At 37.5% G+C, this 139,432-nt stretch overlaps 5 protein-coding genes across 7 annotated transcripts; 4 read left to right on the top strand and 1 right to left on the bottom strand.

Moving 5' to 3' along the window:
* The first annotated feature begins 11,030 nt into the window (after nt 1-11,030).
* Nucleotides 11,031-27,524, top strand: LOC145774346 (protein cornichon homolog 1-like). The gene is made up of 5 exons (XM_082585577.1): nt 11,031-11,172; nt 21,326-21,394; nt 22,213-22,325; nt 25,220-25,363; nt 26,146-27,524. The coding sequence occupies exons 1-5, from the start codon at nt 11,092-11,094 to the stop codon at nt 26,171-26,173; spliced, it is 435 nt and encodes a 144-aa protein (XP_082441703.1). The 5' UTR covers nt 11,031-11,091; the 3' UTR covers nt 26,174-27,524.
* A 142-nt stretch (nt 27,525-27,666) lies between these two features.
* LOC145774337 (glia maturation factor beta-like) lies at nt 27,667-40,444 on the bottom strand. Its single transcript, XM_082585565.1, has 5 exons — nt 40,260-40,444; nt 34,417-34,510; nt 33,404-33,503; nt 32,814-32,970; nt 27,667-30,758 (listed from the first exon to the last, which is right to left on the bottom strand). The coding sequence occupies exons 1-5, from the start codon at nt 40,290-40,292 to the stop codon at nt 30,687-30,689; spliced, it is 456 nt and encodes a 151-aa protein (XP_082441691.1). The 5' UTR covers nt 40,293-40,444; the 3' UTR covers nt 27,667-30,686.
* A 19,033-nt stretch (nt 40,445-59,477) lies between these two features.
* Nucleotides 59,478-72,143, top strand: LOC145776076 (uncharacterized). Its single transcript, XM_082587483.1, has 5 exons — nt 59,478-61,331; nt 67,276-67,471; nt 68,406-68,622; nt 69,563-69,669; nt 70,043-72,143. Exons 1-5 carry the CDS (start codon nt 60,990-60,992, stop codon nt 70,102-70,104), a joined length of 924 nt encoding a protein of 307 aa, XP_082443609.1. The 5' UTR covers nt 59,478-60,989; the 3' UTR covers nt 70,105-72,143.
* A 15,884-nt stretch (nt 72,144-88,027) lies between these two features.
* Nucleotides 88,028-93,223, top strand: LOC145778089 (uncharacterized). 3 transcript variants are annotated; one of them, XM_082589504.1, is made up of 5 exons: nt 88,028-88,631; nt 90,298-90,421; nt 90,863-90,935; nt 91,320-91,554; nt 91,962-92,165. In XM_082589504.1, the coding sequence occupies exons 1-5, from the start codon at nt 88,619-88,621 to the stop codon at nt 92,030-92,032; spliced, it is 516 nt and encodes a 171-aa protein (XP_082445630.1). In that variant the 5' UTR covers nt 88,028-88,618; the 3' UTR covers nt 92,033-92,165. The 3 variants fall into 3 exon arrangements, with proteins under 3 accessions (XP_082445630.1, XP_082445646.1, XP_082445638.1); XM_082589520.1 differs by having other exon boundaries at nt 90,298-90,380; XM_082589512.1 differs by lacking the exons at nt 88,028-88,631; nt 90,298-90,421; nt 90,863-90,935 and adding exons at nt 92,659-92,821; nt 92,977-93,223 and having other exon boundaries at nt 91,412-91,554; nt 91,962-92,172.
* Nucleotides 93,224-95,504: 2,281 nt separating this feature from the next.
* On the top strand, nt 95,505-106,985 carry LOC145772416 (uncharacterized). The gene is made up of 4 exons (XM_082584296.1): nt 95,505-95,590; nt 104,310-104,482; nt 104,737-104,826; nt 106,866-106,985. The coding sequence occupies exons 2-4, from the start codon at nt 104,311-104,313 to the stop codon at nt 106,937-106,939; spliced, it is 336 nt and encodes a 111-aa protein (XP_082440422.1). The 5' UTR covers nt 95,505-95,590; nt 104,310; the 3' UTR covers nt 106,940-106,985.
* The last annotated feature ends 32,447 nt before the right edge of the window (nt 106,986-139,432 follow it).

The following is a 139,432-nucleotide window of genomic DNA, read 5'->3' on the forward strand; positions in this document are numbered from 1 at the left end:
TTTACTTTTAGATATTGTACTGAGCAAATGCATATCTTGCGGAAGGCTACAGAAAAATAATCTAATTCTAGACTATATCGAGTTGAATATTGGTTGGCTAGGCAACAAAGTGGTGGCTGCTTGTTTTGACAACAAAAAATTAGGTTCTTTTTTTAATTACAGAAAGTTTTGTAGTGCTGCTGATACAGTCAGCTTCAGAAGACAGTTAGCAAATGTTATGTAAAACATATTTAAACAATACTTGTGTGGAAACATAGTGGAAAGGTGTTTTTCTTAGCAAAATCTTTGCAGTAGCTATAGGTGTAAAGCAAGTATACGAGTAGTTGAACCAACAAGTAACTATGAGCATGCAGTGAATCCAGGCTTAATACTAATAGCGTAAAGCAGCTTATCGTAACAAGCTTTGCTAAGTTACTATTGGTGCCAATTGTCATTTTACGATAAACTGAGATGATTTACGATAAACAGAAGCTAGTCGATTAGTCCGACGTAATAAATGCCTTCATATCTCCTTCTTTAGATATCCCTGTCCAAGTTCCAACCTATTACAGTGGGGACAAAACTTCAAGATTTCACGCCTGGTGAACAGCTTCATTCAATCACGTTTGTTAGCAACCTAATCTTGCTCTTTCAGGAATCTTTTTCAAGTTTATTCTGAAAAATGTAGCCCATATCCAAAAGTTTTTCAAAGGCAAATTATATATTCTAAGTCACTAAATTCACTTGCTTCTTTTCATTCTCATATTTACCTGCAAATTGCTTTGACAACGTTGACAAACGTTGCTGGTAACTATCTTAAATAGGCTATATCCAAACCAGAAGAAAGCATGAATGACCGCTATAGGGCACAAATATGAATGAATAACCTTTGAGGAACAATAGCGTTTATTCTGCGTTTATTAGGCTTTCCAAGTAGCCCACAGTAGAACGGTAGAATTTACCCATATTATACTTTCTTTTCACACCCTGCATGGCTGCCTGAAAACTCGATGTGTGTAGTTATTGTTTGCTTTAACCTACGCAAAGTTCAGCATAGATGTCTTGTCATATCTGCTGTTGTTTATGCGAATACGCAAGCTAATTTTAGCCCCGCAGCGTTAGAATTTTTCCATCACCACTTCCTGTTTGAAACATGAAGCATGTCAAAGCATGATTGACTGAATTGAGTTTATAGACTTTTGCTGCAATAATTTGGTTACTCAAAGCAACTTAGTAAACACAATTAAATAAGGTCGCAAACACTCGGAGCAGAGGCAACCCCCTTTCACAAATATTTATTTTTGGACAATTTAGATTTAGTTTGCTTGTATTTTTATTGCTACTAAATGAGATGGAATGGAAGATGAAATGGAAGGCATATTTTGTGATGGAAGATAGAAAATGTCAAAGATGCAATGGGATGGAAGATTTACATGATGGGATGGAAGACAGTTTTCCATGATTCCACCCCAATTCCATCATTAACTTTCTAACACGTTTTTTTTTAACATAAAAAAAATGTATATTAACTCAAGTAAAAGTTGCTGTTTGATTACGTTTCTTCAACTGAAAAATTCGATTTTCGATTTGTATTAAACCAACGCGATGGTTGTTCAGGAAGTCAGCAACATTCCAAGACAAGCATCTTCGTGAGTAACATAGTTTCAGTCGTTTAGTATAAATGCACTACATTCTTCTTGAGTCATTTGTACGAAAACGTAAACAATCAATGAAACAATTTGAGAAACAATTACATTGTGTGGCACCAAGCAAGGCACTTTGAAAACCAAAGCGCTAACTGTGATAATAATAATATTTAATTAATCAAGTTTATTTTAGTATAGGCCTACTGTAGTTTCACATACCGGTACGATGCATTTGACAAAAGTCCGAGACAAAAGTAGTAGGGTACGCTACATCAAACACATAGCCTTACTTTTTCGCCATATTGAAGCTACATCTTACAGAGAGGTACAAAAAACATGCGGCTATCTAAGACAAGGCACCCAAACAAATATAACTTAAATCAAATTTAACTGATAGAATAAAAAGTAGCCTAGTAAGTTAGTAACAAACTCCTAACACACACTGGACAGTGGACATACATCACCGCGAAAACAGAACAAATAAACGCAGCCGCTCGTATGCTACACCAACCTGCAAAAACATTATTGCAAATATAGGCTACTTGGAGGCATCGAAAAAACAAACAGCATTAAAAAGAGACATGCGGTACCCATGATGTTTTACATGAATTGGCAATACACTAAAAACAGCCATTCCAACGCATTCTATCTCGCTGCACTCCCTGTACAACAAGTCTTGCACCGAAACAAGACCACAAATATAGGTCTTCTAGTTTTAACTTCAAATACCAGACGCAATCTACGTAATCTGTAGAAAACTATTGCTGTTAAATTTATAGCTCAGATTTAGCTTATAGTTAACGAGCTTACTTGAGGCATATAGGCTACATTACAATGCATAAATCACAAAATTTGCTGATGAAAGTTGGAAGGAATTTTGAAGATGGAATGGAAGATTTGTGAGATGAAATGAAAATGGGATGGAAGAAAATCTCAGGATAGAAGATGGAAAAAACGTCTTCCATTTCATCCTATTTACCCTGCTACTAAGTAGGCTACTGTATTCAATGAAATTCAACTTAATCATTGCCAAGATTCCCATCCATTTGACGTAAAAAAATATGACCAGAGCCGAGGTAACCACCTCCGTACTCCCCGACCTGGGGAGCACGTGTGTTTAAGAGCCCACTAATTTTAGTCTGCTTAATAGTTTCCAGTCATTTGACTATTTTAAAAGAAAAATTACCTATATAGGCCTACTGCTTCAAAAACTCGAAATTCAATTGATTAGGCTACTTGACGCACGCTGTTTGCTTTGCACACACCTGACTGGTGATCCACCTCCTTCTACAGGGGCCCATTCATTTTTAGTCTGTCGAGCGTTTTCCGGCTATTTGAAATGAAAATATTTGGTAGCCTATGATTAAGTTATTTCAAATTAACGAAACCAGTAGCCAGGCTAATCTACGCTATTTTGTAAAAGTTGATTGACAAAAATAAAATTAGACGTACAGTATATAGGCCTATTATTGCTTTCTTGAAAATTTTCCTTTTAGTAGTTAGTAAAAGTAAAATCCGTCTTAAAAAAAAACGATCGTGAAATTGTAAGAGTATTGAACATTTACAGCCAATAGCGTTGACAGGACTGGTCCAGGGTTAGTTGAACCAAAGTTTTTGACACAAAGTCTTTTTCCAGGGCCGAAAACGGGGAAAAAACTCCACTACTTGTAAAACTATAGAGTGCAATTGTACTGGACATTTTCTGATCGTGTCATGCAATATCAAGAGCATTACAAAATAATTTTTTTGTGTTTGCCCTGTCAGTCTACTCACAATATCCCGAGTTTTATTTTATGAATATAGGCAGAGGTGGGCTGTAGCGCCCTACTTTTTTAGTATATGATTTTTTATTAGACTTTTTTACTTTTTTAGTAGACTGATCTAAAAGTGCCCCGGGCCCCCCATCAGCTAAATTCGGCCCTGTCTACTACCGCTACATTTGTATTGGAGTAGCGACTGCAGTAGCGCCGCTACTTTTTCTTTATTGTAGCGCCTCATCGCTCCATTTGTTCCAGTCGCACTCCCACTGCCCGCTATGTTCAAATTTAAAGTAGAAAAAATGACTCGTTTTTAGAAATTTTTCATGGAAACAATGCGTGATAAAATCAGAGCAGAAATCATTCGCCTATTGTGGAAAACATCAAGTCATATTAATACTGACAAGAGTGACACTAACACCAGTCACGACCCTGGAGATGAATTTTTTGGTGGAATTTTAGATGAATTTTTCCCGTTCATTACCGTGCTGGTAGGTTTATATTGATTTTTGTAGTTAGTATCTTTTTCGTCCCGGACGCGTTAATGACGAAAAATAAAATGATTGATGATTGATTGATGTGTTGGTGCCATCGCATGGAAAGTCGGTAACAAAAGTCAATTGTGGAAGTCAATTGTCTTTTTTTCAAACAAAAGCAAGTCCTTGAACTTTCTTAGTGTTCATTTAAAACATCTCTTTTTTAAATACAACAAGTACCCCCATTCCTTTCAAATTTTTCTCCGTTTCCAAAAATATGCTGAGGCCACAACCGGCAGAAACCAGTGACTCGCATTTTTATACGCCCCGTTAGCTCAGTGGTTAAGCGATCGACTTAAGACCACCCGGCGCTGCATCAGCTCTCGAGGTGTGCGCTTGAGCAATGCACTTCAGGACTGCTCTCCATTCAGCGGCACCTAGTGGAAGGAATAATTTTCCGGCAATAACATTTCAACAATCGGAAACTTCACTCTGGAAATCTCGGTAACCTGTCTTGCGACAAAATCCTCTACAAGCAGGCCCGGATTTAAGGTGGGCAGAGGGTGCAGGTGCCCCGGGTCCCCCGACTTGAAGGGCCCCCTACGCGGAAAAAATGTGATTTTGTGCTGTTTTTTTCTTTGAGCATTTGAATTTTCTGCAAAATGCTGTGCGGTGCTGGATTAATGCTACTGTAGACGCAGAAGTGGTTTTTCGCGGCGTAGGCGCGAAAAACAATTTGCACGCGGGCCCCCTGATCTAAAAGTGCCCCGGGCCCCCCATCAGCTAAATCCAGCCCGGATCTACAAGTATGCGAAACTGCCACGAATAACCTATCAAAGGCTTTGTCAGTCCGAGGATTACGATTCAAAAACCAAACCAATCATTTTGAAATACTCGTGTCTCTGAAATATGCATAACGATAAATTTAACCTACTGTAGAACGTGTTTTTTTATTACGATGTTGAAATGGCAGTGTAAACGAATGATATCATTTGTTTTTAAGGTCATTTTGACGTCGTGTGGCCTAGTGCATTCTGTGTCAGTTTAACTTAAGATAAAAGTAGCGGCAGCGCGCGGTACTTTAGCTCAAGTAACGAATAGCACGCTACTTTTAAAGTAACGGATGCCAAGCTCTGAATAGGGCATTGGATAGGCTATAGGCTAGGTTAAAATTTGATGTAGAAAAAACATCAGTAGCCTATAGGGCTACTAACTTGTAGCCTACTAAGTAAAATTTTATCCGCCCCGATAGCTCAATTGGTTAGCGCGTCACTTCTGGAACGAAGAAGCTTCAAGATCAAGCGGCGCTGGTTCGACTCTCGGGGTGTTCGCTTGAGCAACGCACGTTAAGGACTGCTCTCCATTCAGTGGCATCTATTGGATGGAATAGTTCCTCTGCAACAAGACTTCAACAATCGGAAACTTCACTCTGTCAATCTCGGTAACCGGGCCTGCGTCAGTGATTCAAAGCCTCTACAATTATGCAAAACTGCCAGGATTAAGCTCTGCAAGAAGCTTTCCCAGTCCGAGGATAAAGATTCAATCAATCAATCAATCAATATGTAAATGTTCCGAATGATTTCACTGAGGTGTGGAAAAACTTTAATGAATAAAATTAGAGTTAAAAAAATAAACCATTACAGTGAAATCCCGATGCAATCAAATCCGGCACATTTACATCCAAGTCCATATTCATCTCTGATATTTTCCGAGTGGATATTTTCCCGGGGATAATTTTCAGGAGGGATATTTTCTGAGTGGATGCTTTGCAGATTATAAACATGGACTTGGATTTGGATTTAAATCCTGCAGGATTTTGCTCCAGTAACCTGATTTGGATCGGAATTGGAGTTTTACTTCTGCTAATTTGGATATTATTATTCCAATGTCTTCCAAAAAGCTATCAAAAAATGATTGCTCTTCATTTATTAAACCCGCTATATTAAAAACCTTTAACCACACAAATCATTTTTATTTGACAATATACGTTACGCGTGAGAGAGTGAACGTCAGCAACTGTACATGCAACTCTTGTGTTTGAATGAGACTTAAGCTACATATATGTCAATATCGTCCAGGCCAGAGCAAGCTGCTGTGTAAGCTACTGAGAAGATGCTAAATGGCGAGCTTTCATAGGAACATCGAAGTTGATGACTAGAGCTCTGTGGCATGAATTAGTGGTGCGATACTGGTAAGCTGAGCGTATTGGCACAACATGTGTAATTTACTCTCAATTTTTGTTACACTTGATTGCCGACAAACATACGTTGATTGAATAAGCCTCCATGGCTATCGTGGAGGCAACACTGGTAGGGTTAGCAATAGGCCTACACAATGCTCGTTGTTTTGAAGTGACTGTGAATGCACGATAGGCTACAAAAAATGTTTTAAAAGAAAAGTTTTTTTTAAAGATGGGAGAAAAAATTCTTTTGTACTGCGAAATATAGAATTTCCGTCAGAGCTCTAGTTTAGTTCAGCATTCAATTTTCATTTTTTTGCAAAGGAAAGTTTAAGCTGGTGGTCACAGCGGAAAATCATAATATCTCCGTGGGAAAGGTGTAAGATAAAATTCCCGAATTCTTTCGTCTGTAAGCGATGACACCGAGCGAAACACACTTCTGAAGCAGCCTTTTCACGAATTGTATTTCAAGACACAGGATAGCTACACGGAATGTTACAAAGAGATAGCGCAACACGTAAGTTATGCACTACGCACTAAAAAACTTGACACCGCAGGACAGATTTCTGGGATAAAAGGCGGAAATTTCGTCTAGTTCAGCACTTCTTAAACTGGGGTAAATTTCCTCGTTTTCGGGGGTAAATATGCTATCAATCAAAATATCCACATCAGTTGAAGGGACAGAAAAATGTGCCAGCTGTAGATATTGGTATTGTCGATATCGTTTCACCGCTTGACACAGATAACTGATGATCTCAATGAAAACTTGAAAGATGACATCATCAGTTTTCTTCAAAACTTGAAGGACGAGTTTGAACGATATTTTTCCGAGATAAATACTGGCAGTATTTTGATGAAAGTAGCGAGAAATTCTTTTGTATGTAAAGTGAAAGATGTTCCTGAAGCAATCCAAGAAGAATTTATAGGATTAACAATCGATTCTTTTGCAAACGATGCCTTTCACTCTTGCGACCTAGAAAAGTTTTGGGTTAAAATATAACATTGTTATCCAAGGATAGGTATTCAAGTTTTGGATGTTCTGGTCACGTTTTCTCCAACTTCTTATCCGTCTAATCCGCCCCGTTAGCTCAGTGCTGGTAACGCGCCTGGCTCAAGATCACGCGGGCTGGTTCGACTTTCGGGGTGTGCGCTTGAGCAACGCACGTTAAGGACTGCTCTCCATTCAGCGGCGTTAAATGGATAGAATAATTCCTCTGCAACAAGACTTCAACAAGCGGAAACTTCACTGTGTCAATCTCGGTAACCGGGCCTGCGTCAGTGATACAAAGCCTCTACAAGTATGCGAAACTGCCAGGATTAAGCTCTACAAGAAGCTTTCCCAGTCCGAGGATAAAGATTCAATCAATCAATCAAACATACCTATGCGAATGCGGCTTCTTTGCATTGCTTACCTGTAGCGCACCCAGCATGGGGCTAAGGGGGCTCAAGCCCTCCCAAACCCTCTACAAAAAATGAAGTTTATGTATGTTCCCCATTTATATCTTTTGCTTCAGGTTAGATTTGATTAAAACATAACAATACAACAGGTCTGAGCATTATAACAATATACCGTATTCATATATAACAGGTTTGGTGGCCGTGCTTAGCTATATATTTATCGATGCATATACCGCAATATTACGCAATATTACATCTTTTCATGCACGTCTAAAACCATTAAGGTTTTGCCACCTTTTCCTTTTGTTAATTGAGCGATAACGATAGGCGATAAAAATTTATCGCCGATAATTATCGCCGGTAAATTATTGCCGATAATGCCCATCACTACCCCTGGTTAAAAACCACTGGTTTGCACAGTTAGCATTCGTTCTATGGTTTTAGTCCTTCATTCTTTTGATCCTGATAAGCATGTCAGTTGCTCTTAGTAAGTTGTTATCGGTGGGCGTATTTTTGCGGTGGGCCTGGAGTTGCAGCCCCGTCAGCCCCCGCCTTAATCCGGCCCTGCCTCAGATAGCCATATAGCCCCAGGTCCATCAAAACCTTAATCCGCCCTGATCATGCACGTTATAACGTGCGCGTTTTGTCGCTTCAACCTTTTTCTAGACATCTGCTATGTTTGTCATTTATTGTTTTTTCGTTGTGATCAGGGCCAGATTTATCAGTAGGCGAGTAGGCAGTTGCCTAGGGCGGCAAATTATTGGGGTGGCAAAATATAACGAATATTATATTACATTGATAATAGGCTACTGTACGTGGATATAATATTTCACAACAGATATATTCAGATAGCCTATATAGCAATTAATAAGTAGGCTATGCAATTAATAAATATGTTATCACATCACACACATTTATAAACAGTGCGACAAGTCATGTATGGCAAGTCATCGCCGCTAGAGTGCTTCACGCTTGATTGATTTTCAACAATATGTGCTGCTTAGCCGTTCTTTTAATTATCTGTCTCGCTTAGTATGGAGGTCTAGGCTTTGTCTGTGCAATTTTTATTAATCTTTGTTCGGTTTGTTTTACTGTTAGTAAATTTAAAGGAGCCTAGAAAAAATGTTTATGAAATGGTGTAATTTGGGAATTGAAATAGTGTAGTGAGCAAGGATGCCAGCGCTAGGTTTTTCCACCTAGATCTGGGGGGTTTTTACCACGTCTGGGTTTTAAGTTGTTTTTTTTTCAAATTTGGGTAAATTTAGATTTTTCGGTTTTTAACTTTTCTTTGTAACGTTTTATTCAAAAAGTTGCTGATACAGCTCAACATAAAATTCCAAAACTAGCAAACATGAATCATGATGATTGATGGCTTTCTCGAGAATAGGTCACTCAGCAGCAGCAGATTGAAGCAGTGGGAAGCGCTGGTTTTGTATTTTCAGTCTCAATGTAGGCTAAGACTGACAAGATTGATGGTGCAAAACGGATTCATGATGCACAGCACTTGTTAATCGTGAAACAAAGCATAATGCTCGTTTTTTGCTATATGTTTTTAAAAAGGTAAATAATGTCAACCTGGAATTCCATTGTGAGCATTTTCGTCTGCACAAGTTGTATTTTATGGCTTCTACAGAATATAGAAATATTTTGAGTCTCTTCACCAGAGAAGATTATATCATGCACAGAAAATTAGAAGAAATAGATCCAAGAAATGCTGAAAACCATAGGAACGTGTCAGCTGTGTACCTTGGTGGACGAACAATGGTCCTCTTGGAATAAGCCCCATTTGTTTTGGAAAAAATTTTATGCCATAATAACTACCAACATAAGCATGTATATTTGTATAGCCGAATAATATACACATGTTACTACAGCTTTTTGAGGCTTTGTGTAATGCTATGAAGTGGTGTTAAAAGCATATGCACGTACTTTTAACCGCTTTACTACTTCTATTCTGGACCTGGGTTTTTTTACCTCATCTGGGTTTTTTTGAACACACGATTTAGGTTTATTGGAAATTTGTCACTGGCATCCCTGGTAGTGAGCAAACTAGAATCTGGCAACACTGGTAGTAGTGCCGGAAAGCTGGGCCGAAACATCTGGCAATTACAGGAAATCAGTTTATTAAAACATACGGTAGGGTATAGTACCATAAAAAAGTAAAGCTAGAGATGTTGCTTTTGATGTTAGCCTATATGCTATTATTCACTCCCAACTAACCTTTCCAGACAAAATTACAAAGAAAAAGTCACACTTATTTTGTGGTGGCCCACAAAATTGTTAATTCAAGGGGAAAATTTTAAAATGTTTGCGGGAACTCTGATCAGCAACTTCGGCTTTGTTCTATTTTTCTCTCGATCTTTTCAGGAGACGAAGTGTTCAGGGGACGAAATAGGTTGTTGCATCCTATATTGTAATTGCAGAGGTGGGCACCTGATACTCTAAAAGTAGCATGCTAGCCTACCATACCAATTGATAAAAGTAGTACGCCATGTGGGCTAAAGTAGCGCTCACTGCCACTACTTCTACCGGGGTGCAACCTAGTTCGTACCCTGAACAGTTCGGACCCTCAGTTTGTACCCTGAAAAGATCGAGAGAAAAAATTAAAAAAAGCCGAAGTCGCTGATCGCAGTTTAATAGCACAAAGCCGAAGTCGCTGATCGGAGTTTCCGCAAACAAACTCGAGGGTTAGGGTTAGCGGAAACCGCGGAACTGCGGAAAAACTATTTGCGGAAACTGCGATCAGCGAGGGTTAAAGCAGAGCATAGATTACTTGATGATTAGAGTTAGGGTTAGCCGAAACTGCGGTTAGCAAAAACTGCTGAAAAATGTTTGCGGAAACTGCGATCAGTTAGGGTTAGAGCATAGATTGCTCTATAGTTAGGGTAAAGGTTAGCGGAAACTGCGGAAAAATGTTTGCGGAAACTGTGATAAGCGAGGGTTAGGGTTAGAGCATAGATTGCTCTATAGTTAGGGTTAGGGTAAAGGTTAGCGGAAACTGCGGAAAAATGTTTTCGGAAACTGCGATCAGCGAGGGTTAGGGTTAGAGCATAGATTAATCTATGGTTAGAGTTAGGGTAAAGGTTAGCGAAAACTGCGGTTAGCGGAATCTACGGAAAATGTTTGCGGAAACTGCGATCAGCGAGGGTTAGGGTTAGAGCATAGATTAGCCTATGGTTAAGGTTAGCGGAAACTACGATCAGCGACTTCGGCTTTGTGCTATCTTTCTCTCGATCTTTTCAAGGGGAAAATTTTAAAATGTTTGCGGAAACTGCGATCAGCGACTTCCGCTTTTTTTAATTTTTTCTTTCGATCTTTTTAGGGTACGAACTGAGGGTCCGAACTGTTCAGGGTACGAACTAGGTTGCATCCCTTCTACCGTATGGCAGTGAGCGCTACTTTATGAGTAGGTAAGCACAAAAACCGCCTAATCAAATGATCTTCACAAATTCTCTAAACAAACAGAAGCCGTCACTGAATTTAAGAAATCCCCAAATCGGTTTCCTCCAGATCCGATTATTTGAAACTGGCCATTCAGTACAATTGTTGTAACGGTATGAACTGTACTTGTTTGTATTATGAGTTTTTGTATTGCAGCTGTTACACGAATTACCGTACTTTCAATTGGAAGTATTTAAAAAAGTTAAAACAATTCAATGGCTTTTACCTTTGCTGCATTTTGTTACATTGTGGCTCTTGTTCTCACAGCTTTTCTAATATTTTTTGCTATATGGCAGGTATGTTACAATTGTGTATTTTATTGTTACAATTTTCTCAGAGTATTTTAACTTGTAATGGTTGATCAAAATCATTGTTAGACAGGCTAAAACAGTAATACTTAGCTTTTTAATTTAATTTGTGCTTCTCCATTACAGTAGAATATGTTTTTCTCAGCATCTAAAAAGGAATTGGAAATACTTTTGAGTTTGGTGAAATGTAGAGTTTAGGAATCTCATGAATTTTTTGTCCAATTGTATATTGGAAATGAGTAGGCCTATGTTCAATAGGGTGGAGTGAAAAAAGTTTTTTGTTTAAATCGAAAAAAAAACGGGGTTCTTAAATCCCAACAAATGACCTAAAACTTCATTAAAAATTGACTTTAGGGGGTTGCCCCCATTTTCCAGCCGGCAACCCCCCAATTTCTGTGCGCAAGGGGGTAAAATTGCCCATCTCGGCAACCACTGGTCGTAGAGTCATGATATATAGCTCAAAAGCTGCAAAAACATCATGTTTCTATCTGTTCTAAGAAGAAAGTTTTCTCTATTGTGAACACAAAACGAGTTATAGCCAAAAAACAATAAAACTACTATTTTTTTCAAATTTTGGCATTACACACTATAGCCTACAGCCAGTGGCGTATTTAGAAAGTTTGATAGGGGGAGGCCAAGACATTGTGTCAGTCAGCCGCGTGGCGGCTGACTCGGCGGCTATATACCAAAATGTCATATGATGCGTCAGAAAGGGGGGGAAGAAAGTTAGCTGAAACCGTCAGATAAGGCGAGGGGGTCCAAAATCAAGAGCGCATCTGCAGAATTAAGTTACTGTTGCAATCAATGAACCAACGAAAGATATCAAACACTTTAGAACATAAACAATAAGTTAGTCCTTCCGACCTCGAATACCTTTTTAACATTCTCGGCGATTCGCAATGACAATTTACAGATAAATGCGATGGCTGCGCTTGGCAAATATATCAATGACTGCATATGTAGCGCACCTAGCATGGGGCTAAGGGGGCTCAAGCCCCCCTAAACCCACCACCAAAAATGAATTTTTTGTATGTTCAACATTTATACCTTTTGCATACAGGTTAGATATGAATAAGACACAACAATACAACAGGGCTAAGCATCATAACAATATATTTTACATATTTACAAATAGTTTTAACAAGTCGAAGGTTTTCGGCTTAACTTTAGCCCCCATCAAGAATCAGAAAATATTTATAAAAATGCAATAAATTTCAACTTCTTGAAGGTAAAATTACATTAGGAAAAGGCAACTACATAAATAACTACAAAAAAATTACACCACAGGGAACGTGATACATCAAGTAAATGTTGAAGAGAATGGACGCGCCCCCAGCAAAGAATTGTTTGTTTAAATTTGGGTTGTAGCGTTTGATCAACAATGCTTCCTATCATAACAGTGAATTTTAGTGTCAAATTGGGATTTGCTTTTGCGTGAAATTTTAAATGAGTCGGCAGAGAAATTTCGATCTGTGCAAAAAGAACAATCCATGATATGGTCTTTGATGGCACTTTTCTCCAACTCCCTAAAGTTCAGATGCTCCCGTACTCTCGTGGTCAAATGTCTGGTGGACGTACCGATATGCCGTACGTCAATGCCGAATCACACGGACATGTAAAACTGCATACGACATTTGAGCAGAGAGGCGAAGGCGTCTGGGACTTTAGTTTAAAATACGAACTAAATTTGAATGTTTTGTAAGTAGGAAAAACGTCCACGTCCAATTTACTGTTTATAAAATTAGTGTTTTGTTTCAAACTGTTTTCGTGCTAGTTCTTGTTTTCGCACTTATTTGTGTTGGCAAACGGAAAGCTAATTCTATTTTGTCATACATGACAAAAAAGTCGAGATCTATACATAGAAGATTGTGAGAGTGGAAGTAGGGATGAGGATGGTGCTAGTAGCATGGGCAGGCGTGGATTTATGGGTGGGAAAGCCCCCCCCCCCCCGAAATTTTGTGAGGAATTGTTGAAATTGTATGTTTCCGCATCAAATGGTTTGATATGCTTCTAAATAGCTGATCTTAGTCCCACGGCGGACTAAGATTTGTTATTATTATGGTTGAAATTATCCATCGATCAGACTCCGTTATTTTCTTTCATAGAGCTTCAAATACATTTCAATAGCAACAATTGTTGGAGCCGACTCAGCTGGAACCAAATGACGTCAGTTAAAACAATCTGAAACCTTGAATGGCTGTTTTATAGTTTTTAGTCTTCACATGGTCTTCATTATAATTTCAATCAATTACCATATAAGCCTGCAAACATACAAATATCCAATTGGTCATGGACACTGCATACAGGGTTTTAAACCAGATTTCAAGTTTACTTTGCATGGTTAGCAATTTTTATTCAAGCAAAATTTATTTTTTAAACATTCACAATTGATGAAAATGGCTGTTTTAATGTCTATTTTATAGCATATCGTAAATGTCGTAGCATCATTGTTCATATCTGTTTTATCTTTTTCTTTCTTTTTAATTGATTTTTAAATTTTCTGCCCCCCTCCCCGAAAAAAACCGTATTAATCAAAGGGATAGGCATTGGCCTATTGTCACTGTCACTATTGTCGCAAATCATTCGGCCTGCATTTCTGAATTAGCCCCCCCTAAATTTTTTTCTGGGTGCGCTACTGGACTGCATCATACTCAAGTACAATATCCTTGTTTAAAAACATCGGAGCTAGACCATCCAAACGTGGCTCGGTCATGGTCGTGCGGTAATAATTTTTCAGGTAGGCTACTTTAGTGAACTGAAACATCGCTCATTGGAGGCAGTTGTAACTGGAAGCGAAGCAAAGATTCGAAGTAATTTATGGATAATCGGATAAGTGCCGAGTTGTTCATCAGCTTGACACGCATCCACAAGAATTGCAGCTCGTTTATCCACAGAAACTGCAAGCCAATTCACTTTCTCCATCTTCGCAATTCAAAAGTAGCTGCAAAGCAATTGCTTGGTTCAACATCCAGCATTTCATAGTAGCAGTCGAAAATCTCCTCGATCGTGCAGTCTTCATCTTCATGAATCAATGAAGGCAGAAATGTGCTGACTTTAAAAGCTAGCGAGCAGTGTTCATTAAATCTCTCATGAATTAGTGCCATGCAATTGTCAAGGAAAAAAAACTGTTGACAAATTACATTGCAAAAAGTAGGCTATACCCCCGCCCCCTTCCCGCGCTAGGACGAATCAGCCAAGCAATTATGTCTTGGGCTAAAATTTTTTTTTGCAAAATTTGTATTTTTTTTTTACCTGATCATTAGGGGGAGGCCATCGCCCTTTATCCTCCCCCCTAAATACGCTACTGCCTACAGCTTGCAACAAACAGTGCAGTTATTTAGTCTCAATAAGCTAATGTGTTATTGATAAGTTAAAGTGCCCCTGACAGGTTGGATCCAGGTATAGTAACTTTTTAAAGCATTTCCTAGCGCAGAATTACACTTAGCGAAGTTTTTAATCTTAACCTCGTAGCTCGACTGGTTAGGGCGTAATTTAATCAAACGACTGCTCCGCAGCGCCACCACAGGCGAAACTCCATATTTCACTGCTCTGGGACGACTTTGGTGATATTACGTCATCCTAAGTGGACGTCGTTAGCAACGGATGAAACAAACGCTTCCGAGATGTAATTGGTGAATCACAGTTTGGTCGGAGTTGGTACAAGCGGTTGCTTTTTTCGAAGATTTATTGTTTTTTGCAGTTTAATAAAACTGTACTGGATGCGTTCCTACAAAACCTAAAATATACTTGAAGTGAAAAATGAAGAAATCGTAGCCTACGAATCATCATTCATATTTAATTCATCATCACTATTCAAAAATAAATAAAAGTTCTCTCTCTCATAATGTGCCTTCAGTTGGCCATTGAAATCCTGTGTACCGGCCATCTGGATCTGGAAAATTGTTTCGGATTCGCCAAACAATGCATGACAGCATCACAATCCGATTGTTGCTTCCGAGAGCATCACCTTGTAGTATAGCCTACACTCCAACACATGCCTGTAGGCATTTTTACTTTAGTGGTATTAACAAAATCATCTTCAGTGAAGTGAACATATACGACTAGTTTTGTATGGCCCATCCCACTTTCGAACACTTGAAGAAAACTTTGATCATTTTCTTCTCAGTACCTTGTTTTGTGGGAAAGTGGAAAAAGAAAGCACACGGTCTTTGTCACTGACAATGTCACATAAACAGCAATTTGTAGGCATTGCCTCAACTATAAATTAAAGGTGCTGTTTGTGAGATACTGTTGTTACACTGCAAATGGCTATAGCCAGATCAGATTAGGACAAATAAAAAAAATTGAAAATGGTAGCCCTATGAAACTGCAATTTCAATTGAATTGAGATGCTGTTTGATAAAAGTAAACTCAACCTATTTGATTGAAACCTGATAGTAATAACAAGTTCACTTTTTCATTTCTGTGATTCTTAATTTGCACATGCTTTAGACCAACAGAGCCCCACACATTCACGTTTTGCAGTAGCCGTACCATACTTTACCAAGTCATCACAGAGAAAGAATGTATCCTTCCCGCTTACTGTGACGTCACAGCGGTGTTGCCGTTTTTATTTTCGCAATTGAATGAGTGCCAGATTCGCCGATGTCAACGAAAGTTTGCAAGCGTGTAACTTAGTAGCCTGTTGATATTTTTTACGATTTGCTGGTCAGGGAAGTTTGTTAGTGTCATCTTTTTGGTATCTTAGGTAAATTTAGCAAATTTATTTTCCTGTCAGAGGCACTTTAATGTTTTATTTTTAACAGATTCGTTTGATCATTTTGCATTGTAACTCTTAGAAGGTTGGGTTCCTGGAGTCTTGCTCAGTTTGGGGGGGGCTGTCAATTCTTCTTATGCTTTAAGAGTGATATCTCTGTTATTTTGGCACGGTTTCAAAATTTGGGATTCACTTTGTAAAATTATTCACGCTGAGCATATCCAAAAATTAAAACTATGTGAATTTTAGAACTGCTCATATACGTTGAAATGTTGAGGTGACTTATGACTGTAATTGTAGCGTGAGTTAACACATTATTTTTTGGTAGAGTAATGAAGAACATGCATTGCAATGTTGTGATTAAATTTTTTTTACATAATTTTACATACAGCCAATTCCCTTCACACTGTGAAACAGTTAGGATTAACGAGACATGGGCCAAATTAATTACTTTATCCAGCTGGTGGGAAAATTTTCAACCATAGAATATGAAATATTTCAGAGGATGTGCTGAGAAATGCCTTATATCTCTCAATTTATAACCTTTATTTGCTCAAAATTTCAGCTCAATAGAGGTGATTAAAAGTTAGGAAAAGTCAAGAAATCTCGTAGTCGCAGCCTCAGTGGTTCTAGAGATACAACTGTTGATACAAAAAAGTTGAATTGACAGCCCCCGCCCAGCGCCCAACCTTCAAAGGGTTAAATAAGTTGTTTTAATTCAATTGACATATCTATTCAATTTTTTTTTTGTGATTATCGTGCCATCAGAAGGCCTGAATTGTCATTTTAAAAACAGAGCCTTTTAGGATTAGCAAAGCTCACACTTGAAATATTTCAACTGAGGAATTACAAATCAACGAAATTATGAAAAAACGTAAGTTTGGGGGCGACTGGGAAATTAGTTTACCACTCTTCGAGTCTCCAGCCACCCAAATATATGTCAAACACAATCTGTCTCCAGCCATAATCAAACTCGTACTTTGCCGCTGCAGTATTGAAAACCACGAGCTATTCCGCTCGGCCATGTCGCTAACATGTCACACCTGGCAAAGCAACTTTTTTTTTGCAAAATGAATAAGTTATGAGTTCTCTGAAGTTCATCGCCAAACACTTGTGATATTTTTGCACTGCTGCAATTAACATTATGCTTAATATGAGTGCTCCATTGTGATGTTTTGAACCGATGTTAAAAGGACTGTGTTGTGAATATTTTTGTATTATGGGCCCAATCTTCGGTATTATCAGTGTGTTACTATATCTTGTGCAACATATCAGATTTTTTTTTCAAAAAACTTATGACAGATCAAAATTTGTCAGAAAAAATGCTGAATTTTAACAAAAATGTGTGTATATTTTGTTTTTTGGCTATAACTCGTTTTGTATTTTAAATAGAGCAAACTTTCTTCTTAGGACAGATAGAAACATGATGTTTTGGCAGCTTTTGAGCTATATATCATGACTCTACGACCAGTGGTTGCCGAGATGGGCAATTTTGCCCCCTCGCGCGCAGAAATTGGGGGGTTGCCGGCTGGAAAATGGGGGCAACCCCCTAAAGTCAATTTTTAATGAAGTTTTAGGTCATTTGTCGGGATTTACAAACCCCGTTTTTTTCGATTTAAACAAAAAAACTTTTTTCACTCCACCCTAATGTTCAATTGTTCATAGTTGGACTTTTTGTTGGCATAGGCGTCGAAATAGGGTGGGCAGGGTGGGCGACGCCCACCCTGCCGTGAAACGAGGGTGGGCAAAATATGTTTCGCCCACCCTGTTTTCATGCCACTTATGAAGTGTTTGTTACAATTATTTGCAGCGCAACTGCAGCGCAACCAACTGCAGCGCAACTTCTTGTTTTACGCTATGTCTCTCGCTAGGTATCCGACAGAACAAAGCAATTCCGTAACAACGCTGCGTGGAAAAACGGCGGTACGCACTGCATTGTTGTTGCTACGGCAACTGCCACAGCTGGCAATTCCTGGTGAGAGAAAGCCACGTTTGATCTTTTCTCCAAATTTGCGTCGGCAATTTGATCTTTTCTCCGAATGGTCTCACTTTCGTTACGTCACAATCAAACTTCAGTTCCCGGTCAGCGTAAGGGAATGTGAATATGACATCATAATGAACATGACAATAAAATAACCGATACAAACTAAAGACGTACTAAAAACAATCGCTTTTACAAATGCGGCAAATCCGAAGGCGCCACTTTAAAGATAACAGGTCACGAGTCACGCGCTTTTTAGGTCGCAAAGGAAAACATAAAAGAAGTTTGTTTAGTTTAGCAGCGCTCATAAGATCGCAAGATGCAAGAAAGAAAACATCCAACCTATTAAAGCTTAATTGCTGCAGCGACGCTAAACGCAGTCTTTGTGAGAAAGACTAACCACACTTTTCGAAATTAGCGTCGGCAATTGCCGAGGTGATTGTAAGGACAACAAGATTACAAGAAAAAACTAATTTTCTTAGACTACACCAGACTAAGAGATTGATTAATCTTACTATTGCTGGATGTTTTATTTGGGTTACTTCCTACTTCGCCGGCGCTTAGACACGTGCCCAGCTGGGAGAATCTTTTATAAAAATATCACCCTTCAGGCCTCGAAACTGAAGGCGGCCATCGCCGCGATTAACCTACAAAAACCGACATTTTGTCCGCCGGGTCTCGCCCTTCCGTCGGCCGCATTTGTCCGCCATGAAGTTCCGAGAAAATTTTACGCAAGCGGCCTTATAAATAAAGTAGTAGTACTTTGCCACTTATAATCACAAAGGACCAGAAAAGAGTTAAAGCACTCGATAAATCACAATACACCCTGTATATGCTTGAATTGTTAACATTATTGGTTGACCAAGCAGCTGATGTCTGACGATAAGCTGGATGCAAGTGACATCACAATACACTTTATTGATGCGATATATTCAGTCTTCGAAATTAGCGTCGGCAAATGGCGCATTAGCGTCGGCAATGAAAATGCCGAGGCCACACGAGCGCTTGTAATGTTAGGGTTAAACATTCCTCCCAGTCGTTATGGCACAGCATAGATTTATTCCCTAGTCAACACCCTGATGGATCTTTATGAAAAAAAAGAGGCCTGTGGAGTGGTATCAAAGCCCGAAAGCCGCAAAACGTGGACGCTTCATTGCGAACGGCAAAGACGATATAGATTTACAGCCAAGCTATGAGCCTCTTGATGTGTCTGATTCCAGTGATGACGCGACAACCTCGTGCTCCGATACAGCATCTGATGATTCCGATTCTGACAGCTAGTTCTTTATCAAACAGACTTTTTGTTGTTCGCAGTATCCCAATTGTGCCAAAATTATGTTAGTGTATACGTAAATCGAGGCAATCTTCTCGCAGGGAGCTATTAATTTGTTACCTGTATCTGGTTGAGCAATTTACGTTATTTTATGATAATTCAACGTTGCTAGATGTCGAATTAATGTAAAACAAACGTAACTTTCTTATTGGGCATTGTTGTTACGCAATATAACCGAGCGGAAAAATTAAATCGATTTGTGCTGACTCGAACGTTGAATCAACCCAAAATTAACTTGCTTTTCCCCGTGAGTTATTTAACGTGAATTCCTGCAACAGCGTGCCACGTGCGTATCTTGTAGCTCGCTTTATCGCTACTTTTGGCATTATTACATCACAACAAATCAAACAGTGCGGTCGTGATAGACTACTCTAGTATATTTTTCGCTTCTGCCGAAGTAAAAATGTGTGTCGAAGTTCCGATGGCCGCCATGTGCTTGTGATTGGCCGCCGAACAGCTTGCTTCAGTCGGACACGTTTGGCCGCCGGAAAAAAAAGGTGTTTCAAGGCCTGCTATTTGCATTGATTTAACTCCAGTAGACGTCAAATTATTGTAAGCATCTACTCCTTGTTGCGCCTCGCTTTCCGTTATCTCGTCCAGCTGATACAGCATCTGATGATACCGATTCTGACTAGTTCATCAAACAGACTTTGTGTTGCTCGCAGTGTCCCAATTGTGCCGAAATTATGTTGGCTTATAAGCTTACGTAAATCGAGGCGATCTTCTCGCAGGGAGCTATTAATATGTTACCTGTACCTGGTTGAGTAATTTACGTTATTTTATGATAATTCAACATCGCTAGATGTCGAATTCATGTAAAACAAACGTAAATTTCTTATTGGGCATTGTTGTTACGCAATATAACCCGCCGGAAAAATTAAATCGATTTGTGCTGACTCGAACGTTGAATCAACCCAAAATTAACTTACTTTCCCCTCCCCGTGAGTTTTTTAACGTGAATTACCGTAACAGCGTGCGTATCGCGTTGCTCGCTTTATCACTACTTTTGGTATTATTACATCACAACAAATCAAACAATGCGTTCGTAATAGACTACTCTAGTATATTTTTCGCTTCTCGTTTTACATGTTTTAGTACAATCTTTTCCTAATAAATATTCACAGTAATTGCCGAGGCAATTTCAAATTTTGCCGTTTGGCCTTGGCAACGTTTTTGCCGAAGTAAAAATATGTTCATTTTGAAGACTGAACCACTGCGAATTTGCAAACACACATTCAATGAAATCTGTTTGAAAACTCTTGCCCACCCAGAATTCCTCTCTTCTAAGAAAAAATCGACGCCTATGTTTGTTGGTTTGACTCAAAATGATCTAAGGTTGGGTTAAATTGCTTCATGTGTCAGGATTAAGAATGCATGTTGTGTATATTAAAATAAAGTCACTTAAGTTTAAAAACAAAAAACCCAAATTTTAATTTTTTTATTGCAATAAATAAAAACAATGCCCAGAATTCATAATATCTTGATTTTTTGATAGAATTTTTTAAAGGTTTCAGAATGCTCTCTATTTTTTAAATAACAAATACCTGTTAATGTATACAATTGTCATTGTGTCTGCTTAAGTTGGGCACCCTAAACAATGATAAAAATGACACTTTAACCACATTTTTACCTTAAATTTAGACCTAAAAATGAAAAACTAAACAATCATACACCACCTAGTAATGTTAATTTTAAATGCCTAACCTTGAAAATAACTACTTGAATATCATTGATACTAAACAACATACTAAAAAAGGAAGAAAAATAGCCCTTATTTGATTACAAATAATTAAATGCAATAATAATGCATGATTGTATGTTTTTATATACTGTAGAATGTAGAGGTACCTTTTGCTTTCAGCACTTTATAAGATAGAAACAAGACAGTTTCAGCGCAATAGTAGGCTAGAGCTGCAGCAAAATACATTATCATTGTCATGAATTTAATGCTGATTGCTAAGCATAAATAAGACTCAGTGCCATATTCATAAAGTCTTTGGTATGACCTGACATGGCATTGAACCCATGTCATTGAGCCACCGACCAGTTCCTTTACATAAAGTGATGTACTTGTATGTCTTTGCAAATAACATTTTTTCTTTTAATTCAGATCATAGCTTTTGATGAATTGAAAACAGACTACAAGAATCCAATTGACCAATGCAACAGTTTAAATCCAGTAAGTAATGAACCGTGTGGTTGTTTCCAAGCTTCTCTTATGCTACTCACAGGAAAAACGTCGCCGGTTGGATTGTACATAATCATGAACTAATTTTTGATCGTAAGATGTATATAAGAGTTGAGCATTCTACAAATGAAGTCCCTGTCAAGATTCTGAATGCTCCATTGATTTGTGTTGTTACTATGGATTTAGTTGTACAACTAAGTCAAGGACAGTTGTAGCTTACCACGCTTAACACAAGTAATGTGCTCTTTGTCTGAACGAAAATTTTACATGAAGTTACTTGGTCAGCTTGGTATCATTGTGTAAGCAAACTAGGGCAACGTTTCAAATATATACAGCTGTAGTGTTGTATAAATTAATAATTTTTTTCACAAAAAGCTGCTTTGTTTAATGTCACTGCACAGCATAAACTTTTGTTGCCTTGGTTCAAGTCAATTTGAAGTGTTTTTATAAGAGTTGTGCCCATTATCGGATACTAATCGGTGTCAGTCACTTTGGGGATATTGGCAAAACGGCCAATTTTATCATCAACCATACCTATCAAAACCGTACATAATTATAACGAAATTAAATCTGCTAAACGTTTATCAACCATCCCGCATTTTTTTACACTCAACGACGATAAAATTGTTTATTTTTTGATGTAGTGTGGTCTCGTTGATCTGAAAGAATCGAGCAGCCCAGCTTGAAACATCGGTTGTTTTCACATTGATTCAACGCCTGCAAAGACTGAACACTATTTTGCAACACTAAAGTATCGGCAAAAATATTAGTACCGATCCATCTCTAATTTTGTATTCTCTTTGTTGCAGTTGGTTTTGCCAGAGTATGGAATTCATCTTTTCTATAACTTGTTATTTCTATGGTCCTGGGAATGGTTGACAGTATTGTTAAACCTTCCTTTGATATTTTACAACATATACAGGTGGGTTAAATTTTCAGCTTTTAACAAGTAAACATACTATCATTGCTACTGTAGTGTATAATAAAATCTTATCTGGTTGTTCCTTGGTGGCTTCTTTGTAAGTTTCTGATTCAAAGAGTTTTCAAATTCAAAGTATTCAAAGTTTCTGATTCAAAGAACTTTCAGTTCTATTTGACTAAAAACATTCTGGAAATGTAACCAAGATTGAAAGAGGCTGTTCATGTTATTTGGAGGGAATATACAATATTTTTTAGCTCGGCCTTAGCAGTTGAACGTTTCTCTTTCCAGAATCTGTAAATTATGGTGGTCCAAACCCTGGCACGCAGGTAGCATGTGGCCCGCGAAAACTTCCTGCATACTGGATTGTCCAGTGCAAAATCTATAGGTGGTATTACACACCTAGGCATACCTGCGTTTTACAAAATTGCATTGCAATATCCACAACCCTAAACATGCACATCATCAAAATGCATGTCAATAAGTACGGTAACTATTAATATTATGCGGAAAAAAATTCTTTTTACGGTTTGTGATGACACAGACTTGCGTTGACTTTTGCTCGCACAAACTCTCGAATTCAGTTGTAAGTCAGCTGCTAACTTATCTATTTAGTCAAGTGAAGTAATTCATTAATAATATGAGTGTCAAAGGAAAGCAGAGAGTTCAATTTTATTTAGGGGAAAGGGTATTTTTTTCCAAAAACAGTGGTAAACCAGACTCCAGAGTATCTGGTGTGCTTGCAAGTAATATCCGTTCGGAAAGAATTTAATTTGAAAGACTTTGCACTGAAGATGTGCTCCATATTTGATAGTACAAACAATTGCGAAAGCAGTTTTCTCACTGATGAAGCGATTGAAAAACGACACGCTAAATAGAATAGCTGATGAAACACTTGGATGCCTGCTTACGTCGGTTGACCACATAATATAAAGCAGAGATTGGCACAAGAGACCATAAATTGGTTTGGTTTGCTAATTTGTTGGTGTGTTAGGTATTATGTCTTCTTTACTAGGTGAAACTCACTTTTTTGAGTCAAAAACAAGCTGAAAATCATTTTTTTAGGCGGCCCGTAAAATTTTCCTCAAACCTTAATGTAGCCCACTGGCCCTTCGTGCTCGCAGTCGCAGTCTTGGACTACCCTGGGTCAAATGCATCAACTTTGATGCGTTCCTTGGAGTTCCTGGATGCCAACTCAATATCAATGTGGCAGCTTCACTGGTTTCTTGCCAGTTTTTTTTTTCCGTTCAACAAATTCGAAACGACGTTTACCAACTACTCAATCAACAACTCAGTCCCTCTTCACTTCGCTTCAACGTCTGCAGACTGAACAGGGCTGATTTACGGACACTATAACATTGACAGCAAACAATGTGCAATCGCCAAATCACAAATAGCGCCAAGTTTCTTCTATCGAGTCTTCTAAAGTTCGTTCATACACCACAGATTGACACATTCTTCCGCAAAGGAGTTATACATACACTGACAGATCCCACCTACTGCACCGGGTGGCAAGCCGAGGGCAAACAAGAAGGTGGTCCGTTGTTTGGGGCTCGGTGCCACAGATACATGCAACTGGGCCCGTGTCGTCGGAATGGCCCGTTTCGGTGAGTCCGATTCGGTGAATCCGATCCCTTAACGGGGGATTTTTTCAATTTTTTTTAAATTATCGGGTACCGTAGCCTAATTATCATTGCCGTTTTAGGGTTAGGGGGTTAGGGTTAGAGGTTAGGAACTCACCGAATAGTAGCAGACCCCGTGTCGTAGCCCCACTCCACCATTGCAGACTTAGTGCGTCCAACACCGGTTCGGAGTCGATGTGATGTTTTCCACTTTGCCCAAGGAGCGTTTGCTCCTGGGGAGTGGGACTCTGATGGTGGGACCTTCATTTCAGTGTACGATGGGTCATTTTCGAATTGTTGTTTCCATTGCTTAAGTCTTGTTTCTTCTTTTGTTGAGGTTAGTGGCTGAACGTGTGTTAGGAAGCTTTTTCTTGATTTTAACCGGGTTTGTGCTGCAGTTTTTCCATATAGAGGATGTTTTTCATCACATGTTTGTTTTAGCCTTTCAGCTTGACTGTTAACGTCTCTTCTTATGTGTGTTGGTGCAATACCAGCAAGCAGATAAAGTTTGTTGGTAGTTGTGATCACAACTTGTGGTTTCTCTGTAGTTAAGAAAGAAGGAAGTTCAAATTGAGTAGGTGGCGGTTTGTAAATGGAGGTGATGTTGACATGAGTGAGCTCAACAGACAGCGCTTCGATGTCCTTCAGATTGAGCTTTGATGTTGATTGCACAACCAGTCCTTCTCTTACAAACATGGCGCTGCCATGTTTTTCATGCGGCCTTTCAATGACATTTTTCATGCCGTCCACCCGAGGTCTTGGATCGTTTTCCCCTCGGTGAGTTTCTTGAAGGCAGAGAACATCACAGTGGTGGTCTCTGCACAATTTAGAAATCAGAGCTTGCTTGGGTGCGGATACCCCTTCAGCGTTGAGAGATATTATGGTCAACGCCGGCTTTGATAAAAGCCGATCGTTGTGACGTTGGCCTCTCTTCTTGCATCTAGGGGTCTTCATATCAGTAGATAGTATAATCTCTCTTTAGAAGTTTTACTGTAGTAGAATTCGCAGCTACTACTGTGTAGTGTGCTGACAATAGCGCCAAGTAAGATAGTAATATGAGAAACGTATCAACATCTCAATCCTATTTTCTAATAACTTGGCTTCTTTTGTTGGTCACTGTTACATTGCACCGTTACGTTAGCACTTTCAAGGATTTAACCTCAAAAGACAACACACGTAACTGTCCCATGCAACTGTTCTGTTATCGACCTCAAACTTTGTGGTCGCTGTGATTTGTCTTTTTTTCAGTTATTGACTTTCCAAGTGTTTCCCCAGATACAGCAAGAGACCTGTCATGAGTGGACCTGGTTTATATGATCCAACCACCATCATGAATGCCGATGCTTTGTCTTACCACATGAAGGAGGGTTGGTTCAAACTTGCTTTCTATCTCTTATCCTTCTTTTATTACTTGTACAGGTGAGTTATAACATTGTTATTATTAATAATCATTATTATACTCACCTATACGATTATTACTTACAAGTGAGTATTGGCGAAAAGGTCGTCGTAGATAATTCCATCGGCGCAATTTTAATCGCAATTTTTGTAATATCATTAAACTCCGTAGTGTAAACAGAAAATTGGGATTTCGTCAGTGGCGTGAGTTATGAAAACAACCCTCCTGCTTTCTAGACGGGTAGTAAACTTGCAGTTCTCAGGTGTCTGTTTTTAATACTTTATATTTGAAACGTCAGAACAAATCTAAGCAACCTCATTTCATAACTTTCTATCTGATGCTGTCTTGTTTAGGGAACGTTCAAATATTACGTAACGCTTTTTTTCCGAATTTTTGACCCTCCCCCCTCCCCCATGTAACGCTTTTTCACTACGAATTCAGCACAAAAAACTACCATTCCGTACTCGACAGCATTACGTAACGTTTTGCTTGAACCCCCTCCCCCCCGATGTGACGCTAACGTAACGCTTTACATAACCCCCCCCCTCCCCCTCGAAGGCGTTACGTAATATTTGAACGTTCCCTTATTGTAATAACGTCACCAAACCAGTGCTTGAACTAAGTTATTGCGTCACCGATTGGTGCATTGAGTAAGAGTACCGTAACAGGAAAGTAACTGCCGTAACACGTCATCAACTTAGCTCACTGTGTTGTGCTTCACTAATCCATTTTTCAGCGACGTATGAATGTATCGAAGTATTTTGCTGCCTGCAGTGTTTTGATTCCTACGTGTGTGTTACAGGATGATCTATGTGCTTGTGACATATTGAGTGGAAAGGACACGAGAGATGAAGCATATGAAAGCGAAATATATGCCTCAGCAATTTAATTGCATTGGAATGAAGCTAAATTAGAAATCAATTTATTTTTGTGCGCATTCAGCTTATTAGCCTGGAGCGCGGTACAAACGCAGTTGTTGTTGTTGTTGTGATGCTGGATGTTTAGTTTCCTTGTTTGAATCACGTCATATAAGCAATCTTCTCAGCCGCACAGCTTTGTTTGTGTGGTAACGGCCGACAGAATATGATACTTTATCGCTTCTTACGCTTCGTAGAGTGTTTTTACCATATCATTATTTACGCTGCTCATATCTAGACGGTTATTTCCTCAACCTAGAATCGCTAAAAACTAAAAATGTGTTGCTAAATATGACGTTTCAATCAAAAGAAACTGACGTAAATTTACGACCTTTGTTATTCAAGTGTATGAAGCAAACTAGGAGGATTTCTTTTGTTGCATGATCTGTTACCTGTATCTCATGTCTCCCTGTAGTCTGTATGTAAGTTTTCACATAGAATGATGGGATATCCTTATATTGTAGTGAATCCATTTCAAAACCTTTCCTTGAGTGAAGTTCTTTTGACGCTTTTGTTTCAAAATTTATCGCCGTTGCACAGGTATTAACCACGTGTTGTGGATCTCTGCATGTTTCAGCCATGGGTATGTGCACATTGTCGCAATTCTTCATAGACAGTAGATTAAAAAAATGGACTTGCAGTTGTCATTATTTTACTTCACCATGTGTCGCGATGTAGATCGAATCAACTAAATTGATTTCACACGTTATTTCAAAGTTAATCACAAAACTAATTCCAGAATTTCACTTTATTATTGCTTAAGCGACTTGCTGCTATATATTTTGTGTTTTGTTTTCTCACTAAATTGACACAGGTAATCTCATTTGTTGTGCGTTCTCTCTATACTTCAAACAGACACCCCATACTTTAGGATTCAATGCATTTTATTGTGATGTTGGTTGATGATACGACGAATTTCAAAGCAGAAAATTTGAACACGAAATCACGATGCAGAGTCGCTTGGAATAGAAAACATAATATAAACTACGCACGCAGTGAAAACAAAAGAAATACTTCGATTAATTCCATATTTTCTTAACGTTATGGCATTATTTATAACATATCCTTTATATCGATATGTATAATATTGACGGGTCTGCTACTATTCGGTGAGTCCGATTCGGTGAGTTCCTAACTTCTAACCCATAACCTTAACCCCTAACCCTAAAACGGCAATGATAATTAGGCTACGGTACCCGAAAATTTAAAAAAAAAAAAATGAAAAAATCCCCCGTTAAGGGATCGGACTCACCGAAACGGGCCATTCCGAATATTGACATAGCCTACAGTAAAAAGAGGCTAAAAACGTCACGTGCATTATTATCATCAAAACACTGAACAGCGTATAATTGGGTGAAGCGTTTACTCTCACAACATTACACCTAAACTACAAAAAACATGCATGGTAGGCCTACATTAGAAATGATTGAGTTTCGCTTTTAGCAGCATGATCGTTGCTTACTTCACAGTGTAGATTCTAACGATCTGTTTTAGCCTGATGCTGCGAGTTGTGGCAATATCGAATTGCAGTAGCTTTCGGAGCATAGTTCCCTAGTCATGTGCTTCGTCATAGCACATGACTAGGGAACTGTGTTCTGAAAGCTAGTGCAATTCGATATTGCCACAACGAACTCGCAGCATCAGGCTAAAACAGATCGTTAGAATCTGCACTGTGAAGTACATACATAAGAAAGTTCCACCACAAAATTTGCTCATGATTGGCCAGCCAGTTAAAAACAGGTTAATTTTTTTAACCCGTCTAACATCGCATCATGTTTAATGTTTAGGGGTTGTTTACTCCACCATGCTGATATTTCCCTGTTTTTCATCACCACCCTTCGTGTATTTGATACCATGTGACTTCTGGCCCACCTCTCGGCTACTTCATACTGTGCGATATAATTAATTAGCCCCATGTTCATCTACGTGATGGTCTGTTTGAAATGGTATAAAATTCAATTCCAAGCTACAAAATTAAGTCTTATGAAGTACAAGTAAATAACAGGACTGCTTCATTTTCGTTCAAATGCAAATAATTTTATGTTTACGAAGACGCAAGTCTAATAATAAGAGCGAATGGAAAAATTTGTTTACCGCATATTTTTCAGCCTCAAATGTACAGGACCTCTAGCAGCTCAATCAGGGATTAAAATTCGACTTATTTCACAGAAGTTTCCATAGTCGCGGTATTTCTTTTGGTTAAACTTATCCACTAGTCGAACGATCACTGCCTATCACGTTTCGCTATCGATAGCGGTGTAGCCTCTACACTGGCTATAAGGCTCCCGATCAACGGTGAGCTCGGTTGTAAGTTGGAAATGTACTCGCTGTGATTGCTCTGCCCAACAAAAAGAGCAAAGAAGAACTCCTTTACGGTATGCACTTGGCCTACAACCGGTTGAGTAATTTTGCACAACCTTGAAAAAGTAACAGAATAGGCTTAGGATGTTTCGGATGAGACAGCCGAAACACTCTACACAGCCGAAAAACGTCTACATGAATCTTATGAAGCAATTTCACATTACAGGAGATTTAAACTATTAATGAAGGCCCGGTCATCGAAGTTAAACGACTAACGACTAAATCTTTTTTAAATGCCTTCGCATGTAGGGCCTAGATTATTTCATCCACTATTAAAAAATGACTAAATGCCGTCGAATAAAGTAAAGAGCTATCCTTGGGTCAAGCACATACTGTGAGAGGAGTCGAATTATCTTGTCGGTTCTTCGCCTGCAATTTCGGGTGTAACCCATACAGTAAAGTTGAGGCACCAGATTGTTAGATATAAACCTGCGAATTAGTAGGGGGCGATCGCATCCCCTTAAAAGCACAGAAAAGTAACTTTATTCAAGGTAGGTTAAATGCAGACCTACACATCACTGTATTTTTTTCAAAATATCCCCCCTGAGGCTACTTTCTGGATCTGCCCCTGGCTATATATGCAACTGCTAATACGACTCATGCAACCACCCAGTAAATAGAGGTAGCAATCAGTGATGCACCGGAGGCAGAATGTTTCGGCAAGAAAATTGTAACTCCGGCCTTTGGCAATACAGTACCTATTTTATATACTGCAGTGTTCTAACCGAGCGGTTGTATACCACTCTCACCAAACGCTTTAAAACAGTGGTTCTTAATCTGTGGGAAATTACCTTTAGCTTTCGATTAACAATGATGTTAGAGCCTTTCTATCCTCCACTCTGCTTGGATTTGGTAGCAAAAAGCAGTATCAGCCTTACCTATGCTATACTTTTAATGGATGTTTGAATGTAAATTAAGACATCATTTTTGTGTGTTTTTTATTACTTCATTACAAGCTGTAACTTGTTATTTTTTGAAAAGGTGGTGATTGAAATCTATCATCGTTCTTTTCAGGGATAACGATATTACGGTAAAAAGTTTAGGAACCACTGCTCTTAAAAGGTTTAGGGTCCTTTAAAAAAATCCATTCAGGAGTAAACTATTGGATAAATTTTAAACTTGGCAATGTTTTCTATCCACCCGATGTAGTATTGTTTTTAAGATATTGAAGATTTTTGATCGACTTCCTTGATCCCATTTTCAATCATACATTCCCCTTACCCCCTACGTTGCATATATGCAACAAAGATTTTTGAGAAGTAGGCTACATGACTTTGGGAGAGAAGAATGAAGATAGATTTGTGAAGAAAATGAAACAACGAAATGCCTTCAATTGACCCTTTGTAGCTCAATGCTGCAAATTTGCAACACGCGGTAGGCTACTGCTAAATATTCTGTGTTGTTTGGAATAGTACACTTTTTTTAATTTTGACAATTTGACTTTTTTCTTGAGCTCTACGGGTTGACCGGTGTTACAGGCAATATGTGTTATCTTGCAATAGCACAATGACACAAAAAAATTGATTTATCCAAAGTCATGAGCCTGACCACAGCTTATTGCACACACACCTCCCGAGGTCGTTCCATCACTAGCAGAAATTTTTATTTCGGCTGGAAATCATTTCATAATTTTGATGTACGAATCTGTAAGTTCGCTCGTTTCAACAACCAGCTCCACCTGGTTAAAAAATCGCAACACAATAAGGTCCATAGAAGCAATAATTACGAACACACACAATGAACTGCGGAAAAGACCAATCAGCTGTTCAAGTGGACTAAAATTTGATTAGCAATTATAACTCATAATGAGCAACATGTTTCGTTGCGACAATATTGTAGTGTCCACCGTACAAGAACCAACATATCAAGATGCACGATCTGCATCGCAAACCTTTCTAACAACCTGCTTTTTTTCTAAATAAAACGCAAGAACATTGAATAGATTGCACTATTGAGAACTGGGACACGTATTTTCTTGATAAATGCGATTATACAGTAGCAGTGTTACTGCAGTGGTGTTGGCAAATCGAGGGAGGTTGTGTAGATCGGTTTTCGAACCAAGAAATTAACGAAAAAATGACAGTTTACCTCTCAACCACTCCTCTGTGATAGTTTCTCTTTCGCGAACTTCAAACAGCTGAAAGAAGAATAAATTGTAAAAATGAGTTTGGTTTTATTTCAAGAAAATTAGAGACATGAAGTGAACTAACCTAAATCATAAAACCTCGTTGCAACCAACTACCCACACCCCGCAAGCAAAGATTGTCCCTTTTTACATTAATTCGGTAACTTGTAACCTTGCATCAATCAATGTAAAAAGGGAGAGGTTTGCTGGTAGGGCCTTTTTTTCCTACGGTACTTCTTATGTCATCACAAAACGGAGGTTAAGTGTTTAAAAATATAGCGACGGCCCAGCAGCAGTCTCCAGAAATCTGGCATCTCTAATACAGTAAGTAAGGAATTAAAGTCTGTTAGTGCCACAAATTGTTCTGCTGGATTGTTTTTCACAGAAACGGTTTTCTTGGCACATTGGTACGCCTCAGTTTAAGTCCAGTGCTCAAGATGTATGGTCAAAAAGCTCTTGCCTAGTATAAGTATGATGCAGAAGTAACGTGTTGCCATTGTTGCAGCATAGCATAGGCCTACTTCTTGTCCCATGCACAGGTTGGGAAGGAAGCTGCTAGAGTTTGGTTTGTATTCCGTTTATTAGCCTATTGAAGATTTTCTATTCTAAATTTTTATGGTAGAGTATGATTTAGTCGTTATAGCAACTAATCTACGAAGCATGTTTTTATGGATTGGAAAATAGGTTTTTTAAGAAACTTGATCATGAAATGCCATTCTATACGCATTTTTTGGTTATTTCAGTGTGTTTGATTTTGCTTGAAAACTAAAAGAATTACAGCCTATCTGCTAAATGTCTTTACTTACTACGTATACAGTATATCAAAAGTTAATTGCCCCAGAATTGAATCGGCCGGAGCACCCTCAAAAAAGTTTAGAAGTTTATTTGGCATTCATATGTCATATTTTCCTATTATGCCTATAACAAAAACACCTTGATACACACAAGCTTAAGAATTGCCCATAAAAATGGCAGAAGTTACTTATGGGTAATTCGACGTATCTTAGGCTGATGAGATGCTGAGCAGTACCTATCCTAACCTATGGTGTTTACATACTGTAGGTAATTTGTGGGACCCAATCAGTGGCGTAGCTAGGGAATGTGCCGCCCGGGGCGGATTAAGATTTTGCCGCCCCTTCAAGAAAAAGCATTTGAAAATGAAATTTTTTTAATTGACTTAAAGTGGAATTATTGTATGTTTTGAACCAGTAACGTAGCCAGTAAGTTTGAAAGGGGGTGTTTTAAGGGCGGGCGGGCGAAGCCCGACGGCGTCCTCTCCAAAGACAACACCCAGCGGCGGGGGGTCTGGGGGGCCTCCCCCAAAAAATTTTGAAAAATTACTTTGGATTTGGTGCATTCTGAGAGCATTTTCAACAAAAATGTGGGTATAAATCCCCTGGTATAAATATTCCTGTAAAATGGTGCTGTCCGGTGGCATAGCAAAAGGATAAGATCATGTTTTCTTGGGAATTTTTCGGTAACTTAATAAAGCTAAGTCTCTATGTTTTCTTGTTGCTAATTCCTGGCTGAGATATTTGAATGTTTGGTATTGGCAAAACTCGCTCTTTTAATGGAGTTTCGTTTAAAATTAGGCAAACTTTGTTTTAGAGACATAGAGACTGAAAGCATCATTCTCAATATCGTGACGTCACACGCGTGCCAAAGGAGGAGTTGTAACCCCCAAACCCCTCCTCCCCCTTGGCTACGCCACTGTTTTGAACGTTGCCATTCTGTTTGCTTTTATTTTCCGTGTACTTTTGCATTATCAACAAAAAAAACAAAACGTCCTGTCTGAAAGTGCCGCCCCCCAGACGTGCCGCCCGGGGCGGTTCCTTGTTTCAGTTATCCTCTACACCTGCAATTCACTCAAGGTTCCAGAAGGATGGTTGCTTAAGTATTTTTAGGTCAAAACCGTACGACACTTCCTTTACCACCATGAAGACTTCAAATGAAATAAAAGAAAGGGTTAACCTACTGCCACGACACTGCCTGAACAGCACCAAAACAAACTATAGGCTCACAAACCAGCTTCTAAAATCTAACGCATATAAAAAGAAATAACCGCACCTTGCCAACCCCACTTGCTTTCAGAACTTGATTTCTTGAGCCTGCATACAACATCGTTGAATTAGGATTGCAGCCTTCAGGGCAATAATATATGAAGCAAAGTGGGTACGACAGGCGTCCGTCGTCGTGCTTGTATTCGTAGCTGTACATCACATACGTGTAGAAGTGGTTAAGAAAAGTAAATACCCGAGCAAAGCTTTTTAGCCCTGACAACATTTTTTCAATGATAGGCTAATTAACAACAAAGATGCATTTCCAGATATCCTTACTACAGATGCCATGCTGATCTTCCCACTGAGAAAGTTCAGATTACAAAATCTCCCTTATCGATGGCTTGAAATCTTGGTCGCTTCGTAATATCACCTCGGAAACTACGACGGACGTCAGTTGTCATCGTAAAAATAATGTTTGAACTTCACGCTATGTTTCCTGTAAAGCTATCATTCGACTCTTGTGTTCACCAATCACCATACTTCACTCCATAAAACGTAACGTTACATTACTACTGCATGTTTTGCCTGATTTTATTCTCAAAATCTAGGCTTCGCGTAGGTTATATGAACAGAAATAAGCACTGTCGCAAAGGATATCTCGGTTGCCGCTCCGGCAGCTCCTCTTGCAGCTCCTCCACGGAGCAATCTTCCAATTCATCGTCCATGATGATCTTCTTGTCTTGGATAGATATTTTTACTGCAAAAACACGGAACATTTTCGGTTATAGTTTAAACTTGGAAGGAAGTTCACCAAGATTTACAAAGTCAGAAAACACAACTTTGCATTTTAAAATCATAATCCTAGGAATTCGACACCTTTTTAGAGACTTCTAAAATTAGAAATTAAATCTAACCCCCAAACGAAACTAGGAAAAAATCCTTAACACCCTCACCAACAAAGTTTATTAATAACAACAACAAAAATGAACAGAACTATAAAGAAGCAAAGTAGACTTTACATTGATTACAAAGATATTGAAACTAACAATTCACCAGAAGAAATAATTCAATGTGCATTGTGCAAGCATAGATTGCGTATTGTATGATATGTTGTGCATGAGCCCATCTAGTCTTAGATCAGATCACACGGAGTAAGCAACTTTAGGTTTCTCATCAGCAGTAGGTTGCCTGTATTATTATTGTAGGCTTTACTTTTTAGTTCTGAATTTACTGCAATATGGCATTTTAGCACACCAAAAACTACCGTACAAGTGTACAGTAGTGTATGTCAAAAGTGGGCCCTGAGCATAAAAAGATTGACAAGCACTACTATAAATCATTAAAATGTGAATGATCTGCCAAGATTGCGCACTAACGCCAGATTGCCAGGCCTTAAACATTCCAACAATTAACTAAAACTTAACTCACAAATTTAATATTACAAAACTATGCTTCATGTCACTTCAGTCATTTCATGTGAATGGTTAGTTGACTTAATTAAACAAACCAATTTAAAAGCTTCTTTTGAAACAAGCTGTTTAACGTACTGTATATACCATTTGTTTGGTGAGCATGTAAATCGGAATTGGAATATATTTCCAACAGTTTATCATATTTGCGTTTCGTTTCATGTTAGCAACTTAGAGCTTAATTGCCACCTCAGAACTCACCAATTATAGCTACTCCTGATGCATTTCTACGGAACCGTAACTTTTTCATTTTTTCCGCAATGATTGGATCCATATCGCACATTTCAGATGTTTTCTTAAAATAAAGACAGGCGGTATTTTAAATAACGATCATGAAGAATGTGAAACAAGGGTCATAAATATCTGTCTATGGTTTGTATCAAAGAGATGATTTTCTTGCCAATCCAGGAGTAATGTTAAACCAACTGCAACAACCAAATTTTACAGCACAAATATTTCAAAAATCCTATCACTGACTTCACAATTTTTGCAGCGTTCTGTGATATTACGTTTACTTCTTTAAAATATGTAAAATAGCATAAAAATAGCTTATAAACGGCCCATCTATCTCACTTGGTTTCAAAACTAACTACCGGTACCACACAACAACTAAGATCAGCACAAATTTAAAATCGTCCCAGACATTTTAACACAGGGGTTCCCAACCTTTTTTACACTGTGGCCCCCGTTGAAAATTTTGAAAAATCAATAGCCCCTATTTTTTCAACCTTGTGAAAAAATTAAGAAACATCATTTTAATTAAAAAGTATTTTTAGTACTTATATTAAAGTTTTATTTATTTCTTTTGTTATATAGTGTTAAAGTGGACTTAGAGATGATAAATTTAAAAATTATTACTTTTCAAATATTTCCATAGCCTCCTTGAAAAAGGCTCATGGCCCACTAGGGGGGCATGTACCCCAGGTTGAGAACCCTTGTTTTAACACAAACATTTTTTGCACCTTTGTGTATAGTAGTTGCATTTATTTGAAATGTTGCCATGGTGATTAGTTTGCCAAGATTTCGAATGGATTTTGGCCAGACAACTCAGAGTCTTATCCATAATACTAGGGTGGGCTAAAAAACTTTTTTTTTAATTTAATAAAATAGGTCGTAAATAGCTGGTAAATGGTAAATGGAGCGGCCCCAACTAACGGCTGGGCCACCTTGCCCAAAAGGTCAAATTGCTGTTACTCCGGAAATACTTAAGCTGGAAGGGTCAGACAAAGCTCAAAAAAAAGCAGAAACACAAAGTTTCTATCTGTCCTAAGAGAATTAGTTGCACTAAAAAATAGATTATTTAAAAAAATGCTTTTTATGCTAAATGGAGGGCTCAAACTCACACAAATTGTAAATTATAAAAATATTTCAGTTCTGCTGAACAGTTTATTTTCTTAATTAATGCTTTTTAGCTGTCTGTGAATGTTACATGCAGTAGCGTAATGTCTAAGAGCACACAGGGCACATGCCCCTTAATCCTTTTCAAGTTGCAGTAAAAAAATTTAAGTTCATTTGAAATTCTTTTTTATTACGCTGGTTAGAAAATTCTCTGAATTATGAAGTATCAGGTTTGGTGGAACTGGAGGGTAGGGGTCAGGGATCCAGGTACTTTTATAAATGAAATTCGCCATTTTAGTGCCCATCAAAACAAAAAGAGTGTCAAAACAAACTTACATTTGTCACCTGTAACATCAAACTTTGGTAAGAAGATGCTAAGTTTCAATGGAGTCTTATTATGGAATCAAATATCAAAAGAACTAAAAGAAATACCTTACAATACTTTAAAATAAAACTGTTTATTAAAGAATTTGTGCAATAATCACTCCTAAAACATATCATTTACTTATCTCCTTGCACATAATCTTTATGTTCTATGTTGCCTTGTTTTGATTATTTCACTGTATTATGTTAAGTATATGTTAAGCAGAGATGGGCGTGATCTTGATCTTGATCTTCAAGATCACTTTTTTTTTGGTGATCTTGATCTAAGATCACTTTTTTTTGTGTGATCTTGATCTTGAAGAACAATAAGATCAAGATCACTTTAAAATTGAATTTTACTTCCTAAATAAAGGCATTTTTTTAGAACTTGTACTGTACAAAGCAGTTAGTGGCAACTACTAACATTAAGCCACTGTTAATATAATATGTGTCCAACAAAAGACGATAGTCTCCGTCTAATCTGGTCAGTGTTGCCATTTCAAAATTGAAAAAGTTTTCTGTGTTGGTCATAATAAAGAAGTCAACTTCCGTGTACTTTATGTTGACGCATAATAAAAAATGATTTAATTTTGTTCACAATTTCCATGTGTGAATTTTAAAGAAATGTTTTCTTTCTTTGACTCAATTTTAGATGTTTCAAAACTCTAGAATGGCGGCGTTAAAAAATCTGGACTCTAGGACGCCGACTTTGGTCATGTAAAGTGGTGTATTGCAGCAAATCAACCAGACCAAGACTTGTTTAAGGTCTGAGTATGGAGCGGTTTGTCTGACCTCAGGCCTCTGAACTTTTTTGATAGCAGACAACAGCATCAAGGTTGCCAGAGAGGTAAATGGTGCAATAAACATTGACATAATACAGTGAAAGTTAAAACTGCTTAGTAACACGAATAAAAACTCCCACGAACCAGACAAAAATTTGGTAAAAAATGATGCAGTTCAAAGTTTATTTTTATTTATTTATTATAAATAAAACGTATAAAACTAATTGCAAATTTTGCGACTTTTTCAGAACAACTGTAATTAACCTCGGCCTTGGGTGTGACGTTGCGATTCTACGCAAACTACATCAACAATTGATAGGCCTAATAGCAACAGTCACTAACTTATCACAATTCTTAGGCCAGCGATCGAGTAGTTAAAAGTAAAAGTTAGCAATACCAACTATATACCTTTACCCAGGTTGCTTATAGTAATTATTTTTTGCAACATCACTGATCAAAAACTTCATTTTTTTTTCAAGTACACAAAAAGTGATCTTGAAAGTGATCTTGATCTTCAAGATCACGATCTTGATCTTGATCTTCAAGATCACATAGTTTGGTGATCTTGATCTTGATCTTCAAGATCACCTATTCTTGGTGATCTTGATCTTGATCTTCAAGATCACCAATACTGGTGATCTTGCCCATCTCTGATGTTAAGTATATACCGATATTATGCTTTCTGAATTTTAATGTTTTGCTTATATGTGTGGGTGGCAGCTGACTTTGATGACTTTTTGGCCTTTCGCTGCCATCCTTGTTGGGCGAATTATTTGTGTTTTGTATATTTTTGTTTATTGCCAGCAGAAAAAAACAATAAACTGAATTGAACTTTCCATAGATGACTGCAAGTTTGAAGCTTAAATGTTTCAAAAATTGTCTCAAGAAACATAAGATTGGTAGTGATCATGGATTAAAATCATGAAAGAAATGTCAACAATAACATCACTGCTTAAGTATACTATTTATGTTATTATTTGTAAACAATGAGATGGCTCCTATCTTTGACTTCCAGAAAATTTAATTCAGCCATAATATGTTACAGATAAAAGTGAGATGTAGAGTAAAACAAAGAGTTAGAATTAGAACATTTGAATCTTGCATCACAGCAACCAAAATACCTTCACTTTAATTGTATAGCGTTGCATTGTGTTATTGGTTTATACCAGTAGAAATAGAGGTGAAAAATTTGATCCTGTGTCAGTGTGTGTCGCTTTGAATCTAGTAATAATAATAGCAAACTGAACTGCAAACTGAAGTGATGGAGTGGGCAATGAGGAAAAGAGGTATACCAGAGGTATTAGTGAGAGCTGTGATGTCTATGTATGAGGATGCAAGAACAAAAGTGAGAGTTGGATCAAATTATTCAAACGAGTTTTTTGTGAAGGTTGGTGTACACCAAGGATCAGTTTTGTCACCTCTGATATTTGCTATTGTGGTTGACGTTGTAACTGAAGGAGTGAGGGAGGGCTTATTGAGTGAAATTTTGTATGCAGACGACCTGGTCTTGACAAGTAATAGTATGGAGGGACTGGAGAGAAAGTTTGAGAAATGGAAAGAAGCATTTGAAACCAAGGGTATGAAGGTGAATCTTGAAAAAACAAAAGTGATGGTGAGTGGAGCAGAAGGAACAGTTGTTGAGAGCAAAGTAGATCCCTGTGGAATATGTGGCAAGAGAGTGATGAGAAATTCAATGCAATGCAAGGAATGTGGAAAGTGGGTACATGCAAGATGTGCTAATGTCAAGAGAGCCGCAACAAGATTGGCGAAGTGTTTTGTTTGTGGGAAATGCAGTAAAGGGGGGAATGAAGTGGAAGGCCATGATGATGAGTTCTGCCATGGCATCGAAACAGTGACAGACTTCTGTTATCTGGGTGATCGGATAGATGGAAGTGGTGGATGTGAAGCAGTGGTGACAACAAGGGCAAGATTGGGCTGGGCAAAGTTCAGGGAATGTGGGGAAATGTTGTATGGCAGAAAATTTTCACTAAGGATGAAAGGAAAAGTATATCGGAGCTGTGTGCGGCCTGCAATGCTATATGGTAGCGAGACATGGGTATTGAGAGAGAGTGAACTGGCAATCCTGAGAAGAACAGAAAGGTCAATGATAAGAGCAATGTGTGGGGTGAAAACGAGAAGGGAAAAAAGGACTGAAGAATTGTTGGATATGCTAGAGATGAAAGAGGCCATAGACCAAATGGCAAGGGCAAATGGAGTAAGATGGTATGGACATGTGATAAGGAGGGAGGAAGGAAGTTTTCTTAGAAAGGCACTAGATCTAAAGGTGGATGGGAAGAGGAAACGTGGTCGTCCAAGAAGAACGTGGAAACAACAAGTGAAGGATGAATTTAAAAAAGTCGGACTGAAGGAGGAAGATGCAAGGGACAGGGTGAAATGGAGAAAAGGGATAAAAACAGTTGCTGCGCGGAAACAATCGGCCACCCCCACTAGTGGGGAACAAACCGACGATGGATTATGATGATGATGATGAACTGAAGTACAATGCTGGTAGAGGCTTTGTTTTACTTTTTTATTAGTACTCCAAGTCTGTTGAATTTTATTTTATATAATGTCCCAGGCTTCAATAGATTTATGTAATCTATTTTCTTTAAATAGGCCTTTTAATAGCCGTCCTAAGAAGCCTACCTGGCAGTAGCTTATCTCATTGCCAAAGAGGTAGAAGAATCCTGGCTATTTCTCAAACTTTTTTGCAACAAATATGTTGATATTATCAGTAGGGCAAGTTTTTGTTGCAAATGGTACAAAAGTAGCATTTATTTGTACTAGAAGATGAAGTAAAAAGTTACATCAACGCGTTTGCATTAAAAGAAATTTTACTCAAAAAATGTATTTACAGTTTTACACATAATACTCAATATTTCCAATCATTTTCTGGGGAAAATGGCAATCTTTTGCAAATGATGTTAAAACTTTATTCCACAGTGGCGTAAGTTGCTTAACAATTTAACAATTTGGCTTTAACATACAGTTATTATCTGATATTTGGCCATGTTATTTTTACAGTTGTTTTTTGGTCAATATTCCGTACGAAGCGGTGATACTGAAACACTTTTTTCTGTACTTGATAGTTCAGTTCAGTTTATTTTTGTTTTGTTGGCAAAAAATAAAAAAAACAAAAATATACAAAAACACAAATAATTCGCACAACAAGGATGGCAGTGAAAGACCAAAAGGTCACCAAAGTCAGCTGCCACCCAAACATTTAAACAAAAGACCCAAAATTAAGAACATTAACACATATACGGTAGCACAATACCAGCACTTTACATAATACATTAACAGTGGAGTAACACAGGGCAACATAAAAAAAATGTGCAGAGAAATAAGCAGATGATATGATAAAGTTCCAATAAAAAACATAGTTTCAGTAAAAACAAAATTACAAACAAAAACGTTATATTATAAAATTCCTGAGACAGCTTAAACATTGCAGGCTACAACACAAATTCTCATTATTTGGGAAGGCTTAAAACAATTTGAGAAAAGTTGCAAAAGCTTGCATCAATTAGGCTACCAGGTTTATTAAAAAAAACACCATACCATTCCCAAAGACTGTGCTTCTTGAGATGCCATTGCTATGACTGGGTTCCCAATGTTTTCTTTTCAAAATCCTTTCAGTAAATAGGCTGCGAGGTCAGTCAGTTTTACAGTTTCTTAATCGAATAGTTAGAGTAGGCTACTTTGTGTTTCTCTAGCTTGCTGCACAACAATGCAGTAATTGCAGTATTTTGTATTTGCTGGTCAAATCATAGATGGTCAAATGATACTTCCTGCTTTGCTAAATATGCTCTATTCTACCCTCTAGTGTTGAAAGCTTTACACTCTATTTCATTTTTATTGCTGGAGCGAACAAGAAATAACGGCAAACAAAAGAACAACAAAAGGGAAAAATTGGACGCATGAAATAAATATAATATATCCCATAAAATGTTAAGATACAATACTTGTTCGCTATTTTCAATGGTTTACAGAATTATCTGGAGTCATTTGTAGCATCTAACCCAGTTTGTGTGGCTTCAAAATTTGTTAGATGTTTGCCACAAGTAGGCTATGCTGTTAACATGAAATTACTTTCAATTCTAAAAAGTCATTTGGTATGTTATTCTCCTGTAAAAACTTATATCTGTCACGTGCTCCTCTGCTATATCTAGGTAAATCTGAAATTGTGTTCACAAACTCTGTAAAATACCTGGGTGTATTTATTGAGAGTTCTTTCTCAGATGGAAATGATATTTCAAGGCAGGTAGGCCTACGCTCAGGCGCGGATCTATGGGGGCCCAAGGGGCCCGGCCCCCCCCCCCCCGAAATTTTGTGAGAAATTGTTGAATGGTTTTTGATATGCTTCTAAACAGCTGATATTAGTCCCACAGCGGACTTAACTTATCCCGGGGGGGGGGGAATTATTTTTTGTTATTATTAAGGTTGAAATTATTCATCGATTATACATTTTAATAGCAACATTTGTTGGAGCTGGCTCAGCTGAAACCAACGCTGAGCCAAATGACGTCAGTTGAAACAATCTGAAACCTGAATTATTTTATAGGTTTTAGTCTTAGTCTTCATCATAATTTCAATCAATTACCGTAAGCTATATGTCTGCAAACATACAAATATCCAATTGGTCATGGACACTGCATACAGGGTTTTAAACCAGATTTCAAGTTTAGCCTACTTTGCATGCTTATCAATTTTTATTCCAGGAAAATTTATTGATGAACTGGCTGTTTTAATGTCTATTTTATAGCATATCGTATATGTCGTAGTTACTACGACATATACGATATGCTATAACTCGCTATGTGGCAAATGTGATATGTGGCAAATGTGATAATGTGATATGTGGCAAATGTGATAATGTGACATGTGGCAAAACTCGCTCTTTTAATGCAGTTTCGTTTAAAATTAGGCAAACTTTGTTTTAGAGATATAATTTGATTGCTTTTTTTTGCGAGATTATTACAGTTTTATTATTTATCAATTTTCTCCTTGGTTGATTGAAAAAACGATCTTATTCCGGTAAGTCACTAACTTTTATGCTCTGAAGTCAACCCAAAGTTTAGAAAATGTAACGTCATAGAGGTTATACATCTTGATGAGTGTCAAACAAAAAGTTTTGAGACAATGAAGTTACTTTAGGCTATTTCTGATATATTCAAGTTTTGTATAACGAATAGCTGTTTAGATGTTAATCTAGATCGAACAAGCAATCTCAGCAGTTGCAGATGGCTTGCATCCTTGCACAGTTTGACGAGAAATTACATCATAGGCTAAAGCTTTTCTTATAAACAATGTAGGCTATTAACATCCGTAAATTCAATTTGAAAGGTTGAAACCCCCGATCCCCCTTCCCTTGGTTACGCCACTGGTGCAAGACAGTGGTATATTATTTAATTTCTCTTGTTTTCTACCAGGGCTGGAAAAAATGTTTAGCTTCCCGGGAATCTGTTTTTAGAGAAAAATTTCCCGCGGCTTACAATCACGATAATGAGAACCTTATATTTTATTGATCTCCGGAGCTGACGTAAACCTTAAAAGTCATGTCGACATATTCTTGATGCCCCCCTTATCGAAAATTGTTCTTTGTAATACCGCTTTGAAGAAGGATTACGACTATGAACAAAAGAATAAATTTTAAACTTCATTTTGAATTAAAAAGACATGACGTAATGTCTTCCAACCTTAGTTAGATATTTTTTTATTACGTAACGTCTTGTAGGAATAAATTGAAAATCAGTATGATCACTCAAAATGAAAGCAATGGGACTACGAATCCTCACTAAACCAATCAATCAATGGTCTTGTTGCACCGAAGATGACAACCTTATATTTTACTGATCTCCGGAGCTGACGTAAACCTTAAGGCATAGATCTGTTGACTCAATGCAAACCCTTTGAAGGTTGGGGGGGACTGTCAATTCAACTTTTTTGTATCAACAGTTGTATCTCTAAAACCACTGAGGCTGCGACTACGAGATTTCTTGACTTTTCCTAATTTTTATTCACCTCTATTGAGCTGAAATTTTGAGCGAATAAAGGTATAAACTGAAAGATATAAGGCATTTCTCAGCACATCCTCTGAAATATTTCATATTCTGTTGTGAAACATTTTTTCACCAGCTGGATGAAAGTAATTAATTTGGCCCATGTCTCGTTAATCCTAACTGTTTCACAGCGTGAAGGGCATTGGCTGTATGTAAAATAATGTAAAAAAAAATTAATCACAACATTACAATGCACGTTATTCATTACTCTACCAAAAAATAATGTGTAAACTAACACTACAAATTACACTCATAAGTGACCTTAACATTTCAACGTATATGAGCAGTTCCAAAATTCACATAGTTTTAATTTTCGGATATGCTCAGCGTGAATACTTTTACAAAGTGAATCCCAAATTTTGAAACCGTGCCAAAATAACAGAGATATCAATCCTAAAGCATAAGAATAATCGACAGCCCCCCCCCCCCCAAACTGAGCAAGACTCCAGGAGCCCAACCTTCTAAGGGTTAAAAGTCATGTCGACTTATTCTTGATGCCCCCCTTATCGAAAATTATTCTTTGTAGTACCGCTTTGAAGGTGGATTACGACTATGAACAAAAGAATAAATTTTGAACTTCAATTTGTATCGAAAATACATGACGTAATGTCTTCCAACCTTATCACATTTTTTTCATTACGTAATATTCACCACCACCAACCACTTTTGACGATCGAATTTGTTAATTTATTATTCGGTAAAATGTTTAGATGATGTCACGTCATTACGCCGATTTGAGATATAATTTCATTCATGACGTCGTATGGATGAAAAACTTTTACAAGTTTTATACTCTGCTGAGATTAAAGAAGAAACATAAATGATAAATATTGGAGAAATTGAGTCTCCTTTACAACTTAAGAATCGAACAACTCAAAACTGCTAAAACAAAACGTTTTGTTTAAGTGAAAGAATCACTTCAAGCAACCAATGCCAAAATGCGAGCGGAAGAAGTCATGGGAGTGTGATAGGCATCAAAAATTTAACAGGTTGTTATTTTTCTACATCAATGTGACGTTAGTTAAAACTTTAAAAAGTCTATATCTTTGCTTCTGTAGAAAATCTTTTTATCTACTGTACAATTTAGTCATCAAGGTTTTCCATGCTTTTTTTAAAGAGAGAGCTTTTACCCCTCCCTCCCCCTCCCTTGCAACTTGAGTTGACTTACTTGAGGTTGAGATCTAAATATTAAAACATAATATTAATATGTTTTAATAAAAAAAAAAAATTAAAAAGATGATGCCCAAAACATTGGGGGGGCAGCTGCCCCGCCTGCCCCGCCTGCCCCCCCCCCTGCCGGCGCCACTGTAGCAGAGGAGCTCCTTGACAAGGAAACTGAACGCAAGTTACAAAGCATACCTCTGTCTGATACCACTGTAAGCAGAAGGGGATTTCATATGGCTGAAGATTTGTTGGAACAACTTTTATATAAAATCAAAAATGTTCCATGTTATGGGCTGCAACTGGATGAATCAACTGATATTGGGAGTAGAGCATAACTGCTTGTGTATATAAGAATTCCTGATATTGATTCATACAGCATTGTTGACGAATATTTGTGTTGCCTAGACTTGGATGTGAGCACAACTGCTGAACAAGTATTTAGTAAGCTCAACGAATTCTTGAAAGAAAAAAAAATACCATGGGAAAAGTGTTGTTCTCTAACTACAGACGGGGCAGCTGTGATGACTGGACGCTTTTCAAGAGTTGGTGTTCGTGTCAAGGCAGTTGCTACTAACTGTGTATTAAAACATTGTATTATTCATCGTGAAGCTCTGGCTGTAAAACCGCTTAGTTCTGACAAGCAGAGAAAAATGGAACTAGAAATGGTTTTGGATATAATTGTGAAAACAGTGAATTACATAAAATGTGGTGGTAAAGGCAAATCTGCAAGAGTTTTTCAAAAAGTATGTGAAGAAATGGAGTCAGATAATATCACTCTTTTGCTGCATACAGAGGTGCGTTGGCTATCTCGTGGCAAAGTTTTGGCTCGGGTGTTCAAATTAAGACAGGAAATATCAGTTTTTCTTGCTGAAAGAAATCATGAATATGCTACCAATTTTCTTGATCATGAATGGGTTTGCAAACTGGCATATCTGGCTTCAATATTCGATATGTTGTCCACACTCAACACTAGCCTTCAAAGGAAAAGATCAGATATATTTTCCCAAGTTGGCCAAATTGATGGCTTTAAAAGAAAAATTGACTGCTGGGCCAATGAAGTTTCAAAAAATGATTATTCTCCTTTTCGGTTTTTGAATGAATTTCTAAGTGAGGACTCCGAAGTTGAAGATACAGCTGAAATAAAGGAATTAGTGTTGGAGCATTTGAAGCTATTGAGGAAAAATTTCAACCGCTACTTTCCTGAAGAAGAATCTGAGATTTTCCGTTTGCAAAACTGGGTGGTTAATCCTTTCGTTTTCCCTTGCCAACAACATGAAGAACTCCTGGATATCTGCAATGATATTCATTTGGAGGAAATCTTTGAAAAAAAACGGAAAGGAATATTTTTGGATTTTTCTGTAAAAAGAAGGGACAAAAATTTCAAAGGAAGCATTGAAACTATTGTGTCAATTTCCAAATACCTATTTGTGTGAAACAGCATTTTCTGCTTTAACAACAATTAAGAACAAAAACAGAAGTTGCTTGAAGGGTGTCGATACGTCTATGAGAATTGCATTAAGCAACGTTGAACCACGATTTAAGAAGATTATAAAAGATAAGCAACAACAACAGAGTCCTTAAGTGTCTGACTTTATAAATTTTGTAATAACTGTCTATGTTTTGAAATGTCTAATTATTTTTTGAAGTGTAACAATGTAATAACGAAATATTTAATTTTCTGACCAAGCAATTCGTAATTTGTAAATTTTTTTTAGTGGGGTTCCGTGACAAACGCGAAAGTACATGAGGGGTTCCGTGTTGACAAAAAGGTTGAAGAGCACTGTCGTAGTATCATTGTTCACAGTGGCGTAGCCAAAGGGGGGGGTGTTACAACCCTCCCTTTGGCACGCGTGTGACGTCACGATATTGAGAATGATGCTTTCAGTCTCTATGTCTCTAAAACAAAGTTTGCCTAATTTTAAGTGAAACTGCATTAAAAGAGCGAGTTTTGCCAATACCAAACATTCAAACATCTCAGCCAGGAATTAGCAACAAGAAAACATAGAGACTTAGCTTTATTACCCAAAAAAATGTCGAAGAAAACATGATCTTATTCTTTTGCTATGCCACCGGACAGCACCATTTTACAGGAATATTTTATACCCATATTTTTGTTGAAAATGCTCTCAGAATGCACCAAATTCAACGTAATTTTTCAAAAATTTTTGGGGGAGGCCCCCCAAACCCCCGCCGCTGGGTGTCGCCTATGGCGAACACGCCGTCGGGCTTCGCCCGCCGGCCAACAAACCCCCCCAAATTCCTGGCTACGCCACTGATTGTTCATATCTGTTTTATCTTTTTCTTTCTTTTTAATTCATTTTCAAGTTTTCTGGGCCCCCCCCACGGGGGCGCCGGAACGATTTTTGACTGGGGGGGGGGGGGCAAAATTACAAAAAAAGGGCACTTTTGTTTACTAAAAGGCCAATTTTTTTTCAAGTTTTAAGATAAGATATAGCGATAATGCTAATCTATCAGCTCACTATGTAGGCTATTGAGTAATGATAGCCTACAAGTGTCCAGTATACAAAGAAGGGCATCATGCTATGTTATAATGATGTAACCTACTGTTAAGCCTTAAAGCAGCCTGCGACCATGGCCGCTAAGTAGTGCTTGAATGACCGCCGGTGCTACCTCCTCAATCGGCCAAGTTTGGCCGCCGGTCTCTTCTAGCCAATTATTTAATTTCGCAATAGAATGATCGTGGGTTAACTGTCAAAAATATGTTGTATCAAAGAGTGACTCAAAATTAGGTCAGCGCGTCATAATCGCCACTGTTGCATTGTGCGGAAATATTTGTTATTGATGGAATATATCCATCTACGATCGCCAGCGCTGTAAGTCTTGTTTGTAATTCCCGACGTTTATTTTAACAAAGTCTTAATCCGAAATGCTAATTTACATCGGCTGGCAATATTGTCGTTTTTATGTCGATTCGATGTTGTCGGACATTGAATCGTTGTTAAAAAGGAGAATTAGGATAGTTGACATCCGAGGGGAAAAATTTTTTGATCATAAGTTATTTTGCAAAAATTATGCTTCTTTTAGTTATGTCCTTCACATCATTGAAATACTTATTTTATTACCTTGTCGTCACCGTCAACACATGTCGGACGTTGTTTTTCGTTGCTAAAAAGAATTCTAGGGCAGTGGCGAACTTCTTTAAAATCAGCCACATTGGAGACACTCGTGCGAGTGGCGTTAGATAGTCCCGCAGTACTGGATTACAATCCCGATAAAGCAGTTACTGCGTGGTGCAACGATTCTATTGTAGGACGTCGCCCAGGCCTAGACTTCAACAACGCTAAGTGATCATTTTAGCATTGTTGCAAGTTTAATTTTATTTACTTGTGCTATCGTTATTTTTATTTTGTATTTTGGCCTCCAAGCACGCAGATTTGGCCGCCGAGAAGGAGCTCCCGGTAGGCCACGATGGCTGCCGAAAAAAAAACTAGTTTTAAGGCCTGTACTGTGTTGCAGTTGCAAAATTTTGTGCCGTAGGCTAAATATTATTTTAAGGCAAAAATAAAAGATTATAAATAGGTTAAAAGCGAATAGCAGAAATTGTTATACAATAGAATTCGCCTATAGTGACACCTGAAGGGACCGCGGAAAAAGTGTCACCATAACCGAAGTGTCACTATAGCCGAATTCTACTCAACTGTTGCGTATGCAAACGGGACTTTGCAACAGGTGTCACTATAGGCGAAGTGTCACTATAGCTAAAGTCACTATAGGCGAATTCTACTGTATTGCAAAATGTGCAGTAGCTTACATGACTTTAAAAGGGCACCATTGCCCCCCCTGCCCCTCCATCTGCAGAAAAATTGAGGGCAGGGGCCCCCCTGGCCCCCTGGCCCCCCGCTTCCGGCGCCCCTGCCCCCCCCCAAAAAAAAACTCCTACATCCGCGCCCGCCTACGCTCTCAGTACTGTGCTGAAAACAATGCAAAAGCTCATTTTTATAAATGCTTACCCGCTTTAAAAAACATTGTATTTCGCTCTTACTAGGCTATGTCGTTTTACGCATCCCAGTTGTGGAACAAGTTTAGATCTTCCAGTATAAACGATTAGGCTACGGTACCTGATGCTTAGCCTACAACGATTCTTTCAGAATATTGCACAATTTGCCTCGTTATGTCAGTGCCCGTGAATATCAAGTGATGAATAATTTAACAACGTTTGATGCTTTATTGAAAGATATGTTTTTGTTTAACAACCGTTGCATTCACTTCTCAAATCGCTTAATATCAGACCTGATGTCATCTGATTGTTTTTATTGTCCTGAATAGGCTACCTAGCCTACTTTGAATTCTTCCAACGCTCGTTGTATGTAAGTTTGTAACAGTAGATATTTGGTGAGCTCTTAAAGACTTAAACTGACGACATCCAAAGTGGCTCTCTGTGACCATTGTGCATTTGCAGTTTGTGTATTAGCCTATTTCATTGTTTTGTTTTGGGTATGGACAGCTTTGTCTGATGCAAATAAATAGTAATAAGGATTTCCCACTCACAGTCTAACAATTACCATCGGATTTTGTGGTCGAGCAAATTGTAGCCATATGCCTAGGCTATATGGCTACAATTTGCTGTATGCATGCAGTATGCAGCACAAATGCAGCACAAATGTATGCAGCACAAATGCAATATTTTGTATTTGCAGTAATAATTTAGCCTACTGCGAGGCTAAGGCTACCTGTTCAAAATATATTTTCCCCAGGTTTGGCACATGCAAAGAAAAGGCGCGTTTAAAATTAACAGTTGCTCGATTTGTTTGTTGTGGAAATACAGCAATCTGTTGACGGTTGGTGGCAGAGTGAAGTACAAAGATGATATTCTCTTGTTAAGTCACCACAAGTTTTTAGGCTATAAATAGAAACACCCTTTCTTCCAAGTAAATTTGACATTTAGAGATGACGCAGTCTTGTTGCTTGTTGCAAGGGATTTTGTGGCTGCAACATTGTCTGAGCATTGTCGTAGACAAGTTTTCTTTAATCGTCGGTCGCTCTTTTAACAGGCACATGCTGAAGATGACATTGTTTCTAAATTAAAAACTAATTTCTTGGTCATATCAAGGGCCGTTGAAAGAATAATTCGGGCCCGGTGCCAATGAAAGGCTTGGGCTCATCAAACAAACATTTCCAAAGAAAGCAATAGGACTGCAGAGAATGCAGGGTGTTTTCTCGGCCTCCCTGGAAACATTCCGAGCCCTCGAAATGATTCTGGTTCTTGGTGCAAGAGTAACATATGACTCTTCTTATAGCGACTTGGAATATCTAACTGAACGTATCAGTTACCAGGCTACCCGGTGTGGAATGGGAGCTTTGTAGGCTATGACAACAAAATAATATAGCCTAGCCCGGGTATGAGCAAACTTATTCAATATAAGAGTCACTTGTCAAAATTGCAAATGGCCTACCCGCGAGCCCCAAAATGTGAAAGGTCAGTAAAATTGTTCAAGAATGCTTTACGCAAAACAACTTGACAGAAATCAAACACAACAAACGCAATATTAGTTTTTTGTTTAATTTGCAAACCTCTGAAAAATGTGGACGATGTGTTGTTATAACTGAAGGCTACGAATTAATTTTCCGACGTTTTTATTTGTTAGCATTGCACGATGCTCTGATTTGAAAAACTTTGTTTGAGCTGTAAAAGATTGAGCTAAAAATTCCATAAAAGTTTTCGAATTTGCAGCATGATTGATACAGTACGATATTTAAAAATTGGGTGTACAATATTTGTGTATTAGCCTACAATGATTCTCAAACTGTAGCCCTCCTCATTTGGAGTTTCAAAAGACATCACATAGCCTAAAGGTTCGGCTTCCTAACTAAAAAAAAGCATATAAGTGAGTTATAAGGCTGTGTATGTTCTACTAAACTCTTTTGAGACAGCAGATTGTTGATCAATGTTTACCCCAACTTAGAAATGCAAACGTTAGTCAGCAGTCTATCACCACTCACAGTTTTGCAATGACTGTGATTATAACGAAATATTAACGACAAATGAACAAAGGGAGTAGCCTAGTTGTTTCTAAAGGTTTCAAAAATTCTATTAATTTTCGATAAAAAGTTTAGAAAAACATATTTACCGTATACTAGAATCTAGATTACTGATTTTTGATCCTGTGTGCTAATGGCAACATATAGCCTACCTCATAACATAACCTCATCAATGCTATTAATCGTCATAAGTGCGTCACGAGTTCAGCATATTCCTCTAAGTGTGCCGCTTCGAAACTTATGAAACATTTTATTTCCATTGAGAGACGCGATGTACCAAACATTCAGATAACAATGTTTTAGAAGTCCTCGACCGCTTCAAAGGCGCAAAAAGGGGTCCGTTAGGAGGACAGAAAGGTCCTCCTAACGAACTAACAGAACCACTGGACTAGTGTAAACCCACATAAGGCTTAATTTTTTTTTCACCACAAAGTAGCCTACACCAAATAAGCCAAGAAATCACAAAAACTTAAAAAGTGGAATGGTAAACGTCATATCTTTGATTTGCAAGACGAGCAGAGTTAAAATGAACTCTATTACTGCTTTTTTCCCTCTATGGCTTTCCGTTTCTCACAACTAGGCTAAGACATGTCGAGCGGAAAAGCGTTATAAATTGCATGAAGCAAGAAAATGGCGCTTGTTGCGCGAAGTTTAAACAGCAAGCATCGGGTATGGCAGAGTCAGAGATTTAAAAAAACGTTTTAAGAGAATAATTAGCTAGAAAAATCGTTACGTAGACAGTTTAGATTCTTTAATCTTAAATATTTACAGAACTACAAGATATTTCAGAATTTAAGACTAGTGGAGCATGCAAACATAAAGACACTGATTGAGCTTTTGTTTGAAGTATGAGGGAATTATTTCACTTTACAACTGACACAAGAGAAAAATGTTGAAAACACAAAAATGTGGATCATATTGTGTATAAATCAAATTTTGCTTAGTTTGCTTGTAAAACACCATGACTATATAGGAATACAAAGGAAAATACAGACAATTTTTATTTTAAATTTTGTTATGTCATCAGTCGTAGACCAACGTTCGTTTGGATTGTTAGAAGAATTCGTTTGAGCAAGCTTTATGTCAAAATACAGTCAAAACCTTGTAAGAAAAAATAACTTATTTCAAGGTCTTTTCTCATACATGTTATTATAAACATTGCAAATTTTTTGAAAGTAGATTAATCTTTTTATTTCGTAATTTTGACGTCAAAAATATGAAAGTAAACATGGGAATTTGTAAATGATCCCAGACGTCACTTGCATCGACAGAGCTAAGCTGGAATTTTAAAAAAAAGTTTGAATTCTCGTGGAGCTTGCAGTTCCTGTACCTCATTGTTTGTTTGTTTACCTTATTGGTCTTTATTTGTACCTTAGCATGAGCCGGTTTTCAAGTCATATTGTACTTCATTCTTTGTTTAACAGAATTGTAGTTGCTAACTTGGAATCCTACCGGATCCAGGGGGAACTTGGTTATGTTTCCCTTCAAATTTGAAAAAAAAGCATGTGCACAGGTTCACAAATTTTGGACGTAACTTCAGGCTGCACGAAAACGCGACTTCGCCATTTTGGGAAAAATCACAAAATCTTGCAGTTAAAAGTAAACCTGGCTGCAAAGAAAAGTCGAAGCCGTGTTTTTCATATAACAAACAAAACTAGTCGACTGATCAGTGGTGGATCCAAGGGCGGGGTATTGCTCCCCATAAAACACAGAAAAGTAACTTTATTCACGGTATATTGCAAGGACGGATAAATTTAGACCTACACATCATTATGTTTTGTTAAAATTGTTCCCCTAAGGCTACTTGCTGGATCCGACCCTGTGACTCATTAAACGTCATGTTGGTGGCGTCTTGTTGTAATCGCTAAAGTAGTGCCCGTTTTGGTGATTTGCGCTTCCGATATTTGAGTTCAAAAGATTGAATTATACAAGGTATAGGCACCAGATTAATAACTTTTTCTCCTATAAAGCAATTAACGAAAAACTTATTTATATTGAACATGCAAAATGTTTTATAATCCTGCTTCAATAAGTTTAACCTTTTTTATTTGGTTTATAAACAAGAAAAGGATCACATCATATAAGAATCCGTGAGTCATTCTTTTATGCAAATTAATTAAGAGTTTTAGAAGGTGTAATAAAATATCGCAAAAATTTTGGTAAAGTTGGTGTCTTCTTTTGCTATCATGTGGATGTAAAAATTCATGGAATCTTGTAAATCGAAAAGCATTTAGAAAGATGGTCGGAAAATGTTCTGAGGACTAGCAGCACCTTGCCAATTAGCCTACATAAAAAGTCAACAACAGAAGACAGTGACGCAGCGTGGCCATTTTTATGTGTTCACTTTTTCAATAAACTTTAAACATATGGTCTACTTGTTTAAAAATAAACATTGCAGCTGACTTGTTTAACCGCACCCAGAGCTTTTTTAAATACAAGCAGAGCAACGTTTGCTGAAAAAAGTGAACACCAAAAAAAGTAATTATGCTCGCTACTGAGCAAAGGTGTTAAGACATAAAGAGTTAAACCCCAAATTTAAAATATTGCAAAACTTTGAGTGAATACCTCGATTCAATAGTTGGTCTTTTATTTTGTTGTTTGTAACCTCAAGTTCCATCCATAATCTAGTTTTATAACACTTAAAAATAGTTTCTATGTCACAAGTCACAATCACATACTTGCTGAGGTCGGTAGGTCACACCTTTTGCTTCTTTTTGTTCAATTTTGAGAAGTGTCAATCATTTTTATTGTTCATCTTTTCTCAGGAGATTGTATTGGCTTATAGCATTTTTTTAAGTTTTCTATTGTGTTCTAGTTTGCCATCGACTTTCCTTTTCATTTTTTTTTTTTTTTTATTTACCTTACCACTGTCTTGCAGTCTACATTTTGTCAACAAGCACACATGAGCAAATAGAAATGGTCGAATTGGAGTAAAAGGTTAAATCAGTCTTCCATCAGCATTCATCAGCTAGTTTGATCTGAAATTTCTTTAGGCCTAATGCTTAAAAGCCTTCTTTGAATTTATTAATTGAACTATGAGTTTCACACTTGGCAGGGTGTAGGTGTTGGCTTCAGATCCAATTTGATTTTTGGCACTGTGCTACAAATTAAAATCGAAATGTGTTAAAACATGATCGGGCCCCGATTGAAAATCACTACTGTAGGCCATTAATTTTTTTTCACCCTTTTTAGGTTTGCCTATTGTTCTTAAAATTTTGCATGTGTTTAAATGCACTTGGATAAAAGAAGAGGTGGGCAGTAGCGCGCTACTTTTGTAGCGCCGCTACTTCATTAGTAGCGGTAGCAGTAGCACCGTAACATTTTTGTTGGACTAGCAACTGCGGTAGCGGCGCTTCTTTAATTTAAATGTTGCGGAGAGGAGCTACATATCTTTTAGCCGCACTCCCGCTAACCGCTAATTTCCAATTTAAAGTGAAAAAAATGACTTGTTATTGGACATTTTTTTTATGAAAGCAATGCGTGAAAAAAATAAAGCAGAAATTATTGGACTATTGCGGGAAATATCAAGCCACGTTGATACCGACAAGAGTGACACGAAGACCAGTCACGACTCCGAGGACGATTTTTTGATGTGTTGGTGGCATCGCATGAAATGACAGTATGAAAAAACTCAATTATGAAGAATTTTTTTCAAGCAAAAGTATTCTAGTGCTAATTTATAACGTCTCTTTATTAATTACAACACCCCCATTCCTTCCAGTGCTGCAGTGGTGAGATTCTTCTCCATTGGAAAAGCTGTAGGCTACTGAAGCCAAAGCGGGCAAGACGCAGCGACTCGCATTTTGAAATGCTCTTGTTTATGAAAGATGCATAACAATAAATTTCACCAAGAACGTGTTTTCTATAATGACGTTGAAATGGCAATATAAACGAATAACTTAATATCATTCGTTTTGAAGGTCATTTCGACGGGACAAAGTTCTTCCTGTGTCAGTTTAAGACAAACGTAGCGGGAAAAGTAGCGGCAGCGCGCGCTACTTTAGCCTGAGTACCGGGGTAACGGGTAGCGACGTAGCGTGCTACTTTTGAAGTAGCAGATGCCCACCTTTGAACAAAAATAAAAAGATGAGAAATACGAATGCAACATGATAGCTTTGTATGAACCAAACTTTGTTCAACAAACTTTATTTTCTCATACAAAAATATACATTTCTCCTTCAAACGAAAGAACTTGTTAAACAAACTGTTCTTTGAAGTGGTTGAGACGAGAAGGCTTTTCTTTTCAACTCGACCTTCTTTGGCAAATTTCTTTTTCATTAAAAAAAAAAGCTTGCATAGATGGTAAAAAAAAGTACACAATTAGGACAGTTCACCTGGCCTTTACTTTTCTGTGAACTAGTAAGCCTACATCATTATTTCATTGAAGTACAGTATTATTACTTTGATGAAACAACCCATGATTGAAAATGGCTTGCTACCCTAACAGGAAACGCCCACATTGCTCAAATAATACAAAGGTTCACGCAAGGATCGTCACGACAAAACTATTTGTATTGTCTGTTTTAAGCCAAGGCACGAGAACTTAAACTCCTTGACGTGGTAGAAATCACAAGCACAAACTTGTCATGTGTGATTTACAGTAGGGCTTGTAAGTAAAACTAAATTAGTTTAAAACTTTGTGAAAAAACTTTGAAGGATAAAGGTGAATTTATTGACTCCATTGGGGAGACAACCGAAACTTGCAACTTTGTAGCCTACCAGAACTCTTGGTTCCATCCAAAGTTGTTACAAATGCTACAATTTATATAGATAGTCAGACAGCTTGACATGCTTCAACTCAGCAATTACATCTCACCCACAATGCCAAGTCAGCAAATGAGATTTACGTGCTCTCGTCGGACGTGCTTGGCCATCGCTTGTCAAACTCATTTTGCTGACTTGTGACATTCCAAGTTATGGTTTACTCAGTTGTTACTTGCTCAATTTCGTCATTTACCAATTTTAGCCACTTGCTGATATGTTGCTAGCTCAGTTGTCACTTGCTCACAATGATCGGTTGTCGTTTTCTCAGTTCACAACTGCTGGCTTGTAGGAGACTCATAAAATTACAAGTAAATGCTACTTCGTATTATTCAACATTTAAAAATTTTAGGTGAAGCATTCGGGAGAATTGAATTGTTAAATCAAAACTAAAACAAATATTAAAAAATTGTTTGCAAAAGTCAGGTTTTAGCAGATAATTTCTGAAACATTTGGGAAGTCTGATAAGCTTGTCTTCCTTTTATTCTAAAATAATTGTCCATTACATTAAACAACATTGGATTACCTCTTTAATCCTTGTTTTAATAAATAGTGAAAACAGGAGAAACAACGCCTTCTTTTGCCATGAAGGTATACCACAGTATAACTTTAATTTGTGTCTTCTCGTTTTATGTAGCAAACATATTTTGAGGATTTCTGAGCTGTTACCAGTCAACAATAGCCATTACTCTGCGCAGTTTTTTCGACGTAGGCCGATTTTCAGCTAAAATCTGCTGTTTGAATAACCACAATTTACATTACAGATGAGTTTAAGGCACAGTTTCTTTGGAGGATGAATATCGTGATCATATAAAAGTGGTATATCTACTTCTCGGTAGCTCCTGTAGAGTAACTTAATAGTTTCGCCCATCAGTAGTTATAAACATTAAAACAATATTCATTGTGAAACGCACATTATATGCTATACTACTAAGCAAAGGTCCATAATAATAGCCCACACCCCACTTGGTTAGAGTGAAGTTGATGCCCAAGATATTTTATCTGATTGAAAAGCATAGCCTATAATTCGTCTTTTGAAATAACAAAAAGGTAAATTCACTCTCTTTACTGATTGTGATTTGGACGGTTCCCAACTGATCATGTGATCAGTGGTGTAGCTAGGGGGGGGGGGGCACTTTCAGATTACGATTTTTGATTTTGATTATAATCTGATAAAAAAACGCATTTCATTTTCACATGCTTTTTCTTGAAGGGGCGGCAAAATCTGAATCCGCCCCGGACGGCACATTCCCTAGCTACGCCACTGCATGTGATATACCTGAAATCATGCTTCATTACCCAAGTAACGCGTAACTTGCAGTAATTTCACGTAGCATTTTAGCACAAGTAGGCTATAGCATGTTCGAAAGTCGCACACCAGCCCCAGGAGCTATCCTCCTGACAACATAAATGTACAGCATGGCTCCATTTTTGCTAATATGGTGCATCATAAACACGACATTGTCAGTGGATAGATAGACGTGTTAGAGTGCCCCTTGCAAAACCTTTACTTTAGTCAAATTACTGATGGTAGCTGAAATAGAAGCGTAAAAGCGGCAAAATAAATTTGTTAAGCTCAAACTCAAAGAAAAAAAATTGTCTAGTTGGTTACGTTTCCCTTTCAACTTTGCTTGTTTTTATGTGTTGGTTATCTTGCGTACGGTATTTACTTTACAGTTTTGCATGCTCTGTGGAAATAGCAAAGTTGTTTTGTTACTACATAGACAGGGCAAGAAATTTAAGCTAAGGAGAAGATTTTGTGGAAATTACGTCATTTTAGCCTTACGCTGGGTGCAAAACTCGTGTCCTTTTGGTTTGGTCAGTCATGATAATGTATCACAATTAAGATCAACTATTTCAGCGGTTTCATGAAAAAAACTTCCGATCTTGGTGGGTTCTAAAGAAAACGTTTGTTTGTTTTCATATCAAATAACAAAATCTGGTTAAAGTTTGAGTGTGCTTCTGCAACGCTAAAGATCTAAAGCTGATGCAAGTTTACTTCATCATTTAAAAATATAGTTTTTTCACGAAACTATGTCCGTTTGCTTGGTTGCTTTTTTCAGGTAGCAAATCAAATTTACCGACATTGATTCAACGTTTGAAGACGTTCGCTGTGAAAAAAAGCCACTTTTGATAATTCGGTCTGGTCCTGTGATTTTTGCAACATTACATCAAAAACGAAAGTTTGTTTTCATCTAAACCGCTATTTTATGAGTCACCATGACGTCAATAAGCCAATTTGTAGTTCAGACTGACATCACAACCGACTCGATCGGTAACAATAGCCAACTGCTGATATAATCGAATGACTTTTGCATTAACACTCGCTGAAGCAACGAAAATTGTGATCTTTCGACGCTTTGTGAAAAACACAAAGGAATTTCTCATACATTTTCACTTTCCCTTCAACTAGCTTACGTTTGAACTTTGAGCACACCGATATCTGTGTAATTTTATCTCTGCATGTGAAAAACCCTAACACTTAAGTCAATTAAGAACACATCAAAGGCTACAAAGACGTGTTTAATTTGAAGCAATATAAAACGACTAAACGTGAATCAATATTTTCAAAAAAAAGTTTTCCGTTTATTTGACTAATATACTTACTGTCTTCAAGCCTTTTTGCTTCACCAATTGTTTAGTTTGTGTTCATTTTTTAGCAATATCATGCAACCAGGCGCGGATTTATGAGGGGGGCCCAGGGGGCCCGGGCCCCCCCCCCCGAAATTTTGTGAAAAATTGTATGTTTCCGCATCAAATGGTTTGATATGCTTCTAAACAGCTGATATTAGTCCCTCGGCATCACAATTGATGAAAATGGTTGTTTTAATGTCTATTTTATAGCATATCGTATATGTCGTAGTATCATTGTTCATATCTGTTTAGCTTTTTCTTTCTTTTTAATTGATTTTCAAATTTTCTGGCCCCCCCCGAAAAAAACTCTTAGATTCGCGCCTGCATGCAACACAAAGTGCTTTTGTCTCCAACGTAACTTTTGCAGTTTTTCAAAAGCATTTGGAAGTTTTCGATTATAAAACTTGTGCGAGCCCAAGGTAAAAAAGTTTCTGTCGACATTGCCAGGGTGGAGTTATTTCGGGAAAAATCTCATGGAAAGTTTCATTTTGTTAAAAATTGTTCGGATAAAAAAAAATGTTAATTCAAACAAAGAGTTTATTATAAATAATTCTACAGTGTTTGAACATTGATCTGAAATATACTGTATGCTAATTTACGGCTAAATTGATTAACATTTATAAAACTAAACTACAAATACTCAAAACGTTCTAAATTGGCGGCTACATAGCCGACTTTTGAATATCTCAACTTAATCTAAATCTTCAACCACCAAGCGCAAGCCTGGATGATTGGGTGTGACAAAACGACTCTGCTTTAAACTAAAGGTTTGTTTTTTTTTCAGTACAAAACTACGTCAGGCTTTAACAAGATTGCAAGATGCGGCACGTAACCAAATTGACTTGATTAAAAGAATGCATCTCTTTAATATGTTCACAACATACAGCTTTACTTCAAAATTGTTTAGCTCAACACCAATATTTTACATTCTAAGATTAGTAGTTTTTAACGTGAATGAACGCGAAACATGACGCTTTTTCAAACGAAAAAGACATTTTTGAAAAACTTCAGCAGTTTGTTGATAAATAAACAACCAATCGTTTACAACGAAGGATGCTTGTTACCCTTAACCCAAGTGACAGTTGCGTCATTACGATTTTATCGCGGAGTTTAAAAGACTATTACCTTTTCACCAAGTACTATTTGACGTAAATCCTACTCGAAACAGGGTAATTATTCCTTTAATTAAATTTTAATGCTTGAAGAGTTTAGACATGCTCTTGATGTAAGTTCGAGTGGTGATGTCTTGGCTCAACACTTTTAAGGCTAATCATTATCTTGCAATCCAATGAGGTTTGAATATTAATTTATTTCTATCTCGGATAGAGAACTTTTTTTGTTTACGTAGAGTGTAGATGTTCAATCAATAACAAAAACGTTACTTTTGCTGGTGGAAAAGCAGTTGATTTCGCTCAAATAATTTTTTTTTTTTAAGTAATTTTTTTGATCTGCAGTTGCTTTTTTTGACCTCCTTTGTCTTATCCCATACAGAAAAATATATCACTTTTACATTGATTCAACGTCTGCAGACGTTAATGTAAAAGTGACGGACTTTGCTGTCTTGGATTATATTGCTGCAATTTACTTTGAGACGAGTAAAAGTTGCATGGTTTTGCATGCTTTCCACTAGTGAATTACCTTTGAAAGCCTTTCATGCGTAATTGCACATCAGAACCATGAAACGAGAGTTTTTCAACAACTTCACGTAATTTATTGTTAAAACAATGTGAAAAAATGCTGTTGGTCCACGGTTGAAACACCTGAATGAAACAATGAAATTGAAGAGAAAACTCCTTTTTCCTTTTGTCAACAGAGCGATTAACAGTTGAAAGTAGATGCCCCTTCACAGAGACAGGAGAAATTCATTCATAAAACGGTCTCAGCTAGTGCTGACGCAGTAATGTGGTTTGTATCTTCCACTTGTTGCTATGAGTACCCTACTTTCGCATACTTTGCTTTGTTGTTACCTCATAACGGCACTTAGAGCTTAAATCTTACCAAAAACGACTAAACTTTAATTTGGTGAACCCATTCAGAGAATAAGTCATTTAGATTGACTTGTTTTCAAGTCAGTCGACTTGTGATATTTGTTCATTTATAGAAAGTGTGGCCTGAACTAATGACTTAGAGAAAAGTTGTCAGTTAGAAAAAAATGCTGAAAGAAGCCTCGCTGACTCAGAGGAGTGAATCAGTATGCGTAGATGTTGTAGAGAAAGATTTGATTATAAACTACCAAAAAAAGTCATACTTGTGATATAACAAGCAAAATGAAATTAAGAGTGAGTTCAAACCTTGTCGTGCTAAACGATATTATCACAGACGCCAAAGGCAGACAGACAAGTCTGGATGAAAGGCTATTGAATTTCCTATTTCGCAACAGTCTTGAATCTAAGAATCACAGTAGCTATTTGATTACAGTCTTCTGAGCCTCTACGTCTACGTCATTGCTGTCAGTCTATGAAACTGCTTGTTGGTCGAAAATTATTTGATAAAATTTCCGACATGTTATAGAAATTTTATTTCTAAGTCTGTTTGTTAAAGGATGAAAGTAGTTTATTTCACTAATCTAACCAGAGCACCCTGCCGAGGTTTCTCATCTAATTACTGGTAGGCTACAGAGTATGTAGTCACCCATATGTATTGTAGTAGTAACGGTACTTGTGTTAACCAACCATTAAGTTTTTTGATAAAAAAAAAAAATTGTTTTGTTCTACCAAAAGTTAGTTTGTTTTAAACACCCCTATTTTGATACATGACGAAATTTCAGTGTCACCGATTGGTGCTTCACTGCTTCGATACTTGACATTTTTGACAGAGGGGTTTTCAAACATTTTTGTTATGCTACCCTATTTCAGAAAGTAATTTTCCACGTGACACCAAATTTCTTTCACCTTAATAACTCACTTCGGTCACAAGCACGTTTTAACGTTCGCGTTTTGTCGCTTCTACCTTTTTCACGACCTTTGCTATGTTGACGTGTATTGTTTTTGATATGATGGTCAGAAATAAAAAACAACTGAACTGATTTGCGACCCCGTTTGGGATGACATCGATAGTTTGGGGAGTCCTGTCATAGCATTTAGCAGAGTTTGTGGCTACTCGCTTATTGCAATAATTAATTATACAGTATTCTCGTCACTTGCTGAAAGTATTGTAAAAACATGCATTGAATTTCTACAAGAAAAGATTGAAGTTGTGTGTTGATTTGGCAGCACTCTGCTCTAAAAAAATTTCGCTTCGTGTCATTAATATATTACCGCTTTGATTTCATGTTTAAAAAATGTAAACTTATGCTGAGAAACTGCAAATTTTAGTCATTGCAATTTTCAGTGGCATGATTTTCACAACTTGTTTTCATAAACATTTTTCGGTGAAAAATATGATAAAAGCATCCACTTGATAAAATCTATTCTCTTTACATTAATTCAACGTCTCTAAATGTTATAGCTGTGTCAAAGTAAAGCTTTGCTATCTGGCTGGAGATGGATCACCAAGATTGCAAGCACACATTTACAAAAATTACTTGGCATTATACTTTTTGTCCTATTTGAGGTTTGTTTGAAGCTTTCTGAAACAACATTGTGAGCATCACAACCTCGCTGCGATTAAACTGATTTTTGTTGTAGGTTGTGTTGAATTTGAAGTAAACACAGTGCCAAACTACTTGAAAATGGGTGCTGAGGAAGTAACTGTTGTGTGTCAAGGAATATTAGAGAAGAAAGTAGATCACCGAATGTTGCCTATCGGACCGACGTGGAAAAGGAAATATTGTGTATTGAGCTCTGAGGCTTTACGAATATACAGGAACAAAGGAAAGTTAACAAACAGCTGCAGACCACTTAGAACTGTGCCACTCTGCCATTTAAAAAGCGTGTCCAGATCTTGCGACGAAAGCGACGAAGCAACGAACTATTTCAATTTAGAAACAGAGCAAGGTGAAAAACTATTTTTTCGTCACAAGGATGACACGGGATGGGTAGCACAGATTCAAATACAGCTGATCCATTACAAGGTAAGAACGGAAATCAATCTAAAACTAATCCACTTGATGAGTAATTACGTTTAAGTAATTATCATCATAAGTAAGGTATAAAATTTAATTGTAAGTTTATAGCCCCGTAATTAAGCGTTCTTCCTTGCGGCTGTGCCATTTGAAAATTAATGAACATCTACCGACGAAGTGTGTATGCCTCGCCTATCTATTAAGTCTATTCTCAACATCAGCCAACGAAGACAGTTGGTCAAGAGAAGTCGTTCATCCAAACAAGAAAACGACTTTTCTCAATGACGATTCGTCTTGGGACCGTGAGAAAATAATTGAAAACATCAGCTTTGCTTGTTAAACAAAGTCTTGGACGCAAAGCGTTTGTCACAGTTACATCTAGCTTGGTCGCCTAATTGTTGAAAAATAAAAACTTACAGTTTTGTTTTTACAATGCCAAGTGTAAACCTATCTTTTAACAAGTGCTTCGATGACAACTATGTTTAAACTCTTCCTGCTGAGGATCTGCAGAAGTTCATATCACTTAAGCCTACACGACTCACAGTACGGTTTTACCAATGTCTCCAACACTGCACTTTGTCTTGAGACCTTGGGTTGTCTTGCCGAAGTTGTGTGTTTGTTGTTTTTGTCCGCACACTCTTGTTTAGCTTTTTCACAGAATCTTTACGCAGTTGCTGATTTTGTCATGGTTTTAAATACATCTTTTTGGTTGAATTTATACTTCAGATTTTGCTTACTAATTCAAGTTATTTCTTCATTTTTCATCTTAGATCGCTTCATAGCAAGAAATCATGTGATCACTTTTTTGTTAAATTGTCCATTTTGGTGAAACCAAGTAATTTTGATATTTCGCACAAAGCAAATTTGTGATCGAAAAAGCACAAAAAAAGTTTAATTCGAATTGCAGTGTTCCTTGAACTTTGTAAGATTACGTGATGGCATCTACAGGGATTGTGCTACTTCAATTATGCTAGGCTACCGACTTAGAATTTTCACTTTTTCAAATTTTTGTTGGGGGTCTAAATATGCCAGTGCTGTTTCTTGTTACACGAGATATGCGCAGCATTAACAACAATTCGACCGATCGTTGTGTTAATTTTAAACCCAAAATCTTGGTCGTTAGGTCTTGAACGTAAAGTCCTATTGTTTCACATTGCTATTGTTTATCATTATTAGATCGCCATTTTGTTTTATATCTTCCTTCCGGCTGCTCTTAAACTAAACAGTTGTATGCAACTTTGAAAAGCAAATTTGAGCCGCCGGCAAAACGACTGCGCTTGCATTTGGTAAGTTGACACTGAAAGGTCATTGACGCTAAGACTAAGTACAGTACTCTTTTAAATTCAAAGCTTCCGAGATCTTTCACCATCGAATCATATTTCAGACGGCTATTAGAATATCAGTGCAGCACAAACTTCCACCAAGCATTTTTCTAGCTAATGATTGACTGCTCATAGCGATGCGAAATTAGTAGCTGGGCATCGGGTTTGAATGAACATTCACAATATTTCTTCTGGTACTAGTTTGTACGTTCTTCTGAATGTGTTGTTGAATGTTGTTGCAATTGTTGTTACCAATATTCTGATAACTGTCTATGGTCGGCCTATTTGCTCGCACTTAATTTTGTTGTACTCTATTTGTGATTTAAAAGTTGTTTGGCTATTATTAAAATGTGGCAGTTACAGATATAGACAGCACACGATTTATTTTTGCTTATTTTTGAAACAAATTTTAAACCGGACAATTGCACGCCCATTTTGCAACCTTGATGACAATAACTTTGTTTATTCTCGAAACAATACCCTCAACTTTTCTAATCAAGAGATAGAGAGCCATATGTTTAACATTTTTGTAACTTAGGCTACTATCCAAACATTTTTTTAATCCAAGCAACAATACCGGTCAAGTATCCAATATGGCACTTCCGATTGTAGCCACAGGTTTGTTAACTAATTCATTCGCAACATGTCGTTTGTTCAAGCTGGCGGCGCCAACAGCTTGACAGTAAAAGGATATTTGCGCAAAATTGCAGGATTTCCTTTCTGCTACATTCCCCTTTGTTGGCAGCTTGGTATGATGATGTGACAAATGTTTGCTTTTATTTTAACCATTTGATCGGAAATGGGGTGGGGGTGAAAGTTGAAACACGTATCTATCGCTATCGGTTCTTGCAACATTCAGCGACCGAGGAACAAAGAATTCAATGCTGATAATGGAATAGAATAACTGGTTTGGTTTTATAATTTTGTTTCACATAAGTGGTGATGTGCTTGGAAAAAATATGATAGGCTGCTGTTTGAAAATTGATTTGAAAGTTTGAAAGAGTTTGAAAGTTGAGTGAAAAAAGCGCCTTCCATTTGGCACAGCACAAGGCCACTAGAAGAAAAAACGCCGATTTCTTTTCAAAGTTTATTTACAAGATGATATGTATTATTTTATTCTGGCAATGCTGTTGTTCGTTATACTGTAATTATTCCTCACTGAAAAGACATACGCCTAATTGCAATAAATTTCATTAATCAGGTAATGATGAGAATACAGATGCATAATGTTTGGAATTAATTTCACATTCCCAGTATGACTTTTGTAGCCTGCCTCTATTTACCACATATGTCTACATTGTACATGCTGTATTTGTGTGACTTTGCGGCTTGCCTGGCGCACATAAAAAATCAAGGATGTTGTTTTAGTTTGTCAAAGATTAAGCTGAATAGCGTTTCGACGTGGTTCATCGTGGGATCCGTGTGTCGGCTACAAGTTAATTGAACAAGTGCATACAACTTTGTAGATTTATCTGACATATTTCACTTTGATTTGGAGTGGTTCAAGTAAAAGCGTTTTTTTGTTGGCTTGTAGACTTGAAGGTACGCACGAAACGTGACGTATGACGTCACCGGGACCACAAACAGATATTTTGTCTGTCATTTCAAAAATTCTTTTGTGTGAGGGCGTTTGTGACATTTGTTTTATTACGCCAACCTATGGTTGACTTGACTTGCGAAGTACATCTTTTTTGACCAGTGTGGCATATAGCTTACTATAAGCGGTGCATAGAGTGGTCACCGGTCAGTGATACCCTTTATAAAATACCACGGCGTTATCAGTAATGTTTATTTCTTTCTTAGAATTGATGATGGTTTGTTTTGAACTCATATTAGCACCAATGTACAGTAAAACGTGGCTGTTAGTCTTGTTTTGTGCCACAAGTGGGACCAACACAGATATTGCAACTGGCCTCTAGTGTAAACTCTTCTCTGCAAATAACTTAACAACTTTTTTGTCGAAAAATTCTGAGTATGTAAAATAGTTTAAGTTCAATTATTTGCTGCATATTACAACTAAAGCAACAACCACGAAAACTTACCGAAAAATTAAAACGACCTGTAAAACCATGACATCAATTGCGTTTGCAAGTTGCTGTTGAAGTTGTCACACTGACCAGTTAACACTGTCATCAATACCTTTAGCAATTTACTAGAAAGTAATGTAAACCGTATAAAATATTCCGGTGTAGCCTACCGCGAAACAGTTAACATTTTATGAATGCAGAGATACAAGTAATAAGCTGTACAATACATGCAGCAATCGATATTGGTGAAATATAAAGCTGAAAATTGAAGTTATTGCAGTTAATATTTGCTATGACACAGCTTATATGACGCACATCTTTGTTTTGGACTGCGTATATGATTTTCAAAGGCTTACATCTTATAAGCTTACAATTACATCACAAACTTAAAGTTTTCGAAGGCAGTTCTATTTACACCACAATGTAGAAAAAAACAAATATTGTTTCCGTAACGTTTCACGCACCAAACTATTAGGCTTCTTTATAACAAAATTTTCATTATTTTTCAACATTCGTCACTGGTTTGGTAATTATTATTCGCATGACGTGTTTCAGTGGAGCAGTTCGCTCTTGCTCTCTGGAATTGCAAGAAACCTCCTCAGCAAGCCAGGAAAACTTGTGTTTTTACGTCGTTTCAACATTTGCCGACGATATAAGAGGCAACTTTTCCTAGCTGGGCACGTTTTCTATCTCTGACAACAAATCTTTGATATGACAAAGTGGCGTAAAGGACAACATCTTTATCTTGATCTTTTCATCGCTGTGCTGTCACCACAGCATAGGCGGAATCATGAATTGCCAGAACCTCTGTTATCGCCTAATACTCCAAATAAACAAACTTTCTTGATTGGCTGTTTCTCCTTCCGAAGCGATGCTTTGGATATTATTTGTTACTTCGACAATTTTCCTTCACTTTTTACCACTGTCTGCTAGAACTTTGTGTTGTAAACAACAAAAATAACGGTTAGTGAGACGTAAGTAGTCAAAAGAAGATACGTATCTTCAGGCGATCTTTCAGCGCGCTATTCATCATGCTCGCGTGACATTTACAAATTTTGGTTGATAAAAATCCGATTGCCGTTGACCGCCGTTCTAACCACGCAGCCTGTGCTACTTTATACTTAGATTGTAAGTCTTATTTCTCCACACCAAACGCATGAACCACCACGGATTAATCCGTTGCTACATCGTCTGTACAATATAGTCCTTGTTTTTGGAAATATACTGGTTAAGAAGCCAACCAACCCAACCGCTTTCCCACAATGCTAGAGTGACTTAAAATAGAATTTAATGGTATTCTTTTTGTTGAATAAATATTAATTTACCAATGAAGTATAAATATACAAAAACACCGGGTTTCATGATGTTAGAATAGATGCAAAACACACTGTTATTAAACTCGATAAATTGTAAAATAAGCAAATTAAGTAGTGTGATAACACTGTGGTTGCTTGCAATTGAAATATTATCGCAGTTTTGGATTTTCCGCTTTTGAACTAAAAATCGCACATATAATCCAGAAGGAGGAAAGAAAAATTGTTAGTTGGTTCCTGTTGCACGTCATAGCCTATAGTGGGAGAAATGTTATGGGCAACTTAATCCCGCCATTTTACTGTACTTGATTTTGCATCCCGTGCTGCAACCTTATTGTACTGTACTTTTACTTTTCTCCTAAACGGCAAAATTACTGCTCTGCATTTCAAAGCAACTTTTAACTGCTCATTTGCCCTGTGAAGAATAGGTTACAATCTATGCAGCTGCACTAGATTTAAAACAGTACTTTTGTTTGAACAAGGTCCCTAATCCTGGATCAAATAGTTTTGTTTATATGCAATTTTCTCTATAGCTTGTTACTGTACCTTATAAATTTTGCAGCTGCTAATGGAAATAAATAAACTAAAAATCGGTGTCATATATATCATCACACGTTGCTCGGAATAATATAATACTACGTCTTAATATCAATGTACGTATATGGTGCTGTAAGTTAATTTGTAAATTATGTGTAAATTCTTTTCAAATAGCTTTTTTTTTTTCTCACACTTTGCTACCAGTCAGAACACTCATTCTTTGTACTGTAGCCTACAATGATCTGTGGACGTCGCTATAATAGCATTGATGCTATAATAGGATGATGTTATGATAGCGACGTCCACTACCAGTACGGTATTCCACCGAGTTGTTCCCATTATTAGTTTAGTTTAAATAATCTGGCACAATCTCTTTTCAAACTTAATCAGCAATAAAAATTTTATAAGTGTGGCAACTGAAAAAATATTAGTTGAAATACTATAGTTTAAAATTTTGAATTGTGCAAATTGTTAAAAGCCGGCATTACGTTACTGGATGACGTAACTACTTCTTGTAGCTTAAAATGTCCAATTGCTATGATGAAGTCGGAAGTAAAAAAAAGAAAATTAATTTTATACATTTGTACGCGTAAGAACCATGGCAACCCAGCCTCTCACGCTCTCAGTCGGCCGGTTTCAACATATATTTAACGTCTAAGGATTGATTTGCCGGTTTGTATCGGCGTCTGTTTCTTGCCTGTGCAGACAATCTAAAATATTTAGATAATTATCTAAAACGAAAATTTCTTTGCAGAACCGACAAGATATCTTACGATACAAACAGTTGAACAACAGCATGGCAGTGGCAGAATCCGCTATCCAGAAGTACCGTGCTTCAAACCCCAACAACAACGATATTTCTCAATGCAATTCCTCCAACAGACTCCACGGATGCTCAAGCCGTGGTTGCAGAACTGTCGTACTTCCGAATCAGAGAAATAGTGGCATGGGTATGTTTTTATTATTTACGTGCATTGAAAATAGCAGTTGAACATGCTGTTACTTGTGGACATTTGTTGATTGCTTAATTCGTCAATTGTTCATTTATGTATGCAAACATTTCAAATTTGTTTCACTGATTATAATGCTTCACGCATGTTAAGATATGTAACCTTTGGCTTTCTTACTGATATACCGGTTAAATAATTAATTTAGTTTATTGTGAATTTGACTGTTTTGCCTTAATCCCGAAGTCTCAGGTGATTTACCGCTATAAAACCAAGCATACCAATTGTCATATTATCAGTGATGTACGCGCATACAAAAAATATTGACGCCGTCAGCGTTAACGCAAACGTTTGAAAAACCATACGCCGTATGCGTCAACACAACTTGTAAAAAAAGTTGGCGGCGTCAGCGCATACACTAGCGTAAACTCATTTTGTTTGCTAGGTGCCAAACATTCACACGGTATAAACCACTCGAAACAAACAAGTTTTATTTTGAATTTCCACGAAGAAACACAAGCATCTGAAAGAGTTCATCTGACATTTTGCTGTGTTTTGGTTCCAATATGTCTTTGCCCATTGAAAACATTCTTTCAACTGCAGCGCTGGAAGGTATTGGCGTGTTGCAGCGAAAAAAATACATTAAAAAGTATGCGTTGACGCTATGCGCTAAAAAACCGCAAAATCTTTACGGCGTAGCCTTAAGCGCAAACTATCCAAAAAAATGTAGCCGCAAGCGTTAGCGTAAACAAAAAGTCTACGCCGCAAGTATGCGGCGTAAAATTTGCGGCGTATACGTACATCTCCGCATATTATTTTGCTTATGGTAGCCTATTACTGTAAAATGATATTGTAATTTTGTCTGTTTGTGTTTTCATCAATAGGCTACATGTTATGTACTGAAAAGTTTCATCTAGTAAAACTAACAATATTTTAGGTATTGGAATCACTGTAATTCCTCTGTGCGACGAAAAAGTTGTTGTAAACAGAGTTCTCGAAGGCGGTGCCGCTATGCGATTGGGTGTTTTACAACCACGTGATCAAATCGTTTCGGCCAATGGCCTTCGAGTGACGAGCGTTGAGATGTTGTCTGAAATCGTTCGTAACTCTCCTGAAACTGTGACGTTGATTGTGAAGCCAAGATTATCAAAACCGTAAGTTATTAAATGAAAAACTTGAAGAAACTAACCACGTAAATGTCGAATGCGCTTTACCAAATAAAAGGATTGATCTAAACAATATTAACATGAGGCCATCTTTGAAATAAAAGAGGCAACTATTTTCTTTGAAAAGTACAGTATGAATGTTTTTGTGGTTTAGCAAGGCACCTACATTAGAGATGGTTGCCCATTGGTTGAATAGTGTACACATATACAAGTGCTATGCTTGACATTTTTTTATAAACAAACTAGCAAAAGCAACATGACAACATCTTTAAAAACGATTGAGTTAAACAGGTCAAAACTGAAGTTTTAGTATTTGCTGAGCAGTTTTGAAGCAGCGTACGTGTCATTGTTGAAACATTAACACCAACTTTATCGGAATCGTTGCACAATATTTGCTCTACTTCTATGCCACTTCTTCTCTTTATGGTCGAACCAAACAAAGTTGACAATAAGAACGTAAGTTAGTCCATGGCCACCTAAAGATACGGCCTGATTTGTCACATTTTGCATAAATTTCCAGGTTTTTCTAACTTTGGGCATACGTTTAAATAAATTTTTCTAAAAATTAGATTTTTACGCTTTCTTTATTCTTTTCCCCAGATAACACAATAGGTTTTAACATCTTCACATGTTGAAAAATAAAGAAATTTTGATTTTGAAGATTTTAGTCAGACTGTTAATTTTCAATAACAGTCTGATTTTGCGTTTTTCAACTTACTTTTTCTCATTTGCTACTGCTTCCCCAAGGCAACAAAAAAGTTTTATGTCATTAGGAAACCACAAAAAGTAAGAACATCTCAAAAAATGTCAGTCAAGCACCAGCAGTAGCTGTAATCAAAATCTGCAAAATGTGACAAATCAGGCCGCATCTCCAGATGGCCATGGTTAGTCTAACGTTGACTTGGGTTAAACAGCAATAATTTTGCAGATCTCCAATTGCGGAAGATCCGAAAGCCCTTATAACAAAAGAGGATTTTTCACCTGAATACATAAACACCGTTCCTACAAACCGCAGTGAAAAGATATGCCACAAAGGTACAAAGCTGTTTTCTTCAGTTTTTCTAGGTTTGCATTCAGTCGATCGTTTCATTATCGCTTTGCTATCGATATGTCATGAGTTCAGCCACAGCTTTAATCACTGTAATTTGCTTCTTTCTTGAGTAATCAAGGCTAAATTATTTTGTTAATTCACTAATTTCCAATAAAATTTTAAGTTCACTATGTCTGTCATTGTTTGGCTGAATCTTGTGATCATGAGCGACATTTGACCTACGGACCGCTGCGGTTGTGACATTTGCTGATGAAAAACGAGCAGGGGTTAAACTACCAAATCTTTTTTTTTTTTCTTGCCGCATGGCATAAACGAGAATTTAATCCAATCCAAGAAAATTAAATCCCATTTTTTCAGGTCTTAACAGCAAGTCTCACTGTCGCACGCATGGATCCCCGAAGCATTTCAAGTTTACCTGAATATGGAAGCGTGACTTTACCAGGCTGCTTATGTTTTTAAAACAACATGAAGTTGGAATCATCCCAGGCAACAAATCAAAACAAACGTTGCATCAATGGTTGTCAGACATAAAGGTTATACCAAAGACTTGAAATGAAGTTTTCAAAAGATTTTCAGGGCTGAAAGGAGAGTCAAACATTACAATCAACTTAGCTGGAGCTTTTTCAGCGTTTTTTCTACTGTACTGTGCAAAATTGTTTCAGTGGTGTGATAAAAATTTCATCACTTGAAAGCCGTTTGTCTGCAAAGCGAAACTAACTTAGAACTTTGTAGATTTTATGTCTCAAATAATTATTTCTCTTTCTTATTATTACTCGGAAATAAATTAAGCAACCTTGTAGCTAGCTCAGTAGCAGATCCAGAGGGGTACTTGGCCCATAAAAAAATTAAAAAAAAGTGTGAAAAAAAACAAGAAAAATTTCTCTGTTTTGGCAAAACTTTCTCACTCATTTTGTTCGATCAATTATATTTCATTTACTCAACCGGCTTCATAGGGCAAAGAGGTGAAATGGGCCTTGTAGCCTATAGGACTACAATAACGAAAAGTGGAGATAGCCTACCACGGACGGATTTTTGAAAACCTATTTAACACTAAAAACAGTCTTTCAAACAACAATTTATTGAAATTCTTATGTGGTCACAAAAAAAGATTTAAAATTAGCTTCATTTTAAACTGAAATTTATAAATCTAAGTTCTACATAAATCTAGTTTTGATTTAATGAATTTGGTAAAATAGAAAAGTGTACGTCATAAAAAAATAGTAGTTGGCTTATTGGAAACAAAATACATCAAAAGCGACCAAAAACAAGATAAAAAAAAATCTGTGGAGAAACCCCCAACTCCCCCCCCTCCTACCTTACTATTTGCGTTTTTGAGCTTCAATTTTACATTGTTCCTTTTTTTCTGAGAAATTTTGCTTGATTGAAACTCTGGTGCTCTATACTGTTTTCTCTAGATTCACTACTGACCTTGCTGCTTTAAAATGCGGTTTATATTCTACAAATGTTTTATGTAAATTAATTTATTTCGAACCGTTGTTACGGACTATTCATCAATAAACATATCGTTGAATTGTTCATCTGTGCTGTATTTAGTTCATTGGTTTAAATTGTGTTTGTTTGTTCCAATTAATTTGTGAAAAATGAAATTACGTGGATCACTGACTTAGATAATATGTTGATTGTTTGTTTTACTGAGTTTTCATTTCCAAAGTTCTTGCGCGAAGTGGTGGATATTTCCTGTCTTTATGGTCTGAAAGTCTTGTCTGTCCACTGCGTTTAACAAGAAACGATTTCCTGATGCTACTACCGAAACTTATCTTTAAATTTGGTTTTATTATTGCCCTCCATGCTTTTGAACAAAATAATTTGATTACAAAGGCTGTGTATGAGCTTCAATGTCCGCAAATGCTGCTCGTCTTCATTCTTGTCGCCGGTCTTATGAAAACAGAAAATTAAAATCTAGTTTTAAATTTTACATTTTGATTGAAAAGCAAAAACACAGTTTTTTTTATAGCAGCCTATTAGCTTAGAAAAAATAGACCTAGACGCATCATAAATTCATGTGCTCAAAGTAAAATAAGCTTGTTCATCAGAGCATGATAAAACATTGAATTCAGTTATTAATATTAGGCATACGGTATTTCTTTTGCGTTCAACTGAGCTTTTTGTATTTCACTTTGGTCGAATGCGAACAAGTTTTAACACGACATGAGGTTTTGATAATGTTTAAACATTTTTAAGCACAATATAAAATAACAACAGCTCAAGCTGTTTTTGCATTGTTTTTTTTTTAATGGTTGGTGATTGGGTTCTAGTTTGGCCTAGTTGATGTATTTAAGACATAGATTGTAAGAAACAATATTTTGAAGCGCTTATTGTTGAAACTATTATTGCGACACTTTAGTTTAGGCCTACTTCGTTTATGCTTCTGATTTTATTTATTGTCTTTAATTGTAAGCGTGTGTATATTGTTTGTGTAATACAAACTCTTTGAACACTTCGCGGCTAAAGCTCATTTTAAAAAGTTGAGTTGCACTTCATCTCAAGTTGGCAGAGGTGGGTATCCGCTACTTCAAAAGTAGCACGCTACCGCTACTCGAGCTAAAGCAGCGCGCTACTGCTACGTTTGTTTTAAACTGACACAGGAAGCAGTTTGTGAAGTCAAAATGACCTTACACTGCCACTTCAACGCCGTTATAGAAAACAAAATTAAGTTTTACGTGAAATGTATTGCAACCCATCTTTCAAAAACACAAGCATCTCAAAATGCGAGTCGCTGTGTCCTGGCCGGTTTGGCTTTAGCACGTCTTTTCCAACGGAGAAAAAAATCTCTACCACAGCACTGGAAGGAATGGAGGTGTTGTATTTAAAGAGGCGTTATAAATCGGCAATGAGGAAGCTCAAGAACTTGGTTCTGTCTGAAGAAATACCTGCACAATTCTTTTTTCTTTGTATCAACATGGCTTGATGTTTCCCGCAATAGTCAAATGATTTGCGCTTTGATTTTTTTACGCATTGTTTCCATAAAAAAATCTTTTAAAAACAAGTCATTTTTTCACTTTAAATTGGAAATTAGCGGTTAGCGGGAGTGCGACTAAAAGAAATGCAGCACTTCTCCGCTACATTAAAAAAGTACCGCGCTACCACAGCCGTTACTCCAACAAAACTGCTGTGGCGCTATCGCTACTAATACTACTAAAAAGTGGCAGCGCTACTGCCCACCTGATAACATACTTGCATTTATACATTAAACAATATAAACATGGCCTTTAAAATGCGTTTAACGTGGTGTGATTAATTTTGGCTTACAGACTAAAGAATGGAAGGAACGCAAAAGATCAGTTGGCCTGTTGTACTTTTCACTTTTCTGTAGTATGCTACTTCTCAGTAAGACCAGTGGTGGCCTTTGGGGCAAACTGGGTGGCCGCCCAGGGCCCGCGCTTGTCTAAAATATGCACAAATAAAATTTACATTAAGCACTAGCAGAAAGCAGTAGACTAACTTAAACGTTTCCACCATAGTTTATAGTTTGCATATTTTTTTTAGAGTCGATTTTGCATATTTTTTCAACCAGCACCTGGCAACCCTGTTTGAAGGTGTTTAGTTTTTTTTACTTTTATAGCTGTTGTTTCAATTGAGCACAACATGGAAAAACATTGGACCATTCTTCTCTTATTAAAGAGTTTGCCGCAATAAAAGCTAGAAAGGTGCACTTTGTGTAAGTAGCCTACTTCAGACGGGTGGCGTACAGGATTCGCAGGGCACTGGATGTGGTGGTACAACATAGCATCAGAGTGATGAGAAGATGTCACAGCATGAAATACACCTTTCTCGCTTAACATCGCTGTTTGTTGTTGTATCATGTTAATTTATTTTCGTGTTATTATCGTCGTCGTGTGAGCATCTGGAGCCGAGGGTCTATTATGATTTATGGTGATTTGAGTTTTTTGTTGATACCGGGCTGTAGGGGCCCTCATATTACTTCTCTCCCAGGGCGCACAAAACTTTAAGGCCATCACTGACTAAGGCTCCACTTCAATGCTCCAGTCCATCATTACTATCATCAGAAGATAAGCGCCGTTTATCTATAATAGGCTATTTGTTTGGTGGCCTATAGGCCAGGGTTTGATCAATTTAGGCTATGGTACATAGTTTTCAGTTCAATTACGATTATACCATCAACTTTTTTAAATATGGTAAGCTTACATTACGATAACATTAATCTGAAATTTTCAAATTACAGTTATAGCCTACTTCCAAATGTAATTAATGCCACATTTCAATTACAAAATTTGAATCTTTCAATATTTATGTTCATCCATCAGGTAGGGGAGACTCGGGTAAGTTGGTCCAGCAAAATGTAAAATTGAATTTGTGAGCTAATAACAAAACTTATGTTAAAGCAAATGCTATTGAAGAGTAGAGGATTTATCACTCTAGAGGTGGACATATTCTTACATCAAACCAACATTGCTAAGTATGTAATTTTTGAAGTTTTTCGAAATAAATAATATGGACCATCTTGCCCGCCTGTGCAGGTAATTTGGCCCACCATGGAAGGTAAGATGGCCACGTGGCCAACGTGTCCTGCTATCGGTATGCTAAACAGTGAAAAAGCTCTCTTTCTCCTCAAATTTACTTTCTTTCTAATTATTGCTTGGTTTTATACAGGCATACATAGCCTACATTGTATGCATTCATGTACCTGTATGGTTTATACAGGGGTGTGCAACGTGCGGCCCGCGGGCCAAATGCGGCCCGCGAAGAAAAATTGTGTGGCCCGCAAGGATGTGCCAATTTTAAATTGTGTGCGGCCCGCGAACCGTGTTTATAATTTAGTTTAGTCTGCTACATGTGAACCATTCATTGTGGAGTGGATTATTGTAATTTCGCACCTTCTGTGAACCATTTTAGAAATTTCCCACCGGCCACCGCTAATCCGTTGTATTTAATTATTTGGAACGTCAGACGATCAAAGGCGGAGCCCTGCTCTCGTCTCAGGCTTTATCGATTTTTTATTTGATCTCTTGCTTTAGACCTTTTGTAGAGCCGGCTTGCGTCAAATTTAGCAGTTGCCTAATGTAGGCCTAGCCTATACAAGCAGTTGGATTAGAACAACTTCAGCCTAGCGGCCCATTCCTTGCCAAATTTGTTGAACCAGTCAAAATAGCAGGTTTGTTAAAATTAGAAGTAAAGAAGTAGAGGTATTGGAAGAAAAAAAAAAATTGAAAAAGTGGCAATTGAAAAGGGCAAAAAAAAACAATTGAATGAACTCAATACAAGACTGCAGCAAAAAAACAGTATGCGAATGAGATGTATGGTCACATAAAAGGCTTTATGAACAAATTACGACTTTGGAAAGCCACATACAGACAGGAAATCTTTTCCACTTTTCAACTTTAAGAGACCATGGAATGCATCCTCAGAAGAAAACTGAATTTGCAGACCAACTTGAAAAATCGTTGTATAAATTTTGTCTCATTTCAAGGACTTTAAATCTCATGAACATTTGTTTGATATATTTTCTTCGCCATTCAACCATCAACACAGACATTGACAAAGCACCAGGTGATATCCAACTTGAACTGATTGATCTTCAAGAGAAAACGAATTTGAAAGCAAAGTATTTAGAAATGAATCTTGGCGATTTTTACCGAAAACATCTCAACCAAGATGACTTTCCACATTTGAAAAAATTCATGGCTTCAAAAATGGCTCTTTTTGGCTCAACGTATTTGTGCGAACAATTTTTTTCTAAAATGGGCGTCATAAAATCTCCCTATCGATCGGTTCTGACAGACGAACACTTGGAAAATGGACTTCGAATTGCTAGCACTTCCATTGAAGTAAATTTGGAAAAATCCATGGGGAAAAGAAGCCAGCTGCAAACTTCTCACTGAACTCGTTTAAAGACTGTGTGACAATGGATTTAAATAGCAGTTTTCTTCAGAAATTTATAGGTCTTAACTAATTATTTCTGCAAGGAAATCCCCTAATAATACCATATGAATATTGAATAACAAAAAACTACTTTTTTGTGCCTGCAACTACTAGAAATCATATGTTAAATAAACATGCGGCCCGCGGTTTCACCCAGTTATTTATATCTGGCCCTCCTGTAAAAAAGGTTGCACACCCCTGGTTTATAATATTATCTACAATTATAATGCAGTATTTTACCTCAGTAAACTTTTTTTTACATGAGTACACCAAATAAACTATGGAGGAACCACGTGGGCCTGGGCCCACCTACTTTATATTCTGGGTAGGCCTGGCTCACCCACTTTTGAAAGTCAAATTTCTTTGAAAGGGTACTGAAAATGACAAATCAGAGAGATAATCCCAAAAAAAAAGTCTTCACTTATTTGATACACACTATGTAGTTTCATTATCTTTGATAGCTCAATGATGAAATCCAATCTTCAAACTTTTCTGTTGAGCCCACTATTGATGGGCAGCACGTGTGGGCAGTGGCGTACGCAGGGGGGGCGGCATTGGGCCATGCCCCCTCCCACCCTTAAAAATGTTTTAGTAGCTAACGACGTATAGATTAAGGCATTTAATATGTTTTGCATTGCTCTGTCAAAGCAATTACTGTAACAATGTTGTTTTATAGACTAAGCCAATACGAAATACATAGCCCAATCCACCTACCCCACCCCAGGTATGCCAATGTAGCATAGTGTTCTGTAAGCCTATTATAGTGATTACTGAGAGAGAAATGGATAAAGTCTAAACTAGGGATATCAATGGCCAGTGGCATAGCCAAGAGGGGGGTTGGGCCTTGGGGGTTACAACCCCACTTTGGCACGCGTGTGACGTCACGATATTGAGAATGATGCTTTCAGTCTCTTTATGCTTGGGAATGATGGTTTCAGTCTAAAAAAAACTTGCCTAATTTTAAACAAAACTGCATTAAAAGAGCGAGTTTTGCCAATACCAAACATCTCAGCCAGGAATTAACAACAAGAAAACATAGAGACTTAGCTTTATTTCCGAAAAATGCCGAAGAAAACATGATCTTATCCTTTTGCTATGCCACCTGACAGCACCATTTTACAGGAATATTCATACCCACATTTTTGTTGAAAATGCTCTCAGAATGCACCAAATTCAAAGTAATTTTTCAAAAATTTCTGGGGAAGGCCCCCCAGACCCCCCGCCGCTGGGTGTCGTCTTAAACGAAAATGCCGTCGGGCTTCGCCCGCCGGTCGTCAAAGCCCCCCCCTTTCAAAATTCTTGGCTACGCTACTCTCAATGGCCCCCCCTTGAGAAAATCCTGCGTACGCCACTGCGTGTGGGTGTGGTTGCGTGTGATTGGTGGAGCAATCTATCAATCAATATAATTATTCTCTATGGTTAAAACAATGATATCATTGCATATGTATGTAGGCCTACCGTACTGTATAATGCTGCAGATTATTACTCCAATGTGGTATTATAACTGTGTGTGTATTGTTGCCTTTTTATTTGTGTGTACATCGCCATATTTTGTACAGCTCTATATAGCATTTTAACAATTTTGTAAATGTTTTTGCCGAATCGAGCTCAAAAATGGAAAAATTTCGCTTGTTGGCATGAAAAGCAACCATGAAAGCACAATGTATAAAGAATTTCAAGTATTAGTAATACAACAATGTTATGAGGGGTCTGGGGGGGCGAAGTTGAATTGACTTTGACTGCTGTGCTTCTAGGCCAACTTACTTTTAAAATGATTCCTCCATGCCTGTCCAGTGGCGTAGCCAGGAAAAACATTTGGGGGGGGGGCCAAATATTTGATGATCTGAAGAGAACGACAAAGTGTTTGATTTAAGCCATCGCCACTTGATGTGCAGTGGCGTATCCTGGTGGGGTGAGCAAGGGAAAGTGGTGGGGGGTTAGAGCGTGCCGAAGGCACGCGTAATCTAGGGGGGTCCGGGGGCATGCTCCCCCAGAAAATTTTGAAAAATTACACTCAAATAATGGATTATAGCGCTTTCTAGAAACACTTTTAGGGTAATATTTGTATGAAATTTATTAGCAGATAAACAGCTATTAACTTATTAAAGGTAGCTCTTACACACGAACGGGCAAAAACTGCGGCTAAAATTAGAGAACACCAAAAACTCAATAACTACACAAAAACCCAACAGAGTAAGCCTTTCTGAAATTGCTTTCACAAATTAATTCAAAGAAACGTAAATCGTGTAAATTTTGCGCGATTTACGATTTGCAAAATTTATTGGTGTCTTTCCGTGTGTCTAAAACAAGTCATTGGAGGTGTTAATAGCCAGATGTCTTGGAAAACGTTACAAATTTCTACAAATTTTATTACATTTTCAACAAAGGGCTCAAGTTTAGAATCCAAACTTGGAAAATTGGGGGGGGGCCATGACCCCTTTCGCCCCCCCCTGGCTACGCCTATGTGCCTGTCATTGATAATTTTTAACAGTTTAATTTCATTAAAGCCAAGTATAATTGCTCTTGATAAAGATTAGTTTGCATTGTAGAAATCCCATTTGAACCCCAACTAGCACCTCAAAAAAGTAACTTACTGATATCATGCGTGCAACTTACCAAATGTTTCAATTTCATAGAGGCAGCTAATTTGCAATAAGTTTTATACCAAACGAGAGTGTGACACCTAGTGATGAGTAATGGAACAAGAAAAATTAATTATCGATTTGGCCTATGTAAATTCTACGTAAAAACCGAATTCGTTACAATTTTCAAATGTGTGGGGCTGTGAAGTCGCAATCGGTACACAAGGACATTAATTACTAACTTGACAACTTAAGTAATCTTTCGAAGTGTGGTTTCAAAACTTTTTTCAGTGCGACCCAAATCTGAGTTTTGTGAACATTTAGAGATCCAAGACACAGACAACCTGCAGTGGCAATTTCAGTAGCCTACTATTTTTTTCAATCTATGGCTGCTATTCGCTGTGAATAGAGGAGGAAGATGACGTGTGGAAGCAAATGACAGCCAACTAGCGGCTCGGAGACGGCACATGATGAATTGATGATGCCTGCTGTAGACAATACACAGACAACCAGTTGCATGGTGGTCTACTATATAGCTCAACTTGCTTAGCTCGTTTTTCGCACGCTACGGGTGTTTCGTCGTCATATGTGTCTTTGACGTCGTTCGTCAACATTTCTTAACACAGCCCAGTAGCCCACACAGGGATATCTAGAGAAGGGGACACGAAGGCTCACAGCGATTGCCTTATTCTCTTGACACTACCAGGGCGGTAGTTTGTAGTGCTTTAAACATGTGGTTCTTTTTACAATTGCAGAAAGTTTTGTAATGCAGCTGGTACGGCCAGCTACAAAAGACAGTTAGCAAATGTTACGTTGAGGATAGGCTATACTTAAAGAATAGCCTACTTGTTTACAAAGACAGTTGAAAAGTTACCAGTAAGCTGATTTTCTTAACAAAGCCTTTGCAGTCGGCTAGATGTAAAGCAAGTAAACATGGGTACGGTAGTTGAATTAACAAGCAACCATGAGCATTAGGGTGATTCAAAAAAAACAAATTTTTTTTTTCATCATTCTCACCCCTTAGATATGTGATGCATCATGCAAAAACATGTATTCCAAAAGATTTTTAAAATCAGACATCATTTAGAGGTGGCACAGCCCATGCAAAATTTTCATAGTTTTCCTATATGCCAGAGGCGGGCAACATACGGCCCGCGGGCCGGACCCGGCCCGCAGACAGTTTCCGGTCTTAACATGATAATGTGGCCCGCGGCCACACTCTGCCGCAATCCCCCACTACTTGCTTCCTACGTCAAATAATAGTGACTGTTAGTTATTCTTTGGTTCTTTGATTCTTTGTTTTCGGTTTTTAGTCAAGTGACAAGCATGTTGTGTTTCGACCTGACAACGGATATATTATGGTTTTTGGAGATAACAGAGAAAGATACAGAACATCCTCAACTCAGAAATTCAGAATGGCTATCAGATCTGGCGTTTTTAGTTGATCTCTTTGAACATAATTATGAATGAATTGAACGCCAGACTTCAAGGGAAGGGCACTTTTACTCACGAAATGTACTCAACAGTGAAGGCATTCAGGGTGAAGCTAAAACTGTTTTCTCGCCTGCTTAACCCTTAACATACCAAGCCTAGCTCACGAACGTCGTTTACCAAGGTGGGGTCCTCCAAGGACCCCATCGTTTTTATTGCTTAACCTTAAAGTATACAGTATAATATATACAGAGTCATCAATAATTAACGTTACAACTTCAAACAAATGTATTTAACAAATGGTAGATAAAAATTGAGTAATAAACATGTAATATTATTGTCAAATAAATAAATATTTAGGAAAAACAAGTTTTACTCATTGTGTCGGCCATTTGCGTCGATAATAAGTCGGAGACGCTTCGAAAAGGACCTGCAAGAGTCATGAATAGCTCTTTGAGGTATTTTGGCTCATTCTTTTTTCAAACTAGCCTTCAGCGCTTCCAAACTTTGGTGGTGTTTAGTCGAAACCCTGCTCACCAGGTAAGACCAGATGCCAAAGTCTAGGGGGTTCAGGTTTGGGGATGAAGGAGGCCATTCTTCCTTGGAAATGACAAACGGCAAATTGGCTGAGCCAGTTTTGCGTTCTCTCACAATACATACAATCAGTATACCGGCACACTAAAGCACAAGAGCCAACTTGTAGTCTACTTTCTTCATCCTTAGGCTACTAAGATTACAGTTTATACAGCTTATGTAACAAAGGAAGATTGCTGAAACTGTAAGTAAAGCAGATGCCATTTTTATGACACTGTAACAAACCCCTGTTTTTACCCCAAGTGTTATAAAAACTAAAATTTTAGTCTTAGCAACACATACAGTATAATATAATATATGTGTTTCTACAAATTACTTAGACAAAGGATCATATTCATAAACACACAGTTCATTCACTGTCATCTTCACATTCTTTTGCACTTGTCACAGTTGTGTTGGTGACTCGGTGCTGTTCGCAAAGGAAACGTTTGCATTTGGAGCATATAATGTTAACTTTTCTATTGTTGTTTCAAGGACATTGAAAACATCTTCTTCTCTTCTGTCTCACTAGCTGCCTTGACGTTAAGAATATATTTGAAGCTTCGTGTTTCGAGCTACAGAAACTCCCATACCTTCAATAGCTCTAACGATGTGAAGCTGAAAACCAGATGGATTACATGCTCTGCGCAAGACATTAGGTTTCGTCAATTCTTTGCCTAACTCCATCAAGAAATAATATCCTCGATTAGATTTTCTACTGTTCCAGTCTCTGTTTTTGAACACCCAAGTGATATAGGAACTCAGGACTCCAATGTCAAGCACGTTCATAAAAAGTCGGAAAGGCCATCTTGACATTCGTCTGGCACAAGAATATTCACTCACCAACTTGTCTGCATCATCCACTCCGCCTTTTGTACAGTTATATTCAAGTATCATGTTGGGTTTCTTGTGATCTTCATTAGATAGTGAATCATCAAGATACTGAGAAGATAGTAAACGAACCGTCTTGTTTTTTTAGGCACATAGCTTACAACTGACAGTTTATCTGAAAAGATAAAGTTTGACTATAAAAAATATCGTCCCTTCGCAACTTCCATAACTGAAGGAATATCTGACTTTTTTGCTCAGTGTTCCTGTCTTGGTGATATTTTTCTGGAGCAAAAATTCTGCAGTTGGCACTTATGTAAAAAAAATATCTGTGGTAACACTTCTTCCAGTTGCAAACAGTGATTTCATCATGTCACACAGTACACACAATCAGACGTCCTTGATTTTTCTCTGGTGCACTCCCAAGAAGTTTTCCAGTATAGACTTGGAGATTATACAGGTAAGTGGTTTTCACGTCTTCAGCTGCCCACACTTTAATTCCCTATCTTGCTAGTTTTGCTTTCATGTACTGTCTCATTGGAAATTTCCCTCGGAAAGAGACTAATTGTTCATCTACCGTTACTTCTTCAAATGGCTTATAGATTTTTTTGCAGTTTTCTACAAATCCATCCCAAATTTCGCGAAAAGCTGCAAGTTTAGCATTTTCATTTCTTTGACCACGTGTTGATTTGTTATCAAATTCTCAAACTCTGGCAAAATGTAAGGTCATTTTTCGCGTGAAGTTAACTGGATAATATTCAGCATTTGTAACCTAATATACCAAGGGGGGTCCCATCAGGACCCTAGGTAACGTTATGCTGTTTTTTGCATATGTTTCAAATATTTTTTTAATTTTTGTTGCACTATACTGAACTTGCTTAAATTTATGACACATACACAGATAATGAGAAAAGTTGTTGCTATAGGTAAGGCGGGAGATAAAAAAATTCACGTCTGGGGTCCCTACGAGACCCCGCTTGGTATGTTAAGGGTTAATCAGAATATCACAACACCCTTTCCAACACTCGAAACTATGGTACCCCAGATGATGACAATTGAGAAGTACACCAATATGATATCTGCACCAGACAATAAATTTGGTCGTCGTTTTGAGGACTTCCAGAAACTTTCTGCTGAGTTTGATCTCTTGTCATCACCCATTACAACTGACTTTGAAAAGGTGCCGGATGCTCTACAGCTGGAATTGATTGATTTGCAATGTGACTCACCCCTGAAAGAGATATTCCAATCTAAAAGCATTGACAAATTTTATGCGTCACTGAATGAGTCCAAGTTTACCAACCTGAGAAAGATGGCCATGAAACTATTGTTCTGTTCGGGTCTACATACATTTGCGAGCAAACATTTTCGATCATGAACATTAACAAGACAAAGCCGCGACCCAATTTCACTGATGTTCATGATGTGCAGTCTTTACTGAGGTTTCTACATCCGACATGCAGCCAGAATTCAAAGAACTTGTTGACAACTTTGATCGACCACAAATGTCTCATTGACTTCAGCAGCTATTGAAGTAGGCCTACATTACGTTAATTGTTAATAAATTCTTTAATACTGTTTTTGGTCTCTATGCTTTAAACTTAAAGTTTACATTGCATGGAATACAATTTATTCCTTGTCTAGGTGGATGAATACGCGATTAATGTAGCGATTCATGAATCCGGCCCGCCAAGCACTTCATTTTCCCATTTCAGGCCCGCCGACTGGAGAAGTTGCCCGCCCCTGCTATATGCGTTACACTACCAATCTACCATTGTTTTGACCAGAACCACAGAAATTCTTGGTCAAGATGCTACTGTAGAATATATCAAAAACTGGGTAAATATTACAAGCACATGGCAGTAATTTCGTAAACCAGAAGAAAGAGTGCCTGAAAAAGTCATCACCTGGTCTTGCAGCTGCGTTAGATCGCACAGGGGTCACTGACATGAGAGCTGTGTAATATATCAGCAGAAACAGTGGCGGGGGTGGGTGGAGACCCTGCTCAATTCAGGCTAAGTTCTTCTACCATAAGACACCATTGACAAAAGTATCGACTAAACATTAATTATGAACGAAACAAAAGATCAGTTCCATTCTAAAATCCTAATGAGCCATTAAAAGTGCATTGGGATGGCAAGCTCCTCGAAGATCTGGTAGGCAAGCAGCATATGGACCATTTACCAATACCAGTTTCCGGTCACAGCATTTCCAAGCTTCTCTGGGTACCGAAACTTGCTTCAGGAACTGGAGACATAATGGCAACTGCTGTTTTTAATGCACTTGAAGAATGGGAAGTTAGTGCGAAAGTGAGGGCCATGTGCTTTGACACCACTGCCTCAAACACCGGCCAACACGCTGGTGCATGCACTCTTGGAGCAAAAACTTAGGAAAAGTTACTTCACTTTGCTTGCAGATATCACATTATGCTTAAACATATTGCTTAAAATTTCATGGAAGGATAAAATCACAAACAAAGATGTACTATCCAGAATACAAACCAACATGGAAGTTCTACAAACAATTAAATCAAGAAAATTGAAATATTTTGGCCACATGATTCGCAATAATTCTATTCAAACACAACTACTAGAAGGAAAAATGAACGGCAAACGAAATAGGGGCAGACCACCAAGAATTTGGACTAATGATATTGAAGACTGGTCAGGACTTAACTACAAAACTGCAAAAGAAAAAGCTCAAAACAGAGAAACTTGGCATCTCATTGCCTCCAACCCTCGACGAGAGGAAGGAACTTAATGATGATGATGATCACATTATGGAACTTATTTTGAAAAGCACATTTCAAACAAAATTTGATATGTCCTCTGCTCCAGGCATCAGCCTCTTCAAGCGGTTTCACGAAAAATGGAACTTTATTGATCAATCCAATTACCAGCCAGGCCCAACTGATGCACATGTCAATAACTTCATCTAGCCAGTTTGTGCAGATCTGTTGACATTTGCAATTGAACAATTGTCTGTAAGACACCCACGAGATTATTACCGAGACCTGCTGGAATTGCTTATAACTTTTTTAGGAGAACAACCTCACAATGGGGTTGCCTTCCGCTGTCCAGGTGCATTCCACCACACTCGATGGAAGTCCAAGCCCAAGGTATTGTACTGTTAAAACATTTTGCTTTTTCGCAGCCAATTTAAGCTGACTCTTTGCTTCATTAGTATATGTGAAAGCATGGATTACTTGCATTTTGCCAAGTGAAGCTCCACGACAAGATCTTAATTTAATGAAATAGCTCTTAGTCTTAGGGTATAAACATATCTGCTCAGGTCTTTCAAAAGCTACATCAAACAAACTTTCACACCACATATGGTACGATACGTGTCAGAAGAATTAGTAGCTCTGGCTTTTTTTAATACCTCGGTGAGCTTGGAAACCAAGAGGAAAATGATGAGCTCTCTCAGAATGCAACAAAACCTGGAGGGCAAAAACAACCTCCGTCCAGAATTGCTGAAAAGGAGCTGCAGGACTTTATGTCAAAAGACACTATGGAATTTTTCCATAAGCCAGACATTTCACATGAGCTCCTTTCATTAGATCCGATTACTTGGGATGACAGAGATAAAACCCAGGTGTTGGCTCTAAAAGTGGCTAACGATCATGTCGAACGAGGTGTGGCTCTGGTACAGCGATTTAACAAGCTGCTTTCGGAGACTGAAGAGCAATTTCAGTTTCTTCTTCAAGAGGTGACTGAGCAACAAAAAAATTTCCAGACAGTGTAAGAATACCGTTGTGAGCCAGATTGAAAAACAATAATGTGCATAAACTTTATGATAATGACTGAACACATATCTACATTACAAAATAACATTTCTGCATTCATTGAATCTTTGTAAATATTTGATGATTTTTTAAGAGAGTGATTTTGATATTTATCAAGTATTATTGATCCAACAAAAACGCGAATTTTTTGTTGTTTGTTTTGTGTGTGTTAATTTGTCAGGTTGTATTCTAGCTTTGATAGCTTTTTTTAGCATGTATTTGTGTTTTAGGTGTTGTTCTTCCTTTGTGGAATAATGTGAATCAGTAAATCTACCATTTCAATGACATAATAATAATTATGTTATTTTTTAATAAATTTCATCCAATTTGCAAAAATTGAAACTGGATGTGCCACCACTAATCCTTTAAGTAGGACAAAATTTTTTTTATGTATCATATTATTGCTTTACTCATCACACTTTTAGGGGATGAGAGTTAAATATTTCAAAAAAAAATTTTTTTTCATCGATTTTGAATCACCCTAATGAGCATGCTGTGAATATGCAGGCCTGATGCTAATAGCGCAATGCAAGTTATCATAACAAGATTTATTAAACTACAATCGGTGCCAATTGTCATTTTATGATAAACACAGATTATTTACGATAAACAAAAGCCCTTCTATTGTCAGACGTAATAAAATCCTTCGTATCCCCTTCTTTAGATATCCCTGAGCCCACATGGCGGCTTCACACAGCATTACGATCGCAGATAAAAATGACCTCCAAATTTAAAAAAAAAAATCAGAAATCTTGAATTATAAACTTTCAGTAGCCTATAGGCTATAGTTCACGTTTAGCGAGATTTATTGAAGAAACTGACTTGAACTGCAAAACTGCTAATGAAACAATAATTAATTGATTTTTAATTAACCCCATAAACATTGGCTCGTGAAAAACACGTGAAATTCTGGGGGAACTCGTGTAATACTGGGGTACGTTTTTTTTACACCTCTTTAACACGTGATTAACACGAGATTTTTTACACATGTCATCAATTGCAATAATGCTTTATATCATATTTGAAGTAAGTTTTTCAACTCTAGAATATCAATTGATACGTTTTATGTTAATATCTTTGAAAAATTTCTGCAGTTGCATATTCACTTGTTTCTGCATACTCACGTGTTTTTAACGTGTTATACACGTGTTTTTTACACGCCAGTACCAAGTTTGTTTCATCTTGTTTTTCTCGTTTAAAATAATTTTTCAACTCTAGTAGGCTATTTGATACGTATTATGTTAATATCTTTAAAAAATTTCTCCAATTGCATACTCATTTTTTTCTGCATACTCACGTGTTTTTAACGTGTTATACACGTGTTTTTTACACGTCAGTACCAAGTTTGTTTCATCTTGTTTTTCTCGTTTAAAATAATTTTTCTACTCTAGTAGGCTATTTGATACGTTTTATGTTAATACTTTTAAAAAATTTCTCCAATTGCGTATCCATTTTTTTCTGCATACTCACGTGTTTTTAACGTGTTATACACGTGTTTTTTACACGCCAGTACCAAGTTTGTTTCATCTTGTTTTTCTCGTTTAAAGTAATTTTTCAACTCTAGTAGGCTTTTTGATACGTTTTATGTTAATATGTTTAAAAAAATTCTCCGATTGCGGATTCATTTTTTTCTGCATACTCACGTGTTTTTAACGTGTTATACACGTGTTTTTTACACGCCAGTAGCAAGTTCGTTTCATCTTGTTTTTTTCGTTTAAAGTAATTTTTAAACTCTAGTAGGCTATTTCCTATATGATGCGTTTTATGTTAATATCTTTAAAAAATCTCTGCAGTTGCATATTCACTTTTTTTTGTATACTCACGTGTTTTTAACGCGTTATACACGTGTTTTTAAACGCCAGTACCAAGTTTGTTTCATCTTGTTTTTCTCGTTTAAAGTAATATTTCAACTCTAGTATAGGCTATTTGATGTGTTTTACGTTAATATCTTTAAAAAAATTCGGCAGTTGCATATTCACTTTTTTTGTATACTCACATGTTTTTATCGTGTTATACACGTGTTTTTTACACGCCAGAAGCAGGTTTGTTTCATGTTGTTTTTCTTGTTTAAAGTAATTTTTCAACTCTAGTAGGGTATTTGATGCGTTTTACGTTAGTAGGCCTACTGTGCTGTAAACAATGCAAAATCTCATTTCGCTAAATGCTCACCCTCTGTAAAAAACATTGTATTTCGCTCTTATTGTATGTCCTTTTACGCATCCCAGTTGTGGAACAAGTTTAGATCTTCTAGTATAAAACGATTACGTGTTGCTTACAATGATTCTTTTAGAATATTGCACAACTTGCCTCGTTATGTCAGTGCCCGTGAATATCAAGTAATGTATAATATAACAACGTTTGATGCTTTATTGAGAAAAAACATGTTTTCGTTTATCAACCGTTGCATTCACTCCTCCAATCGCTTTATATCAGACCTGATGTCATCTGATTGTTTTTATCGCTCTGAATACTTTCAATTCTTCCAACGCTCATTGTATATAAATTTGTAACAGTAGATAGCCCATTTAGTGAGCTTTTAAACCGACGGCATCCATCCATCTCTCTGTGATCTTTGTGCATTTTCAGTTTGTGTATTATTTCGTTGTTTTTGTTTTGGATATGGACAACTTTGTTTGACGCAAATAAATAATAATAATAATAATAATATCTTCAAAAAATCTCTGCAGTTGCATATTCACTTTTTTTTGTATACTCACGTGTTTTTAACGTGTTATACACGTGTTTTTACACGCCAGTACCAAGTTTGTTTTATCTTGTTTTTCTCGTTTAAAGTAATATTTCAACTCTAGTAGGCTATTTGATGTGTTTTATGTTAATATCTTTAAAAAAATTCGGCAGTTGCATATTCACTTTTTTTGTATACTCACGTGTTTTTAACGTGTTATACACGTGTTTTTTTCACGCTAGTAGCAAGTTTGTTTCATCTTGTTTCTCTCGTTTAAAATAAATTTTCAACTCTAGTAGGCTATTTGTTGTGTTTTATGTTAATATCTTTACAATAGGAATTGTGCAACTCAGGAATACAGTATTATGTAATTTTCATTAAAACCGAATTTCTCCCCTTTATTTTTCGTAAACCTTATATCGCGGTTACCAGCGGTCACCTGATTAAATATCCCTGTGAGTCTGTGACATAAAAAAATGGCACAGAATTTCACTAAGTATTTGCTTATCAGCTTAGGAGAGGACTTTTTAGAGTGACTGTTAAGTAGGGTACAAGGTTTGTGTTAATTAATCTTCCATTTATATTTAGAAATCATTAACTGATTTAAATCTACCGAAAAGCGCCTGAAGATAAAAGGTTCAATCTTTCTTTTTACCAAAAGATTGTGCACGAATCGCGATGAACATACCGAAATGGTGCAGTGCTGTTCAGAAAGGTAGCGAAAAGCTGTGCTTGTTTTTTGTCATCTATCGAAGTATGGTACCTACCTACAGGCTACAGGGCTTGCTGTAGAGTGTAGACAGTGCATTTATTTCTATTGTACGAATAGTTTTACTCGATTGGCCTATCATTTAATGTGCAGTCTTGAGAAACAACACTGATTGAAAATGCTTTACTGTCTATGTTAAGTAAGTCCAGTCTATTTTGTGCTTCTGTAGATTAAATATATGAAGACTATGACTGAGAGCATTTTCAGTCGTAGACTTTATATCAAGAGGTGAAGTTGATCTTGTCCTAGAGAAATGGATATTTCATGATAATGATGTTTTGGAATGTTATTGGCCTGAGCTTCCGGTTACAAGGTTCGCCAGTTATGCCTACAAAATTCAGATGTCAATCCAAATTGGAAAAAGTATCATGTACGAATTATGTACAAAACAGGTAAACATTAATATTAAATAATTTATACTACCCATTAAGTTATAATACATACGGCACCTAAATAAAAGTTGGAAACAATCAGAGGTAGGGTTTTGCCAGTAGAGTACCCAATGGCCGGCTACATTATACATATATATAATTATGGTGACTTAAGAGTTAAGAGTTGGAATTCACTGGCCTTATGATTCTCTCTTACTAATTTACATTGCCAAGTGTCAAGGTTGTTTCATGCAACAATCAACATGTACCTATATGTATATAATATGTTTTCCAATATATGGAGTTTTGCAGCACAGCTGCTTGTCTTAATTAGCTGTCAATTTTTTGATATGTAATTTCCATTTAACCGCTTTAGCAGGTTGTTAGGTATTATTCCATATGCAATATGCATGAGATCTTATTCTTCAGTGTATCGTTTTTACTAAGCTTGATCACTGTTATGGGAAGATGACATGTTAACATTTTGCAACACATAATTTGGCTAAAGCACTGATAAAGTTACAACATGCTGAAAATACTTCGAGACCAGCATGTGCTCCAGTTGGAGCGCGATACATTGGACAGTCCAGAATAACATAGTCGTCAGTTTGTTTTTGTGTGCGACACTTGTAGGTGTAGAGTGAGCCAAGCATATCACTAAATATATTTTGTTTAAGCAAGGGAAGCAATAAGGCTCGCGGGGGGTTAGAGCGTGCCAAAAGCACGCATATTTTAGGGGAGTCCGGGGCGTGCTCCCCCATAAAAAGTTTGCAAAATTACACTCAAATTATGGATTATAGCGCTTTCTGGAAACACTTTCAGGGTAATAATTGTATGAAATTTGTAGGCAGATAAACAGCTATTAACTTATTAAAGGTAGCTGTTACACACGAATGGGCAAAAACTGCGGCTAAAATTAGAGAACACAAAAAACTCAGCTACACAAAAACCCAACAGAGTAAGCGATTCTGAAATTGCTTCCACAGATTAGTTTAAAGAAGCGTAAATCGCATCAACTTTGCGCGATTTACGATTTGCAAAATTTATTGGTGTCTTTCTGTGTGTCTAAAACAAATCCTGGGGGTGTTAATAGCCAGATGTCTTGGAAAACGATTTAAATTTCTACAAATTATATTATATTTTCAACAAAGGGTTCAACTTCGGAATCCAAACTTTGAAAATTTGGGGGGGGGCATGGCCCCTTTTGCCCCCCTGGCTACGCTTCTGCAGTAATGATGACAAACGAAAGAAACGCCCCAGTACAGTGCCGGTCTTAGGGTATTTCGGGCCCTGTGCGGAATATGCTTTGCGGGCCCCAATGACAATGATCCAATTCAGTAGCGTAGCTAGGTATTTTGAAAGGGGAGGAGGAGGGGTGGTTTTACGGTCGGCGGGCGAAGCCTGGCAGCGTAATTGCCGAAGGCGACACCCAGCGGCGGGGGATCTGGGAGTCCTCCCCCAGAAAAATTTGAAAAATTACGTTGAATTTGGGGCATTCTTTGAGCATGTTCAACAAAAATTTGGGTATGAATATTACTGTAAAAAGGTGTGTAATTTCCATTTAACCGCTTTAGCAGATTGTTATTATTCCATATGCAATATGCATGAGATCTTATTTTCCAGTGTATTGTTTTTCCTAATCTTGATCACTGTTATCGGAAGATGACCTGTTAATATTTTGCAACAGATGATTTGGCCAAAGCACTGATAAAGTTACAACATGCTGAAAATACTTCTGATTTGGTTTCAACAGCAGCTAGTGAAGAAGAAGTAAATGATAGTAGACAACCTAAATCGAAAAGAAGAAAGCGGTATAACAATGCATTCATTTTTCCCTGATATTTGTTCATTTCATTTTGATTTTAACTGCTCAAAACTAATTTTACCCTTAACTTAATTATCATACATGGGTGCATGCCAGTACTTCGCATCATAGTAACTTATTGCATTGAAGTCACAGTTACACTAACGTGGCAGTTGTATATAACGTTTTTGTAACATTGTTGTATAAATTGTATCTAATGTAAGTACATTTTGGCTTGTTACATTGTACCTGACAACACCGTGATGCAAATATAAGCTAATCCTTTAAGATACCGTACACCCATGCATTTCTACGTTTATTGCATGATGATTGGTTGTATATATGCAAAATATGTTGATGTTGACGAGATATCAGTAGGTAATGTACCAATAACCAAGGGCAAGCATGACATCTAGCTGAAGTAACTGTTTTCAAATTATAAATGCAGGAATTGCCGGTTGTCTATGAGGATTGCATATACAGATGAAAGCGACTCACCGGAGTCAGAAAATATCATTACTGTAAGTAAACAAATACTTTAATCACTTATTAATTATGATAATCCCAAAATTTGACGATTTTTAGATGTTGTTTTTTAGAGAAATTGAGCGGTTTCTAAAAGTAATATGATTTTAAAAAAATATTGCAATCTCATTTTTAAGGTTAATAGCACGGATTAAGGTGTTCAATCAGAACTTTTCGAACGTTGCCTAAATATGCTGTCGTCATCCAGGATTTTGAGACCAGCATGTGCCCTAGTTAGAAAGCGATAGATTGGACAGTCCTGAATAACATAGTTGTCAGTTTGTTTTCGTGTGCGACACTTGAGGGTGTAGAGGGAGCCAAGCATATCACTAAATATATTTTGTTAATGTTCACTCTGACGGTCACTAAATCTTCCATAGGTTTCTACTCCTGTACGAGCAGCTGAGGTTGCTACAACCTTGCAGCAACTGCCACAAGTTCCGGAATTTCCACAATCTTCCTCTGTGAGGGCACCACAGCAATCAAGTCCAGAGCGCGAACAATCAGTCCTTGATTTTCACTTGGATGACAATCAGTTGAATGTTGCAATCGACACTACGCCTGAAGTGACCAAGAACATATCTTGTGACGAATTTGTTGCGCTGCAAAGTGAAGGTTTGCACCTGGTTAAATTAAAATCTTGAAACTTGTTCGATTAACTTCGCTCAACAATTGCTCAGCTGCATCGGTGTGATGATATAGTTTTAGCTATAATTCTTCACTTCGTTTATTTATGTTTACTCTCTTTTTTATCCTTCGTAACTCCCATCTTTACTCACAAGCAGCGCATTTTGAAAATTCAGTTTCTCGAATTTTGGAAGATCTGTTGAGTCTCTCACGTGAGCGCCCCTACAAGAGCATTGTTCTTAATTGGCAGTATTATTTACCACTCGCTTTTCTTGTTTGGCAGCTGCTTAAATCACAACTGCCCTAGCCTGGGAGCTATTCTTTTTGTATTGTCAAAGCAAAGCACCTTTGCTAACACCAAATCATGTTAAAGCAACTATTTATTTTTCACACAGTTCGACGAATTGGAATTGCTCAACTGGAAATTATGGGAATTTTAATTCTGTCAACGAATAATTGGATATAATAATGACAAACGAAAGAAGCGCACTAGCTCAACAAATAGAGGAACCCCCTTCGGACATTCCATCTTTTCCCATCAACAGCCTGGAGGATTTTGATCAGCTTGAACACAACCTGGGAAACAGCACTGTTCAAAATAAACTGGTAATTTTTTTTTTACTGTTAACATGGCTGTGGAATCGGTATCACAACTCCGACTCTCCTCATAGAATAGACATACAAGAAATACTGGTTATTTTCACCCTCTTTAAAACAGTTTTGTAATGTCGGTACTGCTGCAGATTTCTTGAATTTCAACCAGCATTGACTGCAGCAAAACAACGATTCATTGATTTGCAGCAAAACAACAAAATATACATTTCCCAAAGTTTTTGACACTCTGACAATGGATAATTTTAAAATTCCTCGCAATGTAGAGCATTCCTCAATTTTATATAGGGGTAGGAGTCAGTGCAGTTTTTAAAACTCCGACTCCTTTGGCTAAACTATAAACATTGTTACGGCTCTGACTCCACGGCCCTGACTGTTAACAATGAAATTTAACAGCTTGCAGTATGAGTGCGCTCTACGTTTATTCTATGGAATATAACCGTGAAGTCTAAGTTTTATATGATAAATGTTGTTTTGCAGATTTCTTATTTGAGTCGGTATTTTTCGACGGACTACAAAAAGAACGTAAAGCAACTTCTTTCTGGAGTATTTACGGATAAGCTTATGACGAAGTTTAATTGGATGGGTCAACGCGGTTCCAAGCGCCCAATTAAAGATTGCAAACTTATTTTTGTAATTTATGGTATGTAGCCTAAACTTTAGATTTTGCACGTATACCCTGCTTAATGAACGTATGTTGCAATCTATTTTTAATATATTTGATCCGTGAAGAATTCTGTATATCTATTGCTAGCCTATTGCTTTTGTGACTAAGCACTAACTCTTTTTTGCTTACAGCATCAGTTCGAACATACAGTTACACAAAAGACACAACCATGGGCGATGTTAAAGCTGTTGTGCAAGAATTCCTCAAATCAGCTGAAAAGAGAATAAGAAGACAGTCAGTTGCAAGGACATCTTCATCCAGCACGGTTCGCCCAACTGATGATGTGTGAAACAGCTGTACTGTCTTCAGTTATATCTGTGTTTTTTGGCATGTGTGATTTTGGTACCAAATAAATTGCCATATTAAACACGGGTTTGATGTGTAAAACACGGGTTTAGAAGTCGTGTAAAACACGGGTTAGAAGTCGTGTAAAAACACGGGTTGCGTTTGTGCAAACACCCGTGTAAAACACGGGTTTAGAAGTCGTGTAAAACACGGGTTAGATGCCGTGTAAAACACGGGTTTAGAAGTCGTGTAAAACACGGGTTAGATGCCGTGTAAAACACGGGTTTAGAATTCGTGTAAAACACGGGTTAGAAGTCGTGTAAAACACGGGTTTAGAAGTCGTGTAAAACACGGGTTAGATGCCGTGTAAAACACGGGTTTAGAAGTCGTGATAAACACGGGTTGCGTTTGTGCAAACACCCGTGTAATACACGGGTGCACATCACGGGTTTTACACGAGAAACTGGGGTAAAAAAACACGTATCTTTCTCGTGTTTTTCACGAGCCAATGTTTATGGGGAATTGATTTTAACACTGACCTAGCCTATTGCATATTCCAGTGGTAACAAAAATAGGCTATGAGGGAAGCTTATGAGTTAGTTTGTAGCCTAGGCTACATTGTAAACAATGGCGTTGATAGAAGGACTCTTTTGATTCAGGCCAAGGATAATTTGAGGGACCCAAAAACTTTCCAAAGACGCTATGGGGAATTGAATAAAACACTTTTTGTTTTACTGGTGTAGCCTAATACGTTTGCATCCAAACCATACGGTAGGCTATTTTTTTGAGACAATTCCTGGTTTGAGGGTCCAGTTCAGGGGTTCTCAACCGTGACCCTCGGTTTCCCCAAAGGGGCCAGAGCATTCTCGGAGAGGCCACGATAAAAGGCTTCATTAATGAATTATAACATATATTGATTGACAGAAACGTAGAATTGTGACACAAAACGCACTCATGTAGGTGTTAGTATCTTAAAGCTATAGCTAGAAGCATGTTTTTTCATCGTAGGCTAGCCTATGTTCTAACATGCAAACATGCAACTGCATGTTGCATGTTTCGCACTGAGCTATAAATCATTCACTCGTTAATTGTTTTTATTGATTTTGTTTCGTTCGTTGTTATTTAAACAAATACCTTTTTATTTCACTCAAGAGGGCCACGGTCATTTAGAACCACAGTCTGGGGGCCATGACTCAGAAAAAGGTTGAGAACCACTGGTCTAGTTTTTTTAGAGGTGTTCGGTTATGGGGAGCATAGGCCTACTGCTAGGCTATTTTATCATCATAATTTTTTTTATTACCGTAGCCTACGTGCCTTCAAAACAAAATATCAATTTGTGTCTTTCATAAAGTCAGACACTTAAACTAATTAACTAAAGCCATCGGCGCTTACTGGAATAAATGATAATGACGCCGACGAGAAACGGGTTTCACGATGATTGGTAGCCTTGGTCAAGAAAGTATGTTATTTTGAAACTTTAACATGGCATTGATCCGGGGTAATAATTGATTTGATATTGTTCTTCCATCAACTGCGGTATGATTTGAAACTGAAAAGTAGGCTAATTGTAGAAATGTCCGGTTAAACCTGTGCTAAACTATAGTAAGCTATCTTTTGACAACGTTGAAAAAAATTTTAACTGGGTAAATTGTAAGGAAAAGATGGTCGTTTTTTTTTTGCAGAAAAACTTTAAAACTGTTGGGCATTGCACGCAAAAAAATATGACTAAAGGGGTTTGGTTTGAACTATTTGTGCACAAGGTGTTGCAACTGTGCCATATTTAAACTGATAATTCTGATTTGGTATCATCCACGTTATAACGTCCGCGTTTTGTCGCTTATACCTTTTTCTAGACCTCTGCTATGTTTGGCTTTTTTTTCGTTCTGATGGTCAGAAAAAACAAACAAACTGAAACTGAAATTGGCCTACAGCTTTTTGCAGCAACTTTCATGACATTTCATTTTTTAACGCAACCAAAAGTATCCAAAAGCATTATTATGTGTGTTAAATTTATCAGAAGAGTTAGATATTTTAGAAAAGTTGTCTAACATGTTACTGACTTCAACGACTTGCAGCATTTATATCAAAAATGACTGTTAAAAAAAACACTTGCCAAAATAAACACAAAATCTGATAACATCATTGACAGATAACAGGCAGCCACTCACATATTTATGCTTCAATTAAAACGTCTTGCTTGTGGTATACGTTAGGACATTTTTTTAAACCAACTTGGTACAAAAATTAAATTTAAGTCATACAAAGTTGATGAAAGTAAATAGATAAAAACGTCTTTTTCACTAGTAAAATGGTCCTTTTCAAGATAAAACGTTTTGTCAAATTATAGCGCCGCTTGTGACACATTTTTGGTTTTGTCTCCACGTTATGAAGAGTCTTTCTTTTTGACAAGATACACTTAAATACAGTAGTCTTGCGTTTCGTGTCTTCAACGACTTAAAAGTAAGTTTATTTGTATCACATAAAGTTTAAATCGTGTAATTAAGAAATCATGCACGTTATCTTTCACCGCCAAATATAGTGGCGTGTAAAATGTGCTGTCTGCTCTATTTCCCAAGCAGTTTGAGGAATGCAACGCCTTTTATCGTTATGGATAGAGTTACTTTTGCTAATACTATGAGTTTAATATGCTCTCCTGGGAAGAAAGTATACAAGACCATTCTAAATGTTTGTTTTGTCTAGCAACAAAATGGACGCCTGCTTGCTGAGTTAACAAACTATACCCATGATGCATTTAAAGATGGAAGTGGCTACGTTTACGGCGCCGTAAATACAGCCGTTCCATGCCTTTTTTTTAATCTTTACGTCGCTTTTACTGCGCATGCGCGCTGGAGCGTATTTTTTTCTTTTTTCACCTCTTTGAAAGAAAAAGTGAATATATAACTTCTAAATTCAACCGCCTTTGCCAAGTGAGTCAGTGGCGCGTGCGATTTTTGTCTGACTCTTACTCCCAAGGATATGGGTTCGATACCACCAGGAGGTGATTCTTTTTTTAAACTAAGTTCTAACCCGAAGTGACTCAATCGTTAGGCTACGCATTTTTGTGGCCGTTCAGTTTAGTTTGTTTTTAGTTCTGACCATCACAACGAAAAAACAGTATATGACAAACACAGCAGAGGTCTAGAAAAAGGTAGAAGCGACAAAGAACGGACGTTATAGGCTAGCGTGCATGATACCGAAACAGGACAATCAGTTTAAATATGGCACGGCCGTAAGCCCGTAACACCTTAATAAAAATTTTATAAATTTAGAACGAAGAGGAAAAAAAGCTAGTGATTTTTTCTAAATTCATAAAATTTTTGGGTGTTACAGGCAGCCGTGCCATATTTTAAACTGATTGTCCTGCTTTGCTATCATGCACGCTATAACCACTGGCGTAGCCAGAAAAAAAATTTGGGGAGGCCAAATATTTAATGAATTGAAGAGAACGACAACGAATTACTGCGGGACCATCTAACGACACTCGCTCGAGAGTCTCCAATGTGGCTGATTTTAAAGAAGTTCGCCACTCCCTAGAATTCTTTTTAGCAACGAAAAACAACGCTCGACATGATTGTGTTGACGATGACGGCGAGGTAACAAAATAAGTATTTCAATGATGTGAAGGACATTACTAAAAGAAGCATAATTTTTGCAAAATATGATCAAAAAATGTTTTCCCCTTGGATGTCAACTAACCTAGTTCTCCTTTTTAACAACGATTTAATGTCCGACAACATCGAATCGACATAAAAACGACAATATTGCCAGCCGATGTAAGTTAGCACTTCGGATGAAGACTTTGTTAAAATAAACATATTACAAACAAGACTTACAGCGCTGGTGATCGCAGATGGATATATTTCATCAATAACAAATGTCCCCGCACAATGCAACAGTGGCGATTATGACTCGCTGACCTAATTTTGCGTCACTCTTTGATACTACATATTTTCGACAGTTAATCCATGTTGTTAAAGAAGCTTGGCCAGCAGTAGCGTTGTTCGACTAATTTTGTTGCTGCGATATTCTAACATTGAAACGATTGCGGTAGGCTACTCAAAACTTACTCTGAGCCACTATGTCTATTTAGAACAAAAAGCAAAGGTTTGCGTTGGTAGCCTACTAATATATGTAATAAATTTGAAGTGTTCTTTTTATTGACAAAACACAATGACATGAAAAGTTTTTGGATTAGGCTACCGTAACCTACTTTGCTTTTGTTTTCAAGTAAATTATTAGAAATGTAAAGGCTCTGTAAATTTATGTCGGAACAAAATCATGTTTAATTCATAGAAACTTCGCATAGGCTATGCTTTAAAGCAGTGGTTCCCAACCTGGGGTTCGCGGACCCCTTGGGGTCCGTGAGAAAGCATTTGGGGGTCCGTGATTACCTTGATGAATTTTGGAGAAAAAAAATATACTTTGTTCTAAGTTATATGCACCGATAGAGCACCAGCTATGCTTGGGAACAAACCCGGATTTGCTGCTTTAGTAAAAAACGAAGCTCCTCTCATGGTTGTTACCCATTGCTTCTTGCACATGTAGCCTACGCCTTAGCAGCAAAAACTTTACGAGCAAGTATCAAGAAAATTCTGACAAATTGCGTGAAAGTCTTTCATCAAAAGCAGAGCTGTAAACCACCGTACTTTTAAACGCTCTGTCAAGAAGTAGGGTCAGATGACGGAGTACTTTTGTAGGCTGTCATTCTGAGGTACGTTGGTTATCTAGAGAAGTTTTAAAACAACTGCAGCAGCTAAAAAATGAAGTATCAACTCTTTTGAAAGCAAAAGGAAGTCCCCTCTCAAAATAAGTTCGAGAGTAAAAGTTTTCTATACGGCATGGCCTACTTTGCCGATATTTTCGGTCATATTAAGAATGTTAATCGTGGCATTCAAAGACCAGGTGTGACGATAACTGATGCAGCTGAAAAACTGAAAGCGTTTTTAGCCAAGTTGCCGGTTTAGAAACGCAGATTGGAAGCAGGTAATTACGCTAACTTTCCAATGTTAATTTCCAATTTTCCAATGAAGCTGACAACACTACGGAAGCTTCGGCCCCCCCTGGAGAAAAATAGTTCCCGCGCCACTGACTCTAGCCCTACTTTTTTGAAAATGTATTGTGCAAAAAAGGTAGAAGCGACAAAACGCATACGTTATAGCCATAGGCGTAGCCAGGGGGGGCGAAAGGGGCCATGCTCCCCCCCCAATTTTTCAAACTTTGGATTCCGAAGTTGAACCCTTTGTTGAAAATATCCAGTGACGATCGGTGAGGGAAAGCAGTGCTTACCTGAGCGAAAACTATGCAAAGTATAATGATTGAATTCTAGGTTTAACTTCTTATTATTTTTATCATGTCTATTTTAACTTGAAAATTACTGTATTCGTGACTAGAATTACTCGTAACGCTAGTGAGTAGTCTAAATCCTCACCAAACCGCATGTCTTGCCTATAAATGCCAATTAACGCAAACGCTTCTGTCAGAAACAATCACTGAGGCTCCAAGGTAAGCAACTATCAAACTTGCTTACCCAAATTCAAAAATGTCAAAAAACGCCTTCGTTTTATCCAATCATCACTCGTTTTGCAAAACGTCACCAGCTGCTTAGCCAATCAGATGTGTTATGGTGAGACCAGGTGAGTCTTGCTTTCCCAGTGACGTCAATGCATACATTCGCTAGAGCGGCTAGACTAACTCGTCAGAATGGTGCTCGTCACGGTACACCGCACAAGCATCATAATGCCGAAATAATTGTTGCTGTTTTTTGATGTCTCCTCGCCATGTACTGTACTTTCGCCTACTAGCTTTCATAGTCATGCCTTTGCCCTTTTTACAGCGTTGATGTAACGTTACTTCGCCAATGAACGTTCAGGTGCGGGTGCAATATTTAGTTTGTTAAGCTTCTATACGCAAGAGGCAAACTTATCCAGCTTTTTGTACAAATTGCTTGCGGTTGTAATGTTTAGACCTAAGTGTTAGTTTTTGTAGTGTAGGCCTAACTGAATATCTCAGAATGAATATTCATGACGAATTAAATATTTAGACAACTATTATTCCATGTCTAACACTGGATTTTGGTCCTGCAACGTTAAAATTAAGATTGTTCATGACTTCTAAACATTAAATGGATGTATGATCACGACAAAGGCGAAGCACAATTTGACAGATTTTTATGTTTGATTTGTTTTGAAAATGCTCTCAGAGCGCACCAAATTGGAAGTGTTTTTCAAAAATTTCTGGGGGAGGCCCCCCAGACCCCCCGCTGGAAGTGTTGCCTTCGGCAACACGCCTTCGGGCTTCGCCCGACGGTTACGCCCTTCGTGCCTAGGCCTACTACCTTGCTGCAGCATATTTACAAGTTGCTTTCCCAACGGTTTAAGCCACCGAACGTCACTGAAAATATCATATAATGTTTGTATCAAAAGAGAGTGCTGAACTAGCTCCTAATATAATTTGTATAAATTTATATTGTTTTCTAAGACATCTGATTATTAACAACCCCCAGGACTTGTTTTAGACACACAGAAAGACACCAATAAATTTTGCAAATCGTAAATCGCGCAAAGCTTACCCGATTTACGCTTCTTTTAACTAATTTGTGGAAGCAATTTCAGAATCGCTTACTCTGTTGGGTTTTTGTGTAGCTGAGTTTTTTGTGTTCTCTAATTTTAGCCGCAGTTTTTGCCCGTTCGTGTGTAACAGCTACCTTTAATAAGTTAATAGCTGTTTATCTGCTAATAAATTTCATACAAATATTATCCTGAAAGTGTTTCCAGAAAGCGCTATAATCCATTATTTGAGTGTAATTTTGCAAAAATTTTTCGGGAGAGCATGGCCCCGGACCCCCCTAGAGCGTGCCTTCGGCACGCTCTAACCCCCCAACAGCTTTATTGCTTCCCTTGCTTAAGCCACCAGGATACGCCATTGCACAGGTGGCGATGTCTTAATCAAACACTTTGTCGTTCTCTTCAATTCATTAAATATTTGGCCCCCCAAATTTTTTTTCTGGCTACGCCACTGGTTATAGCGTGCATGATAGCAAAGCAGGATAATCAGTTTAAAATATGGCAAGGTCGTAACACCTTAATAAAAATTTTATAAATTTAGAAAAAGTCGCTAGCCTTTTTTCCTCTTCGTTCTAAATTTATAAAAATTTTATTAAGGTGTTACGGGCTTACGGCCGTGCCATATTTAAACTGATTGTCCTGTTTCGGTATCATGCACGCTAGCCTATAACGTCCGCTTTTTGTCGCTTCTACCTTTTTCTAGACCTCTGCTGTGTTAATCATATACTGTTTTTTCGTTGTAATGGTCAGAACTAAAAACAAACTAAACTGAACGGCCACAAAAATGCGTAGCCTAACGATTGAGTCACTTCGGGTTAGAACTTAGTTTAAAAAAAGAATCACCTCCTGGTGGTATCGAACTCACATCCTTGGGAGTAAGAGTCAGACAAAAATCGCACGCGCCACTGACTCACTTGGTAAATGCGGTTGAATTTAGAAGTTATGTATTCACTTTTTCTTTCAAAGAGAAGGTAAAAAAAGAAAAAATACGCACCAGCGCGCATGCGCAGTAAAAGCGACGTAAAGATTAAAAAAAAGGCATGGAACGGCTGTATTTACGGCGCCGTAAACGTAGCCACTTCCTTTAAAGATAGTACTAATCTTATTTACATTCATATAGGGCAGTGGCTATTTGACCGGCGCCGGTCTTTGAATCTGAAACACTATTTGACCGGTCATGACGTCACTATACAGTCACTTTTTTTCTTTTTCTCTTTCAAAGCAAAAGACGAGAAGCACGTATATATAAGTTCTAAATCCGACCGTTTTATTCAACTCGTTACGTGGCGCGAGCGTTACGTCGCCGGCTCCTGTTCTAGAGGGACTAAGTTCGATACTACCCGGAAGTGTTCCTTTTTCTATTATTTTTTTTTTAACTAAATTTTAACCCGAAGTGCATTTTTGTAGTTAATTTTTAAATTGAGTTGTCTACAGCCCAATTTTTTATGTCTTTTCAAATGTGAGTAATAAAGTTAGAGTTTTTTTAATTTGCTGAAATTTGAGAATTTCTCTGGGTAATTTTCCGTTTGGGGCCGTGCTAACTATAGCCTACTACATAATTTTTCATTCAGGCACGTTTTAAACCTTTCAAGGTTTTGCCACCTTTTCCCGTTCATTAACGTGCTGGTAGGTCTATATCGATTTTTGTAGTTAGTATCTTTTTCGTCCCGGACGCGTTAATGACGAAAAATAAAATGTTTGATTGATTGTTGTGACCGTATTTGCCGAACGAAACATTACATTTTTGCTCTCAACAACAAGTAGTTATATACAATGCTTCTTTTAAAAAATTGTAATGGTATGTAAATGTAATGCAACTCAAATTAAAAATTGACTACAAAAGTGCACTTCGGGTCAAAATGTAGCTAAAAAAATAAATTAATAAAAAAAGGAACGCTTCCGGGTAGTATCGAACTCAGGCCCTCTAGTATAGGAGTCTGCGACGTATCGCTCGCGCCACGTAACGAGTTGAATAAAATCGTGGAATTAGAAGTTATATACGCGCTTCTCGTCTTTTGCTTTGAAAGAGAAAAAGAAAAAAAGTGACTGTATAATGACATAATGACGGTCAAATAGTGTTTCAGATTCAAAGACCGGCGCCGGTCAAATAGCCACTGCCTTCATATAGCTTTCTAGAGACATAGCCTAAAAATGGATGCAAACTAATGTGTATCCTGAAAACATTGAGATAAAAAAGTAAGCAGCGCTAAAGTTAGTGATAAAAATTTGTGTTTTAGTGAAGACTCCAATTAGTGACTGACCCTGCTCCATATTTTATGTTGTCATTCTTGATAACTGCCATGCATCAATGGTTCCGAACTTGTCTAAAAAACACAGTTTGTAAGCTAATTCTATTTGGTCACTTTTTTCCCCTGCAGAAACTTAAATTAAGTTGTTACGGTAAATATCAAACTTACCATTTTTTGAATGATTTGCATATACCGTCAACCGGGGTGACTTTGTTCACCGGGGTGACTTTGATCAGCACTGTTTTAGCTTTGTAACTGCCAATTTGAGTAACTGGACTTCGCTCAAGTACTTCAGACCCCATCCTTGGAATTTGAGCGAAGTCCAGTTACTCAAATTGGTGATTACAAAGCTAAAACAGTGCTGATCAAAGTCACCCCGGTTGACGTAAATGATTTAATGCAAATTTTAAAGCTGGTTATTTTACTCGTTATTGACATCCTTAATTACCTTTACTGGTTGCTTCTTTAATACATACCATAAAGATTTGTCATTTGCTAATTTGAAAGAGCACTGTATTAAAGACCATAGTATGTTCTTAAGGTTTTCGTATGCCAAAGAAAAACTTTGTTGCTTTATATGCATGTTAAGTTGCATGCAAGACTTCTATTTTTGTTTGAAGGTTGTCTTAATGACTTGTATAAACTTTCACTTCACTAACTGCCAATTTAAAGTGCCGGAATGTGAAAAAACGTTTGACTTCAAGTATTGTTCTGATTTTTTATTTTGCAGTTATTATTTTTCCGGCTGTGGCTATATTTCCACTATATAGTGTAATAATAGCCTCAATTGTGTTGCCAGATAAGGAATTCTACCCTAATTTGAGAAAAGTTTAAAGCTGTTGAAAACAAAAATTTGTATTTTAGAAATTTGTTTTTAGTCCGAGAAGATCAAAACCCTAATCTTATTCCTTGCCTTAACCCTTCCTAACTTTAATCCTAACTTTGGCAACACCTGATTGTGGAAAAATAGCCACTTCCTATTTTTCCTTGCAGTAGTGTTATCACATAAGGAATGCTACCCTAATTTAAGAGACTAATAAAAGTTTTCTGTTTTTGTTAACCAACCCAATGAACTGTCCACTTGAAGCGGTTGACTGTCTTCTTTTGTGTCTATCATTTGTATAAGCCTTGTTAACGCGACAAACAGTTTACCAGCCTCATTTTTTAATCATAAATTGATTTTGCTATCACGGCATCCTCAGTATGATCATTTCAAAAGTTGTGATAGCAAAATCCATTTATGATTAAAAAATGAGGCTGATAAACTGTTTGTTGTGTTGAGTAACAAGGCTTATAATAATTTGGGAGAAGTTTAAAGATAAAAACCTGTGATTTGGAGATTTTTTAAGTCCTAGGCCATGAAAAAAAAGTCTTAAGTTTAATTTCAACTCTTCTAACACTTTTTAATTGTGATCAGTATGAAAAAATAGTCACTTTGTTTTTATTTCTAATGGCGTTTACATTAGTGGTAATAGGCCTACATATTTTTGAAACTAAAGGAAACTTTTCAGGTGTTTATTTAAATTAGCAAGTTAGCCTAGCTTCAAAGTTTATCATCAAAAATATTTTTTTATTTGCCAACATAACAAAATAAGTTTAAAACTTTTAATTCCTTTGGCCAGCTAAACAGTCATTACTGTTTGAGAGGTTTATTTAGTAAGACATACCATATCTTGATCAATGCATTGTATTGTCTCAGCCAATGCAGCAAATCACCTGAGCATAACTTGCATCTGATGCTTGAATTTCAAAGGTCAACAATTTGGTAAACACCAATGTCAGATTATATAAATATCAAGTTCTATACAATCCATTGTAGCAGCTGTTTTATAAAAAGTGCATTATTTTTTTCAATCCAAACTTTGGAAACTACTATAAGTGTGGACAATTCACCATCTTAATCAACTTTGGATTGATCCTCACTATTAGGGTAGCTGGTTGTTTTCATGATGCAGTCATCCTCGCCGCTTCACTTTTGTCCATTGCTTCCTCGTTTTTTTCACTTTTTGTCCATTGCTTTTTTCTCTTGATTGTTTGTCTCTTCACCTATTTTTGCCATGTGTCGAGTCAATTATGTCATTGACGAGTTCCCATTAACATAAACTTATAATTCACCTGAGCTTAGAATGTTAAAATACAATCACAACATGCCAATGATGAAAGCAATATATAATGAGCAGAATGATTATTTATTCTTCACTTTGACCTGAGGTATGTTGATGATTGTTCAATGTTCGTGCAGTCTATTTTCTGAGATCGAAATAAAGTGCTGTAGATTTGTGCTTGTTTTAAACAATAAAAACGTATCCTAATGATCTAACATGGAGTATTCAAATGCAGTATTTACATTGTTTACTTAATTTTCAGAATGCGTTACGTAGCTGCTTACCTATTGGCCACATTGGGAGGCAATCAGAATCCTTCAGCAAATAACATCAAAGAAATACTTGGAAGTGTGGGCATTGATGTTGATGATGAACGACTCAACAAAGTCATTTCTGAGCTGAAAGGAAAGAACATCGATGAAGTGATGGCTGCCGGTGAGTTACACAACACACCAACCTAGCAAAACTTTCTCTTTTTTAATTGTTTTGATTTCGAGCAACAATGCGTTATGTTAATGAAATAATACTTTTGATTCTGAAGTTTTGTTTTCATCAGTTCTTATCACAATGAAGAACAATGTATGCCTAACGTTGCAGAGGTCTAGAAAAATGTAGAAGCGACTTAGCCGAAACAAACTTCTATATGTGAAATATTTACTTCAATTCCTAATACTTTTTTTGGTTTTCAGGTAGTGAAAAACTTGCTAGTGTGCCTTCTGGTGGTGGAGCTGCTGCCCCCTCTGGAGGTGCTGCTGGTGGTGGCCAAGCCGCTGCGGAAGGTATACACTGTTATGGTTACTGTTACTGCACTATAAACAGAAGGATATGATAGGTCACACACACTCAATCATTAAGAAACAACTATTTACACAAAAATCCATGAAACACTAAGACACTATGAAACGTCTAATTTAATTCTCTACTTAAACAGTGTATAGGTCTTGCTGTGCCCTTACAGCGTGAACACACCTAGATCGATAAATGGTAAGCCAGTAAGCGAGGTTGAAGGTGGCACAATTGGCCTGGTTGCTGACTTTGCAACCTTGGAGATACCATGTCTTCTGGGGCGGGGTGTGAACTTGCAGCCATAACTCGGTGCAAGTCAGTCTGGAGATCTCCCCCTTATGCTTACAAGCAACTTCCTGCTGCAATCGCAGGTCAAGTTTACTCCAGGAGTGTCATGCTCTAGGGCCCTAAAACGTGGGTAACACCAGCAAGCGCCTACAACGTAATGACAGCGATGGTAAGATGGACCTGCCTGCTAAAGCCTGAAGACAACATCCAGTTTGAAACTCTTTTATCCAGGTTTAAAATAAGACATTGTTCAAGTCCTCCAATTGAGTAGAATGAGATGGCTTGGGCACGTTGAGCGCAGCAATCAGATGCGTCAACGTTGCAACTCAGCGAGGTCAAGGTAGATCAAATTTTCTTAACACTTCACTAAGCCCGTTAACTTTTGATGGATATTCTGTGTGCAGTGTATGCAGTACTATACATCACACGCTTTGCACAATGCACCCAGTTTATCGGGTCGTGTGAACGAACCTCACAGTGTACTTTGGTCACCCCTGTTCTAGAGCAAAGAGTAGAAAAATTTTAATGTTACCAATGCTGCTTAGCATGCGTCATGATGTGCAACTTCCTTGTATGCTTTAAACCAGGGCTTCCCAAACTGGGGGTCCCGACCCCCCAAGGCGTCGCGTAACAAACTTCAGGGGTCGCAGAAAGTATATCAATTTACACAAGGTACTGCATATTAACACTTCTGTGCGAGATGCTGTGACAATTATTAACTTTATTAAGCCCTGCACTCAATAGGCTGCCCGTATTTATGAAATGGAATCGGAGTTAAAAGCTCTTTTACTGTTGGCTATCGTGAAGTGGCTTTTCAAAAGTCAAAGCTTTGAACTGGCTAGCCAATTAACGTTAAAAACCGAAATCGTGATTTTTCCAACAGAATAAAATTCAGTCTTGGTCCACCATTTTCGCAATAACATTTAGCTTTTGAAATTGTCAAATGTCAGATTTGCTTGAAAAATAAAGCTTTGGTAGATAGTTTGCTTTGTTGAACCATAGAGAAATAAAACAAAGTAACTTTACCGGGCTTAACATAATGTATTACATACACAAATATAACATAATTAAAAATAAACTCTAACGTTTTCGAAATTTGCTTGAAAAACTAAACGAGTTTAATTTGTCCCTTCTAGGAGTAAACATCAATATTTTGCATTGAAATTTAAAATTGATGCGTTCCTCAAAATATTGAACATCTGGAAACCAAAATTTCAAAATGATTTATCTGAAATGTTCTTACTTCACTTACCGTTCCAACCTAAACGACATTGAAACCGCCTTGAGACCTGCATTAACAATCACTGAGCCACGGCTGGACTTGCTTTGTTCACGCTGAATAAATGTGTTTGCTTTTTTGTTTTGTTTCCAGTTGGCTGCCCATAAGCTTCGTTGTTATGGTCAGAAATAAATAAAAACAAATTTAATTGAGAACGGTAAATTGTTTTTAGTTTTCGTTAGGTTTAAGCTTCAATAAATACCGTATCACAAATGCATATTTCGCACTGTTCGTCGTTTTAATCGTAAGGGGCCGCGAAACATTTTAAGAGATTAAAAGAGGTCGCGAGCAAAAAAGTTTGGGAAGCGCTGCTTTAAACAATTATTTCGGAACATTCGTCTCGTTGCAAACATGCTGCAAGCCAGCGCACTTCACTAGCTTCCAGGTGAAAATACGAACAAACTTGTTGCGGCTGTGCACTTATCAAGTGATCAGTGATTTGATCAATGTATTTTGATTGTGCAGAGAAAAAGGAAGAAGTCAAGGAAGAATCTGAAGAGGAATCCGATGATGACATGGGATTCGGTCTCTTCGATTAAAAAGCTTTTAAATGAATTTTAAAATAAAATTCTCCACAAATTCGTATCTATTAAATAACTCTTCATAACAGTTGCTGACAGGTGTTCGATTTAAAAGTTACGTTTTTTTCCTGACCGGGCAATTTATGTCTTGCACGTACAAAAACTACGCTTTACATTTATTAGCTACGGAAGTACAGGAAGCAGAATTGTCTTGCCTTTAACTTTAGTTGTGTGGGTTCAGTCGCGCTTTTATATTTGTCCAGTTATTCGAGACAAGGATGTTCGCTCAATGTGTTCAGAACTAACTTTCCTTCCGAGAAAAGTCTCAGCAGGAAACCAACTAGTACACAGAGCATGTTATGTTTAGTCTCACTAACGCCAAGTGACACCGTGTGTCCCTATCCGCTATTTAGGGTGTCCAAACTTTTTGTTAAGGCGGACCCGGTTCGATATTGCTGAAGTGTCTGAGGGCGAACAATCTCTGATCTTGTTTTGCACAAAGATGGATTTACGCTGTATAGTTGGGTTTGCCATACCGTTCTAAGATTTGTTCTTGTTTTGAAGAACAATGTCTCGGAAAAAATGTCCTCGTTTCTAGGAAATGTACGGTACGTACCGTACGTACTTGTTTTTAACTTGAGTCCTTATTTTTAACAATTATTGAACAGACTTGGTGAAATGACAGTCAAATCTCTGCTACAAGGAAAGGAAGGCCTGAGCTTTCGTGAAATACACGAGGTATTAATAGTGCAGACTCTTAGGGGCAAAAATGAGCTTTAGGCTAAACGCGTTACACGTTGTTTTTTTGTAGTTGAATCTAATTCTAACTTCAATTTTGGTGGGTGCCGCAACTTTTTGGGCCACGTGGTCACCCCCAAATCATTTTTGAGCTTTTTTTACGGCATTTCTATGCAAATAGATACGTTATTTTTTTTTATTTGGATTGACTGCCACTACTTAATACACGAGATAAAAATCACACAAAATTAGGTTAATAATGACGTCATAACATTAACTTTTTTTTTCTTATTGTAGACGCTTGTTTGTTGTTGGTGTTACTTTTTTGGTTACAATAATAGTCCAGTCGTTGAAGCGAAAAAAAGGGCCGTACCTTGACTTAATTGGTGTAAAGCTGAAACTTTGCACATTGTTTCTGTTGATTATGTACATTGACCAAAAAAAAATCCCCGTGAAAATCTTTTGGTGAAAAAAAGTTATCCGCCTTTTTTGAAAATCCGCCATTTTTTTCACATGGCGGATAAATAAAATTTGAATATTTTTCCGAAGTATTGTCATACTACGGCTTTAAAATATGATATTAGCATTGTCACAATTAATAAGCAAATAGGTAGCCTACTCAATAACAACTATATTTGACTTTAAACGAAGTGACATTAACAAAATATTATATAATAGCCTAGGTACGCTATAATGTAGGTATAATAGTTCCAAAAACGATAATTTTGTTCACTTATAGTCAGGTCAATTATGCAGTGTTGTACGTTGACGCTGAGGTTAGCGCCGTCAGTTTATTTTTCATTTGACGGAAGTGATAGCGCCGTCAACTATTTTGCCGATTTTAAGCGCTAAGCGTCATTTTTTGTTTTCATGGAAAATCTCGTTTCACAATAAGAGTTTCACAATGTATTCTGGCCAGCGCGACTCATCTGAATTAACGGCTTTTGCGTTGGTTGGAATGGCTCTCTGGAATACATGCAGAAGAAGTTCGCCAAATGGTGATTACCCATGTATTGAGAACGAGAGATCAGAGACAGAATGCAAAAAATCCATGAATGGCATCGCGGACGTTGAATATACTTTATTTCAAGAGCTCTATCGTCACCACCGTGTTATCTCGGAGGTGACGGCTCTATGCCCCTGAAAAGAGCGATGTTGGTGCAGTGGACCTCGTTAAAAGATGTATACATGCTAAACTATCACAGCACGCTTGGAACAGTGATACCTTTCCGACTAAACGTTTTCAACTTGTTTTTGAAATACAACACACCAATACCAACCAGCGCTGCTGTGGAACGCATGTTTTCACTTGGAAATGACAATATGCGCCGGAAGCGTGGGGGAGCAGGGGGAGCGGATGCCCCCCTGCCCTCAAATTTCTGTGGATGGGGAGGGAAGAGGGGGCAATGGTGCCATTTTAAGGTCATGTAAGCTACTGCACACTTTGCAATATAAAAATTTATGCTATCCGCTTTTAGCCTAATTATAATATTCTATTTTTGCCTCAAAATAATATTCTCGACACAAAATTCTCTATCACAGTAAGTTATATTACATCATTATAAAATAGCATGATGCCCTTCCGTTCCATTGTTCTTTGTATAGCGGACACTTGTATCATTACTCGATAATGAGCTGATAGATGAGCATTATCGTTATACCTTATCTTAAAACTTACAAAAAAAATTGGCCTTTCAGCAACAAAAGTGCCCTTTTTTTATACTCCTGCCCAGTGCCCATCCAGTCAAAAATTGCTCTGGCGCCCCTGAATATGCGTCTCAAACGCAGCAGATTGTCGGACAAACGTTTTGAAATGCTTGTTTTTCTGCAAGGAAATAACTAATAGGCTGAGCAGCTAATTACAATACAGTCTCAAAACATAATACCTGCTCTTTATTTATAGCTATTGTTAGCCTGAACTTGGTTGAAATATTTTCCTTTTATGAGACGCTGGCAAAAAATAGCGCTAGAAATTAGCGCTGACGCCGTCAATTTCTTTAAGAGCTTACGCAGTCCTTTACGCCGCAAAGTTTTTAGGCAATTCGCGCTGACGCCGTCAAATTATTTCAATGACGCGTACAACACTGAATATATGGCTTGACCCCAAAAAATTCCTACAAAAGGTTTTCCAACGGTTTTTTCTAGTATTTATCATCAAGAATAATAAATTAAAAATCTAGGAGAATCAGATTAAGAGCACCGGGAAGTTGTCATTTTCAAGATGGCCGCCAAAACAGTATAATGACTAGGGCCATTTAAAGTCATTAAAGTCATATTTTTTCTATGCATCAGTAAGTCGTGAAATCAATTTTAACGCAAAAACCGCATCTCTATGAGGTATATTAAGAAAGTTATGAAGTCATATAAAGTCATATTTTCCTGGTTAGGTCATAAATCAGCTTTTTAAGTTATATAGTCATATTTTTGAGTTATAAATTCATACCGTTATATACTTTAAATAAAAAGTACCAATTTAAGCGGTGAAGCAATTAAGCACTAAGAAAGTAAGGCAATTTCTGATTGAACGAAACCAAACTGTAGGATGAGCCTACATAACACTTACAGTCACAGACCTATATTTTATGAGGTCACACATTGCATTGTGTTGTAAAGTTACTGTACAGAGCGTCAAAAATTCAGTCAACGATCCAAAGTTGACTAGTCAGTTAGCAGAAATATGCCTCCGCTACAACAATATTTCAAACTTAATACTCAAAATGAAAAGTTGTACGTACACCATCAAAGAGGCCCATGCTGATCTAAATGCCCTTGATTTCGGAAAAGATCCGCTTGAGCTCAAAAATTACATTAAGAAGCAATTGGACAAAAACGATGTGAAACAAATTATGGAGCTACAAAGACAAGACATTTCACCAGCGCTTTATGTAAAACTGCAGAAGTGTCAACCCACATCAGCGTCTGTGGAGCGCTCATTTTCCTTACTAAAGTCATTTTTACGTCCAAATCGTAACTTCAAAGACTCTAACATTCCACACTACATGAAACTGTACTACAACAGTGGTTTAAAATAAAAAATGGATGTGTATTACTGTTATGTTGCGTATGTTTTACTCTTTAGTTCCGTGAGTGACGTTGTTCGCATGTAAAAATAAACGATTTTCACATAAAGATTTTCCAAAAAATAAAGTCATATTATTGATTTTTTAAGGTCATATAGAAATGGCCCTAATAATGACAATAATTCGCTTAATACAGTATTCATGCTAGAGCTCTAATTCTGACGTCTATCCCTAGGTTTAAGGTGGTAAGGAATTCATTAAAACAATTTAAAATGGAATTAACTAATTAGTTTAATGGAAAGACTTATTAAGTTATATGAAACAAAACCAATAGTGAAACACTGGCAGTACGGTACGCCGTACAAGAAACGCAGACCACTTATTAAGTTATTTACATTCAGTTGCTTAATAAGTCCTGGTCATCATCTTCATTCGGTAACGACTGATTGTAGCCTACGTATTGTCACAGGCATCAAGTTGCACTGTCCACATGCTGAGGTACAGGGTAGATTATTCTGCCCTACAGCTACACCTGGCAGTGCAACAGGCAGTTGCAGTGGATAATCTATAAGAGGGAATCTGGGTCCGCATTCATGTCCGACTCTGTTGTCACAAAGTGACTGCCTTCCAGTGTCCAACCCCACCCGCAAGTTTCCATATCACTCTCCTGTCCTAGCCAGACCATTATTTGGTAGTAAACCCTTAGACAGTAAAATTTTGTTGATGACTCAGTAGGTTGTAGGTGTTCTGGTGTCACAAATGATTGGGAAGTGTCACGATTTCTTTCTATCTCTTACCAGGAAAAAGACTTGGAAAGGTTCAATGACGTAGTTTAATGGGTTAAACCGAAAAGCAGTCAATTAAATGTCGAATAATTCTACTAGTGGAATGATAATCTAACTTCTTGAAGGACTTTAACGAACGGCTTCTCAAATAACTCTAATTTTGATCAGAAATTATATCAGCATCAATTCTCATCTACTTGTATTTAATTACTTCAAGTCTCAATCACCAATAATATCTGCATCAACTACCAATCCACAACTCATAATAATAATAATAATTACGCAAATTATACCACTATTTATAAAAGGTTTGTTCGGTCTAGTAACTTCGAGAAGGTTACGTAGTATTGCATCACACGAACTCATCGTCGGTCACGTAGCATTGAGCGGCATAAACAAGCAAGTTTAAAGAAGACTCGAGATTGTCACGTAGGGCCGAAGGTTGTAGAAAACACGTTACATAATACAGATTTCGTCATCAGAGGTTACTTTAGGTCAATACCCGATAATAACACATAGCTCAAAATTCCATAATGAAAACAGCACATTCTGTCAAGACGCAAAGCAGCCCGACGCGAGGCCTTGCACATTGATTGTGACAGGAAGAGACGACTTTTTTTCTTAGTACTCTGTAATGCAATGAAGAGAGGGAATCCGTCCGCGTGCCCCCAAAAATCACAGCCATCGCTTGACAATCTTTGTTCACAATGGATGCTGCTGTCTGCTTTGGAAGAAGGAAGTAATTGGCACAGTCTTTCAGAGTAGCATCACCCTTTACCAGCTTGTGAAAGACTGATTTTCTTACCCACACCAAAGATTCTTGATGTTGTGTCACATCCAGTGTAGGCATGTAGAAAAAGTAACTGGGAACATAATTCTTCACCCATCACCATTTTTAGTTCGTTTATATGATACACTTTGTCAGCATTTTCCTTGTCGGAACGAAAATATAGATCTTTGTTTGCTTGTTGAGCATAATGAAGAAGCAGGACCAACAGATCTGTGTCTTCTCCAATCAAAGTGCAGTGTAACACGGTCCAATCAACCGCGTTACACTGCACTAACAACAGTAGCCTTCGCAATCGGAACATCAGCAATCAGCATCCCTTGGGGCATTGATCACTTTGCAGCTTTTAGGCTACCCCGAAGTGTTTTACTGATCGATTAGGTCGATCATTCTTTTGTTTGTTCATGTACATTAACGTTATCTTCGGCCACAACACCATTCACAATATTCCTCATGGTTTGATCCTGAGAAAAAGGTACATAACCAGCCAGTGATGTCCTCTGCGCTTCATTGGCAAAGCAGAGTTGCATGATTTCAATCCTAGTCTTCTCTGTGATGTTGAGTTGTGATATGTGGTGCCTTAGAATCATACTACCCCCTGGTATTTTAGCAAAACTGGGAAAAAAATTATTAGTCTTCTAACGGCGTCAATAAAATAAGTTTCTAGTCATTCAACCATACATTTGTTTGGTGAAAGTTTGTTTTGTTTTAGAGTTATGAAAGTTTGAAGTTATTTTGCAGATAGAAAAATTGTTGAAAACGGCAGGCTGTTTATTATTCTTCTTTTCGCTTTGTTGACGTCAATTATTTTCTATTTTTCAAACGGAAACCGATATTTTGACACAGAGAATATGCGCATGAACTCTCAATGACAATACGGTCAATGAAAGCCGGGATGGCTTTACATGTAGGTAATAATATGGGAAAATGTAAAGTTAAAAAATCACAGAGTCTTAGTGTTTAGAGGCGTCCCTCTTTGAAGTCACAAGATTATAGTAAGCCACTACTTTAAAAGTAGGGCGCCACCGCTACTCAGATTGAAACTAACTAGCGCTAGCAGTCGACAAAAGCAACGCGCGCTACTGCTATTTTTGTGTTACGGTAACTAGTCTTATCATACGTCCCGTTTTAGGCGGGCTGCTGCATATATTTTGTCTCAACACATTCACTGCCAACAGCATCCCACGAAGTATAAAAGTGAGCCTCAGATAACTTGTCAAATGTGCTAATGCTAACATGTTTTGTCTCATAGCGTTTTTGTACATTTTATTCCTCACTGCTAGTCTGGTTACAAACCAGGTAGACGCAGCTGTTGCTGATTTTCAGTGAAAAATGTATTGCAACTTTCATGGTAGCAGGGTTCTTGATCCCCATGTAACAATTGCAACATGTTTCTAACTGACAAATTTCAATTATATAGCCTATAACATTTGGCCGAAACCTATGAGAATTGCAACTGCAAATTCAAAATATATATGTTCCGTGAGAGCAGAGTTTAAGTTTTGAACTTGTATAGTTGCAATTCTCATAGATTTTGGCCAAATATTCTAATAATTGGAATTTGTCAGTTAGAAACATGGTAGGCTACATGTTACACACATTCTTTTCTTAACTTGCTGTAGACATGACAGTGTTGCTTAGCAAAATTTGATTCTTTTCTGTTCGATTGCATCGAGGTATCACTGCAAGTTGAATTGGTATGATTTCTGTGTGTCTGCGGGCCAAATATAACACATCGTAGCATACAACAACAGGCGTGAGCCATACAAAAACGAACAGTGGGACGGACTTTGGACACCCTTGCGTTATTGAATTTAAGATGATTTTTAACTGTAACAAAAAGACATGATTTATTGATCATGAGGTTATTAAACAGAAATTAATACTGTGCTATTCTATATGGTGTCATAAACGTTTGCACTACATTAACATTAAAATAAAAACGCGCACTTACTTTGAAAATACATCACTTGTGAGTGCAATAACTAACTTCAAAATCGTTATGTCAGTGTCTCTCTCTAGTGTACAACTGTATAATTGTAATTTGTAACGCAACAGTTTTATCCAACTACCACGATAAAAATGCTCACTGCAACTTGCCTTTTCTGCAACATTTTAACACAGCAAGCAGAAAAATCAAAAAGAAAAACATGTATAGCCTACCAGAGTTGAGAAAAACCCGGGTTTTTTTGGTTTGGGTAAAATACCGACAACCCTGTAGCCTACTATAAATAATATTTTGCGTTCTTCTGGTGACTGAAAACTACGCTACGGCGCCTGCAAACTAGGCAGAACACAAAATAGTATTTTATTATTAAATGCCTGAACAGTAGTTTGATTCTATTTTTTTAAACGTCACTTATGTGTTATATTAAAATGGCTCTGTTTTACCACTCTTTTTTGCTCAATTAAAATGTGACAACATAACATCAAAAAAATTGTGGGATGGGGTAGCTCAAAGTTTAAAAGGGCAATACGGAAAAAATATTTTGAAGACAGATTGCAAATAATTTTTTTTATTATTTATCGTTTTGTATCAGGCCGAAGTCGGCCTTTTTTAATAACTCCGACTGCGGACACGCCAAATTTCCTCCGACCCAGCCCTGCAAAACACATCATACAATATCCTGTTCTTTGCTTAATGCTATCTCAGATGTTCAAGGAAAGCATTGGAATGAAGGTTTGTAACTGCTTGAAACTGAATACGATTTTTTTTTATAAAATAAATGTGTTACACCAAACGCTATGAAAACACAGACATAGCTACAGTAGAAGCTACGTTAAATGAAATATAGCGAAAACTATGTAAACCACCAGCAGGCATTTCATTAAAAGAAATAACACAATAAACCACAATGAATCTTCAAAGTGTTGATGGAACAAAACACTTTGCAAAAACATAATTGCTCTTAATACCAATTAAATTTCTCATGAATGAAAGCAACAAGGTTCTTAGATTTTTCAATAACCTAAAATTCTAAGAGTCATTCAACTATAGATTTCTAGAAAGGAACTTCTACAAATCCCTGCATTCAACTCCACATAATCTGTAGCAAAGAATAAACGAAATGAGTTCGCTTTTGTAATACAATTGGATATTATGTTCTAAACTCGAAACAAGATACACAAGTATCTCCGTACACAACAGTTTTCCATTTGAACTACAAATGGTTTTGAGCTATTTTCTTCAAAATCCTACCAATAGGCTAATTATTCAAGGTTCCGTCACAGGCATAAAAGTTAAACCAAAACTTTCAAATGTTTTTCTAAGCGAACTTTCATCTCGCCGCAAATTTTTTTTATTAGATTTCATATTAAATTTCTAGTGAAGAATTTTGATTCAAAAATGTTTTAGACAGCCCAAATACAAATCAGGTTAAAATTCAACTCATATATTGTGGAAACTATTGGAGTTGCAGCAATAATTGCGGTTTATAGTTTTCTTAAATTTTTTTCATTGTATGCAACATTTTCGTTTAGTTCAAACAACTTTTCTTCATTGGTTCTAGAAAGATCTTCATCAGTAGGTCGATAACCTTCATAACAAACCCTGTTGTTTTCGAACTCTTCCTTATGTATCTTCATATGTTTGAATAAAGTCTGTTGCCTCAAAAAATATTTGTCACAAATATGACAGGAAAACGATTTTTGACGAGTATGAGTGGGTAAGTGCGACTTCAAATGGTCGCTGCGAAAAAATCCTTTCCCACATATCTTACATACAAATTTTCTCACACCAGAATGCAAGATGTTGTGGCGGAGCAAACTCCCTTTTGCAGAAAACTGACGAGAACATATGCCACAGACATAAATAATCTTTGGCTGTTGATAGTCCATAGCAGTGAATAGAGTTTGATCATCCCATAGAGAATTGGGAGCTGTGGAGTTAGCCGAATCAACATCAGAATGAAGATCGTAAAAGTGCTGATTGTACAGTGTTTGTGTGGCAAACTTATCCGGACAAACGGTACATTTGTACAGCACTGAGTACTTCACTTGCTTTTTCTTTACTGCTGAGCTCCTCTGCTCTGCTTGAGATGTATTTACTGGCATAGGGATCGGAAGTGAGGTGTCCTGCTCGGGCAAGGATGTTTGCACTGCGGGTAGAAACACTTGATGCGTTTGATTTCTAACACTGATGCAACCGTCATTGTCTGACTGACTGTTTCTCAAAAAATTGTCACTTTCTCTTGGTTCATGATTACTGGATCCATAAATTGAAGACATACGAAAAGCAATGTGATTATGTAATATATCATCCCTTGATCCAGGAAGGATCTCCCGAAACCCTTCATGTTTAGAAACTACATTTAACTGTTTGCATTGGTCAATATCTGAAGAATCATCATCTTTCCATAAAGTTTTGTGATGTTCCCTGTTGCTTCTTTCTTTGTCCACAGCAATGTCAGAAGCTTGAAATGTTGATGGAGTTGTCATGACTTTTTGTAAAACTTCAGTCAAGGTCTTTACTTCTTTTGTAATTTCCGCTCTAAAGCACTTCAGCTCATTTAGTATCAACATTCCAATAGCATCCGAGGTGAAGGGCTTATCTTGAACTACCTGTTCTTGCATATTTTCTAAGTTTATAGTTAATGCAGAGCTATATAAATCTATTGATAACAATCTTCCTTAAAAAACGTTTGTTTCAAAAAATATGTTTAGTCGGTAAATTGTATGCAGTTACTTTTACATGCAGCTTACAATACCGAAGTTGTAGATACACAGATATTAAACTTATAACAATCATACTTGTTGATGAACATGCTCATACCCATACGTTAGGGTTGAGGTTACGATTTACATTCATTGTCTGGAAATAAAGACAATCTCCATGCACAATATACATAATATTTAGCTTAGGAAAATTGTTTATGGGAATATTTACTTACATTCTGCTTGATAGTGTATAGAAAATGCCTTTCTAACTTTCTATACATTGAATTTTCTAATCATTGCACCAATTCAAAGATCTGACATTTGTATGATGGAGGATATGTAACTTACTTTGGTAAATACTTTTTAACACTTAAAGAATTTCTTTACAGTTTTGATAATTTAGAAATATCAAATGTAAGGAGATAAAACAGTATGGATTTATAAGGTGTGACTGTAAGTATAAATTATGAAGGGGAATGAAATGTTGAATCGGCTCTTGATTTTAAATTGGTAGACACACATTGCACAAACATAAAGAACAAAAAAATGATCAAACTGCTGTGATTGGAGGAATGCGTAGGCAAACTAACCATAACAATGATGATATATACTGATATTATCAATTGTCATAGACACCACATAAAAACCTATTCTGACTGATAATAAAAACTCTGTGCCACATGATATGTGATCTATGTGCATGTTTCTAACTGGTATAACTTACAATCTACATCATGGATTGCGATTTGGGTTCATAACATATGGATGGACCATATTAATCGGAATGGCCTGTTTCGGTGAGTCCGATCCCTTAACGGGGATTTTTTCTTTTCTTTTTTTAAATTATTGGATACCGTAGCCTAATTATCATTGCCGTTTTAGGGTTAGGGGTTAGAGGGTAGGAACTCACCGAATCATCAAGTTATTTGTGTTCAAAATTCTACTCACATGATTGATTCTGAGGACCACTGTTCCTGTTTGCCCAAATTGTGGTACCATAACTAGGGGTAGTTACATGTTTGCATTTTTTATGTGTGAAAACAACATGTTTTGAAAATTTTATAATATTTATGTATAGTATAGCCTAATTAAGTATAATGGAAATAGTTTGATTTTGTAGCTGGGTAATGATTTTTGTAGTACAGCTATTATTATTATTGCAATTATATTGCAAACAAAACTTTGCCAATAGTTATCACACAAAAGCGAAAAAAAACAAGCAAACCAGACGGTATGGTCAAAGCCTGCTGATAGTGTTTGAAGTAGTTAGAGCAAGGGTCTCAAACTCAAATTGCTCTGAGGGCCAAAAGAACACTTGTAAATTGACTCGAGGGCCGCACCACACAATAAGAAGTCAATTGTCTCTCCGTTAGCTCAGTGGTTACGCGCTCCAATTAAGATCAAGCGGCGCTGGTTCGGCTCTCGGGGTGTGCAATTGAGCAACACATTTCAGGACTGCTCTCCATTCAGCGGCACCTAATGAAGGGAATAATTCCCGACAACAACACTTCAACAATCGGAAAACTTCACTCTATCAATCTCGGCAACCGGGCCTGCGTCAAAAGCCTCTACAAGTCTACAAGTATGCGAAACTACCAGGAATAACCTATCAAGGCTTTGTTAGTCCGAGGGTAAAGATTCAAAACCAACCAATAAACAAAATAACACAGTGAAAACGCAATAAAAAAGATACTGTGCAGTAGTAAGAACACACCAAGAACGTTAGATCGCAAGAAAAATTAGTAAGAACAAAGAGATGGAAAACACTGTACCAACGCAAAAAAAAAACGAAAAAGAAAAAACACGTAAATGAAACGACGGACTTGGAGAGCTAAAATCCTGCAATCAACTTTCAAAAACGCGGAAAAAACTAAACTGTTGAAGAATTGACTTCAGCAAGTGCCAAAGTTACCATTGCAATTATGACACAATGAGTGAATAAGCAATGTGATTGCGATGTAACAATACGAGTTTCCCGTACGCAAAAATGGCGCGACAGTAGTGTTAAAAAGTCGTCTGAAGTTTGATGGGCATTTTCAGGTTTTTTGAGCATTTTATCTTCCTATATAGAAAAATATGTATATACTGTGATTATGAATTATTTCAAAGTTTAAAAAGGCATCGCGGGCCGCACCAAAAGTCCTCGAGGGCCGCATGCGGCCCGCGTGTTTGAGACCCTTGAGTTAGAGTGTAAAAAACGTCAGAATTCATCAAAGACATTATCAGACTGTTGCCAGAGTTAATCCAGCGCTGAATAAACAAAAACATATTCTTTTTCAATAAGGTGTCAAAAGTAATAATATTACAATTAATTTGATGTTTATTGTTTATGTGCATTCGCTTAATGTGGCAGATTATGCAGCATTATAAATGAGTCATTGTAAGCCACTCGTAAACACTTAAAACAAGACAATACTTATGCAGCAGTTGCAAAGCATAAAAAGACGTACAATATGAATGAAACAGAGTATTCTTAACAGTCAATGAACATTTATAAAATCTTGATTTTACTTTGTTGGCAATGCATTAAAGTGAGTGCACTTGCTGCAAAATATGTTAAACAGTTATGTATATAAACACTTAAGTACAGTACTTAGGCCAGGGGTTCCCAACCTTTTTACGGTCTCGTACCGCTTGGACGCTCTGTACTGCCAAGCGTACCACTTCTTGCAAAACAACTAATTTGATCAAATCATATTTTATTCAGAAGAATGATATTGGCGTACTAAAATAACACCAAAGCACCACAATTAAATTTAATTAGATTTTGTTTACTGTCCACCAATTGGTCGATGCGCGGTGTAAATTTGCTAACAGCACAACGAAAGTATTTCCAGGCGCATCTGGTCGGTTTTGAGTTTTTGACTTGATGTTCATCATGACTGATAATTCCTGCATGCATTCCCACGAGGAAGGGAAAATCAGTAGCTGTGGAACAGCATGGGAAGCTAACATTGCATATTAAGAGACCATACTGAGCCAGAAGTTTATTGGAGAACATTCCTTGTAATTGTTATTAACATTTTATTGTGATCTATTTTTAGCTGACAACTAGCATTATTCAACGCTATTTGTAGCTTAAGCTATAAAATAGTAGATGATATATATCAAGAGCAATCATTTGACATAATTAACGCCCACTGTCCCACAGCGTTGTACGGCTTTTCAAAGCAACTCTGCTCCTTGTTGACAGTTGACATGACCTGTATTTTAAAGATCGTAATGATACGAAACAAGAATATAGTTGCGTAACAATAAAAATAGGCTTCAGGAATTTTTTTTGTAAACAAAACTAGATAAACAAAATATAAAGTTGTGAATCCAGGTTTTGTGAAAAAAATGGAAGCTACCCGCGTACCACCTCAAAAACCTTCGCGTACCACTAGTGGTACGCGTACCACAGGTTGGGAACCCCTGACTTTGGCTAACCAATTCTACAAAAAAAGAATCCACAGGTCAAAGCGTGACCTGTGAATCTCGAGAATATTGAGAATATTTAATATGTTTAAGTGAAAATAGCCAACCAAAAGATTTTTTACTTAAAAACAATGTCATGTTTGGAGGAATAATTGTCCACAATGTCCAGCAGCTTAAAAAAAGATCTCAGAGACCATGTACATTGTACATATACTGGGAAAACCAACAAATATCATCTGCACACATTATGATATATATGTGATTATCACAAACATTGCGTAGCATCTGGCCTGTACTTTGATCAAGTTTTGACAGAATTTATAGATGTAAATAGCAAAAAGATATGGACTAAGCAATTAAGCATGCTTCCTTGGCAGACTCCGTTGGAGACCTCAAAAGGTAACATAACATATAGTACTTCGTCCCCCGATTTCAGGGGACGAAATAAGTTGAATCCTTACTAAATAGGGTTAGAAATAGAAACATTTCTAACCCTGACCCTAACCAATAGGTTGAATCCTTATGAAGGGTTAGGATTGGAAATAGAAACATTTCTTACCCTGTCACTAACCTTAACCCTAACCAATAGGTTGAATCCTTATTATTAAGGGTTAGGGTTGGAAATAGAAACATTTCTAACCCTAACTCTCAATAAGGATGCAACCTATTTCATCCCCTGAAAAGATTGAGAGAAATTTTGAAATATTTGCGTCAACTCCGATCAGCGACTATGGCTCTCTTGTATTGTACTGACCTCTTGTGCCAAAAAGACACTGCCGTTGGAAACTTTTACATGTGTCTGTTAGCTAGGAGTTGCTAGAAATGGGCCTAGCTTTCAGCCTGGGTTCACCTCAACACCACGCTGAGGCATCTCTATAGAGATGGGGGCTGAAAAAAAATCAGCTCCCAAGGCAAATGATTTGGTAGAGGCTGGGATAATAATACATACCGTACGGTGTTTTGTTGATAACAACTGCTTGCACTGTTGATAACAAATGTGATTATGTAATTATGTATTTGACTGTACCAATTCAAAATCTCGGTTTTCTAATATATACAAAATTGTCATGCCAAGTATTTGCATGTTTTCTATGTCTATATCTTGTAGCTTACATATGTATAAGCAGACCAGAAGCTATGGTGAATTTCCGTACAACCACACTCAAAAGACAAGAAGTTTTTACATGGAACTGTCGCCCCGATAGCTCAATTGGTTTGCATGTCACTTCTGGAACGAAGAAGCTTCAAGATCAAGCGTCGCTGGTTCGACTCTCAGGGTGTGCGCTTGAGCAACGCACGTTAAGGACTGCTCTCCATTCAGCGGCATATATATAATGGATGGAACAGTTCCCCGTCAACAAGACTTCAACAATCGGAAACTTCACTCTGTCAATCTCGGTGACCGGGCCTGCGTCAGTGATTCAAAGCCTCTACAATTATGCGAAACTGCCAGGATTAAGCTCTGCAAGAAGCTTTCCAAGTCTGAGGATAAAAATTCAGTCAATCAATCAACCGGCTACATATGCAAAACTGTGAAGGTAGCAACTTCTGAAATTAAATAGGTTGCGGTAGGCTACCTACCGGTTGCGTTAGGCATAGGCTACCCAAAACTATGCCATTCTCAGTCTTCAATTTTTTTATGAAAATATGAGATAATGACAAATAAAATTTAAAACAAAAAGACTTGTTCTGAAAGACTTAAAAGTTAAAAGCAATCTAGTGAACAGCGTTGCCACAATCTAAAATAGGTTTTTAGGTTTCTTTCCTGGTTCTTCCTCTTTTGTATAGGCTATCTGCTTGCTAAGAGACTCTGAGTCTCTAGTACAAAAGGTTAGTTTAGGGTTTTTCTGCCTAAGTCTAGAGTATGGTTAATGTATCGTTCGTTTTTCCTACAGTATGATTGCCTACGATTCAAACAAGTCCCGTATATAAAAGTTAAATGTATTTTACCTTTAGGCCTATGATCATCAAGGTTACAAGCTCTTAGTCGGGAAATTAAAAAGTGCTCAACTGCTCAACCTGTTTATGCAATTTATTTCATTGCGACGGGTGCCAAAAAAGCATTCTCCCGTCATGAGGTTTAGGCTACCTTCAATTTGGTCGCTCAACTTCCGCCTGGCTCTGCTGGGCGCAGGCAACAAAAAAAAGAACAAGAAAAACAAAAACTTTTTTCCAACAAAAAAGTGTAAACTTGGTCTGCCGTTTTTGTAAAGACATCAAAATTTTCAAATTATGTTATTTGTCAGGTTGCTTGAAAAACTTAGTAGGCTAAGCTTCAATTGTCCTTCTATAGAGAAAACATCAACGTTTTTAAGTTACATTGAAATCGAAAGTTGGAGTCTTCATCAAAACATTAAAACCTGAAAACAAAAGATTGAAAATGATTAATTGAAACGTTCTCATTTACTGAAGCAAGAGTTATTGGCTAAAATGGTGTGAAATCAAACGTTGTGAAGCCACTGGTTATCCACAAATGTCAAATCTGTTGAAAGAGTTTCAAAAGTATAGGCTATTCATCTAGCATTGGACAATAATAGCCTACCAAATAGACCTTTTGCATAACAAACCAACAGAGCGTGACGTTGGAGTCGTGAACGACTAGCCGCTGTTCACAATGCTGTGCGATAGGGTTAGTGGCGTAGTTTGCAGGCGAATAAGTTGTTTAACGTTTGCTTGAGCTGTTGTTTTGTGGTCTTTACAGGCGTGTATCAGTGTTTCAGTATAATTTGCCAGAAAATAAAACTCTTTTAAGTTGTAAACTTAGGCTACAGGAGTGTAAACCTTCGACCAGTTCTTTGCTGTATTGGAAGCGATCTTGCCAGGCAAAGATAGGAAGAATTTCTTGTATTATACAGCTTCAAAAGCTAAGCATGCAAATCAAAATATTGATGCAGAACTTAATGACGAGGCTACTTTCGAAATACCTCAAAATGCTACAGGAGCACTGCATCTACATAGATTAGCGGTGGAAGATTGAATTTTTGCTGGTGTTGAAGCTTCGCCTGTGTTTGTTTTATACAGACTTAAAGCACAAGGTTTGGTATTAGTTCTGCATTCGTACTGTAGCCTACTGTACACCGTATTTTTCATTCATGAATGCACCTCATGTATTTAAGGTTGATTAGTTTGAACATATTCCCTCATCGTGACGTTATCATAGCAACCATGAAGCCAGACTTCAAAAAGGACTACCCAAGCACCGCATGATCATCATCGACTGCACTGAAGTAGGCCTACGTCTCGAAACACTGTCCTCACTTCACCGTCAGTCGCAAACGTACTCGAACTATAAAAGTACGAACACTGCAAAGGCATTAGTCATTAGTGGGAGTTGATCCAAATGGGGGTAATATGTTTGTATTTCAGTTGTACACTGGTAATGTGAGTGACAAAGAAATATATCAGAGGAGTGGATTTTTTCACCTTTTGAAGCAGAAAATAGCTGCTAATGAACTGCACTTCATGATGCTTGCATATTATGTTATGCAGAATGAAAATAAAATGTTGCAAGACAAGGTGCCACTATCGTGGTCCATAATTCCCGGTCAAAAATATCAAAATGCACACGCTTCACAATGGCGTCTTAAATTGCCTTTCCTAGTCTGTTAGCCAACATTATGATTAAAACGAACAAGAATTGAAGTGTGCCGATAATCTACAACAATTCATAAACACAAAAAATTTACTTTCACCTGCCACCGACCTCACGCTTGCTTGCAATAACAATAAACGCCTTCATAAACCGTAGTAAACAAGCGATTATCAACCCTCAGACTCCGCGTAACTCAAACGTCACGCTCTGGTGATTTTGAATGTGCAAAAGGTCTATTAGATTGGATCCAAAACCCATTTGTAATGCAAAAACAAAGTAACTTACGGTACCAAGCACGTTTCTTTTAAATTTCAAGAAGAGTTTACAGATCTATTTTTGAAGTTGCGGCTTGAATTTTCTGGAAAAAAAGCTTCATTCATTTTAGCTTAGCTTAACTTTAGAGCGGGAGAAATATCCACCATTATTTAACTTAGCAGCAACCGCACTTCTGGCTTGGGTCTCCACACAGGGGCGCCGGAAGCGGGGGGGGGGCAGGGGGGGCGGATGCCCCCCCTGCCCTCAATTTTTCTGCAAATGGAGGGGCAGGGGGGGGCAATGGTGCCCTTTTAAAGTCATGTAAGCTACTGCACATTTCGCAATATAACAATTTCTGCCATTCACTTTTAGCCTAATTATAATCTTTCATTTTTGTCTCAAAAAAATATTTACGGCACAAAATTTTGCAACACAGTAGGCCTGCAGGCCTTAAAACTCGTTTTTTTTCGGCAGCCATCGTGGCTTATCGGGAGTTCCTTCTCGGCGGCCAAATCTGCGTGCTTGGAGGCCAAAATACAAATAATAACGATAGCACAAATAAATAGAATTAAACTTGCAACAATGCTAAAATGATCACTTAGCGTTGTTGAAGGCTGGGCCTGGGCGACGTCCTACAATAGAATCGTTACATCACGCAATAACTGCTTTATCGGGATTGTAATCCAATACTGCGGGACTATCTAACGACACTCGCACGAGTGTTTCCAATGTGGCTAATTTTAAAGAAGTTGGCCACTCCCCTAGAATTCTTTTTAGCAACGAAAAACAACGTTCGACATGTGTTGACGATGACCGCAAGGTAATAAAATAAGTATTTCTATGATGTGAAGGACATTACTAAAAAGAAGCATAATTTTTGCAAAATATGACCAAAAAATGTTTTCCCCTCGGATGTCAACTAACTTAGTTCTCCTTTTTAACAACGATTCAATGTCCGACAACATCGAATCGACATAAAAACGACAATATTATACCAGCCGATGTAAATTAGCACTTCGGATTAAGACTTTGTTAAAATAAACGTCGGGAATTACAAACATGACTTACATCGCTAGTGATCGCAGATGGATATATTCCATCAATAACAAATCTTCCTGCACAATGCAACAGTGGCGATTATGACGCGCTGACGTAATTTTGCGTCACTCTTTGATACTACATATTTTCGACAGTTGATCCACGATCATTCTATTGCGAAATTAAATAATTGGCTAGAAGAGACCGGCGACCAAACTTGGCCGATTGAGGAGGTAGCACCGGCGGTCATTCAAGCACTACTTAGCGGCCATGGCCGCAGGCTGCTTTAAGGCTTGACAGTAGGTTACATCATTATAACATAGCATGATGCCCTTCTTTGTGTACCGGACACTTGCAGGCTATCATTATTCAATACATAATGAGCTGATAGATTAACATTATCGCTATATCTTATCTTGAAACTTGAAAAAAAATTGGCCTTTTAGTAAACAAAAGTGCCCTTGTTTCGTAATCTTGCCCCCCCAGTCAAAAATCGTTCCGGCGCCCCTGTCTCCACATATGTGTGCGAGACAGCGTTTTCAACGTTGACTTGACGACAATAAAAACAAAATACCGTTCTAGCCTAAGCAACATTGAAACTGTCTTGTAGTAGAAAGCAGTCATATCTAAATTACACGGGGACATAGTGAGTAAGAGGACGCGAAGGCGATTTCAGGCGTTGTTGGGAGAAGGGCGATTGTAGTAAACAACTAGTCTATTTTTTGCAGAAATAGGTTGCTCGTAACCGTTCTACTGCATTTTAATGCGCAAAAAGCTTACATGACTATTGTAGCTGAAAATATAAATTTATTGCAGGTTTGTAAACATATATTATACGGTATTCATTACCTCTGAGGCTCTGGCTCTACACGCACAAGCACAACATTGAATGCACTAAAGCGCGTAGGCCTACATAGACTACTGTCGTTGACGCATGTTACCTGACACTATTAACAGCTACACAGTCATGAAAACGAGAACATTCTTTTTCGTACGTTTCGTCAATCAATACAATTGACTTCTTTAAAAAGATACATCAGATGGTGTAACATGACAGAGCACAATACCATGCAATAGTGACAATCAAGGAAGCAAGTGTAAATGATAAGATTGATGATACAAGCAATTTGAACAACGTAATTAATGCTTCCAACACTTTGATCAAATTTACCCAAGTCAAATATTCTACAGTGTAAATGTCTACTTTATTTAGATTACACTATGTTTCGTAGTATAGACAAGTAGACGTAAATATACAACAGCAACTTCACCAATACTCACTTCATACGATTGGTTTTAAATAAATGTGAAGTAAGCAATAGCATACAACAAACATTACAGTACAATACCAAACAAGTTTCAAAAAACTGTTAAGGTGTTTATGGGAGTAGCAACTCTATTGGCTGTGCGGTACAACAAATAAGAATAAAGAAGCAATAAAAACGTGTAAACAATACATACATAACTAACTTTTCTGTGTGCTTTACTGCTTTTTGAAATAAGTTTTCAAAAGGGGGGGGGCGAACGGGGCCATGGCCCCCCCCAAATTTTCAAAGTTTGTATTCCGAAGTTGAGCCCTTTGTTGAAAATATAATATAATTTGTATAAATTTATATTGTTTTCCAAGACATCTGGCTATTAACACACCCCAGGACTTGTTTTAGACACACAGAAAGACACCAATAAATTTTGTAAATCGTAAATCGCGCAAAGTTTACGCGATTTACGCTTCTTTTAACTAATCTGTGGAAGCAATTTCAGAATCGCTTACTCTGTAGGGTTTTTGTGTAGCTGAGTTTTTTGTGTTCTCTAATTTTAGCCGCAGTTTTTGCCTGTTTGTGTGTAGATAAGAGCTATATACCTTTAATAAGTTAATAGCTGGTTATCTGCTAATAAGTTTCATCAAATATTACCCTGAAAGTGTTTTCAGAAAGCGTTATAATCCATTATTTAAGTGTAATTTTGCAAAAATTTTCCGGGGGAGCATGCCCCCGTACCCCCCTAGAATACGCGTGCCTTTGGCACGCTCTAACCCCCACCAGCTTTATTGCTTCCCTTGCTTAACCCACCAAGATGCGCCACTGCACATCAGGTGGCGATGTCTTAAATCAAACATTTTGTCGTTCTCTTCAATTCATCAAATATTTGGCCCCCCCCAAAAAAATTTTCTGGCTACGCCACTGTTTCAAACCCTTTGATTAGTCACCATTGTGGAAGGTGCAATCTCCGGGACATTAAATCGTTTCAGTTCATTTTTAGCGAAACAGTTAAATGCAGTGCACACAATTAAGTTAAAGTCGGAATGTCCATTACCACACTTTTGCTGAACTAACTCGCCTATGCCACGAGACTCTTGGACATTCAAGATTGCAAAAGTAAAAATTAAACGCTAATTCAACAAACTAAACAGTTTCGACTTAGCCAAGTCATCACACAATATAGCAGTGTGACATTGAACATACTGAACATACATGACATAGGATAGGCTATGTGTTGGCTCTTTGGTAAGTATGTTTCCAGTAGGCTTCGAGTAGGCCTACCGGTGGCTTGCTTTTAGTTTTTGTAAACCTTCTAATAAATATCACAAACGTAGCCTATGGCCTATTTCGTTTATCTGTTTATCATTTTAACTGTGAAGGGTCGCGAGCAAAAAAGCTTGGGAAACCCTGCTATAGGCTACATGTGCTTTGAAATTAAAGCCTTCATGGAAGCACAATAACGCTCTGCTGCAAGTAAAAGTAAACTTGGACTGCAGCTGACGTGAGATGCACTGAGAAATCTCTAAGAACAAAGATTGGTTGGAAAACATTGTTTCTGGTAAATGACTTGACACATGTGCTGTCGTGACTTTCAAACCGAAAAATGTTGCTTTAGGATGCCACTCATGTTACTGTAGTTTGTTTAATATTTTTGACTGTATAAAAAATACTAGGCAGCAGAACCTCGATGATCAATAGCTAATTGCATCATGAAAGCCTATTTATTGCTTTCCAAACCTCCGACTGGGGGCCTAGCCTACCTCTAACCCACTCACATTTATCTCGTGCAGCGTTTTTCGTCCTCTAATATTTTACCCTTTTTATCCATTTGTGCAAATTTTTTGTTCGTTTCGATCGCTCAACCGCATTTCGTTCATCTCGGCGATATTGGGCATGCATAGTTGAGGATTTTAAGGGAGTGAAAGGTTTTTCGTATTTAAAAAAAAAAAAAAAAAAAAAAAAATCTAACAAAATGATGCAGTATTTCGAAGTAAACACTTTTGAATAGTTTATTTATGTTATAAATTTAACTTTGTTAAAATTCTGGTTCTTTCTCAACTATTCTCTAGATTCCCTTTTGCATTTCGGCATAGCCTTTTAACTATTTTTTCTATAAAATCTTAATAGTCGTTTACTCTTTGCTAAAATGGTAAATGTAAATGTTTTCCTACATTGAAAGAGTTTGCCGCTCTAAACGCTTTTTGGTCCTTTTTTTAATGCAATCACTATAAACACAGGGGTCCAAGAGTGGATTTGGGGGTGGCGAGACGGTCCTGTGTAAGCCTACAAGTAGCATACTGTACGAGTAGCCTACACCAATGTGACCATACAAACTCTTAGCTTTTTTTTGGTAAATTGCTTGTATGAATCTAGTGACTTAATTTGGGTACCGGTGTTTTATTCAGCGCAGAAATGATTTCATAACACATCCATAATAATGCACTTGGATATAGGCAAAAGCACTTTTTCAAAAAAACAAACTTGGCTCAAAAAAGTTATTGCTCCGTTTTCTTCCAGTTCCATGGCCAAATGGAACAATAGAACGATTTCCCGCACCTAAAATAATATCGGGTCTAATATTACCTTTTGAACCACTTTTGTCAACTATTTTTTTAGAGAAATAAAACATAGTAACTATATTTTTTTAGAAAAGCAAGATGAACATTATTTCTTCTATGAACTCTAACAAAGTAGCTAAGCTAACAAAAATTTATTGTTTTAGTTGATTTGATTTGAAATCATATTAAGTACCGGTAAGTGATAACCGGTACTGAAAAAAGCAAAACTTCTTGAAGTGATGTAGACTGAACTTCAAACCATAGAAATATCACGCTTCTGTATCAGCATTTTCATTTTTTGCATTTTAAAGTGGATGAAAATATGAGATAGACCTAAAAATTAGTGACCCCCCAACCAAGGGGGTCCCGGCAAGGGAGTTGTGATTGGAATGAACACGACCATGAAAATAATTTATCTTCCAATGGTTTATTCAAAGTAGATGCAAAAAATCAACATGCAAAAAGAAACTTAGGTAAGATGGAAGCGGAAAAGAGAGGCTTGAAAGATAAAAAAGCCGTCACTGGAGTATGACTGTAATACAATCGATACAATCGATAGAGGGAACCAACGAATCGTTTACAAACTAGTGTGTTTAAACATCATTTTACAGCCAAGCTAGTTGTCCGAGTTGAAAATCAAACGACTTCTTTAGATATGGGTGCAAGCTAGTTGTTGAAAAACACTGCTCTCCTCTATACCCATGGTCAGGCGCGGATCTAGGAGTTTTTTTTGGGGGGGGCCAGAAAATTTGAAAATGAATTAAAAAGTAATAAAGATAAAACAGATATGAACAATCAGTGGCGTAGCCAGGAATTTGGGGGGTTTTGACGGCGTGTTCGCCAAAGGCGACACCCAGCGGCGGGGGGTCTGGGGGGCCTCCCCCAGAAAATTTTGAAAAATTACTTTGAATTTGGTGCATTCTGAGAGCATTTTCAACAAAAATATGGGTATCAATATTCCTGTAAAATGGTGCTGTCCGGTGGCATAGCAAAAGGATAAGATCATGTTTTCTTCGGCATTTTTTCGGTAATAAAGCTAAGTCTCTATGTTTTCTTGTTGCTAATTCCTGGCTGAGATGTTTGGTATTGGCAAAACTTGCTCTTTCAATGCAGTTTCGCTTAAAATTAGGCAAACTTTGTTTTAGAGACATAGAGACTGAAAGCATCATTTTCAATATCGTGACGTCACACGCGTGCCAAAGGGGGGTTGTAAGTCCGCTGTGGGACTAATATCAATTGTTTAGAAGCATATCAAACCATTCAACAACTTCTCACAAAATTTCGGGGGGGGCCCGGGCCCCTTGGGCCCCCCCCATAAATCCGCGCCTGCCCATGGTGTAATAAAATGGGTGGTCGTAGTTAATGAAGGAAAAGCGGCCGAGAGAAATGAGCTGGCCACACTACTCTCGTTAGTGCCGGAAGGCTTAGTATAATGAGAACGTTATCTTTTCATCTTCCAATGCTTGGATCAAGTATGGGATTCACCTTTACTTATCTAACTGCGTAAGAAAGTCATTCCATTGCAATTGATCCCAAAAAACAGCAATTTTTAATCACATCTTGGAACTTTGAATTGAAATTGATAAGATTTATAGAGCTCTTTAGCCTGACTTCAAAAAATTAGAACAAGGGTCTTAAACTCAAATGCTCTGAGAGCCAAGTGAACACTTGTAAAAATTAACCCGAAGGCGTAGTACGCAATAAAAAGTCAATAAACAAAATAACATAGTTAAAACGCAATAGAAAAGGTTGTCACAATAAAAAGATGGAAACACTGTACAAGCGCAAAACAAATGCAAAAACAAAAACACAAAAAAAACGGAAAAGAAAGGACGGGCCTGGAGAGGAAAAATCTAACCATCAACTTTCAAAAGCGTGAAAAAAACTAAACCCTTGAACAACGCTGCTAGATTCTCAAAAGAGTTTGTTGGTTGGTTGGTTTTAAATCTTTATCCTCGGACTGACAAAGCCTTGATAGGTTATTCCTGGTAGTTTCGCATACTTGTAGGGGCTCTTGGCGCAGGGCCGGTTACCAAGATTGAAGTTTTCCGATTGTTGAAGTTTTGTTGCAGGGGAATTATTCCATTTACTAGGTGCCGCTGAATAGAGAGCAGTCCTTAACGTGCGTTGCTCAAGCGCACACCCCGAGAGTCGAACCAGCAACGCGTGATCTTAAGGCTGGCGCGTAACCACTGAGCTAACGGGGCCGGCGGTAACGGTAACCACTGAGCTAACGGTCTGTCAACAGAAATGTCACCAAATTTCAGCGAATTCTACACAATTAGCCTACACCAGATTTTCTAATATTAAAAGTTGTAACTATGTACCAAAAGAAATACAATGTTGTTTCATTAATGATGTTTTACGCATACTGCACTACCTCAAAATAACATGGGAAATTTGTTTAATGGAATTATTTGGCAAACTATTGTTATCGGAGGTGAGCAGTAACGCGCTACTTTTGTAGAGCCGTTACTAATGCTGCTACTAGCGCCGCTACTTCTTTGGTAGTAGTAGCGCTACTACAGTTTTGTTGGAGTAGCAACTGCAGTAGCGAACTACTTTTTGTCAGTAAAGCGGTAGCGGAAAAGCGCTACATTTTGTTCAGTAGCACTCCCGCTACCCGGTACTTTCCCATTTATAGTGAAAAAAATGACTTGTTTTAGAGATTTTTTTATGGAAACAATAGCGTGAAAAACTAAAGCAGAAAGCATTCGACAATTGCGGGAAACATCAAGCTACGTTGATACAGGCAGGAGTGACACCAACACCAGTCACAAGTGCAAGGATGATTTTTTGGTATGTTGGTTGTTGGTGCCATCGCAGGAAACGTCGGTAAGCAAAGAAAAGTCAATTGTGCAGGCCTTTTTTTAGACAGAACCAAGTCCTAGAGCTTCCCCATTGCCGATTAATAACGCCTCTTTAAATACAAAAACCCCATTCCTTCCAGTGCTGTGGTGGAGAGATTCTCTCCGTTGGAAAAGACGTACTAAAGCCAAATCGGGCAAGACTCAGCGACTCGCATTTTAAAATGCTTGTGTTTTTAGAAGATGCGTAACAATAAATTTTACCTAAAACATGTTTTCTATAATGACTTTAAAATGGTAGTCTAACTCTAAACAAATAATAGGTTATCATTTATTTTTAAGACCATTTTGACGTTACAAAGTGTCAGTTTAAGTTAAGCAAAAGTAGCGGGAAAAGCAGCAGTAGCGCGAGCTACTTTAACCCGAGTAGCGGGTAGCGCGCTACTTTTAAAGTATAGCGGATGCCCACCTTTGATTGTTGGGCTATTATTGTCAACACAATGTCGAGTAAAAATGTTTTTCAATAGCTGTAAAACTGCGTTGTACAGAAATAAAATAAAAACAATAAAACAATACTGTACCTTTTTGACAAAATGAAAGCTATTTTCAACATCATTGAACAACGAACTGTGAAACGACACTTCTACCATAATTTAATCTTATAAAACTTTTATAAAATATTTCCAATACAGCAAAAGATGACAGCAACCTGCCACCCACAGCAATGAGAATAAGATGAGGTTTTGCATCAAAGTCTTTAATTTTAGAACATTATGTGATCGATGTATGATTTTCAGAAATCGGCAGCCTATCAATTCCTCAAACACTTTAGATTTGGTTGTCAGAAAAAAATGAAGTTGATGTACTTTGTTTCAGCGTAGGGCTCCGGGCGAAATAAATCGATAATACGGAAAGTAAAAAGATTACTCGAAAAAAGCTTATCGGAGAACGTAATGTTGAAGCAATTTATAGAATGAGAGAGCAGAGTTAAGAAGCCAGTGCAGTGCAAGCCATTGTTTGTTCATTATTAGATCACCAGGATGAGTGTTTTGCGAAATACTTCCAGGATCCCTGAACGTAGGGCCTTTGGACTCCGTTTTATCTTCGCTGCCAATTCGAGTTTTGCTCAAAAGAAGACAATAGAACGATATAGTTAATCTTCTTCGAAAAGCATCTTAGAATATACTGTTGTATCCTAAAATCAGAGCAAAAGTAGAATTTGAAAAAAAAACGATTAACCCCTCCCTTCAGGGAAACTTTTCATTTTCGATAACATTAAATGAAAACAGAGATTCAGAGACATCAACATACGGCGTATTCTAGAGTGGTTGCATTTTTCGGATCCATAGTATTTTGTAAAAACATTTTCTGGTCAAAACTACAATCACGTTATGGCTATAGCAATATTTTTACATCTTCAAAGATTAAACTTTATTTTTAAACAACGATTTACTGCGATCAGTGCAAGTGGAAGAGAAAGCATTAGGCTTAGTCGCCGTATTTCAATTAGGTCTCGACGTCATAGCGTACTGGCTACTGTAGTGCAGACTCAGGCTTCGTAGAATGTGCTGGAAATTCTAGTATTTGGCTATTCACTGCGTTTGTTTGCTCTCTCTACGGCTCTACGCGAAAAGCAAATAGGCCTGGCGTGACGTATGCAAGTACAACAAAAGTTTTAAGATTCGTTTTATCATTATAATGTAAGTTGAAGAATGCTGCAGTGAAAACTGTTTGCTTTTGACCGAAGCTGGTTGGCATTCATAATATTGATGTTCTTCAGAGTAAGCAGTGGTTGATGGACCTCTAAGTAGTGCAGAAATCCACATGAAGTAAACAGCTTTGACTTACTTTATCGATTTATGACCAAATCCATCACAATTTGATTGCTGCTATAATTCCAGATTCAACAGGCGACTGTCATTTGACTAAAGACAAGACCCTTCTATTACTGCTGTTGTTGACTTTCCTGTTGAGACTACCGTTTCCCAGACAAAAAAATTCGCCATCGTTACATTGATTTAACGTGCAGACGTTGAATCAACGTAAAAGTAACGGATTTTGCTGTCTGGGTCAACAGTAAATGCATAAACAGAAAGAAGTTTAATCAGATGGAAGAAATAATCCAATGTTTTCTTGATTTCTACAAAAATAAATTGTAGTCAATGTGAAGTAAATTAATTTCAAAACAACAAAAATATAATTGCTTGTTAAGTTAAGTAAGTTAGTTAGTTTTACGCAGTTAAGTAAGGAATGTTTTACTTAAAAAATTGCATTTTTTCAGCTTTAAAAAGACACGTGATCAAATTTCCTATCCCTTCCCTTAAATCCGTTGCTCTTCTGACTTCCAAGTGATTATTTTTTTTATAAAACGTTGCTTTGCAGTTCGAGAACTCGTCACAAAACGACCCTTTTAGTCTGTTGCTGGTTAATGGTTATACAGCAGTCTACAGCAAATTGAAAATGGCTTTGTTGGTGCATTTAAAAAGTCGTTACAATACGTTGCTTTGTATCAGACTTTGACTTGATACCATTTGATTTTTTTGCTCAACAAAAACATTTCTACAAAACGATTTCAGAATTGAATTATTCAGTATTCAGGGGTTCTTAACCTGGGGTTCGCTAACCCCCAGGGGTTCACAAGGAAATTGCTAGGGGTACTTAGATGGCAGTTAAGTTTTTATGTGTTGCTATTGTTTAACATCCTATATTAGAGAAAAATATGTGTTGAATGAAAATAGTGCGTACATTTCGTCTAAATTTGCGTTATTGTGATGCAGCAATGCAAAATCTACGGCTTTGCCAGCAAGTTTATTTGTGAGTGGGCGACGACTGCGTGTATCGATTTGCCCACCGATTTCATCAGCAAAGAAAAGAAAGTATTATGAAAACTACATTCAGTATGGATTCACTGCCGTTGACAAAAAATCTTGTGAATTTCCGTAGTGTGCTGCAAGGTTTTATTCATGGAGTGCATGAATCCTTTTTTTCTCAAACGCCATCTACACAGTTGTCACCCAAATTTGAAAAATAAGAGTAGGCTACTGCTTTTTTCAAGCAAAGACAAGATGGATTAAAGCAAGCACAGCTTGATCGTTCGGGGCATTTCAGTCAACCAAGTGAAGCCGGGTTGCGTGCATCCCCTAGTCCTACATGGTAGCACTGAGAATAATTTGTACAAGAAAAAAAACTAACAACATTGCAAAGAAAATCAATCGTTCTTTGTTGCAAAGATATAATTTGCTGTGTTATTGGATTGGATGTGGTGCTGAAAAGAGGGTTGGATCAATCTCCGTCTCAAATAATGGTTTGGTTTTGAATCTTTATCCTCGGACTGACAAAGCCTTGATAGGTTATTCCAGGTAGTTTCGCATACTTGTAGAGGCTTTTGACCCTATACCGGTTACCGAAATTGGCAGAGTGGAGTTTCCGATTGTTGAATGTTGTTGCTGGGAAATTATTCTATCCGTTAGGTTCCGCTAAATGGAGAGTAATCCTTAACGTGCGTTGCTCAAGCGCATACCCTGAGAGTCGAACCAGCGCGGCTTGATCTTGAAGCTTCTTCGTTCACGAAGTCACGCGCGTTTTAACTAACGAACAGCTGATATGTCTGGCGATGTCAAACAACAAGTGATTGCAAGATTAAAGGAAGCACCCTTAGGAAAATTTTCAATCCTACTTGATGAGTCAACTGATGCGGCTGTTTGTGCGGAACTCATGGTGTTTGCACTTCAGTAGTGAAAATTTCAAGAAAAAATTTCTTGTTCTGTCATACCATAGATTTGACAACACTTGGTGAAGACTATTTCAATAAGGTCTCAAATTTTTTTGAGAGTGAAAGGCTGTCCTGGAATAATGTGCTCTTTTACACTTACTTTTGCAAATGTTGAAGCAAAAACCCATCATTCTGCTGAAATTGCAATACCACATGCAATAGTTTCCAAAATCGATGATAACACCTTTTACAATCATTGAAAAATATGCCTATCTAATACATTATAACAATTATGTAAAGTGCGTAAACTGGTGAGATGTCGAAACATTATGATAAGATTGATTTGTCTAAAACTGGACATTTTCGCCCAAATTTGCAACAAATTTTTTTCAGTGGGGAAGAGACCGCGAGACCATCTCCTACGGCTATATAAGTTAGTGTTAAAAATCGGATGCAGAAAAAAAACTATGCTTTATTAAGAAGTCATCACACCATCATCTTGTTTCTCATGCTTTCGTCTGATATTATGTCGCGTATTTTGTGCAAAATCTTTTGATAATATTGTTAATTTTTCAAAAGCTCAAACAGCTGGGTAGGCTATAACTCTTCAAGCTTGCTTCTGTTTGATTTCGCCACATTTTCCACCTGCAATTCTCAGAGAAGCTGATCAGAGCTAATGACCCGTCCAAATCGGTTATGTTCATGTCCAAATCGCCTAGCTATTGTAACTGAAATACATGAAATAAAGAAGTTTTCATCGTCAGATTTTGGAAATTTTACATTGGGAAAGTTACCTTGCTGTAGAGATGGCAGCAGACATTAGAAAAAGAGATCGTTATGGCTCAGGTGCCTTTTTCGTGCGGGTGAGCAAAAAGAGACTCAGCAAATCGCTGCAGAACGCAGGTGCAAAATGCAGACGAAGTGGTCCATCATTTCCAGTTTGCAAAGCAGAAGTTGCTACGCATTACAGCACTTGGTGACGGTCAGTTCAACTGAGTTTGTTTTCCTTACTATCACATTGAATACAGCTCAAAAGATAAGAAAAATAAATAGACACAGGTGATAAAAGCGTTAGCTCCATAGCCATGCCTTCAGACAAGATTAAAAAAATAAAATGTAGTCAAGAACTTACACTGCTTTGCAACAAGTTTAAAATATTGCACATAGACAGCATTTTATTTTGAAGTTAGCGTTTTCTGGAATAGGAAAACTCAATAGTTACATTCGGCTACAGGTGATGTGATGCGAAGATGATGTGTTGATTTTATTGATCATGCATGCATGAGTGTTATGATGTTTTAACTAGGTGATGACCAATGTGTTAGCCTAGAGAACAATCATCCAGTTTCCTTGACATCAGAGACGACTGCTACTAGGTAGCCTACCGTACTACACGCCTTGCTAATGCCGCGTAGCACTGAGTCCACTGATGTGAAAGAAAAAGCTGATTATTATTTTTAAAAACATTGTTCGACTGACATAGTCTTGTTCCTTTGCAGTCATGAACGCCTGTCAGCATTCTTGATTTAGGAAAGAAAATGATAGGCTATCATTTAATTTTTTAGTGGTTACATATGTAACTGCTGTATACCAAGTGGAGTCAAACTATAGTTGAAATACTACGCTTCAATCAGTAGGCTATGTCAAAGCGCGTACAGTTGTATACAATGTAGCCCTGCATTCTGCTCTATCAATTCTGTCGACACATCCAAGCCCATCATCAAAGCTTTGCGTAATACAATAGCACGCCGATTAACAGGAAAAGATGGCTAAAGCATGCAAGGTTTTTATCGTAGATCGATATTTGCATGCTGGGTGGAATGCGAAAGTATTAAGTATTTACCGGAAACTGTTATAATAAAGCATTAAGTGAATTAATCCACAACAGGTCTTGTGTACTAACTGTAACTATATGTTGGCCATGCCTAAATAAGGAACAATATTTAAGCAACGATTACAGGTAGGTTGCAGTAAGTTGCAGTAAAATATATAATCTGTACAGGGGCGTAGCTAGCACAAATTTTTTTAAGGGGGAGCAAATAAGTATTTCTTCCTATGTAAGTGAGCCCGGCGGAGCACGCATGAGTTGCCGAAGGCGGAGCACGCACGGGTGTGTGAAGGGCCTCCCTCAAAAAGAAAAAAAAAAAAAACTTGACATTGCGCATTCTGAAAGTACTTTCAGATCATTAAAACTACGTCAAATTAGTGTTGGGCGATATTGAAAAAAACAAAACGATACGATATTTGAAAAAATACTCGATATTTCGATACTTTTCGATCTTTTTGTTCTAATTAAGAAAAGAGCTTCTCAGTCTTCGAAATTAGTGTCGGATTGCTGAGGTGATTGCCGACGCAGATGCATGAATGGCGCATTAGCGTCGGCAATAAAAATGCCGAGGCCACACGAGCGCTTGTAAGGTTAGGATTAGACAATTAGACATTCCTCCCAGTCGTTATGCCTCAGCCATAGATTTGCTCCTTAGTCAACACCCTGATGGAGCTCTGCGAAAGAGGCGTGTGGATGGGTATCAAAGCACGAAAGCGGCAAAACGTGGACGCTTCATTGGGAACGGCGAAGACAGTGTAGATTTACAGCCAAGTGATGAGCCTCTTAATTTGTCCGATTCCAGTGATGACACGACAAACTCATCCTCCGATACAGCATCTGATGATTCCGATTCTGACATCTAGTTCTTCATCAAACAGACTTTGTGTTGCTCGCAGTAGCCTATCCCAATTGTGCCGAAATTATGTTAGTGCATACGTAAATCGAGACAATCTTCTCGCAGGGAGCTATTAATTTGTTACCGGTACTTGGTTGAGCAATTAACATTATTTTATGATAATTCAACGTCGCTAGACGTCGAATTAATGTAAAACAAACGTAAAATTCTTATTGGGCATTGTTGTTACGCAATATAACCCGCCGGGAAAATTAAATTGATTTGTGCCGACTCGAACGTTGAATCAACCCAAAATTAACTTACTTTTCCTCCCCGTGATTTATTCAACGTGAATTACCGTAACAGCGTGCGTATCGCGTTGTTCGGTTTATCGCTACTTTTGGTATTATTACATCACAACAAATCAAACAGTGCGGTCGTGATAGACTACTCCAGTATATTTTTCGCTTCTCATTTTACATGTTTTGGTACAATTTTTTTCATAATAAACGTTCACAGCAATTGCCACGGCAATTTCAACTTTTGTCGTTTGGCCTCGGCAACGTTTTTGTAGGGGTTTGCAGTTACGAGGTAGGGCTGTAATAGTTAAAATATCGAACGATATTGAAATAAATATCGATATTGAAAAGATATCGTATCGTATCGAAAATTCGATATATCGCCCAACACTACGTCAAATGATGCTGTAGCAAAGTGTGAAATGTTTATTTTAAAATATTTCAAGGACAGATCGATTGCCTTTTTTGCCCTCTTCTGACTACGCCCCTGAACCTGTATCAGTATAATTAACATCTAATTTAATCAGTAGTCCACTGCTTTTTGTTGCCAAAAAATTAAGTCTAGTAAGTATGCAAGCTAGTAACCAAAAACAATCTGATCTTTGCAGTAAAATCGTAAGCTATGGTGGTCCGACACCGGATGCAATAGTAGCCAATGAAGTAACGCACTCAACTGACAGCTGACATGCCAAGGGCTCAATCAACACAGAGCACTGTGGTGTGGGTGTGCTGTATTTAGTCAGATGACCAATACTATAATCATAAGAGGTGGTGTGACGGCTTGGTTTACAAGTGGTGTTTGTAGCCGTGGGGTTTGTAGAAGATTAGGCTACAAGCGCATTTAGCGCAGCTAACCTAAGGTTTGTTGTGTTGTGCTATTGCATTCCTGACTTTGCGTTCATGCGTAACGAAGTTTAGCACTGCA

The sequence above is a fragment of the Aplidium turbinatum genome, chromosome 1 (assembly GCF_918807975.1).
Source record: "Aplidium turbinatum chromosome 1, kaAplTurb1.1, whole genome shotgun sequence".
NCBI lineage: Eukaryota > Metazoa > Chordata > Ascidiacea > Aplousobranchia > Polyclinidae > Aplidium > Aplidium turbinatum.

Excerpts from the sequence above, each read along its gene's own strand:
- LOC145774346 (XM_082585577.1), top strand. The coding sequence starts at position 11,092 with ATGGCTTTTACCTTTGCTGCATTTTGTTACATTGTGGCTCTTGTTCTC. Across the intron at positions 11,173-21,325 it reads TATTTTTTGCTATATGGCAG|ATCATAGCTTTTGATGAATT; the intron begins GTATGTTACAAT and ends CTTTTAATTCAG. Across the intron at positions 25,364-26,145 it reads TTCTTTTATTACTTGTACAG|GATGATCTATGTGCTTGTGA; the intron begins GTGAGTTATAAC and ends TGTGTGTTACAG.
- LOC145774337 (XM_082585565.1), bottom strand. The coding sequence starts at position 40,292 with ATGGCATCTCAAGAAGCACAGTCTTTGGGAATG. Across the intron at positions 34,511-40,259 it reads AAGCACAGTCTTTGGGAATG|AAAACATCTGAAATGTGCGA; the intron begins GTATGGTGTTTT and ends CTTTATTTTAAG. Across the intron at positions 32,971-33,403 it reads CTGCCGGAGCGGCAACCGAG|GTATGTGATGTACAGCTACG; the intron begins ATATCCTTTGCG and ends CCACTTCTACAC.
- LOC145776076 (XM_082587483.1), top strand. The coding sequence starts at position 60,990 with ATGGGTGCTGAGGAAGTAACTGTTGTGTGTCAAGGAATATTAGAGAAG. Across the intron at positions 67,472-68,405 it reads TCAGAGAAATAGTGGCATGG|GTATTGGAATCACTGTAATT; the intron begins GTATGTTTTTAT and ends ACAATATTTTAG. Across the intron at positions 68,623-69,562 it reads AAGCCAAGATTATCAAAACC|ATCTCCAATTGCGGAAGATC; the intron begins GTAAGTTATTAA and ends ATAATTTTGCAG.
- LOC145778089 (XM_082589504.1), top strand. Across the intron at positions 90,422-90,862 it reads AAATCGAAAAGAAGAAAGCG|GAATTGCCGGTTGTCTATGA; the intron begins GTATAACAATGC and ends TTATAAATGCAG. Across the intron at positions 90,936-91,319 it reads AGTCAGAAAATATCATTACT|GTTTCTACTCCTGTACGAGC; the intron begins GTAAGTAAACAA and ends AATCTTCCATAG.
- LOC145772416 (XM_082584296.1), top strand. The coding sequence starts at position 104,311 with ATGCGTTACGTAGCTGCTTACCTATTGGCCACATTGGGAGGCAATCAG. Across the intron at positions 104,483-104,736 it reads CGATGAAGTGATGGCTGCCG|GTAGTGAAAAACTTGCTAGT; the intron begins GTGAGTTACACA and ends TTTGGTTTTCAG. Across the intron at positions 104,827-106,865 it reads TGGCCAAGCCGCTGCGGAAG|AGAAAAAGGAAGAAGTCAAG; the intron begins GTATACACTGTT and ends TTGATTGTGCAG.